The sequence below is a fragment of the Canis lupus genome, chromosome X (assembly GCF_048164855.1).
Source record: "Canis lupus baileyi chromosome X, mCanLup2.hap1, whole genome shotgun sequence".
NCBI classification, from domain to species: domain Eukaryota; kingdom Metazoa; phylum Chordata; class Mammalia; order Carnivora; family Canidae; genus Canis; species Canis lupus.
Genome location: NC_132876.1, coordinates 101832205 through 101976383, shown reverse-complemented (window position 1 = coordinate 101976383; position 144179 = coordinate 101832205). Strand labels below are relative to the sequence as shown.

The following is a 144179-nucleotide window of genomic DNA, read 5'->3' as shown; positions in this document are numbered from 1 at the left end:
GATGAGTAAGTATGGACACAGTGGAAAGACATTTCTCAGAAATTTGGGTTCAACGGGGCCAGAATAATGGAGTCATCTCTGGAGGAAAATGGAAGGATTTCTTTTCTAATGTAATGAAGAGATTTGAGTAAAATAAAGAGATCATGACTACCCAACAGAGCCATCTAGAGGGAGGCAGACACCATCATCAAGTAACTGCATGTACTTTGGATACCTAAGGCTTTAGAAAAAGCTCCAAGTGATGATCTGGAAGACAGAAAAATCCACTTGGATAAAGAAAAATGCAAGAATGATCCCTAATAAGAGAAACTGCCAAAGAACTCAGGAAATTGCCCCAAGAGAGAGGTTAAAGTTAAAAGGTAGGCAACTTGATGATAAACCTTTTTAGAGTATTAGCAGCCATCATTCTAAAAGGCTGCTTGTTGGAATCACTTGGTCCACAACCCAGGATAATTCAATTAGAATCTCTGCGGGGGACTGCAGACATTGGCATTGTATTAATGATCTCCACATGATTCCAAAATATAGTCAGGTTTGAGAGCCACTATTGTAACTGACACATTCACTTCAAGGAGAATCAAGTTACACTAAAGGTAAAGACATGGTATAGTGATTTCAGAGGATGGAGCGGAAAGGGTAAAAGGAAGGTTGCAGGGGGAAATTTTTCAGAGATAACAAGTATAACAGCATGGGGGTGATGACAGGCTTAAAGTTTGGACGTTGGAGTACCATAATCCTGGGTCCTACTCCAGGCTCAACCACATTTTAGTTTTGTAATCCTGGACAATTTACATAAATTCAAATCTATTTTATTTTATTTTTTCAAATCTATTTTAATTTGCTCATTTATAAAATAAATAGTATTATTACTAGTTACTATTGTCTATATCTTTTGTTTTACTGCTTAGAAAGTGAAAGTTTTACTGCTTAGAAAGATTGTCATCTTTCACTGAAATGTCAACTCCATGAGAATAGAATCCTTATCTGTTTTGTTCAAAATTCAATTCCCCATCCCTAGAACAGTGCTTGGGCATGTATTAGATGTTTATTATATATTTTTTGAATGAGTGAATGAAAATACTTTGTATTTCCTGATTGTTTACTATATACTTGGTACTTTTATCTAAGCACTTTACATCCGTCATTTTATTCTTTTTATATATATATTTTAATTTTTATTTATTTATGATAGTCACAGAGAGAGAGAGAGAGAGAGAGAGAGAGGCAGAGACATAGGCAGAGGGAGAAGCAGGCTCCATGCACCGGGAGCCCGACGTGGGATTCGATCCCGGGTCTCCAGGATTGCGCCCTGGGCCAAAGGCAGGCGCCGCGCCACCCAGGGATCCCCATTTTATTCAATTCTTAAAACAACTCCAGGAGATGGGTACTATGATAATTTCCAATTCTCAGATGAACACAATTAAGCACAGGTCAGTTAATTAATAGATAGTACATGTGGCATGATGCATAGAAAGCACTTAGCTAATCTAGAAACTCTCACTAAATGCTAGGTAACAATGAGAAAAGGATGAGAGGCAATTAATTGCCCTTAAGATTCTGAGAGGAATTCAGGTGTTAGGTTGTGTATGTCTTACACATGGGCACTGAACACTGGGACATCAAAAGTAAGGCGATGCTTAAAGGTATTCAACTTTGTTTATATTCCAGATAAAGCATGAGCGAAAAAGGTATTTCATTCTTCTACAAAACTAGCAGAAGGGGGTGAGGTTGTAAGTTCTATATACCAAGAGAGAGAATATTATCCACTTTGGATTTTGGCTCAACCTCTTGTATCTTTTATTGAAGAACCAATGGGTCTCTGTCAAAAGAAACCCTACATATAAAGAATACCAATGACCTTCCCGGTGTAAGAGTTGTTTTCTGTGGTGAAGACCGACTGGGGCCACCTCAAAATTTATCTTTGGGGACGCATGGGTGGCTCAGTGGTTGAGTGTCTGCCTTTGGCTCAGGTCATGATCCCGGGATCTGGGATTGAGTTCCACATCGGGCTCCCTGCAGGGAGCCTGCTTCTCCCTCTGCCTGTGCCTCTGCCTCTCTCTGTGTGTCTCTCATGAATAAATAAAATATTTTAAAAAATTATCTTTGACTATCATTACATACAAGGAAGCACTGAAGTGATGGTGTTTGAGCCAAGAAATAGAATATTCTTTACAAAAGCTTGTCACAAACAGTTGTTCTTCTGGTAATAGAATACAAAAGAATGCTACATAAACAACTCCATCAGTTTCTATAGAAGGTATGATGTGACCTCTCATCACTTTCTAGTTTTAGTAATACTAACTATAGGAGTGAAAGATATTTGTCTCAAAATCCATCTAGAATATAACCATTCTGTTGAGATTGTCAACAATGTACAGAATTACTCCTTAAAACATTTTCTTGGGATAATTTTTCTTTACAGGAAGAATTTTTTAAGTGGAATATTTGTATTTTTTTAAAGTGTCAAACTTTATTATAAAGCACAGCCTTTTTTATTCTGATTTGTAGCATTTTGCCTTTGTACAGATACTGTGCCCTTACCTTGACAATTTAGTCAGATTATCTCTTCACAGTTCATCCATGTAATCACAGCATAACAGATGACCATTAGAGGATCAGAGTTGAAATGTATGGGAATACACAGGCAATCTCTAGACAGGATTAAAACCAAATTGCCTGCCAACTTGGTACCAATAGGGAGAGCTTTGCTTTATGCACTGTCCAGTAAACTGCATGCCCTATTTAGCAAAGGAAATATGTAAAACTAAATTAAAAATCATACGTCTATATTCATACAATCCTTTGGTTTCTGTAAGATTTCTATTTCTTGAAATAAAGGAAAAATATAACAATATTGAGGAAATGATTAATGCTATCAGAGCCTCATAATATGTATTTAAAAATTAATCCCTCTAAAAGTAAACATATTTTTCTAAAGGGATTTTTTTCTCATTAGCCTGTAAATAACATACCAGAGTTCTACCAAAAGATCCTTATATATGTACATCATTTCTAAAGCTACATGTTAAATATGTAGCACCTTAAAATAAAGTTGGTTGGAATGGTTTCATATAGCAAAGCACAGCTACATATCCAATCACTAAAGAGGAATGGGGTAGATTTAATTACTGTTCCAAATTTTTTACTCCCTCTGACAGAATTCTGCATACATTCCCTTTGCCGTACAATTATGTAGTCCCTGTTACTAGAATAGGTGGATTTAGCATCTCTGCCCCATTGACCTTAAACTTTACCACATAACTAACTTTGGACAATGAGGAGTTAGTAGATATTGTGCAAGTGGAGGGTTTTAGCTGTATTGGTCTGGTTTGCCTTAGCCTCTTGTCTTTCTGGGCACGTGCAGCAAAACTAACTGCCCCTCTCCAAATGAAAGACATGTAGACAAGACCTAGATACAACCCACAGCCTGAAACCAAGCTACCCTGACTGACCTGCAAACTTGTCAGCAAGAAAAATGTCTGTTGTTTTAAGCCACTGAGATTTAGTGGTTATTTGTTTATAGCATCATTGTATCAGAGACCTAAAGGATACATGTAAAAATGAGGAAACTGAGGCAGAAAGGGAAAAAAAACAAGGCTTTCTCAAGGTTATACAGCAAGTAACAAGACTAAGTTAAAACTAACAAGACTAAGTTAAAACTAACCTCATTTAATCCAAGTAATTTATCCTCTTAAATAATATTTTTCTGCCAGGGAGAATAACTTCATTTCTTATATATGTACCATATCATATATGTATATATGGCAGCCACAAATTATGACCAATTTAAAGTATTGCAAAAAAAGAATAGTTAAATTTTGAATATCTATTTGAATGAACAGAGGCAGACTTGAGTGTACCACAATTCAGAAACTTGACTTTATTGTGTTTTCAAGTTCCTTTTGCTGTTTTCTTTAGATCTTTGTCTTCTCCTACAGACCATGTCTTGCAAGTCTATCTGTCTTGCAAGCTTAGATTCATTTTCTTTGCATAATCTAAGGAATCATAAATCATTCCAAAGCCACTTGTCTTGCCACCCCTAGTATGGGGTCTGAAACCAGATACAAAGATGACATGTTGTGTGGTCTTATATTTTCAGCTAGTTTTCCCCATATTTCTATCTTAAGTACCATCGCCTTCCCAGGGAGAAAGACATCAATGACCATTTGTTTCCAATGAAGTAGTTGGTTGGTCATGAACTTCCTGGTCCAGATATTTACTGTGTCATTCGTGATGGCGGCCGGGTTTCAAGTAGCCAAGGAGGAAAATTCCGTGGCTTATTTTAAATGAACAGTGAATATAGAGAGAAATTTTAAGATATCATTCCTTTACTTTTAAGAATCAACTATGTCTTGGGGTGCCTGGGTGGCTCAGTGGGTTAAGCGTCTGACTCTTAATTTTGGCTCAGGTCATGATCTCAGGGTTGTGAGATTGAGATCCTTATGAGGCTCCGTGCTCAGCAGGGAGATTGCTTGAGAGTCTTTTTCCTCTACCTCTCCCTCTGCTCCGCCCTTCACTCGTTCTCAATCTCTCTCTTTCTCTAAAGTAAATAAACCTTTTAAAAAAAGAATCAATTATGTCTCTCTGAGGTATAAGCACTCATATAAATAGCTTTATAAGCACTCATTATAAATAGCTTTATAGACCAGTCCTCTAGATTATTATTTCCTTAAAAATACTTTAAAAAGTATCTGTAACTCCAGCACTTGTTTTTGATACATATAAAGTATATTCCCCTTATCAAATGTTATCCATCGTAATTCTGTGTAGATTTCAGGTAGCAGCACTAGAAGTCTCTAATTCATAGAATTGATAATTGCAGAAAGAAATGGGAACCTAAAAGCCACTGAACACAATATTCTTGTATAGATGAGTAAACTCAAAGTCAGGTTAAATAATTTACCCAGTTTCATACATGCAGTGACTGATTGGTAACTGGAGCCTATGATCCCAGTTCCAAGTTTCCCATTCCAGTAGGATACTCTTGCCATGATCTCCTTTTAATGGTAGAGCAGGGATCCCTGGGTGGTGCAATGGTTTAGCGCCTGCCTTTGGCCTACGGCGCGATCCTGGAGACCCGGGATCGAGTCCGACGTCGGGCTCCCTGCATGGAGCCTGCTTCTCCCTCTGCCTGTGTCTCTGCCTCTCTCTCTCTCTCTCTCTCTCTCTCTCTCTGTGACTATCATGAATAAAATCTTTAAAAAAAATGGTAGAGCAATGGAAAAAGAGGAAGCATTTTATACTACCTTTCCTCTACACATCTAACCTACATGAAATAGCTTGATATTTCAGAAATAGACCAAATGCACTGGGAATAACCCCTTGAGTTAACTAGATTTTCTCTTTCAACTGGTTATCCTGGTTCACTGAAGCTGCCAGTCTAATCGGCAAGCTGTTGAAACTGACGGTCTCAAAGCCTAACTTAGTATATAGTAGTCTCTAGACAGTTGTTTCTGATACAACTTTCAGTGATGATGTAAATGGTCAATACCTGCACTATCCAATATATAATTGGTACTTGAAATGTGATTATAGTGACTAAGGAACTGAATTTTTAATTTTTATTTTAACTTAGTAAGTCTAAGTAACCACATGTGCCTGCTATATTGCAGCTCTAGACCCAGAAAATAAAATGCCAAATGTAAATGTAGAAAAAGTATTTTTATGGAAATGATACCTCTTCAATTTAGTGTCCACAAGAAAATTAGCATATTTTAGAGGCAGCCTGAACAATCACACCCCAGGCAAAGATGAAAGACAATAGCAAGAGGCAAAAGAAAGGAGTAGTGAATGGGTAATATGTAAACAAAAATAACCAAGTAAAACTTTTCTATTTCCTTTCAGAAGATACTTTTGAATAGTGCTTCTCCAACTTCAATGGGTATATGAATCATCTAGGGTGAGGGTCTTTTAAAAATATAGATTCTTTTTTTAAAGATCTTATTTATTTATTCATGAGACACACAGAGAGAGGCAGAGACATAGGCAGAGGGAGAAGCAGGCTCCCTGTGGGACCCCAGGACCCCAGGATCACAACCTGAGTCAAAGGCAGATGCTCAACCACTGAGCCACCCAGGTGCCCCTAAAAATACAGATTCTTATTCACTAAGTCCAGGCTGAAGTCTGAGATTCTACATTTCTAAAAACTTTCAGGAAATGGTGATGCTGCTGGTGTGGAACACAATTCAAATGGCAAGAATTTAGACAAAAAGTAAAACCTCTAATGGAAAAAAAAATTGGTGAACAAAGGTTAAAAAGGCATTGCAAAGTTATCATGAACCATATAAAACTGGATTTAGAAGACTATCCCAAGCAAATCCAAGTTGGATTTTCTCCATAAAAAATGACTCTCATTCCCAACATTACATATTCAAATTGCATCTTCCATGAGATATAACAGCAACAGAAAAATCCTTTGTCATGCATCCTTGTACCACTGTGGTCCACAAAAATGTTTTTAAAGGGAGAAGAGTAAAGGAAATTGTTCCTGGAAAGGGGCTCACTGAAGCAAAATTTCCAAAAAGTATTTCAATATATAGAGATAACCAGAAGCATGTCTATGGCTTGAAACAGGGCACTGTTAATGACTTATATAGTCTGAATGACAATAGTGAGGCCACTTGCTTGATATGAAATTACCAAATTTTACCAAATGTACCAATTTTCACAGCTTTGTTTACTCCTGCAGACATATATTGGGGAAAATAATCTAATCTTGTTATTTCTAACAGCAACCTGGATTGACAGAGTAGATAACTATCAAGAAAGGCTAGAGAAGCATGGGTGAAAGTAGAACACAAGGAGCTAGTCTAAATTCAAATTTTTCTGGCAATGTAAATTACAGCCAAGTTCAAATATGCCTTTGTTCATGTTTACAACTGAGTTAACAAACGGGCAGTACAATTTGATTGGATGCAGATACCACCTTCCATGTAACCAGTTATTTCTAGAGGCAAGCACAGAGTTTGGAAATCTGTGTATCTGACAAGGAGTAAAGAATCTATCAGGTTTTAGGAAACAAAGAATCCATGGCCTTAATTCACTTAATATATTAGGCTTAGAGGCCATGTCAACATTCAAAAGTCTACATATTACTAGAAAAATTATTTAATATTCTACAGTTACATAATATCATGTTCTAATTCTTACTCCTTTATCAGGCCTACAGCAGTCTTGGCAAGGCAACAGAAAAACTAAATCCTCTGGTGGTCATATCTTCTGTATTTTACAGTAAGAAAAGAAACGATTAACAAACCAATCATCTGTCATCATAATGTCAAAAGATGCTGATGACTTGCCCAACTTTAAGTGTTTATATATTTACTAAATTTAAACTGCCAAAATGATTGTGTTTCTATTAACCATTAGTCAGAAACACTGCAGTGATAGAGGTCACAATGTGTGCAATGATTTTGACATGTTAAAAAACAGTGTCATTTCCCTTTTCACTCAGCCACTCAGCACACACTTAAATGTATAATATGGAAAGCTTGGAGTTGTTTGTGGTTTCTCCAGTTTAATATCCCAAGTCAGTTCTCAAAATGAGGTCATCTGTAGAACTGCTAAAATTGTTTAGAAAATAAACCTGTAAGTATGCAGGGAAAGACTTCCTATTTCTGCTATGGGTTAGAAGAAAATAAATTATTCTACAGTTGTAAACACTATGAATTACAGAAGCTAAGATATTTGAGGAAAAGTTGTAACTTTGCTATTTTTTTCCTTATAAATATGTAATTGGTATTCTGAAATTTGATAGGATCAAGTTCAAGATGTTAAGTTTACTTTGCTCTTTTTTCATACTAATATGCTCCTGGATTTTTACATTGCAAGAAGTAAATACAATTAAAAGGAGAAAGAAAATCTCATCTGCTGCAATAAAGTATGTATCTTTGGCAGAACCAAACCGTGTTATCTTCATACCAAATCCCTTTCCCTGGCTTCCCTCTTTTCCCTTCAATCCCAAGAAGGGAAACATCAAGCAATATACAGATATCAGAAATTAATTCACCTTTTGATTATGTATCCAATAGAAAGTTTTTGATAAATCCTATAGCAGATACAGCAAAAAGTTTAAGAATTCCTCCCTTTCTATATATGTGTGTATGTGTTCACATATACAGAGACAGATAATGGATAGATGTAAAAAAGTAGACATTATTTACCTACTGATATACTGTTTTGCCTTGTGTGCTCTTACAGATCTTCAAAACTAGTGTTTAGTCATGTTTTTGTCAAGCAATGAGAATACTTGACTGCTCTGGGAATTTTGTTTTTTGGTTTGCTTTATAAAGTCAGAAGGTAAAGAGGCAGGGCCAGAGAGTCTGTTTGAAGTATAGGGAAAGCAAAAATGTAAAGAGGAAAAATATTTGTATTTTCCACAAAATTTTTTTTAAATATATATTTTTTAATTTTTATTTATTTATGATAGTCACAGAGAGAGAAGGAGAAGCAGAGACACAGGCAGAGGGAGAAGCAGGCTCCATGCACCGGGAGCCGGATGTGGGAATCGATCCTGGGTCTCCAGGATCGCGCCCTAGGCCAAAGGCAGGCGCCAAACCGCTGCGCCACCCAGGGATCCCATTTTCCACAAAATTTAAAAGCTGAAAAGTATTCATTTTAATATACATAAAATTCATCAACTCACTGAAAGATGAAGTCAAAAATCTCTGAACAAATTAAACGGTTCCATTCTTTTAATATAAATTATCTCTACATTCTCAAGGATTATTTTAAGATCTCTGATTATTGGGAATAACACAGATTATATAGAATATTTATTCTATTCTTTCTTACTACTTCCAAGCTTTGTGACCTCAGTAAATGACATCTATTGTTATTATTATTATTATTATTATTATTATTATTATTACTTCTTACCTACAAAACAATCATATTTTCTCCCCACATATCTGGAAGGAAGTTAATTTCATACTAGAAAAATACATTACTGGCCACCAACATGCCACAAAATATCTAACAGAAAGATCACTATGTGAAACTGATATATGTGTATGTGTGTATGTGTGTGTGTAAAGGATGGGAGTGGGGATTCATTTTTACTGGAGACCTTTTTGACTTAAAGTATTTATTTTCCAAAATCTACTGATTTATCTGGAGCATAAGAGGAATTAAAGAAGAATTCAATAATGTTTTCACATTTCAAATTTAAATGATTCTTATGAACATTCCATCACTCCCACCTTTTCACCTTAGTGTTACAGTTCTGAGTTAGCATGGCTAGTGTAGGAATGCTACAGCTAAACTGACCCTCATTGTTTGTCCAGAATATATATAATTATGTCTTGAGAAATTGGAAAAACTGCAAACTTCAGACATTCTCCATAATAGAGAAGAGAGAGATAAGAGTAACATGAATGAAATCAATGTTTTTGTTCCTACTGTAATAGACCAATTGGAATTATAATTAGAGAGTACCAAGGAATTTCACCAGAATTAAAGACCTATCACAATTTTCACTCAATTTTCCTCTTTTTCAGGGGTTAACATTTAGATATTAAAAGAAAATAATCCTTCAGGCAACTAGTAAATATTCGAAGCAATTTTAAATGTCATTTTCTTCTCGACAAATTTGGTTGGTACCACAGTGATCATTTATAGCACATAGATAAGTGACATCAAGAGCTTTTTGTTCTTAACTCTGGCTAACACTTCCCTTCTTAGGCAATTCCAAAAGTATCCACAAAAATATGTCAAATTTATGTTTCATTTTGGTAAATATTTTCTACTGCATTAAAACTAATTCCTAGCTGTTATACAATTTTGAAATATAGACAAAAACATGTATTTTTGCTTCCTTTTTCTCATTTTTAGTTGATCATCATTTAGTTTTAATTTGGTATTGTGTGAACAGATTAAAAATAGAAACTCATTCCTTTTCCTTTTCCCGAATACATACTCTTTGCAGTGTATCTTCAATGTTTCTTCCATTAGATAATATAGTCCATTATACCAACTCTAGAATCTGGGCTGATCTCTTGACTTACTTTGACAGAATTAATTGGAAGTCATACCATGCTATTTCTGAGTTTAGGCCTTAAAGAAGCCTTTTAGGCCTATCTTGAGACCTTGCTCCAGGCATAAGAACAATCAGAGCTAGCCTTCTGGAGAATGTGGAATAGAGATGGGTCATCTTAGCCAAGGCCACTGTAAGTCAGCCAGCCCCCAGCTAATTTGCCAACTAATCATAAACCCATGAGGAAGCCTGGCTGAACTCAGAAGAATTTCCCAGGTTAGTCCAGTCTAAATTGATGGCCTGCAGAGTTGTGAACCAAGTAAGTGGTTCTTGCTTTAAGCCACTAAGTTCTGGAGTGGTTCATCATGCAGCTATAAACACTGGAGTGCAGATGTCCCGGCGTTTCATTGCATCTGTATCTTTGGGGTAAATCCCCAGCAGTGCAATTGCTGGGTCGGAGGGCAGATCTATTTTTAACTCTGGGGAACCTCCACACAGTTTTGCAGAGTGCTGCACCAGTTCACATTCCCACCAACAGTGAAGGAGGGTTCCCCTTTCTCCACATCGTCTCCAACATTTGTGGTTTCCTCTCTTGTTCATTTTCCCCATTCTCACTGGTGTGAGGTGGTATCTCATTGTGGTTTTGATTTGTATTTCCCTGATGGCAAGTGATGCGGAGCATTTTCTCATGTGTTTGTTGGCCATGTCTATGTCTTCCTCTGTGAAATTTCTGTTCATGTCTTTTGCCCATTTCATGATTGGATTGTTTGTTTCTTTGCTGTTGAGTTTAATAAGTTCTTTATAGATCTTGGGTTAGTGTTTTTATATTCTTTGGGTAAATACCCAGTATTGTGATTAGTGGATTGTAAGGTAGTTCTATCTTTAATGCCTTGAGAAACCTCCATACTGTTTTCCAAAGTGGCTGCCCCCCCTATATTTATAGCAGCAATATTTACAGCAGCCAAGATGTGGAAACAGCCCACATCCATTGACTGATGAATGGATAAAAAAGAGGTGATATATATACATGTATATAGACACACACACACACAATGGAATATTATTCAGATATTAAAAAGAATGAAATCTTGCAACGACATGGAAAGAACTAGAGTATAATTCTAGGGATCCCTGGGTGGCGCAGCGGTTTGGCGCCTGCCTTTGGCTCAGGGCGCGGTCCTGGATATCCGGGATCGAATCCCACGTCAGGCTCCCGGTGCATGGAGCCTGCTTCTCCCTCTGCCTGTGTCTCTGCCTCTCTCTCTCTCTCTCTCACTGTGTGCCTATCATAAATAAATAAAAAGTTAAAAAAATTTAGAGTATAATTCTAAATGAAGTAAGTCAGAGAAAGACAAATATGATTTCACTCATATGTGGAACTTAAGAAACAAGCAAAAGGAAAAAAAAGAGAGAGAGAGAATCAAAGCAAGAAACAGATTCTTAATTATAGAGCACTGATGGTTACCAGAGGGGAGGAGGGTTTGGGGGTATGGATGAAGTGATGGGGATTAAGGAGGGCACTTGTAGTGATGAGCACCAGGTGTTGTATAGAAGTGTTCAATTACTATATTGTACACCTGAAACTAATATAGCACTGTATGTTAACTAACTGGAATTAAAATAAAACTTCAAAAAAAAAAAGAAAAGAAATCAAGCAAATACTTTTCATTGCACTGGGCTCCTCAAATCTTTTCTTAACCTTTCGAAAGTACTGTAGAATCAGCATGTATAATGCAAGTAAATCTATATCCAACATTGATCTCAGATTTCCTATAGAGTTTCTATTACAAAGAAAATACCACGAGTTCATGACCTTTGCTTATAAAAAGGCACAGTCAATTTGAACTCTTTATTTTATTTTGCTCTACTAGCTTTGCATGAAATTACTGTCACTTTGTACTTTTAATCTAAAATACAACTCTAGGGATCCCTGGGTGGCGCAGCAGTTTAGCACCTGCCTTTGGCCCAGGGTGCAATCCTGGAGACCCGGGATCGAATCCCACGTCGGGCTCCCGGTGCATGGAGCCTGCTTCTCCCTCTGCCGGTGCATGGAGCCTGCTTCTCCCTCTGCCTATGTCTCTGCCTCTCTCTCTCTCTCTCTCCCTCTCTCTCTCTCTCTGTGACTATCATAAATTTAAAAAAATAAAATAAAATATAACTCTAAGGGTCTTAGCTTAGGCCCTACTCTCTTAGTCTTTTTCACACAAATCACTGTGTCTTCTCCCCATTTTCCTCAATTTCAACATGAACCTCCCATTCGATTTCCATTGCCTTTAGCCAAACTATTTTCTCCCCTCAACTAACCAATTTAACCATTCTTTTTTTTCCTGGCTGCACTGTTATTTGCTGAGGAGTTACCTTATAGTCCCCTTATCTTTTCAGGTCACAAAGTTATGGACATAATGACAGCAAAGAGCCCAGATATCTAGGAAGAAGAGCTAGAGAGGGAAATTGGGGTGGGGGGGCACGGCTCTTCATGGAAACATGAAGTGAGAAGGGGTATGTAGAGAGCAGTGTGATGCCACTACCTTTAAAGACAGTCAAGGTAAATGATGATGCAATTGTGGATGACTTTCTATTCTTGAAGCAATATTTTTCAATAGATCCATGAATCTGAGCTAGTGCTTCAATTGATTTCACCAAAATAAATCCAGATTTGCTCATTTCTTTTGTTGTTTTCCTCCATCCTCAGGTCTTTCTCTTCTCTTGAAAAAGTTACTTGATGAATATGAAAAGCAAAGCTTCCCAAGTACTGCTCTCTATTTCTACATTCTGGCTTCCTGAAGCATTCTCAGCATAACCCAGAAGGCAAAAGTTTGACCCTTACTCAAATGTAGCATATTATTTGATATCCCCATTCCCCAAACCATTAAACAGACTGCTTCTCTGGCTGGGATATAATATTTCTTACATTTTCATGGTGAACTCTTACCTTTTGACACCAATATTGGTCATCACTTCTTTGGCAGGGCCTTTCTTGACATTGACAGGCTGACTAGATCAATTTCCTTTTCGTACTTTGTTTGTGTCATGTGTTCACCTAAATTGTAGTGTCTAATTTACTGAATAGTATAGAGTTTGGTATTAGTCTCCCAACTAGACTTTGAAGTTCCTAAGATCCAAGACTGGGTCTTATTTTCTTTTAACACCCACAGCTAGGAAACATCTGTTATACAGTAAAAATACCATAAATGGGGTTCATTGTTGAATTACCATTTTATTTGCTTCTCTCTTAGAACTCTTTTTATGCCTCTATGACTTTGTACATTATAAAATTCACATAGAAGTTTCCACTTAAACATTTTACTCTCCTTAAAAATAAAAGGACATATTCAACTTTTCCTGAACCTCATTTGATTCCTTCTTTTTCAAATTAAAGAAAACCTTGCCACTTAATTTTTTTATAAAGCAAATGATTACTTTCCTGATTTTAAATGTTCCATAATTATGTCCATTTATAGAAGCTATTTATATAATAATTGTGATAATCTCTTCCCTGTAAGTTACTATAAGATAGCAACTGTATCTGGTTAAGTGCTTTATATTCTGTCTACTTTAGTAATTTGAATGAGAGAAAAAAGGAATGGCATATCCTAGCAGGTGCTTAGTAATATAATTATCATGATCAACATAATCTTAATTCTCTTTTTTGAAATATTGTTTCATTATAGTGTTACTATGACTAATGATGTAGGTGAATTCATTGTGGTCTAGTAGCAAAACACCAAAATGGCAGTCAAGACATTTATGTTCCAATTTAGTACTTGCACTTTGTTGTGTATCCTAAAGTATGCCATTTAACTTCTCAGGCCTTTGATTTCCTTACAAATAAAATAAAATTGCTGGTACAAATAATCTGGAAGGTTCATTATAGCTCCAGTCCTAGGACATAATGTGTATTCCTTTGCCTTTTCTGACACCACTAGATCCATATGCTACATATATAAATTATGTTGGGTAAGTGACTTTATGGAATTGGACTTATATTTCTATGATTTTAGAAAGAGTATGAAAGTAAAGATGGTCGCCTTTACTTAAACGAGAAAGAAAAATACCTAGGTGTATATAGGCCAAAGAAATGGAAGCCTGGATGATGACAGCTTTTAATTTGGACTGGATTTATTTAGGTTGGGGCCATGGAGATGTTAATGACATCTTTATTTTAGTAATTCTTATTGTTAAATCTATGTAAAAGCCAAGGGTAGGATCTAGATTATTTAAATAGTAATAATAATAATGATAGTAATGAAGAAGAAGAAGAAGAAGAAGAAGAAGAAGGAGGAGGAGGAGGAGGAGGAGGAGGAGGAGGAGAAGGAACACAAAGAGGAGAAGGAGAAGTTAACAACTGCCTGAAAAGAAAAGAAAAAAGTAAAGACCAGGTGCCACTTCTCAAACACCCATTAATGTGAAAATAAGCTGAATAACAAAGAACAGGTTTTTCTTAAGGAACAAGTACCACACAAGAAGTCTATTAAATTACATGAGCTTACAAAGATCTATGATCATGAATACCTGTAATAGTCCTTCAATTAAGGACAGAGCAAATACTATAATGTCATAAGGGTAATGAGAAATCTAAAGGTGACAAAAGAGATCTCAATGCTTAATTTGTTTTATTCTAATATTAAAAAAGGGAAAGCATTTAAAATATTAATTTTTTTCCAAAGCCTTCCAGTTTGCTACTTCAAACTTAATGTAGAAAGATCCTAGAAATTGCATTTCAGATCTCAGTAAAATTATAAAAAGATTAAAAGGACCTTTGGATAAATTTTTACTTAACATAGAAAATAATTTGAAGACTATCCTTAAGTTGAAGAATCATGTATTACATAATTTGTCACATTTGAAATAAAAATAGAGACACCATGCAGAAAAAAATGTTACTGAATTTGTGGAAGATATTCTGCAAAAGTTGACTAGTGGACCAATACATATTTCAATAATGTTTGAGAAAATGACAAACATAAATTAAATTTTGTCAGTTCATAAACGGATAAGAACTTCCTTCAGTACATCTCTTCTTAATCACAATCACAAATGTTACTTCAAAATAAATTTGGATGTACAAGTTCTTTCACTCCACATGTTCTCTACTTAATAAACTATCAAGTAAATTCTTATGTGAAAGATACAACTGAGAGAGTTCTTACTGGCTCATTCCGTCATGGTCTCAGCCTATCTTAGGCAAATGTGTAGTTGTTTTCTAGAAGAAATGTCAAAGAAATGTTTTCTAAGCAAATGTTTTTCAGATGTCTTAAAGTCAATATTTCCTATTACATGGTGTCATAAATCTAATTAGTTATAACCCCTGTCAAATTTGTTTAAAAAAACTTTTTGAAAAAAAATGGATTTTAAAACTATAACAATAAGGAAAAGCAAGTAAGTTTTCTCCTATTTAGTACCATTAATTCAGTTGAATTACAGTCTCCTATCTGGTCTCTCTGTATTAACTCTGCTGGCCCTTTTGCTCTCAGCCAAATTATCTGCCAATAGAATCAATCAAGAGTATATTTAATATGGCTAGATTATACATCCTAATGTTTGATGAGACCTGAAAAGTGTGCATATCTTTACTATTTGGTCTGAAACACAGCCTAGAGTGGGAAGCTAGATTTTAGCCACCAGAGAAGCTAGATTTTGGAGGCCTTGGTTTTATTTCTTCCTAGTGTGCAATTGGACAACTCAACTGGCTTCCCTGGATCTTATTCTCCTTATCTACTAAATTGGACCAATAGAAATTATCACCTTCTGGCTGACCTCAGGTTATTGTTGTGAAATTCAAGTAAACTAAAGCATTTTTATATATTGTATAAAATTTTTGTGGGCTAAGTGTGCCTCATGTTTTAAGTATAAGAGAAAATATAAATTAAAAAAAATTAAATTAATTCTTCCTGGTGCAAACAGATTCCTCCCCCTTTTCTTAAAGTATTTACTTCAGAAATTTTGTAATTATAAGATCTTTGTTGGACTTTTGAAATGTATGTCCATCTTTTCAAAAGATAAATAAGTTTTTTGTCAGTTTACAACCCAGTTCCTCAAACCCCAGAGCCTGTCTTTGAAATGTAATCATCAAGGAAAATAGCACTATTTCCTAGTTTCTAAGAGAGGATAGGAGCCTAAAAGGTGGTTGGCATCTGGCTCCAAGTTGCAAACTTAACTCCTGTCATAAAGATATGAGAAACTTATTTTTCTTTTGGATAAACGCAATTACCAAACACAAATGGTCACTGCAATTACTAAGTGAATTTAGGATAAACTATGTGTGAGAAAGGATGCTGTCATGTTCTCTTATTTAAGGAGTAGTTTTTGTTTATCTTGGGTACAAGCATACAATGGGTTGCATCTGCTTGGCTATATAAAAGGTGAGATTTCTTTCTGTCTTTCTACTGTTTTTTAGATGGCCTGTTACGTGATTTACATTCTGCTTAATTCTTATTCAATAAGAAAATGGTTCTCTTTCTCTTCTTCTGCCTTGGGGAGAGGTTTTCTGGATCGGCAGAAGATTTTTGTTTCTAATTATATTTCCCAACATAGGTAAATGAAAAGTCACATTAAAAAAAAAAAAAGATTGAGGGGAAGTCTGGTTTCTACTTGAGAACTAAAAGGAACATTATTCCGTCCTTATAACAAGAACCAAAGCTGGACAAATTCAAGTTTACAACTTTTCTCAAATCCGAAAGAGACATTCAGTTACATGGTAATGAACTAGGGTCAATATCTAAAAATAATTCATCTGGAATTGTTAACAAATTAGTAGGAAACCAATGGGGATGGGAAAGAGAATGTGGATCCCTTGAGGATCATAGTCGGAGGAATTCAAACCTACTTTTAGGACCTAACTTTCTCCATGTACCTCACTGCCCTCCCCAAAATACTGGTAAGGTACCTGAGAAAGCAAAACACACTGTTATAGGAATGAAAAGACAAGCCATAGACAGGGCAAAAACTTGTAAATCACATATATGGTAAAGAACTCATTTCCAATATATATGAATAACTATTTAATACTCATCAAAGAGAAAATAAACAACCCAATAAAAACATGGGCAAAAGGTTTGGATACACATTTAATTTTTAAAAAGTATGGCAAATAAGCAGATTAAATGAAGCTCACTATCCCTGGTCATTAAGGAAATTCAAATTAAAAACACTATAAAATACTTCCACATGTTCATTAGAATGAGTAAAAGAAAATCATTTGCTGGCGAGGATACAGAGCAACTGGAACACTTATACATTGCAAAATGTGCTGTCACTTTAGAAAGCAGAAACAGATTCGGAGTTTCTTACAAAGTTAGACACACCTATACCATGTGACCCAGAAATCCCCCTTCTCACCAAAAGAGACAAAACATGTTCACACAAAAACATGTATGTGGATGTGTATAGCCGCTAGTTTTACTCATAATCACAAAACACTGGAGACAACCCAAATGTTCTTCAACCAGTGAACAGATAAACAAACTGTAGTATTTCCATTTGGTAGAATACTATTAAGCAATAAAATGAAACAAAAACAAAACCAAAAACTATCGATACATGCAACAACATGAATAAATCTCAAATGCTTTTCGCTAGCTGAAAAAATGCCATATCAAAAGACTATAAACTAAGTAATTCTATTTATAATGACTTTCTGGAAAAGGCAAAGCTATAGACATAGAGAATAGGTCAGTGGTGCTATGGGTTGAGAGCTAGGGTAGGAGTTGACTACAAAGGAAGGTATGAAGAAATCCTTTGAGTTGATGAAAATTTTCTGTATCATGACTTTGGTTAAGGACACATGACTCTACATTTGTCAAAAGTGATAAAATGGGTGTTACACCACAAGGAGTAAATTTTACTATATGCAACATAAAAAATAAATTTAAGAAGAATAAAATAAAACACTAATTTGTCATCGGTTAGAAATACATCTCAACTGTGGCATATTGGATCATATAAGTTTCAGATTTATGGAGCATAACTTACTTGGTTTTAGTGTACCAGCAATGAATGAAACAAAAAGTCGTATCATTTTCATACTGTGGACAAAATGGAAAAAGAACATAAAGTGTATTTTAAACCGAATCACTAAGTCTGTCCTATTAAAGTGAGGTAGTATCATGCTTGAAACATCAGGCTTGCCTCCAGTGTCCTTAAGCTAAGGAAAGGTTAGCAGAGATTGAAAAGATTGGGTCAGAAGGTGCTGATATAGTTTAGGGTTGTGGGTATTAATTATAGAGACAGATTAGTCAGAGTTGACTTGTAGAGTTAAGGAAATGAAATTGCAAGATCACTGCATGGTACAGAAATTTGAAATAGAAAGAGATGGATTGATTTTAGTAAGCTGTTTGAGCTAGTGTAATAACTAATTAGGAAAACAAGAGGTTTATTGATCAAATTTGAGAAGGGGATTATTCTATAAGCAATTCAAGCAAAATTTCTTTACAAAATGGTACTTAGACAATAGAATTAACTGTCAGAATCTTATGTAAGAGAAAATGAGCTAGATAAATGTGTATCTATTACAGCAAGGACTTAAATGAGAAAATTATTGATAGACAAGGTACAATTATCAATAATTAGAAATAGGGAAGTAGAAATTAAAATTCAGCTCAAAGCAGGTTACAAGCATCTGATGTGGAGATTGTAGAGTAGTTCCTCAGATATTGGCTAGGTTTCTCCAGCACACACAAAGGTTTGTAAAGCATCTAGTTAATTTGCTCAATGTCAGCAGCCTAGTTCAAAGTAACAAAGTAAAGAAGGCTGAATTATCTCTTGGAATGTAAATTTTAAGCAAGGCTTTGCTTTTGACTATTCAGGGTTGAACTGCATTTTCTTTATGAATAAAAAGCCAACACTCTCAAATGAAAATTCATTAATTTCACTCAAATTATACCCACATATAAAAATCAAATGGCTATTCTGAAAGGCCATTATAATTTTCCCATTTGTCAAATGTTTGTACAAATTTTATTTGTCTGTTTAACCTGTTTCAGCTAAATATAACTCCATTTAGCCTTTTTTTCTGACAACATGTAAAAGTTACTTATTAAAAAAAGCACTCTCACACATTATTGGTGGAATTTTAATTGGTACAACAGGCCAAGAGGCTACCTTTAAAAAAAATAGATTCTAAAAAAAAAAAAAAAAAAAAAAATAGATTCTGTCCTCAAATACCTTCTCAGTACTGGAGTCAGATGCATTTAAAAAATATACAGAATGATACCTTAAGAGTTTATAATCAAAGTAAATATATCTAGACCCTAGACTGTACCTTGTTCTTCAGGGATAATAAAACCTTAAAGTTGACAATGAATATCAGGCATATGAAAAGTCTTTAATAAGGAAAAAAAGAAGACAATTACTAGAATTTTAGGGTTTTTTTGGTAGAAAAGTTCTTCCCTTAATCCCTCCTGCCACCAGTAGCTCAGCTTTCAGTAACTACCTTTTCTGAAAAAAAAAATTCCTTTGTGTTGGACTGTTTATTTGGCAATGTCCTCTCAATGTCTTCAGTGAGTCAGATTCTGTTTTAGACACAGGGGATAGAGTGATGAATAAGACAAAGTCTTTCCCAAAGGAAAATTAAAATGAGATAAAAACAGAGAGGGAGGCACACCATAAAAGACTCTTAATTACGGAGAACTGAGGGTTGCTGGAGGGGAGGAGGGTGTGGGGGGTGCTCTAAATGGGTGGTGGGCATTAAAGAGAGCATTTGTTGGGATGAGCACTGGGTGTTATTAAGTGACGAATTACTAAATTCTACTCCTGAAACCAGTACTACACTACATGTTAACTAACTTGAATTTAAATAAATAAGCAAGTAAATTATATATATAATTATATATATATATATATTTACAAATAATTAAGAAAAAACAAAGTCCTTCCCCTCATGGAGTTTACTTAACTAGTGGAGAAATCCTTATAGACAAATTAATGCATAAATAAAAAGATATTTTAGAGTGCTATGTGTAAAGCTGTGAGTGGAATTTTATGTATAAAATACCTAGCAAAGAGTTCAAAATTTAATCATCCTAAGAATACTTGTTGATTAGTACCTTCTTTCCTTTCACTCCCCCTTCCTTTCCTCCCTCTCTTTCTTCCTATATCCCTCTGTTGCTCTTGGTTTTCTTTTTTAACTTTCACTGTTCTTGCTATATGTAACTTCTACTATGCTATGTATTCTTTTGTTATGTATAACTTCTACTATGCCTATCCCCCTCCAAAAAACTTATATTACTCTGTTGTGATTTGTTTTTTTGAGAAACAAAAACAAAAACAAAACAAAAATTCCCATGCAGTACTACCAACACATTAAAGAGCCTTTTCATTGTGAATTTGAACATGAATGGAACATCCTATATCATACATCTATTATTAACCTCTATTATTAAAACTGACACTATTCTCAGTGATTAGAATCTGTGTGTGGCCTGACCAATTCTGACACACGCAATAATGACCTTCTACCCCAAGTGCCACTGAAATTTCTCTATTCATATCTGTAAGCTGTTTTGTGGAAAAGTGGCAAATGATTTAACTTTCCCTCTTAACATCACAGTTATAGTTTCATCTTTCCTCAAACAGAGAATCCCTTGGATTAAGAGTACATCAAGTAACTTCAGGTTAAAGCTGTTTCTCTTCCATCTGCAGTCATGTCACACCATGTGAGGTGTAATATATGGATATGAAAATCAATTTGAGTGGCCTCTCTACTTGATTATGTCATGGTTTATACATCCTGAACATTGATTCTTCACATGTATGTAAAGAGAGGATCATATATAGACACTCCAATACTGAAGCCAATGAAATTAAAAGGATATATAAAATTACTACTTTTCCTTGAAGTGCTTATATTTTCATGCTCTGAATCAATCCCTGTGTATGTGGATACAAATGACTATACTGTCTGGTTACTGTCTTGTCTTTGAAAATAGTTTGCATCTTCCTTTTAAGCATCTTACCAACAGTATCTACCTTGACTGTTTTATAAAATATTGCAAAAAATATTTCAAGGAATTTATCTTCTTTTTTCTTCTTTCTAAAGAAGTTGTATGTCAAATAGTTTCATGCATTAAATGCAGATTTAGAGTTAAAGGATGACCTGGAAATAAATGTAAGAAACAAAGTTGAGGAGTGATCTGCAAAACAGGAACCTGCACTTACTAAGATATTACAGTTTGCTTCAGAAATAGCCTTTGTTTAACCCACTGCACCAATCCAGATAATCATGCATTATTATAGTCCTCTCTAGAACTGCTCAAGACATGGATCACCATAGCAACTCATCCTAAATAAAAAAATACCATGGTGGTGATTTTAGGGGGGAAAAACTTTAGGTGCTGAACTCATAGTTATTTTTTTTTTAATTTTTATTTATTTATGATAGTCACACACAGAGAGAGAGAGAGAGGCAGAGACATAGGCAGAGGGAGAAGCAGGCTCCATGCACCAGGAGCCCAACATGGGATTCGATCCCGGGTCTCCAGGATCGTGCCCTGGGCCAAAGGCAGGCGCCAAACCACTGCGCCACCCAGGGATCCCTGAACTCATAGCTATTATCCCCCATAGAGGTTATCTAAAAAGCTGAGCCATTTCATAGGTATAAGCATTTAAAAACATCCATATTAGTGTCTCAAGAGTTTAGTTGATTAACAGTGATTCACAGCATTGATCCCCATTTCAGCCAAAGCCCAGTTTGTTCTCTCGATTATGAACATTAAAACCCCAAGCCCTGGGCCACCGGGGTGGCTCAGGCAGTTAAGCATCTGACTCTTGGTTTCAGCTCCTCAGGTCATGATCTCAGGGTTGTGAGATCTAGCCCTGCATCAGGCTCTGCACTCAACAGAGTCTGCTTGAAGGTTTTCTCCCTTTGGACCCCCCCCCTTGTGTGTGTGTCCCTCTAAAATAAATAAATCTAAGAAATTTCTTTAAAAATTTGAAACCTCAACCTTAATGCACCCTCACTCACCTCTGAACAAGTACATATACCTTTCCCTGATGTATATATTTTACAAGCCCCTGTACTTAGGCTCCTTCAAAATTCTACTTAAAATGTGTCTCCCTTTTATGGCCTCTAAGCCAGAACCTACTTAGGATCTATAACTCCTACCATTTTAATGATGCTCTCTCTCCCTTTTCCTCTTCTCTCTCTCTCTCTCTCTTCTTTCTACTTCATCTTATGTATAGCACTTAGTTCTTTCTTGGGACAGTTGCATGCAGTTGGTGATGGGCATGTTTATATGCTCCTGTTGCTTGAGCTTAAAGAGATTCTTCTATATATCCCTTGTCACCTACTGATTGATATAGCTAGCAGATGGTATTTTTTTTAGAAGAAATATCATCAACTGCACAAAATATGCTGACATCTTCAGTAGTAAATAATGCAAGACAGTCACAGTTTAGAAAGCACAGTTCCTGCTTTTATAAAAAAAAGGAAACTCATAGACTTTTAATACAATAAGGTAGCCCTTAATTTAGAGTGTTCTAGAAAATGATCCTGGTACTTACAGTAAGAATTTGCAGAAAACATCATTCTTCCCTTCATTTAAAAAGACATTTGCTTTGTGCATTCTAATGACTGTCCAAGGCACTTAGGAAGTGAAGATGAAACACGAGGGCCATGTTTTTCTGAAATTCACATTCTTTGTGTGGACAGAAAACACTTAAGAAAGAAAATATGTAAATAAGACAACTTTCATACTGATAAATGAGAACATATAGGGATGTGCTAATAATTGACAAACTATCTAAACAGCGAGTGTGTGTTTGGACAAGGTGTGTGATGCTATTAATGTCCTGTCCTATATCTCCTTGGCCTTTGAGTTCATCTGCAACTATGGTAGATCTCCATCTGGAACCTCAAGCACCTACATATTTCTGCTTCTCAGCCCAGGGCTTTCTCTGACACCATAGTAGTATGCTTGCCCAGGCACAGCTCAGAAGTGCAGAGGGCAGAGTTCACCTCAATCCTCAGCCAATAGGGCACGAGAGTTAGCATATAAACAGCATAGCCTTCTCTGATGGGACAATTCTAGGGTGTGTTCTATAATTTCTTAAAGTTTTCCAAAAGGATTTACCCTGAGGTGGTCACAGCAGCAACCTCCTGATTCAGACACGTTTCATAGATTTTCTTCACTTCCCTGCCTTACTTTTCCCATTTTTTCATTTATTTTTCCTGGAATCAGTTCCCAAATAAATTACCTGCACTCAAGCCCTTGTCTCAAGATTTGCTTTTGAAGAAAACAAACTACCACAGTAAGAGAGGAAAACTGAAAAACTGAATTGGGTAATTAAGAAAGATCACACAATGGAATACCTGGGTGGCCCAGTGGCTGAACCTCTGCCTTCGGCTCAGGGTGTGATCCCAGGATCCGGGATCAAGTCCCACATCGGGCTCCCTGCAGGGAGCCTGCTTCTTCTTCTGCCTGTGTCTCTGCCTCTCTGTGTGTCTCTCATGAATAAATAAAATCTTTTTTTAAAAAAAGAAAGATCACACTAAGGCAATATTATTAGAAATGAGATCTAAATAGCAAGAAGTGACTATTCATGGGAACATCGAGAGGAGAGAGTTCCTGGTAGAAATAAGCAATGTTCAGTGAACACCAAGAAGACCACAGTGGCTAGAATAGAGTGGTAGTCAATGGTGTCAAAGGAGCAAGTAAGTGATACATTTTAGAGGACTGTGTAGGTGATATTAAGGAACTCAGGCTTATAATCAGTCTTTGTAAGATTTTAATCAACGAAATGATATAACTTGATTTTTAAATAAACCTTGGTCTATGATTTTGAGAAAAGATTTTAGGGAGGCAAGAATTATAAACTAACAGGAGAAAACCAAGAATACTGATTATGAAACTACTATACTAATCTAGACAAAAGAAAAATGTATAAGATTCTCTTAATGAGGAGAAATGGAGATAGAAAGAAGGTTAACAGTCAAGATACATTTTTGAGAAGAAGTCAACAGACTCACTGATAGATTACATGGAAAGGCAGTAAAGAGAAAAGAAAGAAACCAAATTCCACTAAATATGAGAAACCACATTCAGATAAGGATGTGGCAAAAAATATAAATTTGGAAGAGAGTAGCATCTAAACTTTTAAAGACACAAAATCAGATGTGATCCTACAGAAGAAAGCAGAGAGCCTAGGAAAAAAACTTGACAAAGAGTTCAAGCAACTGCAAAGTAAATTGAGTGGAAAAGTTAGCCGAGTAGACAGAAGACAAGAACTATGGTTTCATGGACATGAAAAATGATACAAATCAAGAAATAGTAGGAAGACGGAAGTGGCCAACTGTGCAGAATGCTGTTAGAAGTACAAATAAGGAGACAGAAATTTGCTTTGTCAACTCTCAGATAATTGATAAAAGCAGCATAAGTGAGTAGGTATGAAAAATGGATTGCTGAATGTTGAAGATAAATAAGAATTTGAGGATGTTTAAATAGGGATAGAGAGAGGCCTTTTTAAAACTTTGCTCTTAATAAGAGCAGAGACATAAAGCAATAGCTGGATGGGGCATGTGGATCAGTGTGACTATGTCAGGGAAAACATTATGTGTCCACAACATTTCCTCTTCCTGAGTGTTGGAAGAGTACATTTCTCAGTCTCCCTTGCATTTTGGTTTCTACCATGAAACTACATCTGGACAGTGAGATGTTGGTAGAAATTATGTATGCCATCTCCTGGCATTGATCTTTAAAAACATCTCATCAGTCTTCCACTTAGTTTTCCCCTTCATTGTCAAGCTCAAAAGTCCTGTGCTCCAGATGGAGCAACAAGAGAGTAGAAGCAACCTAGTTTTCTGTGTTAGTCTTGAGGAGAGCCTGCAAGAAGAGCCAAACTACTCATCTTGGACTCCAATATGTTTTTTTGTTTTGTGTTGTTTTTTAAAAGGTTTTATTTATTTATTCATGAGAGAGAGACAGAGACAGAGACAGAGACACAGGCAGAGGGAGGAGAAGCAAGCTCCATGCAAGGAGCCCGATGCAGGACTTGATCCCAGGAATCTGGAATCAGTCCCTGAGCCAAAGGCTTGCGCTCAACTGCTGAGCCACCCAGGCATCCCTTGGACTCCAATATGAAGAAAAGAACTCTTTATTGTGTTTGGGCACTGAGTTATATAAGTAACCTCAGCAGAGCTAAGCTTATCCTATTATCCCAGCAATGTTTTTAAGATGATTGATAAAATATCATTTTGCTTTTTTTAAAAAAACTGCACTAGTAGGTAGATAGATTGATATTGCAGGAGAGACTATATAACTGCAAGAATATTATGTCTGAGAAGATAAGAAAATCTGAGTTCAAGAGTAGCAATTATTGAGGTTGGCTTTAGAAGCAGAGTTACTACAACAAAAGAAAGGCAGGGTATGGTACGTGAGTACAAAAGAAATCTCAATGATAAACTTGAGCTAAGGAAGTTTCTTCATTACTGCTTCCATTTGGTCAGGAGAAAGCGAGATAAGAAAAGAATATCAATTGACAAAGTGGGAGTAGATGGGAAAATACTGGTTCTTTGAGAAGAGAGGACAACTTATAAAAAATAATTTGAAGAATAGGAAATCAGTTATTAAGAAAGTAAAAGAAGATTGTCTGGCAATATTGTGTATATTTTAAATGTGTAATCATGAAAATAAATATCTAAGTAGAATATTCATGTGTATTTTTATGCTGACTTCAGCTTCCTGGCTGAAGGCACAAAGTATTTGGATGGATATCTTTAACCAGCCATGTATAATGGAGAAAGAGGGGAGCAATAATATTGCAGGTAATTGCAAAGGAGTGACTTTATTGATGGATCAAGGAATGTTACCCAGGTAAAAGGTGAATACAGACATCCACAGGCAATGGACAGTGGATAATCTATAGATGAGAAGCCTCCAAAAAAGACAAATAGTTGCTGAACTAAGAGTACTGGTATAAATGATCTACAAGGATAAAACATGGTAGTCAGAATGTAGAATGCTTCAAACTGAGATTTTAAAATTAGTTTACTTATTTATTGATAATTAAGAAGTCACATGTATTGCACAATAAAGGACAAAAAGACATTTTCCTTATGAGATCTCTTGGGGAAAATCTCATTCTAACAGTCAGAAAAACTGACTTCTGAAGCAACACATTTGCTTTTGTTTTATTGATGGTGGGAAATGTGTTACACACATGCCAGAAACATGAAAGTTATTTCTGCTAAATGTGGTACAGGTGACAATAAATCTTAGAAAGAGACCAAGAAATAACTTGCAGCTTATCTTATAGAGTATGGATCTGTGGAAATTAAAAAGAGAAGCTAAAAGCAAGAAAGAGGGCAAAAGGAAAAAGCAGGGTGTTAGACGGAGAAGGCACCATTCAATGCCTTTACTATATTTGATTAGCAACACTTGGGTTATATAAATGTTAGACCCAGGATATAGGCTGCAATAGGAAACAGAAAAATCATCTACAGGTAGAGCAAGGATAATTCACCTCAAATAGGTACTCCAGGCAAGTACACCACAGATCAAATACAGAGAAGGGACAGATAAAAGTGCTCCCTGATTAGATATGCTACTAATAAACCTCGCAGATACTATCTTCCCCATAACTGCTGCATAAATGAATTGCCAAGCCACTCTAGAGCGTAGTAAATCATAAGAAGCTAGTAACGGCAATAAAGTAGAAAGCAAAAGGATGAAAGTAGTCCCTCCCTATTTACCATACTGGAGAAACAAATACCACACCTGTGATACCCATTGTTCAAATAAGCAGAAATCAAAAGACATGTAGAGCTTGTAAAATAAGTTTTATATAATAAAAATATAGGAAACACAAAGAAACAAATATTTGCAAAATATGCAAATAAAGAGTGATCAATATATGTTGTCATGTCATCTAATTCATGAAAATATGGATTCTTAAAAAAGATTTTATTTATTTATTCATGAGAGACACACACAGAGAGAGAGAGGCAGAGACATAGGCAGAGAAGAAGTAGGCTCCATGCAGGGACCCCAATGTGGGACTCGATCTTGGGACTCCAGGATCACACCCTGGGCTGAAGGCAGGCGCTCAACCACTAAGCCACCTAGGCGTCCCAAAAATATGGATTTTTGAAGCAAGATTAGACCATGAGATAGTGACAAAACAGTTACCCAGAAAGGCGCTGAATAAGGTACAGAAGTAAAGATTAGGTAGCTGTGGTTCATAAGGAAAGTAATGAAAATATAATTCTGATGATAAAAAGTAAATAATGTAAGAATCAGAAAAGGTCAAAATCAGAATTCCAAAATTATGGAAATAATATGGAAGACAAATCTAAGATTTGCTCTAAAAATGAACAGAGAAAGAATGAGAATATACAAAGAAAGAGAAAGTAATAAATGTATAAGAAAGAAAATTAAAATTGAATATACATAAGATTTGTGACCAAGGAAAGAACTAAAAGTATTAGAAAAAATGCTACAAAGATGTGATAGTAAACCCAGTTCTGAATAAAGACACAAAACTACAGGTGTAAAGTCAGGGATCTTGAGTCCCAGACCAAGTTGTCAAAGAGGAGATACCTCTAGATATAGGCTTGAAATGTACAGCTATTATCAATATAATGAAATTAAATACAACAATCCAGGGGAAAGAGAGGAAAAACAATCACCTCATACCTATTTGGATGGTTATCATAAAAAATATAAGAGATAAGCACTAGAGAACAGGGAACCCTTGTGTACTTTCGGGGGAAATGTAAATTGGTGCAACCACTATGGAAAACAGTATGAAAGTTCCTCAAAAAATAAAAATAAAACTACCAAATGATCTGGCAATCCCACTTCTAGAAGAAAAGAAATCTGGATCTCAAGGAGATATTGCACTCCCATATTCATTGCAACATGTTTACATGTTTTTTTAATTTCAAATAGAATATTTTATTAACATGGTAGTTGTCTCTGTAACATGTGCACACACTCGCACACTCAGAATGATCTGCCTGGGGGGAAAAAAGACTAAGTATGCCTAAGGGGAAAATGAAAAATAAAAAAATTCCTGTAAGTTTTCATTATCGTAGGCAATTGTGTCCACATCACTTACAAAGCTATTGCCAAATATGTCCAAGGAAGCAGAATTTGGGAGGGGAAGGAAAAAATTCTGGGGGAAAATTCAACAGTGGCATAGCAGAGCTCTCAATATGAGAAATCTGACATAATGTGGACTTCTGCTGTAGATTTTTGTCTTTGCAAAATATGGGGAGAAGTTTGTCAATGGGCAGAAAATAAGAGAAGGAAGTGTGAAGTATATGGAAACAACCTAAGTGTCAACAGACAAATAAATAAAGAAAATATGGTGTATAGCATGCACTGGAATATTATTCAGCCATAAATAAGAAGGAAATCTTGTCACTTGCAACAACATGGTTGATCTTGGAGATAATACTAAGTAAAATAAGACAGACACAGAAAGACAAATCCTGCATAATATCATTTATCTGTGAAATCTAAAATAGTCAGACTCATTGAACCTGAGAGTAGAAAGGTGGTTGCCAGGAGCAAGACAGAGGAAGAAATAGGGAAATGTTGGTCAGAGGGTACAAAGTTTCAGTTAGTCAAGATAAATAAGTTCTGGATATCTGATGTACAGCATTGTGTGGTGACTGTAGTTAACAATACTGTATTGTATACTTGAAATTTGCTAAGAGGGTAGATGTTAAGTTTTCTCAACACAATCATACACAAAGAAAAAGAAGGAAAATAGTAACCACATGTGGTGACAGATAACTAAATAGCTTGACTGTTGTGATCATTTCACAGTGTATAAATGTATCAAGACATCATGTTTTATACCTTAAGTATATGTAATTTCTATTTGTCAGTTATATCTCTATAAAGCTGAACAAATTTTAAAATAACTTAAAGAAAGAAAAATCTAACTGATTTGTCTGCTGTTTTAAATTCAAGGGCAGAAATCAATGAAACAATAGGTATGGTTTGGGGTGAAAAAGAATCCTAACCTTAGAAGAGGTTTTGTTTACATATGAAGTGTCACATGTGCAGGATTTAGAAAATAGATCAGTCAACCTTGAAGGAATATTTGAAGAATAATCAAAAAACTCTCAAGAACAGGGAGACATGAACTGGAAGAAATTATTAAAACCAATTAGTGAAAATTTAATTTTAAATAATTGTTATAAATGTTATCACAAAGAGAAATCCAAAAAATCTTAAGTCTCAAGTTAGTGAGAAAAACAGAAACCAAAATAATGTTTAAAATTAAGATAAAATACTGAGTTTGAAACTCTGGATTATACCAACATCTAGAGACAAAGTGTCAATTTCTTTTCATATGTGGGCACGGAAAATATCAGAAGGTCTAATTTAACTCTTAACACTGTCAAATAAGAAAATACTAATTAAATATTTGTTGAAGTTTATATGTTACTACCAGTATATTTTTCTTATTTGAGGAATTACTTAAATTACAAAAGGAAATCTTAATTTCTATGGATTTTTACAAATATTCACATATGTAACCACCACCATAAGTTATAGAACATCTCCAGGATCCCAGAAGTCTTTCTTGTGTCTCTGTCCAGCCAGTAGTGTCCACCCTACAGTGATAAATGCTATTTTGATCTATATCGCTGGAGATTAATTTTGTGTTTTTAACTTCATATGAATGGAATCACATTCTGTGTACTCTTTCGTGTCTGATTTCTTCCTCTTAACATTATGTCTTTGCAATTAAGCCATGTTGTTGCACCTATTAGTGTTCTCTTTTTCATTGCTATGAAGTGTTCCATTGCATATAGCACATTTTGTTTACCTATTCAACTTCTGATGGACATTTACATTGCTTCCAGCTATTTTGAATAAAAGTTCTATGATCATTCTCATACAGGCCTTGTACCTGGATAAACACTTATTTCTGCTGGGTATTATATACCCAGGAGCAAAATAAGTTACTTAAGTTGCTGTGTAGCTGAAGTTAATATAATACTTTAACATATGTCCCCAAAACAGCTATGCAAAGTTAATTCATCACAAGCAGTGCAAGTGTTCTAAAATTCCATATCCTTGATAATACTTGATAACGTCAAACATTTCAGTTATCCTATCTCCAACAGAATTTTTAAAGAATTTGCCTTCTATGAGACAAAGATAAACATGTAAAGTAACTTAGTCTAGAAAAATAATAAAAAGGAAAAATAAAAATAACAAAGTAAACTACATAAAAATATTAAGCATAGCATTTATTTCAATTATTATAATACCTTGTTAAAACCTGTGTTGGGGTGCCTGGGTGGTGCAGTTGGTCAAGCGTCTGACTCTTGATTTTGGCTCAGGTATGATCTCAGGGTTGTGATACTGAGCCCCACATCAAGCTCCAAGCTCAGTGGGAAGCCTGCTCAATATTCTCTCTCTCCCTCTCTCTCTGCCTCTCCTCTTTCTCTCTCTCTCTAAAATAAATAAGTAAATCTTATTAAAAAAAAACCTGTATTGAATACATCAGACACCTCAACTCCTGTTTTAGAATGCCTCTAAAAAATATGTATGGATAGCTCATCTATCTTTATACAGTTAACTACCCATTAGGTATGACCTTATTGTCTAAACTTCTAAGAAACATACTTTTAATTGCCACACTAGTAAAGAAACAAACCAGAAACTAGCAAAAGGAGATTCTCTGAAAGTGGACTTTGGAGTAAAGCATAAATACCCAAAAACAGGAGTAGTTAGGGAGACCAAACCCTGCTGCTGCATGCACACAGCCAAAGTAGAACAGCTGCTGCATGAAACCATACAGTACCCACTGGGAATTCTGGAGCTCTTGATTTTAGTTGTTCTTTCTGCTTGGTGTCATCAATTGTGGCAACTGATTAATGTTATAGAAAGTCACTCACTTTCTCCTCAGTTAGCAAATTGTTAAGTTACCATAAACTCAAAGCCTTTAATATTTGTATAGGTATAGCTAAGATAATGTAACAGTGTAATAGAAAAACTGGGTAGCTGCATGCTGGGGTTATGAATAGGAGATTACAATTCCAAATCCAAATTTAAATGAAATCACTATTCCCTTGGTTCCTGTCCCTTATTGAATATTTGAACATTTATATCCAGTAATGTAAATAGTATTTCTGTATGTCATCTGTTTCAAACTTAAATAACGTTAAAATCAGATTTTAAAACATCATAGAAAGTCATCCCAATTTATAGAACTTAGACAAAATCACATACATCTCTATTCTCTGCTAAAAACACAATATTTGTTTTTGCTTCTTCTAATACTAAAAATATTTTAAAGTATTTGTGCTTCCATTTAGATTTTGTTTTTTGGAAAAACAGGTCATGTACCCAACAATATGGCCATATGATTAAGCATATTTTTACAACACTGGAGATGGTTCAGAAAGATTTCATCTGCTTAGTTACTTCCCCTAATGCATTTAATATCAGTGATTTCATGCTTGTTGCTTTTTTCTATAAAAAGAAACTTCCGAAACAGGAAAACACTTACCAATTGCATGAATATGTAAGTCATGTTCAATGCCAAAATCTTCATTACTTTGGATAATGCCATGAACTCTTTCGTTTCCTATTGTGGCATCTTATAAATAACGCAGCTAATTTGTAATGTATTCCTTTTGTATCTACAATGCATTACCTTTATTTAATCTTCAGCAGTAATATCTAATATACACACAGTAAAACTGAATGTGATTTCCTCTTGTCACTGACAGTAACAAATAGTTCTTGATAATTATGATCCATGTGCAGCTCCTTCTTTCATTAGAGGAGAAGCGCATACAATGCCAGATCAACTGCTGGAGCAGTTCTGTGTCATCAATCTCAAACCACTTGCCAATATTGGGAACGCACATATCTCCACAGAGTAATATATCTGTGTCATCTCATTGTCATATATCCTGAATTGTTTAGAAAAGCAAACTAGAAAGGAAAAAACAAATATGAGCATTTTTCTGCTCTGTATAAAATGTGAGATAAATGGATATTTACTGAGTCTGTGTTTTCCTGTGTGTATATTAGTGTGTATATAGGCACGTATTATGGATGGGAGGGGAGGTATATTTTCTAGTGTGTACTTTTAATGTGTTTATTATATGCCCTAATATTCCACCCATAATTTAACCACCAAAAGCTGTATGGGGAAAATAATAGCAGAATTTATTTTTCTTCTTCCCTTAGTCTATGCTAAAAGAGCCACTTTTCCTGAAAATTAGCAAATGGTCACAGTGACATTTTTTAAGATGTAGAGTCAAGCTGATGAAATATAGGCCTCATTGCTATAGCTATGATCCTGAGATCTTGTCATCACTGGACTCCATTTTTCCTAGTTAAATTCTGTAAGAGGGACTATTTGGGATTCAAACCATCTTTTTTTTGATGGACATAACAAATAACTGTATGGAACACACTGTAAAATTATAGGCAACCTCCCTATATTATTTGAATATAAGAAATTAACACCATTAAAAATGGATGAACTAAAGAATTTCTAAGGATTCAAATACATCAAACCATACTTCGTTCTTCCTTTTGTCATAAGATTTATTATGATTTGGATATTTCACATGACAAACAAGAGTATATTTATAAACACTAGTAAAAGCAAGAAAAATCATTTATACTCCATCTTTTTCTAAGCACTGGACAAAGTCACTTAAATTCTCTATGCCTCAGTTTCCTAAGTCGAATTTTATAAAGACTGAGAATCAAGTGGCATAATATCTTTGGAATCATTTTATGAAACTGTAATCAGTGATATATATGGAATGTCATTGTTAGCTACTTAGTTTTAAATCTTATCAGACATTCAAAATAGAGCAAGAATACCAAATGGCCAAAACTATTTTAAAACAAAAGCTGATGGAATTATATATCTTATAATATGTGTTAAACAGGATAGACTAGTTAGTTGTTACACACAACCTCCAATATCAGCTGCTTAACACAACATGCAAATTTCTTTGTAGGTCTGTGCAACTCTTCAGGTAAGCAATATTCCATGTACTAACATACCAGTCCAGGCTAATAAAAGCTCTACCATCCTCTTCTCGTACTGTCTGGAACATACAGTTGCCTACGTTAAGAATGGAAGAAAAGCACTAAAGAGTTTTCCTGTAGGAATTATACACTTCAGTCTAGAAGTGGACCAAGACCTAATTAACTTTCACTCACAATCCATCAGCAAGAACTAGTCACAACAGTCCCACATAACTGCAGAAGAGTAAGGGAGCATGGTTCTCTTGTGTTTCTTGAAGGAAGAGAATTGAAGATAGGAGAGCACCAGAAGTCTACTACAAGCTTCATTAATTATGGTAAGGATTTAAATAGCCCGTAAATTCAATAGGCTATTAGACGATTTGATATAACCTTTTGTATCTTTCTATTCTGTACAGGTGATTCAATCAGAAAAAATGAACTACCTGTAAAAATAAATATACTTGTAAAATAAAGGGTACATATTAACTTAGAAGTATATGTCAAGGTTTTATATTTGTTCTCTACCAAGTTATTCTATATCTTAGTCTAGGCATGGGAATCCCAGGTACCTCAGGCAATTTTATTGCCATAAGTAACAACACAAAACCTTTCCATTTCCTTCTTTTTTAAAAATTTGTTTACCACAATTTTTTTTTGTTTACCGCAATTTTTAAAAAGATTTTATTTACTTATTCATGAGAGAGAGAGAGAGAGAGAGAGGCAGAGACACAGGCAGAGGGAGAAGCAGGCTCCCTGTAGGGAGCCCCACGTGGGACGCGATCCCGGAACTCCAGGTTCACATCCTGGGCAGAAGGCAGACGCTAAGCCACTGAGCCACCCAGGGATCCCCCAACCCTTCCATTTCCCAAAATGCCAAAATCAACCCTCATGCATGCCCATACACACATGCACACAGTTTCAGACAACACGCATGTCCATTTTAATGGAATAATGCAAAACGTCTTCTGAAGACACTAGGATGCCATTACAGAGAGAACTGAGAGACTAGCAACAGTGGGAGAGCATGTCCATGCTATAAATTTAAAGCAACTTTCCAACATTTCTTTCCCAATGTGGATAGGCAGAATACCAGAGGGATGTGAAGATGAAGTCATACCTTGGATGAAGAAGATTATTATCACTACTAAATAGTATATATAATAGTGTGGATAGATTGATAGATGATAGATAGATAGAATATATATATATATATATAATGTGTTTGCTTAGCAGGATCTGTGAATGAGAACTAGCAGGGCCAGTTTCAAAATTATATAAATAATACTTCACAACATAGGAAATTCTATATGGCTCATTTTTGATGTCTTGGTATAAAGGCAGAATGTGATTGCTGTAGATCCTTGATGCTAGCAGTCAAGATCTTAAGTTAATGTTAATCTTAAAATCACATAATTTTAGAGAGGAAATCTGAAGGAAGCCTTTCCAAGGGCCCAGGCAAAACTGAGGACCTTATTTGTTTCTGCTTCCCAGCAAATATTATTCATAGTGCCTCTAATACCTCCCTGATGGTGTATTTTAATAGTTGACTTCCCCTAATACCAAACTGCATTTCTAAAGTCTTAAATAATCCCTCAAATGTAGTGGATTCTCAGTAAACATTTGTTGAATAACTTAATGTGCTGAGAAACTAAAGGTATGTGACAGACTACAAGGAAAACAATAATTTAGGCTAGATATTCTGCTCCCAGATTTAATTTGAGCTCCACTCAATACTAAAGATTTCCGGATTGGACAAAGTCGACTTATGAAGGACTACCCATTTCCTTACAGTTATGAGGCATATAAATCATAAAAACAGGGACTCTAGAGTCAGACTGCCTGGGTTTAAATCTTGTCACCACCAATTCATTCTTATGTGACACTAGGTAAGATACTTAACTTTTTTTTTTTTGTCCCAATTACCTCATCCTTTAAATGACAATAATACAATCCACATCAGAGATTTATTGAGAATATCAACAGTTAACATATGTAGAGTACTTAGAAAAGTGCATGGCAAACCGAAGCACTTAGTGTTTGCTTTTATTGTTTTCTGTTCACACTGAGGGGGGCACTTGATGGGATGAGCACTGGGTGTAATGCTATATGTTGGCAAATTGAACTCCAATTAAAAAAAAAGTGATTCCTCTGACATACCTACAGCATTTTTAGTTCTCAGGTTTGGAATTGTCAAGATAAGACACAGTGGGAACAATGCTACTACTGGAAGACAAGGTATTTTCTATTGTTAAGAAGAGATTGGGAAGGGAGATCCCAAATTAATTACAATTACCCACTGCAATTTCAAAGAGTTAACTATTTAGGGAACCGTTTTTCCTTAAGCAGGCTCAGCCTCCTATTTCACATTAGTTCCTTCATAAAGGTGTCTATACTTTGGAAGAGGAAAGAAGTTGAGGACCACAGTCTAGTGATAAAACAACATAGTATCTCTACCAAAATTTTATACATTTGTTAGGTAATAATCTCTTGATAATTGGAGAATCAGTTTAGACCTTTATTTAAAAAACACTTAAAACTCTGGAAAACAAAATAAGTTCAAACATATCTCCTCAATGACTTAGAATTACCAAAGGTAGGTTGTATCATTTTCCTTTACTCTATGAAAGCAAAGTGTACTCACTTACTTAATATTAGACATGTTCAATCTAAAATGTTGGCATATTTTATCTAAAAAGGCCAAAGAATTATTGTCCTTTTAATTATCAGCTAAGAACAACTGAAAATTCCTTAGCAGTATTTGCTGAACTGTATTAAGTTCTAATTAATTTGATCTGATGAATAAAGACCAACTAAAAATGAAATCATCAAGTTGATGTAAATGATAATAAATAAGACTTCTAGGAGGTGTCTGGGTGCTTCAGTCGGTTAAGTGATTTTGGCTCAGGTCATGATCTCAGGGTCATGAGAATGAGCCCTGCTTTGGACTCCACGCTGGGCATGGAGTCTGCTTGAGATTTTTCTCTTTCTTCTTCTCCCTCTGCCCCTCCCCTCTGCTCACTCTCACTTTCTCTAAAAACAAATAAATAAATAAGGCTGCCATTTTTAAAGTACTAAGTAAATCTAGACTTATTTATATAACTATCTAACATGAAGTTTTTTTAAAAAGATTTTATTTATTTATTCATGAGAGACAGAGAGAGAGAGAGAGGCAGAGACACAGGCAGAGGGAGAAGCAGGCTCCATGCAGGGAGCCTGACGTGGGACTCAATCCCGGGACTCCAGGATCATGCCCTGAGTTGAAGGCAGATGCTCAACCACTGAGCAACCCAGGGGTCCCTAACATGAAGTTTAAAGTTAAAGTATACATATTTGTTTTTTCTCTTTGTATATGAATTTTCATGGCAAAAAAGTCATAATTTAGACTGAAACATTTTTATTTATAAAGAAGTGAAGTGGTACAGAAACAGGCTTACTTTTGGCTTCTTTCAACATTTCTGGATTATAAAAAGAGTTATGTAATTTCATGAGGTTTTTCTGAAATTTTTAAGATATACCCAAAGGAAATTACTTTCTCTGTACTATACCTCATATCTAATCTATATCTTTCATGTCAATAAGGATTTTTCATTGTTATTATATATATTTATTAACGTGTTCCAGAGCTTAAACAAAATACTGTTTAGTTCATCTTTTTTGTGTGCACCTAAATTTTTCAAGGTTGAATATAGGAACTGACATATAGCTTAGTCATGAAAATTAATAACAATTTAGCCCTAAAAGTTGTATTTAGTCAAATGAGAAAAGTTTAAGACCAGTAGATCTCTCCTTATGTGAGCTTCTACCTATGCAGAGTTCCCAAACTGGAAATGAACTTAAGGATAAGAAATAGGAAAACACATACAGTATTTATCAAGCATTAATTTATGCATATTGCATGTGCCCACTCATTTAATTGTTCCAAAAATCCTTAGACCTATGCAATTTTATCCTAAACTAAGGTTGTGAGATTTAGTAGAGTTGCCCAGTTAAATGTAGGTAGTTGCCCAGTTAGAATTTAAGATAAACAACAAACCAATGTTTCTATGTACATCTTTAAATTAGGTCCAAGCCTTGAAGGTTAGCTTTTAGATATTAGATGAGAAAATCCTGTGTATAAGTGCATGCACAAACACAGATGCTCTGAGGTGGAGGGGGATGGTGAGGAAGGCCAAACGCCTGAAATCATGGCACAGATGGACCTGCCTGCTCTGTTTCTGTTGAGGCTGGCCTGGGTTTAGGCTATTTACAAAAGTTAATAGTCTTCCCTAACTTTTTTTTAAGATTTTATTTATTTATTCATGAGAGACACACACACACAGAGGCAGAGACACAGGGAGAGGGAGAAGCAGGCTCCGTGCAGAGAGCCTGACGTGGGACTCGATCCCAGGTCATGCCCTGGGCTAAAGGCAGGGCTAAACCGCTGAGCCACCCCGGCTGCCCAGTCTTCCATAACTTTTGAAGAAAATGTTCTTCTCTATCTAATCTGGTAGGCATCAGCCATATGTAGCTATCAACCATTTGAATGTGGTTAGTGTGATTGGAGAACTGAATTTTGAATTTTACTTAATTTTAATTAATAGCCACATGTACCTTAATGTTTACTGTACTAGACAGTGAACATCTAGTTCCAAAGGTCAGCTAAAAAATAAGCTGGAGATGCAGCCTTTTAAAGATAGTTATGTTTACATATTTACAATATTTTCTTGAATACAAAGGATTCTAAGTGATTGTAGATGATCAATTAAGAATCTGTATTTGCAAATCCAAAATCTTACATATATCTTAGACCAATGATTCTTGAAATGTGGTCCCCAGACCACATCAGCATCACCTAGGAACTTGTTAGAAATGTGAATTATCAAGCCCTGCCCTAAACTTAAGTCACCAGACTTGAAGGTTGGGGTCCAGCAATATGCTTTTAATAAGCTCCCCCCACTCAGGTGAATCTAATGCACTTTTGAAAACCTCTGTTGTAGAGCAATAATAGTACTAAATAATTGATAAAATAATTACTTAACACAAATTACTTTCTTTACTAAATAGTTAAGTAAATAATCACATAATACCTTTAAAAATTCTTTCAGATGTCAATGGCAGTGACACACATTTATTTTATGATTTTGCTTAAAATAAAATGAAAAGGCCAAGGTAGCACATCTTCCTAGGGCTGATGGATCACTTATCCTATTGGCATATTTCCTGGGCTTCTAATGGCTGTCCCAGTGAAAGGAGTTTCTGTCAGATATTTTGTCATATAAAACGCTGCAGCAGCTTTGAGACTCCTGCCAACAAGGGTTTCTTAAGGTGCATTGCTGCTTTGGGGATAGAAAAAAGGTCTCAAAGGAATCATTTGGTTTTAGGCCAAATGTGTCTAAGACTGTTCAGTATCAAAGCAACTATGTGAAAAGTGAAAATTTTCTATTAATCAGCCATTTTGATGCCTAGCACATTATTAGATAAAAACAGTATTCCTTGTATTCTTTCTTTTCATTTTTAATCTTTGTTTCCTTCAGTAAACTGAAATGAACCATGATTTAAAGATCAACAGCTTCTAATTTGTAAAGGGCTAGGGCTAGCATTTCATTAAAAAGCAAAGTTCCAAATCCATTTTGCCACTAAGAATAACCCTTTCTCATTTTTCACTGAAAGTTGGTCTTGGCTATTCCAGTTTTTTTTATATTTTAATGAATCACTAAATGCCAGAGTAAGGTTAAGGTCTAAAAAGTATGGGATTAAAATCAAGCTGATATGGGTGTGAAATCCAAGAAGCTTAATGCCTCTGTGCCCTTAAGCAAGTAATTTAATTTCTCTGAGCCTCAGTTTCCTCATCTACAAAAACAGAAACAATAACACTGAACTCAGAGAATAATTATGTGAATTAAAGTAAATAAATGGAAAGTCCCTAGGTTATATTCATCAAAAAAGTTACCAAAGAAGATCCACAAGAAAGGAAAGATTCTTATCACTAAAATGGATATTTCCTATTTAAAAAGCCAACATATTTTAATATTATTATTAGCTGGAATATATTATTTTATTCTCTTGATACTTTTTTCATTAAAAAACAATTAAACTAATATACCCCACTTCTCTATTTAACTGAAGGTTTTTATTACTCTCAAACATTTCTTCTCAGATAATTATATTTCTAATGAAGATACTTAGTTTCAATTTCATTTGATCCTTAGTGCCTGCTTTAGAGCTTGATGGTTTATGAATCTGTATTCCTTTAAGCTTATGAATTAAATACTTGATATTTCCTTCTATTCCATTCTTTTAGTGTGTTTCATTTTTCTTGTATTTTTCAACTTTACCAAATCATAACTGACAAATAGGAACTATGTGTATTTAGGGTGCACAACTTGATGCTTTTGAAATGATCACCACAATCAAGCTAATTAACATAACCATAACCACACATAAATTCCATTTTCTTTCTTTTTTTCCTTTTGTGGTGAGAATGCTCACGATCTACTCTCTTAACAAATTTCAAGGATACAATATAGTATTGTTAACTATAGCTGCTGTTCTGTACATTAGATTCCCAGAACTCACTCATCTTACATAACTGAAACTTTGTACTCTGACCAACATTTCCCAATTTCCCTCCCCACTGTCCCTAGTAACCACAATTCTACTCTGATTCGGAGTCTTAATATGTTAGATTCCATATATAAATGAGATCATGCAACATTTGTCTTTCTGCGTCTGGCTTATTTCACTTCACATAATGTCCTCTATGATTTCAAACTTAAAACTTGCAAAAAAAAAAAAAGCTTTCTTACAGCCTTACTGCATTAATTGTTAATATTTGCATTTCATCCCACTTTCTTTATTGTTATCTCCTTTCATATACCTACATACACACAAACACACACACACACAGAGCAAACACACACAAATGGTTCTTAAAATAAAGGTGATCAGGAAGGACTGTGCCATAGTTTAGCTAGGAGAATTCATCTTCTTCCTTGACACTACACAAAATAATACATCTTACAATAGATGACATCTTAGATTTGGTGAAATGCAGTAAATCTTTCTACGTTGAGGCAATGAGCTTGTGGGGGTTTTGTTATAGCATGGAGCATTAATTACTCTATTAAAAGTGGAGTGTGATTCCCAGATAAAAAGAACAGTATCAGCAAGTACCTAAGACTTAAAATTGTTTGTTTTAGAAGCTGCAAGCAGTTAGGTCTGAGTGGAGTGTAAATTATGGAATGGCAAATGGCAGTAACTACTACCCAGTAGAATGTGAGTGGAACTAGCAAAACCTTTGATATTTAATAATGCATTTCCTCTTGGTGGTAAACTGCATAATCAGGAATATTTATTTGACTGATGTTTGTGGCTTTTTCACTATGGTTTTAATAATGGAAGCATATTTTAAGAAATATTCTGAGGGAGATAAGCCAAACAATTAACATCAATGGGCTGTTATTTTACTTGATCACTTATTAAGACTAGTTATACATATGATATAAAAGTATTGTACTAAAATTAAGCTTATGACATATACATATTTTATGTTAACATAGTTGTTTTTTTTTATTTATTTATTTGTGATAGTCACACACACACAGAGAGAGAGAGAGAGGCAGAGACATAGGCAGAAGGTGAAGCAGGCTCCATGTACCGGGAGCCCGACGTGGGATTTGATCCCGGGTCTCCAGAATCACGCCCTGGGCCAAAGGCAGGCGCTAAACCTCTGCGCCATCCAGGGATCCCAACATAGTTGTTTTCATGTAACATATTTTCACATTGTAAAGAGTCTTTGTTAACTATATTTTTATCCTTAGCTTTGCCTGGAAGAAATGCAATCTTAACAGATTTGTTGATCATCCCTATAAAACAGTGTAGAACCTTAGTTATATGCAAACTTCAATATATAAACATCAGTGATCACATATGCAATTCAAACTTTATCCCTCCAGGCCTTAAAAGAACTTCTCAGTGAAAGAAACGGCATATTTACACTTTTTTTTAACGTGAGGCAAATAACCCTAACATGGGGTTCATAATAATGTGGTAGAAATATTGATTTTCTTTCAGCATTCTCTGAAAAATTTTTTTTTCAATGGAATTAACCTGTACCTAACAGTTTGAGGAGTCATGCTTGTTTTATCACATCTGCATTTCCCAAATGATTTTTTGTATAAATAAAAACATGGTAAAGTGAAACTTAGAGAAGCCACTGAAACAAGAAGCTAAAATATTCCCAGGTTGTTGGATTTGGGATTGATTCTATCAGTATCTCCCAGACTTTCAAACAATGACTTCCTTTTGTTCTATCTAGTTTTGGTCCACAAAATGATATTTTACTTTTTGTACTCTGATTATATACATACATATTTTGGTGATGTTATCAAGTGAACAAAATGAAGCTTATCTGGACTCTAATAATTATGCCAATCTCCAGGATAATCTAATCTAGAGGGCTTCAAGCTATTTCTAGGAATGGAGAATAAGGCATATGGGACTGATGGAGTGTAATGTCAAATTCTGTGCTTCCTCAAATCAAACCAAACACATCCACTTTTATTTTTTTTTATGTATTGGAATATACACGAGATTTCATTTAAAAGATTATCGTGTAAAAAGTTCAAAAGCCTTTTATATACCAAATGTCAAAATAGCACAGTAATTAAACTGGAGGAAAAAAGAGTCAGTCTGCCTTGAAAATCCTCAACTAGAACTTGCTAACTGCAAACATTTCAGTGAACTGCACTAATTCTGGATCTCAATTCCTTGTAAAATGAGGTTAATTATTGCTCACAGCACAGATTTAAGGATTAAATTAAATGATACCTGCAAAACCATGCTACACCAAGTTCATGACTGCCTGTCCATGCCCAGGCTACAACGAGGTAAGGAGCTTATGCCAAAGTGTAAATCAACTATATCACTAAGAACATGGTTTTATTTGGCTAACTTCTCATTTTTCACAGTATAACTTTCTTAAAGAAGTAGCATATTGAGCTTTGTTCTAGCACAAGTCCTTATCTAATTGAAGACTGGCCTTTTGGGAAGCAAAGAATTTTAGTCATTTGTTTTCCAGCATTACTGAGATATCATTAACATATAACATGGTGTAAGTTTAAGATGTACAATGTGATGATTTGATACTTATGTACTTCAAAATGATTACCACAGTAGGGTTGGTTAACACCTCCATCACAGAACCACCATTTAATTTTCTGGTGAACACATTTAAAATCTAGTCTTATGGCAACTTCCAAGAACATAATACAGTATTGCTAACTAAGTCACAATGTTGTACATTAGATACCCCAAATTTATTAATCTTATAGCTGGAAGTTTGTATCCTTTGATTAACATCTCCCTACTTCTTCCATCCCCCAACCCCCAGCAATATCCATTCTACTCTGTTTCTTTGACTTCAGCTTTTTTAGATTCCACACATAAGTGAGATCATATAGTACTTGTCTTTCCCTAACTTATTTTTTTAAAGATGTTATTTATCTATTCATGAGAGACACAGAGAGAGAGAGAGAGAGGCAGAGACATAGGCAGAGGGAGAAGCAGGCTCCATGCAGGGAGCCCGACGTAGGACTCGATCCCAGGCCTCAGGGATCATGCCCTGAGCCAAAGGCAGATGCTCAACCACTGAGCCACCCAGGCATCCAATGTCTTTCTCTAATTTATTTAGCATAATGCCCTAAAGGTCTATCCATATTGTTACAAATAGCAAGATTTCCTTTTTCTCATGGCTAAATACACTACTTCTTTATCATTTCATCTATAGATGAATAGTTAGGTTGTTTCCATATCTTGGCTATTGTGAATAATACTTAAATAGACATTCATTTAAGGAGGTACATATATCTTTTTGAGGTCCTTATTTCATTTCTTTTGGATATAAACCAGAAGTGAGACTACTGGGTCATATGGTAATTCTATTTTCAATTTTTTGAGGAACTAAAATTGAGTGGGTGGCTGAGCAGTGGAGAGTCTTCCTTCAGCTCAGGGTGTGGTCCCGGGGTCCCAGAATTGAGTCCCATATCGGGCTCTCTGCATGGTGCCTGCTTCTCCCTCTGCCTATGTCTCTGCCTCTCTCTCTCAGTGTCTTTCATAAATAAATAAATAAAATTAAAAAAAATTTTTTTTGAGGAACTTAGGTATTGTTTTCAATAGTGGCTACACCAATTTACATTCCCACCAACTAATGCGTAAGTGTTCACTTTCCTTTATATCCTTTCCAACACTTGTTATCTTTTATATTTTTGATAATAGCCATTCTAGCAGATGTGAGGTGATACTTCTTTGTGATTTTGATTCACATTTCCCTGATGATTAAACGATGTTGAGCACCTTTTCACATATCTGTTGGTGGCCATTTGTATGTCTTCTTAGAAAAAAATCTATTCAGGGCAGCCCTGGTGGCTGAGCGGTTTAGTGCTGCCTTTGGCCTGGAGACTTGGAATCGAGTCTCACGTCAGGCTCCCTGCATGGAGCCTGCTTCTCCCTCCGCCTATGTCTCTGCCTCTCTCTCATAAATAAATAAATAAACAAACAAATAAATAAATAAATAACTTAAAAAAACCTCATAAGGGAACTTGGCCTTTAATAAAAAAAAAAATATTCAGGTGCTTTGCCTCCCCTCCCCCCCTCCCGTTTTTAGAATGTTTGTTTTGGTTATTGAGTTGTTAAGCCCCTTACATATTTTAGACATTAACCCTTTACTCGGTAGATGTTTTGGAAATATTTTCCTCTCATTCCAAAAGCCACTTTTACATTTTGTTAATTGTTTCTTTTGCTATTCAGAAGCTTTTAGTTTGATGTAGTTCTACTTATTTATTTTTTCTTGCTTGTGCTTTTGGTTCATATCCAAAGATTCATTGCCAAAATAGTTGTCAATGTGCTTTTCCTCTGTGTTTTCTTCTAGGAGTTTTACAGTTCCAGGTATTATGTTTAAGTCCTTAATCCAATTTGAGTTAGTTTTTGTGAGAGGTGTAAAAGAGAGGTCTAATTTCACTATTATGCAGGTGATTGTCCAGTTTTCCCAGCACTGTTTATTGAAGAAACTATCATTTCCCCATTGGGTATCCTTGCCTCCCTTGTCAAATATTTGTTGACTATAGTTTATTTTGGGGCTCTCAATTCTGTTCCATTGGAATGTGTGTCTTTTTTTTAATGCCAGTACCATACTGTTTTGATTACTATACATTTGTAATATAGTTTGAGATCAGAAATTGTGATGTCAAAAAAAAATTGTGATGTCTCCAGCTTTGTTTTTTGCAGGATTACTTTGGTCATTTACAGTCTTTTGTTGTTCCATACGAATTAAAAAAAAAAAACCTTTCCATTTTGGACAAAAATGCCATTGGAATCAAATTGTAAGGAAATCTTTCTACTGTGAAAAATGCCATTGAAATTTTGATAGGAACTGCAACTGAATCTATAGATGACTTTGTGTAGAATAGCCATTTTAACAATATCAATTCTTCTGATCCATGAACATGAGATATCTTCCCATTTACTTGTGTCTTCTTTAATTGTTTTCATCAAAGTGTTACTTCTACAAATCTCTCACTTTCTTGGTTAAATTTATTCCTAAGTATTTTATTGTTTTGGATGCTATTGTGAAAAGGATTGTTTTATTTCTTTTCTAGATATTTTGTTGTTGGTACTTTGAAATAACAGCTGATTTCTGCTTGTGATTTTATATCCTGCAACTTTACTGAACTCATTGATTAGTTTTAATTCTTTTTGGTGAATTCTTTATGATTTTCTATATGTAAGATCATATCATCTACAAACAGATAATTTTACTTCTTCCTTTGATTTGGATGCCTTTTATTTATTTTTCCTGTCTAATGCTTCAGCTAGGACTACCAGTAAGAGTGATGAGAGTGGGCACCCTGCTATGATCATAGCAGGAAAGCTTTCAACCTTTCACCACTGGATATTATGTTAGTGTGGGCTTCTCACATATGGCCCATATTATGCTGAAGTTTATTCCCTCTATACCCAATTTGTTGAGAGTTTTATCATGAAAGGATACTGAATTTTGTCAAATGCTTTAATCTACATTTATTGAGGTGATCATATAATTTTATCTTACATTCCATTAATGTGATGTATTTGATTTATGTATGTGGAACCAACCTAGTGTTTAGCAGAAACAATTAATTACCATTCAGCTCAGTTTGAGTTTCTTGGTATGTTAGCTGGTAATGTCCTTGGGCAGGTAAAGCTTGCTATCAGAGTCTACTTTGGGGTGAAGCCATTGCTCAAACTCTGGGGTAAGGAGGCGCCACTGGCTTGGAACAGTTGGACAGGACTACTGGCTTGGTTCCCTGCCCAAGTGAGACAATAGGATGGGCTCCATGGTTGCCTGGATTCTCTGGTCAGGCTTCCTAAATGATAGGCCTGGATACCATACTCAGATTTAGGTGGGGCTGTGAATTAGCTTCCTGCCTCTAGCAGGAAAACAGGCCCCCAAGGCTAGCACAGCTCATTGTTTGGGGACCTGAATCAGGCAAGACTATATACTGAATTCCCTGGCAAAACAGGGCCACTGCTTTTGGGCTGCTGATAGAGAAAACCACCAGCCGTGCTCTCTGTTCAACTGCCACTATAAGCAGGACTGTTGGATGGCATACTCTGCTTCTTGTGTGTTGTGGTTAGGTTCTCTGGTCATACATGGCTAAAGGCTGTGTACAGCAAAGGGTGGGGCTATGAATTAGTTTCCCTGTCTGGACAGTGGGAGAACAAGCTCCAAGGACAGCAAGAGTATTTGTGGTTTTGATTCAAACCAACTCAAACCCTAAGTTCTCTGGCTCAACAAGGCCACTGGCTTTGCTCTATGGATAATCAGCTCTGCCTGCCAGGCTCTCTGCTCAAGTGTTGCTAGGCTACAGAGCTTCCAGGTGTTCTGCATGCACTTTGTTGTGGGGCATGGCCAAGGAACTATACTCAGTAGTAGGTGGACTTATAACTAAACTGCTCTGCCTGGGTGGGTGGTGCGGGTGGGAGTCCTGGGGACCAGCCTCCAAGGCTTTCAAGCTGCTTTTCCTCGGGACCAGAATCAGGCAGATTTGTATTCCACTAAGTTCCCCAGTCAAACTGTACCACTATCTTGGCTCCTGCAGGTGAACAAAGGCACTGGCTGAGACTACTACTTGTGTGTGGCAGGTAGGAACTTGGCTGGCTCAAATCCAAGTACTGATTGTTTCAAGCTCCTCCCCCTTCTCTATCACAATCAGATTCTCAATGGTCAATCCTTGTAGATTCCCTTTTGATCCCCATGAGGTGAGACCAGAGTAGGGACTCCCAACAAGTGACTCACAATGATGGGGAAGCTAGATGTCCACCCTAGGCCCTCTTTTTTCACTGTAGGAATTGTCAGGGGCGATCTCGCAGTATGGTGCTGCATCAGCCTGGGGGAGGGGCAATGTGTTTACTGAATAGCTGCTTTTCTTACCCTTCTAATTCAGTCTGCCTTGGTTTCTGTGGTACAGAGGTTTGCTCTGACCTCACAAAAGGATTTTATCAGTGTTGCCTTGTCCATGAATAGTTCTTAGTCGTTGTTCTAAGGGGTGGGGGGAGCATAATTGGGAACAACCTATGTCACTCCAAGAATTCTTGTTTAAAATTAAACTTGTTTAAAATTAAACTTATTAACTTAAAATTAAACTTATCCCTTTGTAGTTCGTAAGTGTGATGACTGGATGTTCAGGCCACGGTGTGACATGTATCTCCCTCAAACCTTGTTACGACCTCAGCACATTACCCGTTTGACAGAAAAATAAATAAATGATTCATCTTATTATGGCAGCCAAGTCTCAAAGAAATAAATTCTAATTTAACTCTAAAATATCTTGAAGACACACTGACAAAATATTTTGAAGAAAAGATCATATCACGATCAGAGGCTAAAACTGTCTGAAAACCTGGTCCCATAACCTGGGGGAAATTTCTAGTAATTCATTGTGATGAAGTTGGGATCTCTGATCCCATGACCTAGAGGCTGATGCTGTTCTCTTCTACCACTAAACTGCTAAGAATAACACTTTTGGAAGCATTCTAAAATAGCCAACCCCGACATGCTTCATATTATTGAAATCCTTCATCACAGGCCAAAATAAAAGCTATTCCTGTTATCTGTCTGCTTCAAAATTTGTATGCCGATGATACATTGTGCATTTTTTCAGTTGGGTCTCCTTTTCACTTTCTCTGTACCTTCAAGGCTCTTTTCTGAGCCCTTGGTTATTGAGGTATGTCCCTAGATCATCACTCCCTTCACTGAATATTCCAAGTACTTCACCCACACAAATGAACTACTTCAAAATCCCAGCTATTCTCCACCATCTTCTCATGGTGTACTGCTTATGCTCCTCTATCTGGTTCATCTAAGAAAACAAAGTTTATTTGTTTGAAGACTGCCTAATGTGTACATATAACATTCTATCTTGTGATATTTCTGATTTATTCTATTTTGGATACTAGCATTGGATAGTTAGGTAACTTCTCATTTTAAACAGTTCACCTGTGCTTCTAAATCAAAATAAGTGAATTATGTAGTAAGAAATTATATTTCATATGATACATAAGAATACTTATTAGATGTTCATGAAAATTCTAGATCTACTTATCCATCTATCCAGATTAAATATAAATGTTAATAATTAAATGAAATCCATGCAATTAACCTACTTATAAAATTATATAAAAAATTAAAAGGTCTAGAACTTAATATAACAATTGTCGCCTACAGCATATGCTGAAGTAAAATCTTCATGGCATTAAAAATGTCAAAATATCTTGAATAAACTATAAATTATAGCAAAGTTCACTCATACCAAAGTTCTAAATAAAATATCTCATGGGATTTAGATTAAAAAAAGATTGGGGTTAAAGTCTTATTTCACTTTATAGTGGAGATGTAAATTAAAAAGCTTATGCACTCCATTTTGACATCAGTTTCTTCACAGTAACTGAAAATGACACAAAATTTACCAAGTTATTACAAAAATTAAGTGATACGAAATATGCAAGACATCTTGTAGGTTCTCTGACCAAAATATAGTGGAGCAAATTCCAGTAGAAAAACAGCACAGTTGAATTGTAACAAAAAGGAAGAGTAGAACTTTTGAGATCTCTTCGAAATATGAAAGACAATATGTTTCATAATAACATATACTGTTAAATACTTACAGATGATTTGGTGATTATGGTAGACACTAAAGTGCCACCCAGATCTCCTCAGAAAGGATGGGTTGATTATTACCCCAGGTAATAATATACTGCTGCTGGTTGACAGCTCCCAACTGTCTGTCAGGCCTACTTTAGTAATTACCTCAGTTTAAGAGAATAGCCCTGGGCAAGGTTATTCCTCAATTCCAGAAGGCCTCCATCTAATGACTGATCTAGGAAGGTATATAAAGACCCATTCCTCTCATCCAAAATCAAGACTCTCCTGAAGATTCATCCTATCCACAGAACTCTCCATGGATTGGCTAAGGTTTCCATTGATAGGCTTATTGGCTAAGGCTGCATTTCTGCTCAACTTCCTCTGAATAATCACAATTTTGTGAATTCCCTTCCATACTGTTTATCCTACGAATACTCCCTAATGAACTTAATCTTCAAATCAGAGTTAGCTTCCTGGGGAACCCAATCTGCTAGAGCAACACACACAATTTATAGCTATTATCTCATCAAATCATGAAAAGCACCATTACCACCATCTCCAGAAGTAAACTGACATGTGAACAAGTTATTTGCCTGCTGTCATGAAATTACTACCCAGGATTTAAACCTTACATTTCACAACAAATGTAATGAATTTTGCCAGTATCAAATTCATTCTGTATTTCCACGTGAAAAACTGCCATAGAAAAATTATTGGATTGAGTCCTCTGTTTGGCATAAACTAAATCAAAAAACAAAAAAAAATAATCTTTCTGTAAGAAGAAATTATTATTGGATGTGTTACTCAGTTTATGAACTCGATCAATATCTGTATTCTGTATTCTCTGATAGGAGTAGTCCTGGAAGGTTTATTAGCAAAAGATAATCAAGTCAAAATGTTAGTTAATATTGTAACATGTGCTTAATCAAAGAGAGAGATGTATAGTGGTTGAACCTAAAGAGGAATAGGTCCTGGCCACACAAACATGGTGAATTTAGCTCTTTAAATATTTGAGGTCAATGCCCACCATCAAAGCTTTCCTCAGTGACCTTATGGCAGGAGTATGCATTTGGGAAATAGAATTCTCAGTCCAGAAAGTTTTACTATTTCTAGTCATTATATTAAAAAATGAGTAGGTTAACAGGCACTTACCCCTTTTTCCCTTTAAAAATTTCTGTTCTGAGAGAGCTTATAATCTCATTGGGAGTAAAATCTGTGTTTTGTGTTTAACATTCCTTACTGCAGTTAACTCCCTGATGTGCACAAAGTAGCTCCAATGTGCTGAGTGCTTAGTGTGACTTACAGAAAAATAACCTCTCAGATACAACCCTATAAGTAGGTATTATTTTTTTTAAGATGAGAAATCTGAGGCTCGAAAAGGTTAGATAACTTATATGGCCTATACTGTAAGAAACATTTGATGATGCTTGCTAACTTGAATTTAATACACTTTATCTTTATTTACCAAAAAAATGATGATACAGGGACACTTGGGTGGCTCAGTGGTTGAACATCTGCCTTCAGCTCAGGTTGTGATTCCGGGGTCCCACATTGGGCTTCCCATGGGGAGCCTGCTTCTCCCTCTGCCTATGTCTCTGCCTCTCTTTCTGTGTCTCTCATGAATAAATAAAATCTTTTAAAAATATGATGATATATGCATTATATAATGCATATATATAATGCATATATTATTTATGAAATACATATATTATCACACCTACTTACATAAACATAAACACAGGTATACTCTGTAGCACATGGGCAAACACAGGCTAATCTTTGTATCCACTCCTGATATGTCTCTATGCCACATTCATAAAGAACCATTTTTCTTTTCCTGAATTTTCCATCTATTCTTACACTTCCATGTTTTTGCAAATACAACCTGCTAAGGCCTAAGATGAGAAAAGACTTTTGTAGAAAAGGAATTTTCAGAGGATATGAAGGAAGATAATAAGGCTGACATAAAAGAAAAGCAGGAGAATAAGATTTAGGACCACATTTAAAACATTAGATTTTATTCCAAGGGTAACTAGAAATAATTGAAGAGTTTAAGCAAAAAATGAAATAATCTGATTTCAATTTTAAAATATCACTTTACTGGATAGAGAATGGATTGATGACATTTGGATCAAAATTAAAAGTGGGGGTATGAAAGACTTTTATGGTACATACAAAGGTTCTCTAATGGTATCAATCAATAGTAGGCAGTAAGAAAGAATCACTACTGGACTACTCACAACTGTCAAGTTATAATAATACCATGAAGGGATGAGGCCTGAATAAGAGAAAACTATGTTTTAAAAAATAATGGTTTAGGTCAATTTTTAAGTAAACCATGCAAATACCAGAGATATGTAGAAAAAAATCTTATGCAAGTTCTGCTTTTTCCATTGAGGTATACCACTCAACATACTAAAACTTTTTTCATAACTTAACAAGTAACTAAATTTTCAAATCTTCTTTTACAAGATGACGGCAGGATTCATCTGAATAAAGAGAGAAGGAGTAAACTAATGTTTAATTTACAGTTTTGATTGAATTGATTCCCTTTGTAACTGATGTATGTTTATAGAGATTAAAGAGAGTTTGGACACGCCCTCACAATGTGTCCAATTTTCTGTTAAGCTATACAAGTAGTGAAAGAGCATGTCTGAAAGGATCGAAATAAAGATGAATATACTTTAATTTTATCTCATACACTTTTTAAAAGCTCCAATGATTCTTTTCCTGAGCACAATACAAAATAGTAACAGGGAACTAAAGAAGAAAATATTAAGACTAAGGACCAGAGATTTGAATAGACAATCCTAGACAAAAAAAAAAAATGCAGTTTGTATAAATCACCAAGAGAAGATTCAAGAAAACCAGAGCAAAACAGACAAGTAAAACATCCTTCACTGATCATTTGTTTTGCTTAAAAGATTATTTGTAACAGGATATGGATTAAAAACAATCGATACAACTAAAAAATAAAACTTTAAGGAAGAGACTTGATATACTTCAAGAGAAAACATGGTGCGCCTGGATGGCTCAGTTGGCTAAGTGTCTGACTCTTGATTTTGGCTCAGGTCATTATCTCAGGATCATGAGATCCAGACCCGAGTTGGGCTCCATGCTGGGCATGGAGCCTGCTTAAGATTCTCTTCCTCACCCTCTGCCCCTTCCCACTGCTTCTCCCTCTCAACAAAAAAAAATGAGAAAACATAATTTTTGATTCTTTAGTTGGGCCCAGAAAATGCATAAAGACCTTAGTAGAGTTATGTCTACACTGTATTCCCTTCAACAAGGGAATTTTTCTTCACGCCTCAGGTGAAGGGAAAGCAACTTGAGAAATTGTGAAGTAGGCAAAACTGGTTTTCAGTATGCCCTAATGTATCAATTACCTATTGCTATAGCATACTGTATAACAAACACAAAATCTTGGTTATATACAACACCATGCATCTATTTTTTAATACATCGATGGGTAAGTTAGAGATAACCTGATTTAAGCTAGACTTGCCTGGAACAGCTCTGCTCCATGTATCTCTCTTCCTACTTGTTGAAATGACAGGCTAGCTCAAAAATATCCTCATGACAATGGCAAAAGCACAAGACTGCAAGCAAAAACAAACAAAACCCACAAAGCCCTCTAAGACCAAGACTCAGACCAAGTAAGATGTTACTTTCACTACATTCTGCTGGCCAAGGCAAGTCACATCAACAAACCCAAAAATCAAAGGATAGGAAAAGATACTCCACCTCTCTACTAGGGAGAGGCAAAGGTAAGTAAATATTTCTGAACAATAATATAATCTACCATGCCCCCTTTCATTTCTTCTTTGCTTCTCTTCTGTCAGCCCTTTTCTTTCCCCGACCTCTGGAGGAAAAGCCAATTAATAAGAAATTAAATCACAGTATAAGAGACTTGACATACTATTCACTGGAGAAATATTTTTGTTTTGAAAAAACAAACATAGGACAAGTGTAATCACTAATGGTGTCATTTCAAACATCTTGGAGCTCTACTTCTGGAGAAGGACTTTATATATGAGATCATATTGGACCACAGAGAGATGAGCCCTGAATACCAGGAAAGTTTTTTTTTTTAATTTACCTCCCTATTTCAATTCTGAATTATATTATTTAAATAAGCCTTCTTTACTCCGTTTCTGCTTCAGAAACACTCCATCTCTTCTGCAACCATAGGAGCAAATCAAATGATGTACTCACCATAGCTGGCAAGCCACCAACTTATTAGGCTTTACTGGCCTAGTGAATTGTTAGTATTTTAATAAGAGAAAACCATAACATCATAATTACAAAACAATCCAAAACCTAGTCTACTGAAACTGCAATATTATCATTTTCATTTTTGTTCTTTATTAGCTATGAGGATTCAAATTTCCAAAGACCTTTGGGCTCACACACATGCCATACTCACAACGAGCTGCAAACTGCCATGGATACTGTTTAACATGTCTTACTGAGATATGAGACAATGTCTTATTTTATTTTTCACTTGGGCAATTTATTTTCTATGTTATACCTACAAAATTTCCTGAAGTACTACCAAATACACAAATATACACAAAATTAAATTATTTCCTTAAGAACCATACAGGATTCTGAATTCCCTGTTCAATCCACCCCTCCCCTCAGCCTGCTCACATTTTCCATTAGGCTTACTTTCACATCACCACTTGACAGAAACACACAACCTCTTTTTCTTTTCTTTTCTTTTCTTTTCTTTTCTTTTCTTTTCTTTTCTTTTCTTTTCTTTTCTTTCTTTCTTTCTTTCTTTCTTTCTTTCTTTCTTTCTTTCCTTCCTTCCTTCCTTCCTTCCTTCTTTCTTTCTTTCTTTCTCTCTCACTGACCATCAGCTCTCATTACATTTTGAAAAAAAATTCTCAGATACAATCCCCATTTTACAGATGAAAACTACTAGGGCTCTCAACGAGTGAATAAATTATCCAGAATTTATATACCTACTAGTTTGTACAGTTGATATTTTAAATGCATATAAGTTTAAGTCAAAAACCCATCCTTTCTCCACACAGCAGATTTCAATAAATTCTTTAAAAGAGGGAAATAGATGGTGGTGGCAATTATTATATGGAGAGTGGAAAGCCCTCACACTAATAGGAACAATCATAATCACATTTTATCAAGCACTATTCTTTGTCAGGCACAATTCTAAACTCTTCAAATAAATTCCTATTTTGTTCTCCTAACAATTCTATAACTTATGGTTTATTCTTATCTCCTTTGGCTGATAAGAAAACAAGCATAGAGCTCTCAAGCTACTCCCTCAAGAGCATACTGCTAGCTTTGAACTCAGAGCTTGAACTCTTAACAACTCATGTGCCATCCCAGAACCATGTATGATGATGGATCAGAAATAAGGTGGAGGACCAAAATGTCATCTTTTACCTGCAATCTACACAGCTGGGCCACACTACCCTTTGGGAATACATTATATATGAATGTTCGGTGACAGAAATTAGAGCAGGAGGTTATCAGATATGAAAAGTCAGTCCAAGGCATCAACAGTTAAAAACATCACTAGGCAGGGATGGATCCTAAGCATGGAAATCCCATAGCAAGTGATAATATCAGGATGCAGGAGGACAAAAGAGAAGGTCCTGCCATCTGGCCTTCACCCGTTCCTCTCAGGACTCATAAAACCTTGACATCCTGGACTCAGTTATAGCAGCTGGGAATTATCTGGGAAACAAAATATGCATGCTTGGTTGATTAATATTGCTTCCTACTAAGCAATGAAGAGAAAAATCTCATAAAATATACAAGAATAAAAGGGAAAGCTGAATATTGTAATCAATATAGTAGGAGAGAAAACCAAGGACAGAGTGTCATAAAATTAAATTCCAGCCCTGAGATGGGCTAAGAAAAACTTTTTCCCTTGTCATTTATCCTTCCAGAGCCTCAGTTTCTAGATCTTTAAAATGGAGAAGGAGGAGGTGGAAGGTAGTCAAATGTCATTCAATTTTCTTTCCACCATTCCATTTTCTAAGTTTTTGGAAATTTTCAGAATTTCTGTTAAAAAAAGACATTATCCTCTCATACTTACTTAAAAATAGACATGAAAATGAACCACTCTATCCTTGTAGGTATGCAGCTCCATGTTTCATCATATTTGTCAAGTCACGCAATGACTTAATTAGCTACTTTCAGCAGTTTTATGCAAGGACTTTTGACTCTACCCATGTATATACACTGAGACTTATTGTAGTGATAGAGGTACTTAGAATTTCTTCAAGTAAATTCTGTTGCTTCAAAAGGTCCAAATTCAGATTTTTAAGACATGTAATTGTGTGATAATAAAAATAAGCCTCTTTTGTGTTTTTGTTATTTGCATTATTTATTTTAAGCATGGATAGTCAACTATATTTTCAACCTACATTTTTTTTTCTCCCCCGTTACCTAGGATTTCCCTGTCTTCTAAGATGAGCAAACACTATAATCAGTTTCCCTCAGGCTTGAAATTATCAGTGCTATAACTTGAGTTCAGATGGCACCTTCCTTCCAAATCCTTGCTTCAGTTATTTGTCGTGAAAAATTACTTTTGGGGGCTGAAATCTCATGCTTGCTCTTAGCCCAGAAGTGAATTATTTTAAGGAATTTAACTAAAACACATCCAGATAAAGGTTTATGGGCCTGCCAATGTCATTTTAAATAAACAGAACAATTTCCCCCCAATTTCTTTTGCAATGCATAGATGAGCAAAAAGAAAATTTCAAATTATTAGTCACTTATTATTTTCATTAAAATAACAAGTTTCCCTTTTTCCCTTAATTTTCTATAAATATCTTCTTCCATCATATGTGTAACTTTCTGAAACTAGCACAACACTATATTTGCGTTGACTGACTGAGGAGCAGATAATACTGGTCTCTCTTACCATGCAACATGAGATAAAACTCAGAGGAGTGGTTCCATAGAATCTGTGCTTCAGGAAATTTAATAGGTTGTTTTTTTTGTTTTTTGTGTTTTTTGCCATTAAAAAAATAAGGGATGGGTACTGTCGAACTTCAATTTGGATTTTCTGTATTATACATACTGATAATACATGAGCATAATATTCTTCATAGCAATCAGTCATGAACATGAACTTGCAGAATGCTTTAAAAACACTTCTCAATCCTTGGAGAACCATAACAGACACTGAATTTAGAAACAGAAATTCCTCTTATTGTTATAACTTCCAAGGCTCCTACATGAAGTCATTTTACACCCATTAAAAAATTCATTGTCACGTTTTAATTTTCCTTGTATAGTTACACGAAAAATAAAATTAATTCTAAGAAAATATGTATTCATTCTGGAAGATAGAGGGAAAAATGAACTACAAAAGTCATATCAAATAAATTTTTATTATATACTATTGTTACTGTGAACTAAGTGTATGCTCTCCCATTTATAGCCATAAAACCCAGGTTATCTAATGAACCTGTTTTATTTAAATAAAACTCAAAATCAGAATTTCAGAATGCCAGAATTGGAAGGAATATCCAACCCAAATTCTTGATCTTATTCCTGAGGAAACCAAGTAGACTGATTAAATGAATTGTCCCAGAGTCTACTGGTATTTTATATTTACATTCAAATGACAAACCTGCTTGCTCAAGTGGAGCTATGATGAAAGTTTTCCATAAAAGAATATGCACATTTCATAATGTATTAATCCTACTAAACCTTTCGCAGGAAACACAAAGCAATGCATTGCTCATGGTTGGGGGAATCAATTTGTTCTTAACTTAAATAATTTTACTATTTGTGATTTTCCTTCTCCTTTAGAACCCAATACAAAGTTCATTCATCTAATATTTATTAAGCATTTACTCTATATCAGGTTATATTCTAGACAACAGAGATGAACAAGATTCATGGTGTCCATTATATTCAGATATGTAAACGGATGTTTGAATTACTGATTTCCATTTTTTTGGAAAATCATTCATATTCCTTTCCCATTTCGCCTTCTGAAAATTTTAAATTTCCTTTGTTAGGCTCAAGCTGCTCACTACAAAATGTAGGAGATCATTGTCTTAACGGGTATACACCAATGCTATGTTTAAGGAAAAAATAAAAATTAATTTAACCACTGTAGACAAAGTAAACCTTTCAAGCCTCTGTTTTAATATCCCCAGTAATTTGGACTGATTTTATTAACCAAAATCTTTTCCTTAAACAAACTGGATAATTATCCATTAGTAATCCTAAGGGATAATAATTATCATTTCTATTTTTTAAAGATTTTATTTATTCATTCATGAGAGACACAGAGAGAGGCAGAGACATAGGCAGAGGGAGATATTTCTATAGAGATTTACAACTCACAATTATCTGTAAATACAATAAATACAATAAAAATCACTTGCAAGTACAGTTTAAATATGGATGACAATGGGTGATTTTGGGGTTCTGGACTTTAATCCCTCCCCTTATCCTTTGAGAATCAGATCATATACTAATTTGCATTATCCTTGGGCTTTTACTGTATTTATCTCACTCAAACAAATGTGAAAAATAGGCATGCTATTTGACGCTACTTTTTAGTGACGGAAACCAAGACTCAGATAATTTGCCTAATTTGGGAAGTGACAGTACTCTGATTCCATATATTTCTAGAGGTAAATAATATTTTCATTCAAGTTAGTCTCTACCAATATTTCCCTAAGTTTAAAAATTACTAATTTAATGTAAATTTCTCTAGCTTTTTAAAGGGCCTTTTAGCTTTGTTTGAGTCTTTAACCATTTTATCGCCTTTGCTGAATGCTGTAAACCCTATAGTATTTTCCTCAATTCTGTATTATGATTTATAAGGCAATAAATGAACACATACATATATAATATATGGTTATCTACTTTTCTAATCCTTCTTTTTCCTTGATGCTTACTCTTTTTATGCCTAAACAATCAATTAAAAAAGAAATCTATATCCATATAAAAACTTTGTCTCGTTCTCATACATGTATTTTCTTACAAATGAAACTTCTATTTCTTAAATCATTCTGAACATTAAGTCTTTCTGAAGACAGAATTGACCATAAATTGTCATTGCATTGATTAATGGATAGCCTTCATTCAAGGCAGAAAAGTCTACTCTGTTCATTAGAAAGCATCTATGCCCTTTCTTATGACTCAGCCATTAAAAACTTCATTGCACATGATATAAAAAAGAATTAAAGCATGTAAGGTTATTTCTTCCCTGTGAAATAAAGAAAGTACATCTATCATTTAACATATATTCAGTGATTACCACTGCATTCTGTATTTAGATATCTGGAAATTTAAGTCTATGTCGATATCTGTTATCTCTATTCATACTAATTCACAAATAAATATATATATATATTTCATGTACTTTATTATTTATTTCTAAATATTAAATTTTGTGTTATGTGCTACACAAGTTTTTGCTATTTGAGAAAACAAAGAAGAGATGCATGATGAGAATTTGAGGAGTCAGGGAAACTCAGGAAACACTTTCTGGGCTGTCAGATACAGCACCAACAGGATGATAGATGCTATTATACACAGTTGCAAATGAATCAAAAGAGCCTAGAATTGGATTGGGTAGGAATGGGGTGAAGTTTACAGAAGTGGTGCTTTCTAAGTTGGCTGTTAAGGATGTGTAAAAATCAATCAGAAAGAGAAACGGAGAAAGGATATTCAAGACAGAAATTAAAATATTAATTTAGGTAAGGAGGTCTAGAAGAACAAGAAATAATCTAGGATTGAAAGCTATTGAGTAGTATTTGATGAGCTGAAGATAGAGAGTGGGTGATGATGAGGCTGGAGAGAGGAGAGCAGATGTCATGGAGGTCCTTGTTTATCTGAGAAGGCTGATTTCCAGCTTTAATGTTAATTTGGGAAGGAACAAACTGTCATAAAGGAAGAGCATGGAGGAGCAAGACTTGTTGAAAAGAATAATACACAGATACAAAAGTTAGAGAAACTCCTAACTTAAAACTGGATCTGGCTAGAAAATGCCAACATACCTTCTCTTGTATTCTTAGCAAATATTATCTGCTGAGCCAAAGACAAAGGAAAATAACAAAACAAAAATCTTCAACATACCTCGAATTAAATTAACTGAAACTAACTGGTAGAACCTATAAAGAATCTCATTAGTTAAAAAGGATAATGAAGCTTGACTAAGAAATCATTTGTAGCCTGAACCTAAATCTGTCAATATGAGGTGATTATTTAAAAATAATGAGGTAGCTCTACATGTGTTATCATGGAAGGCTAATGTATAGTATATTATTAAGAAAAAAACAAACAAAATTTTAAAATAGTTAATTAATATGTATAGAATAATCATATCTTTGTAAACACATTGATGAGGGGGAATAACCATGCATTTTTGTATATTCGAATATATCTACAGAAGCACAAAGGATATTAAAGAAACTTGTAACATTGGTAATCTGGGGTAGAGAAGATATCAAATTTCTTTATAAATCTTTGTATTGCTTGATTTGTTATAGCAAGCATGCATTATTCTTTATGTTTAAAATATATAAATTACAAAAATCTAAGAAAATGTAATTGTAGATAATACATAAAATAGTGAGATTACTTATTATAACAAAAAAGTTGGTAAAAGCACTACTCATTGAAAAAAGGTTAATGGGTTTAAATACATTCCTTAGAGAAAAAATAATTTAAATTAAATAAATGTTTGATTTTTGAAAGAAAAAAACTGGAGAAAAGCATAAAGAAGTCCAGAGCATTTAAAGTAAAAATTAACAAATTAGAATATGAAAAATCAATTACAATACAACATATAGAATACTTGTTTTCTTAAAATATTTCATGCATAATGTATTGGCAAATTAAATAATATAGATAACTTTGATAAAATTTGAAACAAAAAAGAAAACACTACAGAGCTGTTTAAAATATAGAGACAGAATACATATATTCTATAATCTGAAAAATAAATACTTATGGAAATACAAGTTATCCAAATGGACATAAGTAGACAAAAACTCAACCAACAAGTTAGCATAAAATAAATAAACAAATACATCAAAGTTTTCAAATAGGTTCTTCTATGCAAAGCTGATGTGTTGTTTTCTGTTATGATAATTACTATGCTAAATAAAACATTTAGTCTGTTTGTTTCAAGTTTTTATTTAAATTCTATTTAGCTAACATACAGTGTAATATTTGTTTTGAGAGTAGAATTTAGTGATCCATCACTTACAAATAACACCCAGTGCTCATCACAAGTGCCCTCCTTAATACCCATCACTCATTTAGCAAAACCTTACCACCTCCCCTCCAGGAACCCTCAGTTTGTTCTCTATAGTTAAGAGTCTTAAACCATTTATTTTTATGGAAAATGATGGAAAGCTAAGCAATTTATTTTTATTTTTTTATAAATTTATTTTTTATTGGTGTTCAATTTGCCAACATATAGAATAACACCCAGTGCTCATCCCATCAAGTGCCCCCCTCAGTGTCCGTCACCCAGTCACCCCCATCCCCCGCCCATCTCCCCTTACACCACCCCTAGTTCGTTTCCCAGAGTTTGGAGTCTCTCATGTTCTGTCTCCCTCTCGGATATTTCCCACTCATTTTTTTCTCCTTTCCCCTTTATTCCCTTTCACTATTTTTTATATTCCCCAAATGAATGAGACCATATAATGTTTGTCCTTCTCTGACTGACTTATTTCACTCAGCATAATACCCTCCAGTTCCATCCACGTCGAAGCAAATGGTGGGTATTTGTCATTTCTAATGCCTGAGTAATATTCCATTGTATACATAGACCACATCTTCTTTATCCATTCATCTTTTGATGGACACCAAGGCTCCTTCCACAGTTTGGCTATTGTGGACATTGCTGCTATAAACATCGGGGTGCAGGTGTCCCGGCGTTTCACTGCATCTGTATCTTTGGGGTAAATCCCCAGCAGTGCAATTGCTGGGTCAGAAGGCAGATCTATTTTTAACTCTTTGAGGAAACTCCACATAGTTTTCCAGAGTGGCTGTACCAGTTCACATTCACACCAACAATGAAGGAGGGTTCTCCTTTCTCCACATCCTCTCCAACATTTGTGGTTTCCTGCCTTGTTAATTTTCCCCATTCTCACTTGTGTGAGGTGGTATCTCATTGTGGTTTTGATTTGTATTTCCCTGATGGCAAGTGATGCGGAGCCTTTTCTCATGTGCTTGTTGGCCATGTCTATGTCTTCCCCTGTGAAATTTCTGTTCATGTCTTTTGCCCATTTCATGCTTGGATTATTTGTTTCTTTGCTGTTGAATTTAATAAGTTCACAATGCCAGATTTCAGGTTGTACTACAAAGCTGTGGTCATCAAGATAGTGTGGCACTGGCACAAAAACAGACACATAGATCAATGGAACAGAAGAGAGAATCCAGAAGTGGACCCTCAACCTTATGGTCAACTAATATTCGACAAAGCAGGAAAGACTATCCATTGGAAAAAAGACAGTCTCTCCAATAAATGGTGCTGGGAAAACTGGACATCCACATGCAGAAGAATGAAACTAGACCACTCTCTTATACCATACACAAAGATAAACTTAAAATGGATGAAAGATCTAAATGTGAGACAAGATTCCATCAAAATCCTAGAGGAGAACACAGGCAACCCCCTTTTTGATCTTGGCCACAGTAACTTCTTGCAAGATACATCCACGAAGGCAAGAGAAACAAAAGCAAAAATGAACTATTGGGACTTCATCAAGATAAGAAGCTTTTGCACAGCAAAAGATACAGTCAACAAAACTAAAAGACAACCTACAGAATGGGAGAAGATATTTGCAAATGACGTATCAGATAAAGGGCTAGTTTCCAAGATCAATTTATTTTTTCAAAGATTTATTTATTTATTTGAGAGAGAGAGAGTGCACATGAGCAGAGGGAAGGGCAAAGGGAGAGGGTGAGAAATCTCAAACAGACTCCCTGCTGAGCACAGAGGACAACATGGGGCTTGATGCCAGGACCCTGAGATCATGACCTGAGCAGAAACCAAGAGTCAGATGCTAAATGACTGAGCCACTCAGGTGCCCCTCAAGCAATGTATTTTTGGATGTAGCACAGCTAGTCTATCAATAATTGACAAAGGTAATAGACATTCATAAATTCATATGCACACACATACACACATCTACATAAAACCATGGTTCCACAACAGTCCAATTTCAAGTAAATTCAAATAAGAATACCTGATTTCATGAAAACAAACCCAATGGTTCATTATTTGCTATCTCAGGAATGAAAGAATAGCTTAGTGTTAAGAATTCTATGAAAATAAAATAAGGACACCTCTGTGTCATGATAAATATTCTTGAACTACTGGCTAATAACACTTTAAAATTTGAAAGGGGGAAATGAGCAAAAGTATCCAAATGTGATCCTGGGAGCTCACTTCAGTTTGTTAGGCAATGAGTTGCCTGGGGCCCGAGGTCCTTACGCTCTTCTCTCAGGAGGAGGAGGTGCATTTTCACTCAACTTCTCCAAGATGAGTTCCTACTACTGAAAGGAGGGGCAACACACCTGTTGTGAACCTCAGTGTCTCCAGAGGTAGGGAACCTACCTTTTCCAGACAACCCTGATGCTCTTGGTACTGCAACATTCTGTTCCCACACTGATGAGTTTGTGAATCATTCATATGATTCACTCATATGAATCCCCTAACAAGGAAAAGCAAGAAGCAGGCAATGTTCTTTCACTTGACTCTGGCATACCTCTTTGTGGAAAGATGAGAGTATCAGGGTGTTTATGCCCTCTCTTGCTACCCCTGCCTTGTAATTTTCTCCAATAAAACCTGTTTCTGAACCTATTCCTTGTGATATTTTGCCCTGACCAATCATACAACACACGGCAAATATGTGGAATACTGGCCATTAAAATCTGAAACAAGAAAGGAAAAAAAAAGGTAGCATGCTTGCTAATGCAAAGAAAATAATAAGAGAAAAAATGCATAGATTACTTTGGGTCATTTGAGAAGCAGATGCCAAAATAGGATTTGACGTTCAGGAGATTTACTGGGGAAAACACCTATGAAGGAAAAATCTGGAAGGAACTACAGGGAACTAAAAGAGTGGTCACAGTATGAGGAAGGTCTAAATCCCATGAAAGAGAAAGAAAAGAAGATAAATTTGGGCAAGAAATACCTTAGATTGTGATTCTAAGAAAGTTTTGACAAAGCTGATGGGGAGTCCCTAAGCCTAAATCAGCTGTCAGAGGAACCCTGTGTTTCCCAACTGTTTTGGTATCCTCCATATTCAGTGATTGGCTGGGAACAGCTCATGAGAAGCGTGGCCTTGGTGCCATCATGGTGAAATCCATCAATTCCATGATGGATTTCAGAGGGCAATAACTGGGGATTATTATTACCCCTGTCAATTATTACCCCTGCAGTCAGAGATCTAAGAAGCTTATTCTAATGGCTGCCATAGTGTAGTTTTTATTTTTTTAAGATTTTATTTATTCATTGGGGCGGGGGGGGAGAGGCAAAGACACACGCAGAGGGAGAAGTGAGCTCCATGCAGGGAGCCTGACGTGGGACTCGATCCTGGGACTCCAGGATCATGCCCTGGGTCAAAGACAGGCGCTAAACTGCTGAGCCACCCAGGGATCCCCATGTAGCTTTTAATAAGAGAAAACCATGATAACGTGTAGATATGGTTGGAAACCCCAAAAAGATTAACAGCAAAACATTTATTATTTAAAAGATGGTTTAAAACTCATCTGCAGGGCTGGTGATGTTTTGGAATTAGGATGAAATTGCTTTGCAAGTAAGAATACTCTATGTGCTATAATGTGTGAGACAGCAAGAAATATATTTATTCATGTTAGCATATACTCAAGAATAGTGATAATAAACCAAGCACCACATGTAAGCTTCCAAAAATCTCATGGAAATCTGTCCAGCTAAGCTAATAAATATAAAACAGGAAGAATGTGTTTTATTTTTTAAAAAAATTTTTAAACATTTTATTTATTTATTCATGAGAGATACAGAGAGAGGGGCACAGATAGGAGAAGCAGGCTCCATGCAAGGAGCCTGATGTGGGACTCGATCCCAGGACTCCGGGATCATGCCCTGAGTCGAAGGCAGATGCTCAACCACTGAGCCACCCAGGCATCCCAAGAATGTGTTTTAAATAGATTATATCATAGCAGTTTTAAAATAACAGAATATTAAAAATAATATCAAACAGAAAAATATAAATGACTTGTCTTTGCATATATGTAATGAAATGTTATAGTTACTTAGTAAATCATTTCAAAGAATTTGTGCTAAAATGGTAAAATTTTTATAGTAAGTTAAATTTAGGAGTATATAAATCTGTTTCTGAAGTGTGATCCAGTTACACATATGCATACACATACACACACATAGAAAAGCAAATGCAAGGAAATAAACATAAACACTCATGTATAATTTCTGAGAGTTGAATTAGGAATAATTTGTTGTTTATCTTTTATGTGATTTGCTCTTTCCAGATTTTCCCATTATGCATGGAGTGTAAAATCAGAAAAGAATTTTGTGAAATAATTCAAAATTTATAAAGTATTATAGTGGGAATATGGTCATCATTGATGTTGTTTTTCAAATATTTCTGGATTCCCCCTTCCAAGCACATGGTAGGGATGCACTTCTTGGTAACCTCATGGTTAGGCCAAAATAGTGGGCTGAGAGCAATAGCACGATGAGTCATTTCCAGGCTGGGACATTTAATTGCTGATGTAACATACTCTGCCGGGATGACCAGAAACATTGAAACTGATGGCTGCTTCATTAGCCTGAATTCCTGAGACACTATATGAGCAAAGCTTCTCTTCCAACCTGTGATTGCCATGTAGCATGGGTGAGAGCTGAGCCTCTATTTCTTTAAGCACTGAGGTACACAAGTTGTAGTTAATATAACCTAGTACATTATGATGAACATAAAATTGATTCCTAGGAAAGAGGTTATGCTATAATGAAAGCCTCAAATATGAGGTGTTAGCTTTAGGACTAGGTGGCAGACAGAAAGAAAACTGTTACAATGAGGTACCTACAATTAGGCTAGAGAGAGAAACCGAAAAAGAGATCTCAAAAATAACTATGGATCATATTTCTGTGATAATCTTGCCAAAAATAAATAACCTAATCATGACATCAGACAAGTTAGGAAACATTCTACAGACTACCCGGCCAATACTCTTTAAAGGTGTCAAGGTCATGAAAGAAAAAGGAAGAATGAAAAACTGTCATAGATTAAAGGAGATTAAGGAGATATGACCTTAATATAAAATGAGATCCTGGATTGGATTCTGGAATAGAAGAAAGATGTTAGTGGGAAAACTGAAGAAATCTGAATTAGGTCTGTAATCTAGTTAATTTAGTTAATTTCCTGGTTTTGATAATTGTACTACTGTTATGTAAGATGTTAATATTAGGGAGAGCTGGATGAAAGATATATATATTGTTTTACAACTTTTCTATAAATTTAAATTATTTCAAAATAAAAAGTCAAAGAAAAAGATGTAGTGGGAGGAAGGCTTGGTAGCTTTGTCAAAAGTGTTATACAAAGGTGAGTAAAGAAATTTTTTTAAGATTTTATTTATTTATTCATGAGAGAGAGAGATAGGCAGAGACACAGGCAGAGGGAGAAGCAGGCCTCATGCAGGGAACCCGACGCGGGACTTGATCCCACGTCTCCAGGATCATGCCCTGGGCTGAAGGTGGCGCTAAACCACTGGGCCACCCGGGTGCCCAAGTAAAGAATTCTTTTTTTTTTTTTTTTTAAGATTTTATTTATTCATGAGAGACACAGAGAGAGAGAGAGAGAGTGGCAGAGACACAGGCAGAGGGAGAAGCAGGTTCCATGGAGGGAGCCTGACGCGGGACTCGATCCCAAGTCCCCAAGATCACGCCCCGGGCGGAAGGCGGCGCTAAACTGCTAAGCCACCAGCACTGCCCCCAAGTAAAGAATTCTTGATGCAATTCTTTGTGTGCGTATGTGTTTACACAGGTAAGAGCTGGAATAGAATAGAAAGAAACTACAAACTTGTAATAAAATTTTTTATGATTCTTTGAGACACAAAGCAATACTAAAGATTCCAAACTTTGAAATAGACAAAGCAGGATTCGAAAGCTGTACAGCCCTCAAGAAGGGCTTAGCCTCAAATCCTATTTCAAATATGGACAAAGATAGTTATAAAAAGTAAAATCCTACCATAGGACACAGAAAAGGGTTTTAAATATCAATGGCCAGAGAATACCTACTAGGAAAAAAACTGAAGTCTAATCAAGGAATATTCCCTGCATTCAGTTTGCCCAGTAACATTTCAGTATTGCTAACCATTTTACACATCCGTATTGTTTCTTTTCCCAAATATACTGAGTTATATTGAACTTGCTCCTTCATTGTATACAGTGGGGGTAATAGGGGCGATGATACCTTGTTTTGTTTTCGTTTGTAGATTCTGCCACAACAGAAACTACGGAAGACAACCACACATCAGTCTCTGTGGCAGAGGCAATTGTGTGATCATGGACATTGAAATTGATGCTTTGACTAAAAGACGCCTTTGGTTTAGTTCATCAAGGAGGACACACAGGTGTATTCTGTATGAAAGAAAAGGTTGGGCAGCCCGGGTGGCTCAGCGGTTGAGTGCCGCCTTCAGCCCAGGGCCTGATCCTGGAGACCCGGGATCAAAACCCGAGACCCACGTCGGGCTCCCTGTATGGAGCCTGCTTCTCCCTCTGCCTGTGTCTCGGCCTCAATCTCTCTCTCTCTCTCATGAATAAACAAATTTTAAAAATCTAAAAAAAAAAAAAAAAGAAAAGAAAAGGTTGAGCCAAATATTCACCAATCAGTAGGTAGAGATTGTCAAATACTGCTGGTTCTTCGATTATTAGTGCTGTTTAACAAATACTTCTGGGTATTTTCCCATTTGTATACATGGTAGGACTGAACTTTCTCGTCTCTGTATGGTTGAATAGAAGTTGTGTCATTAGATTTAGCTGTTCACTTGTGAGCAGAAGTACTATTTGTCACTACAGCTGGCTCTATTGCAGATGTGCTACCATCCATAGATCCCTTTCATCTCTTTGCTTATGACCAACAATATTCCACATGGTGGCTGCTTTGTCCACTTGACTCCATGCACAACAGACACAAACAAAAAACAATGCCCCTATCCTTCCCCAATGACCCATTATAGATATGTAGAATAAACAAGAAATCAACTTTATCGTCATCATTCACTTTGGAGAATCAGGGATATTTTGTTACTGCCGAACAGCCTAGTCTATCTGAGACAAAGTAAGCCTCAAAGTGCCATAATATGTTTGTTATTTAAATCTCTAACACTTCAGAATATTAACTTACACTTTATACTGAGAGGAACACAAAGTATTCAGGAGTTGAAATATTCTAAGTTTCTGGATATCCATTACAAGACGGTGATGTTTGTCCATAACAGCAAAGTATCCAGCACAAGAAAGATATTCAACACATATTTTAAATGAATTTATGTATTAAAGCATATACATATGAATTAATATATAGAAGAATGAAACAAAAACAAAAATAAAATGTATTGAATGTGGAATATTCTGGATATAGTAGTGAATAGCCCAAGAGAGAGATCCATGTTGAGGTTAATACCAATGTAAAAATCTAACAGTGAACAATTGCACATAAAGAAAATATAAGCAACAGTGGCTAAGATTCAGGCTCCAGATCTTTCTCTGAAAATTTTATAAGAAACAGTAAATTTATGCCATCCTCATAATGAGTCCAGTTAAGGGAAGACACATGTTCAAATGCAGGTTTAAACTGTTAAATTAAGGAGTGCCTGGGTGGCTCAGCCGATTAAGCATCCTACTCTTGATTTTGGCTCAGGTCATAATCTCAGGGTCTTGAGACTGAGCCCTTGTAGGGCTCTGCACTCAGCAGGGAGTCTGCTTAAAGATTCTTTCTATCTCTCCCTCTCCCTCTGCTCCTCCCTTCCCCATTCTCTCTCTCAAACAAACAAATTATCATTAAAAATGTTAAATTAAGATGTGAAAACAAAGTCAAAATGAGTGTGTGTGTGTGTGTGTGTGTGTGTGTGTTTTCAAACTAGGCTTGCCTTTCTGTCATATATCACGGTTAAATTTCAAATCTACACAAAATTGGCTCTAAAAAGGTATATTTACCCCAACATTGTATAAGGGAAAATAAGTAAGAGTGACTGCTAAATATCATACATCATTTCAACTACATTATTTCCTCTTATAATACATACATCACCTTTCACTTTTGTGAGTTAGTTTACAAAACTAGTAGAATTGAGGAAAGTAGGTCATTGCTCATGTCCAGATGGGCAAAGAAGTTTAGCTTGTGGAAAAGTAGGCCAATTACATCACAATTAAGACATCTGCCCACTTATTTAGTGCTGCATTAAAAAGATAACCTTCAAGTTTTCCTTTAGCTCTACTCCCACTACTAAGTTTTACTATTACAGAGTCTGTTAACCCAGAGAGTTAAAATTTTAACATGTATTTCTTGATAATTGTCATTTTTTTTCTATTTTACATGTTCAATAAGTAAGAATCCCATGTAAAAATTAAATCATCACGCTATTGCCTCTTTGCTGAGAACTATTTCAATGGAAGATACAAGCTGTAACTGACTCAATTTAACTCAGTCAGCTACTGTATTTTAAGAACAATTTGCTTCCTTCAGCTTGTCTTTTCCATTTTTTTCCCTTTTCATGTTTGTAAGTAAAGAGTTATTTGGTCATCAGGAAACATTCTTTAGAATCAAATATTTAAAACAATGGAGTTGCTAATTTGAAATGGTATCCATGGTAGGCTTCTGAAAAGAACAGAGAATTTGTCATGAGGTAAATTTCTGTGGTTTGCTACAGTGCATTAACAACAAAAAAATGAGAAAGAAATAAGTTTTGAAATTTGTGAGGTGTGTATATTAAGTATTACCACACAAGTCCTCTTTTTATAACCAATATTTCTTCTGAAAAATGCTATGAAACTAGTACTTTAAAAATACTTAGAAAGAAAAATAGCAAAGAAAAATAACAGAGCATGTATGTTATTCTACTCCCTAAAAAATCCAGGAACACACAAACAAGTAAGACATGAGGAAACCAGTAGCATATTCTGTAGCAAAGCAACATTAAAAAAAATAAAGTTAAATTTGAAATGTTAATATATTTTTCTCACCATTATGTATCATATTGCTTTGACATTTTATTTGCTTCTTTTTAATAAGCATAGCATCTAGCTTTGTATGATCTATATAGTAGATATGGAATAAACAATTACTGATTTAAGTTAATTTTTACTTTAAATTTTGGTAAACACATATAAACTTATCTTTCATCAATGTTTGTTCTTATTCATTAAGTAATATTTTGAAATGATCTTTTAGTAAAATATGTTTCCCTAGGGGAAAAATATCTTAAGGAAGTGCTTAGACTTTAGCAGAGATTAATACAAGTACTCTCTCATTCTATAAAAAAAGAATCCTCAAAAACTAAATAATGTATCTTCCCTCACCACTTAGCTCTACATACAAATGCTGATATATCCAGTGTTCTTAGTATTTTATATGTCTAATTCAGCTCATGACATAAATTTCTCTCAAAATGAAACATCTTTATTAAAGTATATTCCAGGAATTGTTCTCCATGGGAATTTTGAGCTTTTAATTTTAACTTGGTTTGTGTGGCTGTGGCCTGGACTAAGAGCCCAAGCCATGAGCATCCTTTCAAAACAAAGTGAGGAGTAATAATCCCACAAACCTCCCCAACCTTCACAGTGGAATATAGTTGCACATTTCAATCAATCAATAAGAATTCACTCCATCTTTTACATGTGAGATGTTGCTAGGTGCTAAGAAAATGAAATCATGAAAAGGTATATTTTTTGCTCTTGAGAAACTTCTAAAATCTACTTAAAAAGCTGGGAAACTGGAATATTCCTCCCTTATAAGTTAAATAATGTTTATAGAAACCACTATGATGTTACTGACTGACCATGGAGTCTCATGGTGCTTTGTTCCTCATTTTTGGTACACACTTCATCTAGTTATCTTACTATTTTACTTATATCATGCCAAATCCTTCTTATTAGAGTGCAAACTTCTTGCAGGCACACACTGTAAGACACTTGTTTGCAAGATTTATGTGGCTGGTCCCATATAGGACTTTTTAAACTATGGTGAGCCTTCAAGAAATAAAGTGAACCTTCCGTGAAATTCTCTGTGGCAACATGGAATTTTCTTCCTAGTTCACCTTCTCTGTTGAACACCTTGTCTTTAATCTCTAGAGGTATATGCTATCCTTAGGGGAAAAAATCATGAAGAGGCTGACGTAAAATAAAATAATGTTTTGCAGTTATGTTATGAATAGTTGTCAGTATTAGCAAAAGAAAGATGGGTTTGTCTGCTTTGAAAAACTTAAAGGATCTAAAACCTCCTGAGAAATATAGAGTTAGAATCTATTTTTCCCTTTTAGGAAAGAGCCAGGACTGTAATCCAGTACTAGAGAGCCTCGTAACACTTAAGAAGAACCTTGATCCTGATGGGTTAGGAAAGACAAGACTGGGGGAACCAGAGATAGAAAAGGGAGAGGGAAGCCCAGCTGGATGTACTGAAACATGAAAGGAAAAAGGGGACATTTACCTTGTCCTTTGGATGACATATTCACCACTCTTTATGTTTTGTATCAGATTTTCTAATAGATTTCTTCCTTCTGTTATACCTTTGTAGATTTTGTAGACATAAACAAAGGATTACAAGGAGTATCTTATCATTTTAGACCTGGAAAAAGCTTAACATTGAATTTTAAGAGGACTTCTCTAATTAATATATGAATTAAAGAAACTGAGACCAGGAAAAATTAAGTTTCTTGCAGATTATAAAGAATTTACATTGACAACAGACTAAGAACAAAGGGTCAACAACCATATTTACCTTATTAAGTGTTGGTGATTTTTTTCCCATGGGGGTGTCCTATTATCATAGCGTTATTCTCTTTTATAAAACACACATGGAAAGAATATATGTTTCTTCATATATTCATTGTCTCTGAAATTAAAGTTAATATTTAGCAGTACAGGAAAAGCACAAATAAAGAAGGCAAGATATAATTTCCTTCTTTTTCTACAAATGTTCTCTCCCTCATGTCTATTATTCATAAGTTATTAATAGTAAAGTTATTAATGGTCAGATCTGCCTGTCTCATAATTGATGTTCTCAATAACTTTTCCTTGTTTTCATTGATGGAGATCTACTTTATGTTTTTGCAGATAATTGATACTTTTAACCAAGGGCCTAATATTTCATCTTCCATAATGTAATTTTATCATAGCAATGTGTTGAAATTGCATATATGTATTAGCTGAAGTGTTGGCTTATAAACACATGATCATATATTATCTGTAGCCATAAACATAAATCTCTTCACAGTAGGGGTCATTCCCTTTTTCTTTTGAAGAATTGAGTACTGCACCTCTGCAGAACAACCTGATATAAAAGAATGAGTAAATTAAATGCATGTCATCATCCCAAGGAAAGGCATATATTAATATTTACTGTTTCCCCTAATCACTATACTAAGGACTAGTTTAAAAGGATCCCCCTTACCTTTTGGTTTTTTGTTTTTTGTTTTTTTTTTTTTTGTTTTTTTTTTACTGAGGTGGCTTGTTTCAATGATCACGCCAATAGAGGATGGAAATATGTTCCTTGCATTTATATTAGAGTTACAATTCATCATCTTTTCTACTCATTGTTAGCTTTTCCTCTTAAATTTGTCATTTTTAAATTTAGCAATCACTCAAATCCAAAAGAACATAAAAAATATTCCCATAAACTTCTATACCTAATCAGACTAAAATTCCTGCTATAAAATATTTTACACATTACTTCAGGCAAAATCTAGATCTATTCCAACTGTGGTAATTGCTAGAAATGTTATTAAACAGTAAAGAGCTAGAATTAAATCTAAGCTCAACGCAAATATTATTCAACCCTGCATTTAAACAAAAATCTTCTGTGTTCATCATGTTTCTTAAACATGCATATGGCATTTCATTTTTAGCTGATAGCAAGACAAAGAAAATAGTGAAAGAAGTAGGGAGAGTGAACCATGGCAATCTAATGGCCTACAACTGATTTTTAAAATGAATAATAAAATTCTTTGCAGGCAAATAATTGTCCTCAGATTCATTAAAAGCTCAATGTTTTGTGATGTTGTCCTAAGTAGAAAATATTCCTATGTTCATCAAATTTTCAGTGAATGAGAAATTATGTATATTCATTAGGATCTCAACCTTCAGGAAAAAAAATCCTCTAAAGTGTATTCACAATAGTTCAGTGAATGAGAAATGTATATTCATTAGGATCTCAACCTTCAGGAAAAAAAAATCCTCTAAAGTGTATTCACAATAGCTATTTACCATGAAAAGTTTCAATTTGCCATGGATTTACCTCTTCAAGAAACAAACTGTCAAACAGCATACTAAGGTACACCCATATTTTATAACCATTCCTTTGTTTCAAAAGTATTTTAAAAATGTATAATTTCACAAAAGTAACCTTTATTTTAATGTCTTTTAAGTTATTTTCATACAAAAAAAACCAATGACAAAACCTTAAATAAACCAAGTTGAAATACAAACCTACACTACTGTTCCTCACAGAAAGCTGTTATTATTTCTTGTGAGCCACCTAGAAATATCCTATGCATACACTCTTATCTTTCAAAACACTTTTATTTAATGAGCATTATACACACTTTTTATATGTGTGTGTGTGTATGTAGTTTTACATTTTCTTAGAATAGGTTTTATGTGTTTCACTTATCACCATGTAAGAACAGGAATACAATTTAACAACTAATATTACAGTTGTAGCTATTACAATTTTTAAGCCAGACTATGACTACCAAACCTTTAGGCCCATTCCAGGATTTTACCACTAATTAATAATACAGAAATGACAAACATTTTACATATTTTTACATGGCAAGTTTCAATCATGGTTATAAATGTATGCATAGGTTACATAAATGAAATGACCACATTAAAAATATGTGTATTTTTAAAAATCTGATATTGACAAATTGCACTCAAAATGTTTCCTTCTTTCACTTTTTCCATCAAAATATGTACTGTGAATTATAAACCTTCAGACTTGTGCCAATATAAATGAAAAACTGCCTCCAATTTTTATTCTTCATTCTTTTATTTAGGATTTGATTTTTCAAAAAGACCTGTTCAAATGCTTTCTATTCTCTCTGTAAATTGCATTGGTCTATTTTTGTTGTTGTTTCAAGTTTTTTATTAGTATGAAAAAATCCATTGAATGCCAATAAAATAAGCCCTTCACCATATTTCTAACTAATGCTTTTTGTATTTTTTGTTTGTTTTTGCTTTTTGTTTTATTTGTATTATGATATTGTGAATGTTCTATTTTGCCCTAAAGAAAATTTAACCCCTCTACTAGCTGATCTCTTTGTTCCAGATCCCTATCTATAAAATGGGGGTAGCACTAATATCATAAATTCTTCAGAAGCATTAAGGAGCTCATCCATTTAAATGTCTAGAAAAATGCCTAGCACAAAATAAGTACCTGGCAGCTGTTAGTTATCATCATCATCATCATCATCATCATCATCATTATCATCATAGTGTTTTGGTTGTTTAATCAGGCTTGGCAACTGTTTTAGAGCTTCTAGTTTTCACCATTAAAATGTTCCTGCTCAATATACAGTTATAAAATAGATATTTTAAAAATATGTTTTGTTTTTGATCTGTTTATTCTCAAATCTTTTTTGGATTATTTACTTGACATGAAATACTACATTTAATACATGCTAAATTTTCATATTTTGGAAATCTTTCTGGACTCACTATTTTGTTATTTTGATCTGTCTATCCTTTCATTTATTGATACAAATATAGTTTAATATCTACAATTTATGGAGCATTATTGTTTTCTTTTTTACATGAAGTTAAATATATGCAGATAATTATGTTATTTTTTAGGGTCGTATAAATTTCTAGATTAACTTGGGAAGAAATGGTAAATTTACACGAGTAAGTCTTTAAGGCTAAAAGTAATCTTAGGCTTCTAATAGTCTTACTTCAATTGAGTTTTAAAATTTTTTCATATAAATCTTTCACATAACTATAATTTGCTCTTTTTTCTTATTATAAGTGGTATTGCTTTATTTCATTACATATTCTAACTGGACACTATGCAAATATAAGAGAATTTTTAATTGTTATCCATTAAGTCACAGGTCAACAAACTAAGGCCCTTATGCTATATCCAGTCCTCTCTCTGTTTTTGTAACTAAGGTTTTATTAGAAAACATCCTTGCCCATTTGTTTACATATTGTCGATGTGCTTTCATGCTAAAAGACAAAGTTAAATGTTGAATGGTTTATATGGCCCAGAAAGCCAAAAATATTTACTTTATGGTCCTTTAGAAAAAGAAATTTACTGAACTATATTTTGACTAACTAGAATTTAAATAGCAAATTTGAAAATAAAATTTGTTGATCTCTGACTTCATTAGTTTAATAACCATTTTATAATTGAGATTATTCTAATAGCCATTAAGCCAATTTTCTTTTGTCTTCAGGCATATGAACACATTACTAAATAATAAAACATTTCCTACTCTTTGTTAGTTTATGTATCTCTTATTTCTTTTGCTTGCTTTATTCCATTGGCTAATACCACAATAACAATGCAAAATAATGGTGATGATAATAGAGGAATTTTTCATGTTCCTAAATTAAATTTCATGTAGTATTTAATAAGTAATAATAAGTTGGCTTTTTATATGCACAGTAAAGTATCCCTATGCTCCTATTCTATAAAAATATATTATCCTTATCAAAATTAGGATTGGTTTTGAATTTTCTGAAATCCATTTGTACACCTACAGTGAGAATTATATGTTTCATCTCATCACTAATTAATATCAGAAACATGTTCATAAATATCTTAATTACTTTGCAGTGCAATATTAGTACTAGCCAATGTAATTAAGCAAGAGTAATGAATAATAGGTATATAAATTTTGCAAGTTTGGTAAAAAGAATTTGGAACTGTCACTGTTCTCTATGTTCTCTACAGTGTAAAATCATTGGGTTCATACTCCTTGAAAGTTTGCTAGCAATTTTCTGTGAAATTGCTAAGGATTAGTACTTTTTCAGAGTAATTCTTCAAAAGTATTCTCAATTTACTCAATGGAACTGTAATGTTTAGATTGTCTATTTCTGAGATAAAGGTTATTATAATTAATATCCTAAAATATACAATTAATAAATACTTTCTGTATCTTTACAAAGACTTGAGGAAGACAGCCTTTTATTTTTTCCTCAACTGCCATTTCCCCCATCTTCATTTTTAAATGCATGTATTTGCATTTTCTTATTTTATAAATTAAACTATTATTTTTTGCTCCATTCTCCTCAAATAACCAATTTTCTATTTGTTTTTTACATCTCTTTCTTTTAAGGTTTACTAAACATTAAGTTATGCTGCTCTTTTTCTGTTCCCTCCATTTCCTTTCCTTATATTTATTTTATTGCTCTCTAACTTTTAAACTGAATGCTTAATTCATTTATTTTCATTCTTGCTTGTAGTATCACTTTCTGTTGAAAGAGAATATCCTTATAAACATGGTAAAAACAATAAGGACATTTATTATCTCCTATAACAAGAAGCCTGCAGGCAGGGTGATTCCACAGCTGGTGTAGCAGTTCAACGATATCTTTAAGGGCCACCCTGTATTTTCTATCTTTCAATTCAACCATTCTTACCATATCAGAGTTGTCACCACTCAGGCTTTATAGGTAGCTAGAACAGTTCCCAGCTTCACATGCAAATTCAACTGTATCCAACAAAGCATTTGATATTTTAAGCCTAAAGCGTGGAAAGTAATTTCTGCCAGCAAGTAATTAGGGGGTAAGTAACTGTTGGTTAGAAAATAACAATATCTGCCACATTTCTTAAGATTTAGAATATTTTAAATTATTAGAACATGGAACATTGTTTTAGCCATATCCTACCAATACTGATATATATAGTGTTTGCTTATGGTTATGTTAGATATTTATAACTTCTAATTTTTATTTCCTTATTCACACAATTAGAAGTGTTTAAAAGTTATGCACCTGTGTTTATTTCCTAAGTCATGTGGGTTTTTCCTTATTATTAATTTGTGGTTTCATTATATTATGAAAGGAGATTATGATATACTTATTTTTAAATATTTAGAAAATTATTAGCAATTCTTATTGACAGTTGATTTTATAGAATTGCCATGTGGGCATTTCAAATGAAGATATATTTTCTGATTTTATGGCAGAGATTTTGATATATGTCTACTAGAGCCATTCAAATTGGTGTTTACTTGAATGGACATGAATTGACAGATGTCAATTAAAGATGCTCACTGGTGTTTCATTTTTTCATTTCTTTCTATTTTTGCTGATTCAAACTTGACTTTCTTTTAATGACTTTTTTCCTTTTATTTTCTGCATTCTGCTAGTTTGTCTTTCTCTTTTATTCTAATTTCCCTTCTTTGAAATCTTATAACACATTTCCTAAGCTCTGTTTCAGAGAAGGCATATTTACTTTAATATCCCGGATTAAATGTAGAAATTTTTTAAATGTGTTTTTATTGTATGCAACTTTTTTTTTAATGTTTTGACTCTCTTATTTATTTGCATTACATTTTGTATTTGTCATACCTTAGATATGTTATGATTCATCTTTGAATAGGTAAACTTCCTTTTGGGACAAGTTTCAAGCAGATTCCAGTTATATGGAACATAAATTATTTATTTTAAGAACGGATTTAAAACAAATTAGAACATATTAAGGAGTGGGATGACAGACATTCTATAATGAGCAACATAGAACAAATTCACCTGTTGAAGTAGCTACATCTTTTATTATCAAGACTGTAGCTATCAAAAAGATGTCACTGAAACTAATGACTGCAAGAACACACCACTGTAGCTTCAATCCAGTGATCATTAAGTGGCTCCAGTTCTTGGCTCCAGAGCCATGTCATTCTTTATAGATCCCCACTTGCCCAAAATATATATCCCACATTCTGCTTCTTGACACTCTGGATGCTAGCATCTTCTGGATGCTAGCAATTAACATTCAGTGTTGTAGGGGTGGGAACGGGGGAACATGGCCTTCTTGACAGCAGAAAAAAATAGGAACAACACTTCATTCCAAAATTCACATAAATGCATCTAACTTACAGATTCTACCTAAGTTTCAGGTCTCTAGGTAAAGAGAGCTAGAAAATATTTTTTTTAGCTTTCCAGACTTTGAAATACAAAGACAAACAAATAAACAAAAATGTGGTTGAAATGAATACTAAGTGCCAACTGAAGATATCTTCTACACTCAAGCTTTCATTAAATAGTGTGAGGGAGAAAGACCCAGGGGATGTGTTGAGGAAGTAAGTATCTTGGATTTAGATCAATAGAATTAAAACTCTTTCTCCTTGTCATTCAACACTGAGAATACTTTCCATTTACCAATTGGTAGAAGGCCTGACTCTCAGTGATTCATTCCAGTACCTTAGGGATCCTTTATATGGTGATTTAGCTTCCACTAATCTTCAGCTAAACAAGATCAGCAACTATAGATCTTTATTCTCACCTGCAAGTCATCCATGCTCAGCCATAATTAAAATCTGATTCCCCTGAGGATGGTATGTCTAATTCTTTGAACTCTACTTTCCTCCTAAACTTCTTGTTATCACATGAGTTTTGCCATACTTCTCCAGCCTGTCCATGGTAAATGGCCTTATGGTTCAACAGATGGATGGCCAATTTAGTGGGCTAATATTAGCTTATGAATAGTTTTGTGAGACTGATGCCTGATAACTTAAAAGGCATGTAATTTCTTTGGGGCTACTATCTTGATCTGGTCCAAAGTTTACTCTAATTCATTGGGGACTTGATTTGGAATTTTTTGTGTTTTTTTTTTCACTAAGTTTTTGAATTTTTACTTATTTATTTTTCCATGTTGTTTCTCCTCAACTGTTTACAGGAAAGAAGGTGATCTCATTTTATGCATCTATCCCTAATCTCATTTAATAATCAAACAAGCTCGGGGTGCCCGAGTGGCTCAGTCGGTTAAGCATCTGCCTGTGGTTCAGGTCATGATCCCAGGGTCCTGGTTTCCCAGCCCCACAAAGGGCTCCTTGCTCAGCAGAAAGCCTGCTTCTGACTCTCCCTCTGTCACTCCCCCTGTTTTGTGCTCTCTCATTCCTACTCTCTCTCTTAAATAAATAAATAAAATTTTCAAAAAACCAAAATAACCAAACAAGCTCATTATAGATAAATTGGAATATGAAGAAAGTAAAGAAGAAATAAAAGGTATCAAAATTTTTTTCAATTATACCATCAAGAAATATGAGAGCCTAGAAAGCTAAAACCATAGAACATGACTCAAAAAAATCTTAAAAACCAAGTAGTTCCCAACTTCCTTACTTCATAAATTAGGAAACTTATAGAAACACATTTGTTTGTTCTAGATTTTGTCAATTTTCAGGAGTAGACAGGAAAAAACTAAAATCATAAACACAGTACTTTTAAGTTCAAAGAAAAACTATTTCTAATATATGTACTGAATAGGACACTGGACACAGAATTAGTTGAGTCTGTTCATTCAGAAGCACAATGGTTCCAACAACTTTGTGATGTATTGTCTCTCAGTAAGGCTTGTTCAATCCTAACAGATTCTGATGGTTAAACCCTCATAAGTATCAGTCACTCATTCAAAATATGGTCCTTTGTAAAGGGAACTTGCACAAAAAAACAGCTGCTCTGATCTTCAGTCTTTTTAATTTCTTTAAACAAATCTAAGCACGTTCTCCAGGATGATATCAATTTTTTTGAATATAGCTGGACGAAAAATAGAAAAGTAAGTAACAGCAAAAAAGAGTGGGAATGCATAGAAACAGATATTGTGGGCATAGGACTTCTAAAAAAGGTAAATTTTCAACCATGTGTTTTCTTAATAACCTGGAATAATCACAAAGGAATGATTGAAGGGGCCACACTTGATCCTAAAAGCATAACATATCCATGTTTATTTTTAATTATATGAGCAAGAGTATCCCACGAAGAAATGAGAATGAAACATATAAAGGCAAGGTTGATAAGATGGCCACTTAATAGGAAAGCTCTAGATAGAGATTTTAGCTTAGTTCAGAAGATGTACAGAAACTGATTTCCCTCAATACTGCAAGTACGTGTTAAAATCTCCCATGCCAGTCAATTACAGTGTTCATTTTCCAGCCATTTTCAGTCTATGGGCAGTAAAGGTGGAATTAAAGAGCAATCACCTTATAAAAAGAGCTTAATGTAGTTTACAACTCTTATTTATATCATCTTCTTAAATGCTGAAATGCTTCATTCAATATAGTATAGCATAGACTATTTTTATAAGTCTCGCTTTTAAAACTGCAATCACTGTGCAATTAAAATACCACTGCAATTAAAATGTGTGTAATGGAACATTCAGAAATGTACACATGACTTTCCTTTATAATCATCAAGGGAGACATTTTATATTCAAGTCTCCCAACTTATAAGATTCATTCAGCTAACAAGAGAACTTCTTTATTCACACAATAGCTTCACACACACACACACACACACACACACACACACACACCTCTATCCACTCTGGAGTGTCATATGTTTATAAACACCCAAAATAAAATTTTAAAAGTTTATACTTTCAAAGTTTGAATTGCTATATGCAGATAAAATTTATTTTGTGTTGTTTATAGATTATTCTTTTACATTTCAAGTTTTTTCTACTGAGAAGAGAAAGTGAGCAACATCATGGCACCAGACATTATACTAATTGCTTTATGTAAGTTATCTTCATTGATTCCCAAAACAGGGTGGCAAGACAGTATCTTTTTTTCAGTTTCACAGAGACTGATGCTCAAAGTGGCCATGTCACTTACAGCTAGTAAGTTTTAGGGCTGTAATGCAAACCTAACTTGCAAAATCCTTGCCTACATATGAATTCTCTTCACTTAACATTATTCCTACTATAGTTAATGTATTTAGACATTTTTTGGTTATAGGTACACTCAGTGTGAAAAATTCCCCACATTTTAAATGTGCTTTACTTAAATACAGGTATATTCTTACAGATAATATGGCTTCAAACCCTTATTTTAAAGGAAAGGTTTTGGGGATCTAAGTAGTTGAGGTGATTGCCTCAAGTTCTCAGCAAGTAAAAAAATAAAACAAAAAAGCAGGCTCAAGTTTAGAGATTTCAAACACCTAACAACCAGCTTGCTCTTTGTTGTTTACAACTCTCCAAAAACCTTTGGTTTAATAACTATATAAGTATTGTAGACTCTAAATGTTAATCATAAATATTGCAAAGTATGCAACAAATCTAGATTAAACAACTATACATATGCCACATTAAATACTGAGGGCACAAATATTACTATACATTACTATGTAGATCTTCCAAAAGATCTACATTTTTCCTTTTATATGTTAATAGTACCTACCTCATAGGGTTGTTGTGAGGATTAAATGAAACAATTCATGAGGAATAGTTAGAATAATTTATGGCACATAATGAATTGCTAAGTATTATTACTGGTAATATCACCATTCTAATACTCATACTATATCCATCCATTCCATGAAGCACTGCCTATTTCCCTGGAAAAATACAGCTCTATTTCCTAAAGCAGCTTACAAAACAAAAATAACTGTGATTAAGAAATTAAGGAAATGGCATAGTATCTTTGATTTAAAAAAAAAAAAAGATCAACTGAGTTTTTTTTTTTTTAAAGGATCTTCTCTTTGATTGCTTTTGATTCCTGTGGTGCCCTCCATATTTCCCACCCACTTGTATTTCATGCCCTGCATAATACCTTTCCCTTAAATGTGGATAGGACCTGTGACTTGATTCTAGCCATAGACAAGGCCAAGTTAAAGGGGCTCTGCAGATACAATTAAGATACCAAATCATTCCAAACTGAATTAATCAAAAGGGAGATTATCTAGGTTGGGCCTGATTTAATCAAATGAAAGCCATTAGAAAAGGGACTGGGCCCCTCCCTGAGCAGCTTGATGAAATGGCTATATTGGAAAAGCCTACGTGGCAAGGAACTATGGGTAGTCTCTGGACCTGAGGATAGCTTCTAGACGACAGTCAGCGGAAATCCAGGGCTCTCAGTGATACAAATACAAAGAAATTAGTTCTGCCAATGACTTGAATGAGGTTGACAGCAGATTCTTTCCTACTCAGGCCTCCAGATTAGAACACAATCCAGCCAACACCATGATTAAAATTTGTGAGATCGTGAACAGACCACACAGCTAAACCAAGCCTGGACTCTTGATCCACCCACAGAAACTATGAGAAAACATATATGCATTGTTTCAAACTGCTAAATTGGTGGTAATTTGTTACACAACATAGAAAACAAATATGGTCTTATGTTTTATTTCATTTGTCCCTCTCTACAGTATACTGGTATTGCAAACTAGAAGGAAAGAATAAGACACTTTATTTATTTTTATTTTTTTAATAAGATACTTCAATATGGACAGAAAGGAAAGCATAGTTTTTTGGTTTACATGTTAATGAATCAAACTATGGAGAAAACAATCCTTCAGTTTAGGCAGCAATTACTTTGTAATGAACTTAAAAATCACCAAGCAAGTTATCTCTGACTAAAGATTTCTCCATTCTTAGCCAATTTCTTTCCCTGAAATACCCACTCTTACCTTTTCCTATGGTTGAACACAATGAACTATTTCACATACTATCATTCTAATGATAACACATAAGTGTCCAAATTCTTTCATATTACTGGTCTAATTTGAATTTCAAAACAATTATGTAAGGTAACAACACAAGAACTGTGACATTCTCAAATGTAGGGGCATAGTTGTGAATCCAGTGGTTATCCATGGGCCTGAACACATCAAAGGCACTCAGGAAGTGCTAAAATGAATGAAGATTACTTTTTCAAATAAAGAAATAATAGTTCAGAAAAAATAAATAACTTGCCTGGCAAAGCCTGTACACTAAAGTCTGAGAATTAAAACTCAGACCATCTGCAACAGAGGCCAAAAGTTATTTTCTATAATAGCATTTTGCCCCGAAAGGGAAACACATTTAGCTATTAACAGCCATTAACCTTTTGGCTCAAATTTGCATCTCTCTTTAGCAAAGAACCCCGAAGGAAGGGGTGCAAGGAGAGAAGAAAGGAAACATCATGGGTATGGAACATTGTCCAGCCTGTGGAACACCTTGAATATCTGAGACACAACAGGATCACAGTAGATGCCTCTAGGTAGAGCTGCCTTTTGACAAAGGGAAAATGAGGTGGAAAATGAAATGTTAAGATTTTAAAGGAAAACTGCCTATTTATTTCCTTTTTTAGCATGGCCTTTGAAAATGTAAATCAAACACGAGGAGGTTAAGAACCATCCTGCTAAAAGATGAAAGGGTCAACCAGGAAATTAGAGAAGAATTCAAAAGATTCATGGAAACTAATGAGAATGAAAATACAACCATTCAAAATCTTTGGGATACAGCAAAAACAGTCCTGAGGGGGAAATACATCACAATACAAGCATCCATCCAAAAACTGGAAATAACTCAAATACAAAAGCTAACCTTGCATCTAAAGGAGCTGTAGAAAAAACAGCAAATAGGTCCTACACCCAGCAGAAGAGAGTTAATAAAGATTTGAGCAGAACTCAATGAAATAAAGACCAGAAGAACTGTGGAACAGATCAACAAAACCAGGAGTTGGTTCTTTGAAAACATTAATGAGAAAGATAAACCATTAGCCAGCCTTATTAAAAAGAAGAGAGAAAAGACTCAAATTAATAAAATCATGAATGAAAAAGGAGAGATCACTACCAACACCAAGGAAATACAAATGATTTTAAAAACATATTATGAGCAGCTATATGCCAATAAATTAGGCAATCTAGAAGAAATGGATGCATTTCTGGAAAACCACAAACTACCAAAACTGAAAATGTAAATCAACAATTGTCTTTTTAGAAAATGAATTTCCAAAAGCTTTTTTAAAAATAATTTTGCTACTAACACTTTCTCGTATTCTAATGTAACCTCAAACAATAGCTCATCATATAAGTCCCTGTCTCAATGAGAATACTGGATTGATTTGGAAACCACACCATCAGATGTTGAAGAAAATACCAACTGAAGCTGAATACCAGTAGCATCTTCAACCTGTCACGAATATCAAATCATCAGTATTCTGTTACCCTATGTCTTCTCATTCTTGTTCATTTTAAATATATGATTTTCTAGTTTTTTTTTTCCATACACAAAAGCAGCGGTCATTGAAAAGCTACTAAGATTCCCTAAGCAGTAGTTTTATGGTATTGATGCTTACCAGCCAAAGACCACCAGGAAAGATACCTAGGTTTATTACTTGCTGCAGCAAAGAAGCCTGCACATCATGGTGACATGTCAACAAAAGGCTGTTGGGGAGGGCTTATTTTAGGATTTGGGTTTGTGGTGCCTTTGGCAAATTTTCAAAGAAGTGGAGGTTTGGTTTGGATTAGGTGCCATCAGAAAGCAGAGGCAGTTTAGTGACAGGATATCTTAATAACTTTTATCCAAGAGGTGTGAGAAATAAAATAGGGTTGGAATTGGTAAAGAAAGAGTGGCCATCTTATAAGCTAGAAGAGAGGAAAGTGTGGACAATTTTGTGATTTTCAGCATTCTTGTTTTTGGCTGAGCTCAGACATGATTATGAAATGGCCATGTTTTTGTTTCATTCCATCAGGGACACAGATGGACCTCATCTGATGTTGGTATTCTGTGCATTCTCGTTTGTGTTCAGTGAGAGATCCCTACCAGAATACAGCTGTCAGGAATGCTTTGTTCTTTCTCAGTGTACATTCAGGTTGTCAGTAGAGAACCACTTCTCTCTATTCACAGACTATTTGGTTCTGATGAGACTGACTCTGTCCTTCTAAGGATGGGCACATGATGTAGGTCTGGTGAACGAAACTTCTGTATCTCTCAATATACAGTGAATGTTTCAGAAATGACATTTGACTCAAGGAGGGCTAATGACAGCCAGTACCCATAGAAATTTTGCTGAAGCTACCTGGAAAGAGGTGTATTTCTTTAATGAGACCATTTAGGCCCAGAGGTTGTAATGGGTTAAGATGTTTTTACTATCTCTACATCAGGAGTTGTAAGCCCCTACTCTAAAGCATCTGGATTTCCTGCTAAACACAAAACCATGGTTTCTTAAACTATCCATTTTCCTTGTTAAATTTGAACTGGAGTATGTACTTTCCCAGAATTGCTTATTCATAAAACATCTACTTCGGAAAACTGACAATTATCTACTTGCTTTGCCTCATACATTATATTTTTTGTTTTTCTGTTCCTTTTTCTTTAACCACCTGAGTGCCTGTGGCACATAAAACCTCCACTAACTGCCAGAAGGCTAAACAATCTCTTTTCAGACTGTAATACTGTGCTTTATAAGAAATATATACATTTGGTCACTCAGATGACCAAAATCTATTTTTCATATTAATTGGTCTTTGTTGCCCATTTCTGGCACAGAGCTTCTAAAACCTTTGGAATTTCCTGTCATAAAAGCAATAAAGTATCTTTTGCTATGTTAATGAGGGGACTTTTGGAAAACCCTTAGGAAATATAAAGATAAGGGGTCTGGTCACCAGGAAAACCAACCAAGTGGAGGAGAAAGGCCTATCTAATGAAGCCTGAATAAAAATCAAAAAGGATGGAGTTCAGAGAGCTTCTGGGTTGGTGAGCACTTAGAGATGTATGGAGAATGGTGTACCTGGACAGGGCATGGAAGCTCTGAGTCCTTTCCCCATGCCTTGCCCAATGCCTTTCTTCCATATGACTGTTCCTAAGTTATACTCTTCTATAAAAAAAAATGTGTAACCTGATAAGTAAAATGTTTTCCAAATTTTGTGAGCTGCACTAGCAAATTAATCAAACCTAAGGAAGGAGTAGTGGGAACCTCTGATTTATATCTAGTTGGTCAGAAGCACAAGTGATAACCTAGGCTTGTGATTGGTATCTGAAGTGGGGGGTCAGTCTTCTAGAACTGAACCCTTAATCTGTGGGATCTGACACTATATCCAGGTAGATAGTGTCAAAATTGAGTTGGTTTGTAGGACACCCAGCTGGTGTCTAGAGAATTGCCTGTTGGTGGTGCAGGAAAACGCCCCCTCCACACGTTGGAAATTGGGTCCAGGAACCCAAAAGACAGACCAACCCTCCTACTAGCAGCTGATGGGGAGCAGAATTTGTCACCCCAAAATATACCTCTTGGGCGTAAGGATTATTTTAGGCTGATTATTTTTAAAAAACAGCAGACATGAAGGAAGTTCTGAAAACCAAGTAGAAGTTACCCTTTTGTAAGAGACATTTACATTTTCTAAAGGAAACATATTTGAATAGATTTCTCCCTCTCAGTACCAAACGAATGACTCAATCTCTAGAACCTCTTATCAATGGAGAAGGAACGGACTTAACTCTGCATAACAACCTTTCCCTTGATTACTCTGCTTTGCCTTGTAACCTCTCAGACTGGCTCCCCACCCCCAATACAGTTTACCTTTAGCTGGAGATGTTAATTCAATGTGGTGGCTTGGGGAGTTATGCACTTTTCCTGGGTATCTCCTGTGCATATAGGAGGTATACATGCTATTAAAATAATTATTGATTTTCTCTTATTAATCTTTTTATTACAAAGGGCTCTCAGCCAAAAACCTTAGAAGAGTAGAGAAAAAGTTATTTTTCCTCCTCCCCACATGGCCAATAAAGGCTTTCTTGTTCCATTGTGCAGGCCTTTATTTCAGGATCCTTTTGAGAAGGTTATGGTGGCCATTTTTGTCTCTATGTTGGAAGAGCTTTCTTAAGAAATAAATAACACAAAAAAAGCAGAGCCAAAATATCGAGAAAGACTGTATCATGTTGTCATTTAGTCTTGTAAATATTTCCTCTATTTGAAGTAAAAAAACACTCATGAAATTCTTAGTTACCAATAAATTACCTTTTGGTTTCAAGTATTCTCTGGTTGGGCTTCTGTTTTCTCCAACAGAAATACAGTTCTCCTACTCCCTCACATTAACGTTTTAGTACATGAAGTATATCAAATAAAAAGAAATCCATACTAAGATAGGAGACATTTTAATTAGAAAAAAAAAAGACAAGTGCAGTTGTGAAAACACTCCACTCTCAGAAATCTGTGTCTCAAAATCAAATGGAAAAACATTTTCTCCCATTACATAAAGAAGAGGAGCAAAGACAGGCTTAATCTTTTAAGGGGTGCTGGACAGGCAAGGGCAAACAACCGGTGCCGGCTGACAAGAGAAGTTTTCCTGTGGTCAGCTGATTACCCAGGAGAAACCAAGAAGGGGGACAATTTCCACTTTTCGGTATTTGCCAAGGCTTTGGGGTAAGCCGAGTTTAGGGACCTAATCGGAAGGAGAGAAGCCTAACTAGAGTTTGGTCAAGACAAAGTAGAGGGTAAGTGAGAAATGGGCAATGCTGAACACTTGGTCAAGTATAATCAGGCAGTTTGTGGTTCTGAAGATCCACAAGCATCTTGATGAGAAGGATAATGACCATTCCTTTATATCTAATGCTTTGTTACTTTAGGCTGCCAATTAAGAGATTCAAGGTTTAATCTCCATTTCCTTAAATTTAGCATATGTATCTGTTCCTACAGACTACCCTGTTTTTAGACATTATCTTTTTCTTTAACATAGTATAAAATGGCTCAAATCCCAATTCCATGAGAAGTGGGAAACAGTCATCAGCAAAAATCTGTGAGGTTTTCCAGAGACAGAGAAGAACTTATTTTCCTTGATTCAGTCCACACTGCAGCCTACTTCACCACTATCTCACTCCCCACTGATAATCTGAGTTCCAGAGCTTCAGTCCTTCCATGAGAGGGTAGAGAAATGCCTTACAAATGCCCATGAAATTCTCTTTAATACCCCTGCTTCTGTGGCCTCCACTTGTTTTTACATTTAAGTTGGTGACCAAACTGGTATTTTTATGTCTCTTTTACATGCCCTGCATAGGTGATCTCCTAATTTGGGAATAGGAGGTTATTAGTACTTAATATCTTATGGCCTCAGACATAAATAAGACTAAATAGTTCCATTTAACATACTGTTTTTACATTCTTCATATTATGAATGGGTTATTCATAATAAAGTCAGAATAGCTAAGTAAACACACACTGGGAAAATTATAATCAAATTATCAGATATAATATTTTTAAAATTACATAGCTAATGAATATGTAGAATGCTAAGATAAGAACAGGAGAGTACAGTGGGAAAAGTTACAAAGAAAAAAGATAAGTTAGCACTTAATCTTTAATATTTCATTCACTGATTTTTAAAATGCATTTTTATATTATTAATTCTAAAACAAACAACATTCATACTGATAGGGTTCAGAATGACTCTCCCCAGAATGTGCCATCTTGGTAAATAGACTATTTTGAGCTGAAGACAATCAAGGCCCAAAAGACTCAGAAAGAGCTTTTACTTCCCCCTTAACTCCCTAAAAGAATATAGATAGAAGGCCTGGTCCGGGAAGAGTTCACCAGAGTTAATGACAAAGAATATGGGCTCGGTGTGGTAAGATGGCAGGAAGCCCTCACAGAACCTGTTTGTTCAAAGTCGTCTCTGTATCCCATTGTCTCTGATAAACATGTTTATCAAACATTTGCTCTTCTATCTTCCTGTAAAATATTTTCTTCCTTAGGGCAGTCCCAGACCCCTAACCTCTTCTTAGCTCAGGATGGCATATAAGCCTCAATTGCCTGACTGCCTGTGGTTCTCATATTCTTATGGGGCCCCAACTCATATGCAATTAAACTTTATTTTCTTCTGTTAATCTCTCATGTGAATTTATTTATTAGACCAGGCAGAGGAGGGGATCCCTGGGTGGCGCAGCGGTTTGGCACCTGCCTTTGGCCCAGGGCGCGATCCTGGAGACCTGGGATCGAGTCCCACATTGGGCTCCCGGTGCATGGAGCCTGCTTCTCCCTCTGCCTGTGTCTCTGCCTCTTTCTCTCTCTCTCTCTCTGTGACTATCATAAATAAATTAAAAAAAAATAAAAAAAAAAAGACCAGGCAGAGGAATCTGGAAGGGTAGACAAAAATTTTTCCTTCTCTAAAATAGCAAGGATGATTTTATTGAATTACACATCAGGGAGAGTTACTCAGGCTGATACCAGTGTGTTTCCTTTCAGATCTATACCCACTGCAAGAATGCTTTTCAGATGTGTTATTGTTCTCAACCATCAACTTAAAGGTATCTTTATGGGCAAACTATTGAAAGATTTATCAATATTTTATTTATTTTACTCATATATGGTGGCCAGCATTTCAGAAATTTAACAGGGCAAGGAAACATTTAGTTTCTTCATAAGAAATCTAGCTTAAAGTGTAAATTCAACAAAATTTAAAACATTTACTTTTAAAAAGATTGGTTTATTTATTTTAGAGAGAGAGTGTGTGAGCTAGGGGAGGGGCAGAGGGATAGGAAGAGAGAAAATTTCAAGCAGACTCTGCACTGAGCATTAAGCCCAATGCAGGTTTTATCTTATAACTCCGAGATCATGCCCTGAGCAGAAATCAAGAGTCAGACACTCAACAGACTGAGCCACCAGGTGCCCCTGAAAGCCTTATTTAAAATAAAAATTAAAAATTAGCAAAAAAATACATTTAACAAATATTCAATATTCCCTATAGAAATATAAATTGTTGAATCAGAGCCACTAAAATATTTTTATTTCAATAAAATATCCCTTAAACATTTTCTTTTTGAATAAGGAATATGTTGCTATTGCCCAAATGATAGAGAATCTGTGCTTATACCGCCATTCCATGATTTAGGCCAGAAATGGAGGTGGGTCTTTGTTGATATATGGATTGTTTATTTTACAGTTTTCCTCTGGGAAGAAGAGAAATTAGAATTTAGGTAGTAGGCTCTATACCATACCTGTGCATATTTTGTATTATGCATTTCATAATTATCTCATATATATTTTAACATGTTTAATTAATTAAAACTATAGAGTTAATGGTACAAATAAAAATTAAGTCATAGAAGTAATAATTTTCCTATATTTTTGAGGCTATCTTCATTTGATATAGCTACACAGTGAATTAGGAAAGGCTACAATATATTTTTGCTCCTCACCTCTGGAAAGACAGGCTTAAACATCTATGTAAGTTAAAAACCCATTTGGGCTGCCTTCATTGCATCATTAAGAACTCATTCTGGAGTTTTCATGTCAATTAGGCAAAATTATTCTTCAATGGACTCAGAGATTAAGCACTGTACTAGGTTGTATAAGGAGATATGCCTGCCTTCAAAATTCTAATGATCATTTGAGGTAGAGAACATACATGGTGAAGAGGTATAATCCAAATATATTAGCAAGCTTATAAGAACAAACCATAGATGAACTAATATTACTAATATTACTGATGACCATAACTCTGAAGTCGAGCAAACATTATACTTTTGATCTCTTTTTGGCTGAAGGTAGCATATCATAAAAACAAACAAACAAATCAAACAAAAATATACAAACTTAAAAACCCTACCAGCTTTAAACAAACAAACCTGAGATAAAAATCTTGGTCAGTAGTTCTACAAGTGCGATAATTTTTTAATCCCTCTGAGCCTGTTTTTTCCTCTGAAAAAATGTGAAAAGTTATTTGTCTCCTAAAACAGAATTATGCAAAGATCTGTGCCTGACAAACTGTAAGCATTCTATAAATGTAATGCTCATTACAATGCATATAATAATTGCTAAGAAATACCTAACTGGGGAAAATGGTAGTACATATGACCATATAAAACAGCTTTTTCGGGACGTCTGGGTGGCTCAGCGGTTGAGCGTCTGCCTCTGGCCCAGGGCAGGATCCCAGGATCCGGGATCAAGTCCCACATCAGGCTCCTTGCAGGGAGCCTGCTTCTCCCTCAGCCTGTATCTCTGCCTCTCTGCCTCTCTCAATCTCTCTCTCTCTAATAAATAAATAAAAAATATTAAAAAATAAATATCCATATACTGACTAATAGATAAGTAGGGGAAAAATAAAACTGGGAACTATTAAACTTTTAAAGGAAAAAAGAATGAGAAAAATGCAGGAGAAAGAAGAAAAAGGAAGATGGAGAAGAAGAAGAGGAGGACGCTCTAGAGAGAAGCAAAAAGAAGGCAGAAGGGAAGGAGAAATCAGGCAAAAGAGAGAGGAGTGTAGCACACCTTAGAAGTATTCTTTTAAAAAAATGAAGGAAAAGGAAAGAAATCTTTCATAGTTTCAAGGCAATTCAAATGAAACTTGCCTCTATTAAAACGAAGTTATGAGTTATAAGCTGATATAAAAACAGAATGAGATTAACAGAGAAATTCAGAATTAAGGAACTCAATTTGAGAATAAAACACAGAATTTTAAAATGCACACAGAGTAGCAAAGTGCACAAACAATGCTGCCAGAAAGTAAGTGGTCTAGAAGCAAGTATTGGTAAATGTTCCAGGGAGAATAAAGAGAGAATAGTGGGTAACCTAAAAAAATACAATATTTGGAATGGAAAATAAATTTTTAAGAATATGATACAAGGAAAGTTTTCTATAATAAAAGAAGACCAGGTATTCAACCTGAAAGTGCTCACTGTGTACCAAGACAATTCATAATGAATGTTAATGCTAACACATATCCTTGTGAAATGACTAAACCACAAAGGTACATTCCTAAAGGCCTTCAGTCAGAAAATCAAGCCATTAAGTTAGGGGAAAATATTAACATTAACTACTATTTATTTTCAAGAACATTAGACATAAGAAGTATAAATTATAATACCTACTGGGTTTTAAAAAATAATTATTTCTCCCCAACTTTTAAACATTTAGAAACTAGATGTTCCATTATAGGAAAATGAAAAACCCAACAAGAAAAGGACACAAAAAAACACTAATTATCATGAGCAGTTTTGTTTGATTTAAACTTCTAGTTCTGTGTATGTGTGTGTATGTGCACGTGTGTACATTTATACAAGTAAGCACTCATTTTGTGGTTGAGATCTGATAGTACACATCATTCTCTTTCACATGTAAAGATATTTAACAATTTATATTGGTCATAGATCAAAGTATATGACTACTTTGATAACCAAGAATACAATACACCAACTCAATCAGGATAGAAATGTAACCTTACTTTTCCCAAGGTCAAATATTGCTTAAATGACAAAAATGACAAGCCTTTGATAAAAAAAAAATGGGGGCAGAATTACAAGTAAAGTACTACATTCCCTGGGGCATCTGGCTGGCTCAGTAGGCAGGGCATGTGACTCTTAATCTCAGGGCCCTGAGTTCAAGCCCCATGTTGGATGTAGAGCTTATTTTTTAAAAAATATTACATTCCCTTAATGTTCAATTTAAAGTGAGACACAAAGCAGGCATGCAATAAGAATAATGCTTTTAAGAGAATCCATTATCAGGTCTGTAGCATTAAAATAATAGGGTATGGTGTTTCTATTCAATTGTTTTACAATGTACTCAGAGAATGGCCAAAAGTAAGCACACATACACCAATCTTCTCCTCCCTTTTTGACCCAGTATAATAACTATAGTGGGTACTACTCAAAGAGGTTTAGCCATTCCCTTACCTCAACACAAAATTTCATATGAATTTTAACCAAAAAATTTACAAAAGGTGTTATGGTAGGGTTGCCTGGGTGGCTCAGTTGGTTGCGCACTCCACTCCTGATTTTGGCTGGAGTTGTGGTTTCAGGGTCATGGGATCGAGCCCACCTTGGGCTTTGCACTCAGCATGGGTCTGCTTATCCCTCTCCCTCTGCTCAGGCAGGCACAAGTATGCTCTCTCCGTCTCTCTTTCAAATAAATAAATAAAATATTTTTAAAAATGTGTTACATTAGTAGCTCTACTTTTAATATACTTGGTGCATCTCAGAACATGTAAAAAGACAAGATTTTTTTTTAAAAAAGGACATAACATAAACTAGTAGGGAGGAATGTCATCCTTCCATATTTCTCCCTTCCAACCTCCTTCAATTCAACTCCTGATACTATACTGCACACAAAAGTAGTCTACCAATTATATTTCCAAAGAAAACACTTCCCATTAATATTTTCAAAGCTATCCAAAACTCTTATTTTTCTACCACTACTTAAATACACTGGACATTCCTACATATTCAGAAAATTTAGCTATCTGAAGAATTTGTTTATTCACTTTATACATAGTACCATTAAACAAAACTACATACATGTAAGGATGATTACCATCCAAGGTAACTTCTAATTTGGCTATCCTAGCCATCAACGTGTCCTTCTCACTTCCTTCTCTACAACAATCCAGTAGACAAATATAAATATACTATTCAGAAGTGAACAATTCAAATTAATTTCCAAAAATATTGTACAGAAGACAAGCTTTCCTATGTGTTTCAACACAAAGTGTACAAATGGGCTAATTTTATTCATACAGTTCTTAAACATCTAGAAACTAGATGTTGCAATATTGGGATTTATTTGTCCTTTATGTACTATAAACAGAGCAAAACAAAATATGGCTCAAAGAAGAGGTTTAACCATGTCATTCCCAAATGATAAGATTCATACAAATTTTAATAAAATACTAACAAAACATGTTCTTTTAGTACCCCTACTTTTAACTCATTTTGTGCATCTCAGCAAATTTGGAACATGAAAGATTAGATATTTCAAAAAAGGACACAGCTTTATCAACTATGTATGCAAAAGTGGAATATAATGCATATATAGATCAGTGGTTATGACATGAAAATATCCTCTAAATTTGAACTCTTTCTTTCTTCTCAGAGTTTTTTGTTCTACCTCTAACCCACTGAACAAATGTGGTCCTGTGTTATCCTTGGTGTCCTTCCTAACGGTGGTCTAAAGATTCCATTTCCAAAAGGCCTACCAGAAGACATTTATTTGTTCTTTAAGAATTTTTTTTAATATACAAAAAGTTACTTAATAAAACCTGTGATTTCAAACTATACTTTTTAATCAAATATCAACAACCCCTTCAGATCTAGGCTTCGAAGTCTAGATGTAGCACAATAAGAATCTGAAGTTGATTTCCAAAAGGCTGAGGGAAAAACTGAAAGAAAGAAAGAAAGAAGTCTTTTTTTTTGAGAGAAGTCTTTTTTATGCCATATGTGTTAAGAGTTTTATAAATGACCAGTGCATCTCTCCGAATGTGGGGCCTGCCCCACTGGTCAAGATCGTAAGTTGTTCTCTTTTCTCTCACCCACTCACTCTCCAGGGCTGGCAGCAGGCCTACCGCCCACCTGCTGACCTCTCCCCTGGCCTTGTCTGGGGCTCCACCCACCTGCCGGGGCAGAAAGGCCTTGCTCTGTCCTGGTCAGCATAAGCGGCATCTACTTCAACGGGGACCCAGCCGTTCAGCCCGGTCACAGAATGTGCACGTCTCCTGTCAGGACAAGCTCACCTCCAAGAAGGCCCCTTCCCATGCCTTGGGCATTCTGGCATCCTCCAGCTTCTGGGCCCTCTGCAGGAGTCAAACAGCAAACAGTAGTCTGGAAGCCGGAGAGCTCCACCAGTGCAATTAGGGCACCGACACGGGTCGTCGCAGCCTTTGGTCCGGCAGGCTCTGAGTGCAGGAGCAGATGCGCGGGAGCAGATGCGCAGGAGCAGACGCGCGCGAGTCCCCAGTCGCTAGAGCCTACTGAGGCTGCCCGCTGCAAGGGCTTCCGGAACCCTAGTGGGGAGGCACGCGTGTGATCGGAAGAGCCCCTAGGGGCACCAGCTCAAAGGCCGGAAGTGGCTGGAAAATCAACAGCGCGCGATCCAACAGTGACTGGAAGGTCCTTTGTTACCACAGCACTGGAGCAGGTAGATGGCCAGAAGGGCCTGGGTTCCACCGCAGTCGGGCTGGATTGTGGCGTGAAGAGCCCCACAGGTCCTCACCACAGCAGCCATACTGTGTTTGAAAGGGCAACGGGGTAAGGAGCTCAAGGGCGGTGACTGGAAGGTACCTCAGGGCATCAGTGTGTGCCTGGGATGGTTGCAGGTGAGAGTCCTAGATTCTGTCCACACCACGAAGGCGGGTTGGTGACTGAAAGGAACCTCCTGACACCAGCATGTGGGAAGAATGATGGCCGAAAGGAAAAGCCTCCAATTCTCTAGAACACTGACAGGCCATTGGCTGGTAACCAGAAGAGCCCTAGTGCTCCAGGAGATGGCATGCAAGGTGACTAGAAAGACCCTTGTTTTCCCAGCAGGCAGGCACACTAGTCACTGTTAAGCCTTGTCTAGGAAAAAGTGCATGTCTGGAAATTAGTAAGGAAAGGCCCTTAATAAAAAGTGACTATTGCAATAGAGAGACAGGGACAATTACACTAAGCAGATGTCTAAAACCTAATCCACAAACAATTTAGGGAAGAGGTGGGTAAGCAAAGCTTTTATATGCAGAAACCATGGGATAGGTGGCTGTGGAAGGAGAAAAGAGAATGCAGAAAGCTATTAGCAGGAAGGCTTACAACTTAACAACTGTATTAAATATTGCAATAAAGGAAAGGTCGAGGCAGAAAATGTTTATCTGTGCCCAATCACCTGAGTCACAAGCTGGGCTTGAGGTGAGAAAACAAGTTACAGTGCAGGAGGTTCAGGTAAAGTTTAGGGCTTAGCTGCCCTAGTCAAGCTTGTCTACAGCTACGTCAAGCACAACGTTTCATCAATCTTGTTAGTCCCTTCTCTTGTTCAAGACAGGTTCCATGATACAGTCTTTGAACAATGTAGGGGTAAGGAGAATCTGAATTAGTGATGGCTAAGTGAAATAGTTCTCAGGATCAGTTTTTTTCTTATTTTTGTCTCTATGGGACCAGTTAACCCATCTGTTAGACCCACTGGCAGAAGTCACTTGTTTCAGGGTCCTACAGATCAGGCATCTGAAAAGAGTGAGGCCTAAAATACAAAATGATAAATATTATTATCATTTCATGTAAAGAGCCGGGAATTGAACACTAAAGGTATCCAGTCCAGTGACTTCCAAGAGGTCAGTGGTTAAAAATCTTACAATTACACAACATTGCTCATTGGGTTTTTGATGCTTTTGGTGACATTACCCATAAGCCTCTGTTAGCTCTCTTATAAGGGAATGCCGGTCTGAACAATTTATCCGATTTTACCAGTGGTCCAGACACTTGTCCTGGAAGAAATCAGCCCGTGTATAGTCTGCTGCAGTAATGAATCCTTCAAGATATAATCAGATTGGTCTGGCTTTAGTTCAACAGTGCTTCTTCAGATCCTGGAGAAAAAGCCACCTATGAGGCCACCTGTAATCCCTAGAAGAATCTGGTAGTCAGATTTTAGTTCTTGGTGATACCAAGGTAGGAGGGAGGTAGAAAAATTGGAAATGTTAGTTTGGAGGGATATAACCAGGTATTAAAAGCAACGGGAAGAATGAAAAACCTGGTACAGTTTCACAGTTTGGGCAAGGTAATTGGATCCATTCTAATTTACAAGTAGAGAACAAAAATGTTTTTTTCCACCATGGGAGAGAAATCCAGTTTAATCTCTACCATAAAAGACAGAATTTGCATACTACCAGTTACTTCCAATTTATAAAAAGGTATGAAATAGCTCAAAGATGATGAACAAGACCAGAATTTGATAACCCAGAAGGATGTACTATAGTTTTTGTTTGTTTATTTGTTTGTTTAGTTTCAAGTGTATAACATACTGATCTGACAGTTCTATGATATGCAATACTCACCATGATAAGTGTAATTACCATCTGTCACCATACAACATCATTACAATGTTATTGACGATGTTCCCTGTGCTGTATTTTTCATTTCTGTGACTTAATTTATTATATTAACTAAAATTTTGTACCTCTTAATCCCATCACCTATTTCACGCACCTCCCACCCCCCCTCTCCTCTGGCAACCACCAATTTGTTCTCTGTATTTATGAGTCTTTCTTGTTTGTTTGTTCATCTGTTTTGTTTTTAGATTCTACATATAATTGAGATCATATGGTATTTATCTTTCTCTGTCTGACTTATTTCATTTAGCATTATACCCTCTAGGTCCATCCATGTTGTCACAAATGGCAAGATCTCATTCTTTTTTATGGCTGAGTAATATTCCTCATGTGTGTGTGTGTGTGTGTGTGTGTGTGTGTGTGTGTGCTTGTATACACACCACATCTTCCTTATCCATTCATCTATCTATGGACATCTAGGCTGTTTCCATGTCTTGGCTATTCTACATAAAGCTGCCATAACAATAAGGGTGCATGTAACTGTTAGACTTAGTGTTTTTGTATTCTTTGGGTGAATATCCAGTAGTGGAATTACTGGATCATATGGTAGTTCTATTTTCAATTTTTTGAAGAAACTCCATGCTCTTTTCCACAGTGACTGTAGCAGTCACCAACAGTGCACTAGGGTTTCCTTTTCTCCACATCCTTACCAACAGTTGTTATTTCTTATCTTTTTGATACTAGCTATTCTGACAGGTGTGAGGTGGTAGCTCATTGTGCTTTTGATTTGCATTTCCCTGATAATTGGTGATGCAGAGCATCTTTTCATGTGTCTATTAGTCATCTGTATGTCTTCTTTGGAAAAATGTCTATTCAGTTCCTCTGCCCACTTTTTAATAAAAAAAATGTTTTGGTGTTGAGTTGTAGGAGTTCCTTATATATTTTAGATATTAAGCTTTTTATCAGATATATAATTTGCAAATACCTTCTCCCATTCAGCTGGTTGCTTTTTTTCTCTTGTTGATGGTTTCCTTTGCTGTACAACAGCTTTTTGTTTGGTAGTCCCAATTGCTTATTTTTGCTTTTCTTTCCTTTGCCTGAGGAGATATATCCAGGAAAATGTTGCTAAGGGTGATGTCCAGGAGATTATTATCTATGTTTTCTTTTAGAAGTTTTATGGGTTCATATCTCACATTTTCAGGTCTTTAATCCATTTTGAGTTTATTTGTAGGAAAGTGATCCAGTTTCATCCTTTTGTATGTAGCTGTCCAGTTTTGCCAACACCAATTTTTGAAGAGACCATCCTTTCCTTGTTTTATATTCTTGTCTTCTTCATTATAGATTAATTGACCATATAAGTCTGGGCTTATTTATGTGCTCTCTATCCGGTTCCATTTATCTATGTGTGCTATAGGTTTTTATTGCAACATAATATTTTTAACCTCATTTATTTTTTCTTTCAGTTTTATTGAGATATAATTGACATACAGAAAATAATGTTTTTTTTCTTGTGATAAGAACTTTTAGGATCTACTCTCTTGCAACTTTAGAATGTACCATAATGTACTGTTAACTATAGTCATCATGTTGTACATTATATCCTTAGTACTTACTTATCTTATAACTGGAAGTTTGTACCTTTTGACCCCTTCATTCAATTTATCCCACTCCCATCCCCTCTTCTGGTAGCTATAAATCTGATCTATTTTTCTATGAGTTTGGTGTTTTAGTTTCCACATAGAAGTAAGATCATAAAGTATTTGTCTTTTTCTGACTTATTTCACTTAGCATAATGCCCCGAAGGTCCATCCATGTTGTTGCAAATGGCAGGATTTTCTTATTTTTATAGCTGAATGGTATTCCATAGGGTATATACGTCACATTTTCTTTGAACATTTATCTATTAATGGATATTTAGGTTATTTCCATGTCTTGGCTCTGTAGATAATGCTCCAGTAAACATGGGGGTACAGATATTTCTTTGACATAATGTTTTGTTTCCTTCAAATGTATACCCAGAAGTAGAATTGCTGGATTATATGTTAGTTCTATTTTTAATATTTTTAGAAAACTCTCTGCTGTTTTAACATAGTAGCTGACCATGCATTTTTCTCCACATCCTTGTCAGCATCTGTTCTCTCTTATCTTTTTGATAATAGCCATTCTGAAAGGTGTGAGGTAATATCTCATTGTGCCTTTGATTTGCATTTCCCTAATGATTAGTGATGTTGAGCACCTTTTCAGAAACATATATTTTTTTTACAGTAACTCTTCCCTCTTTTGAGCAACAATAATTTCAAAGAAATATTATTCGGGATGATACAATAAGGCTGGTCTCATTAGAGTTTGCCTGATTATTTATATAGATGTAGTAAGAATGATTCTCTACATAAGCCTTTTTAAGTTTACTGGAAGTTGTCATAAGGAATTTCAGATTGGAATTTTAAAAGCCTCTTGAGGCTAGGACGCTAAGTTAAGAATTTGCCATCACATTTTACCTACGATATCTATATATTTGAGTGAATCCTTCTTTTCTTGAGGTCACCAAAGTATCCTAAGATTCCTTGGCCTATCAGGAAGTGATTTTCCTTATTTATCTGTAAGTCTAGAAGTCTTGTGATCCAGGTACCAGGCCAGTTTTCCCAAGAAGGCTATTTAAGGATTTGCTCCATAAAGTTAACCCTAGCTCCTTAAAAGTGTCTAGTTGTAGCTCATTAAATAAACTTCATTCTCAAATATGAAATTCTAGACAAAGCCTCAGTTGCATAACCAATGCTTCCAAATACATTTTATTAACAAGAAAGATGGACTCATTCAATCTGTGCAAATAACTAATATTACCACGAAAATAAGAATACTCAGTAAGAGTTTCTGAATCAATAGAGGGATCAAACAGGGATAGAAAGATAAATGTTTCATTCTTTTTACAAAAGTGTAGTCTACTAAATTGTCATGAGTTAGAGATAGCTTATATGCAGAAGTAGAACATTAAAGTACAAGCAGTATTCCTAACAAACCCTATAATCATCCTTCATCAGTTCATTCAGTCCTGTGTAATTAATTATTGTTCCATTTGATCTGGGTTAGCAGTCTCATGAACTCATCTGTTTTTCCACTAGAGTTCCAGAAACTGAGTTCTGACTTTAGCCACTGATATGGTTTTAAAGTTGTTATAGTGATGTCATCAAAAGACTGTACCCAAGGATACCCAGTCTTTTTCCATGCATCTCTGAGACAGTCCTTCTTTGTTGAAGACAAACATTCTGGCATGTAGCTGATGGCAGGCACTTTCAGGGAAGCCTCAGAATAAACAGAAACTATGTTGTATATGACAAAAGATAAAATAGATATGGTTAACTTATTACTGATAATTTTCAAAATGGATGATCTGATATGAGCTCATTATGAAAATAATGTGATTAACCAGGAAGTTTGCTTGTTTTATGGCCTGCAAAATGAAAAATTCAATCCAAAATGTTTTGGACAGAAAATTATAAACATAATGATTAGCCCTATTTTGAAAGAAAAGTGGATATCTAACTTATAAAAATGGATGAATATAATGTTGACAGAGAAAAAAATCTTCGAATGTAACATGTAATACTCCTGAGATATAATATACCATGAATACATCAGTTAATTACTTAGATTATACTCAAGAATATATCAAGAATATCAAGTAAAGCATATCAAATCTCTAGCAGGTCCTGAACATCTTTGTATTAACAAAATTCCATTGTTAGTGATGTGAATTCTCAGTTGAAAACCATTGGTCTAGAACATGCTGGATTCACTTTTGAGAAGTAAAATTTGACCAAGTTCACATTTAAAATAATAACTGAAATTATCATTAGTAACATTATACTACTGTTGTCTAATATCTAGAAAAGCAGCACCAGGACTCTGATAAGTAGAAGTATCATTGGTATCAAAGGCATGATAAGTATCTAGAAATTTCATTTAATTTATTAATTTATTATTAAATACTTATATTAATAATATTTTTACCTGTACATATTTATCTAGGAAAGGCTAAGTGTCTCTTCTGACTTACAGTGCTTTCCATGTAGCTCAAAACATCAAATAAATTTAACTATTGGTAGCAACTTTCTTTTTACAAGGTGAAGGAACAAATCTTTTGTGATTTTTCATGGACCTAGGAAATGCAGACAGTTTTAGGTACAAAAGATAACATTTAGGATTCAGTTTTAGAAAAATAGAATGTCAAAAGTCGTCAGGGCATTTAAAAACTTAATTAAATAGGATCATGGGTAAGTGAAAAATAATACTTGGCTACCCAAGTGACAATGGAAATTTTAAGAGAAAAATATAGGAACTAACATGATTATAAAAACTCTTAGGTCTTTTAAAAGTGAGAATATTTTGTTTTCTTACATAATCAGAAGCATTATAGAGTCAACATAAGGCATAGGAAATTATTCTAATAAGACATAGCCTAATTGCTTAAAAAGCAGATTACTCAGAAGATAAGGAAAAACCTTTTATAACCTCTTATTAAGAGCAGACCAATTCTCTAAGAAAATTGTTCAATTTAACAGAAGGAAAAACCAAATTCTAATTTTGCATGAGTATAACATTTGATACTAAAGTTCTTTTAGAAATCATATAAATGAATTTATCAACCTTAGCTAACTTGGACCACAACAAAATTCCCTGTACAACAAAATTCCCTGTACAACAAAATTGCCCACCAATGAATCTTTTATAACTTTTCAAGTTTGTCCTACACTTTTTTCTTTCTCATTCTGGAATACCAAGTTCTTTTGCTTTAGACTAAAACTATTCTCTTTTTATTAATAAAAACATACTCTGCATACCTTGTATACAATATATTAATTATAAAGTTTAACAATTAGTAACTTCTGTTATATAGAGGAAGCTTGGAAGTGGATAATTATGAAATATGATACACTAGCATTTAATAGCAGACTAGCAAAACTTACAAACATCTCACAACTTTTTATAGTTATATGAAGGATATTATAATATATCCTTGTAGTACAGTTTCTGAACTTGGCAAAACTAAACATTCATTAATAAATCCAAATATATATACCCTTAAAATTATGCCTAGCATTCAATATTTTAGTATTTTATCTCATTTACAATGATCTGGGTATTTAACGAATATCTATTAACATAATTTAGTATAAATGTAAGGCTTTCAGTTACCTAAATATCTTTAAATGCATCTTTTTTTTTTTTTAAGTAGGCTCCATGCCCAGTGTGGAGCCCAATGTGGGGCTTGAACTCACAACCCTGAGATCAAGACCTTAGCTAAAATCAAGAGTCAGATACTTAACCAACTGAGCTAACCAGGTGCCCCCGAAGCATCTTTTTAAAGACAGCTTTATTGAGGAGCACCTGGCTGGCTCAGTCAGTAGAGCATGAGACTTTTGATCTTAGGGTCATAAGTTTAAGCCTCATGTTGTGCATAGAGATTATTTTTTAAAAATAGTTTTATTGAGATGTAATTCTCATACCATACAATTCAGTGAGTTTTGATAGAATACATTATTTTAAAAAATTGTGTTAAAATATATATAACATAAAACTTCCCTTGTAACCATTTTTAAGTATACATTTCAGTGGCATTAAGTACATTCCCAGTGTTGTACAACCATCACCACTATCCATTTCCAGAACTTGTTCATAATCTCAAACAAAAATTCTGTATCCCCAAAAAAATTCTGTATCCCTTAACCTGTGTCATACTTTCTATGTCTATGATTTTGTCTATTACAGATATCTCTTATAAGAGGACTCATATAATATGTGTACTTTTTATGTCTGGTTTATTCCACCTAGCGTAATGTTTTCTCGATTTGTCCATGTTTTTGTCCATGTTGTAGCATACATTGAAACTTCATTCCCTTTCATGGCTGAATATTTCATTGTATCTCTGTACCATATTTTGTTTATTTGTCTATTGATGGACAGTGGGATTTTTCCACCTTTTGTCTATTTTGAATAATAATGCAAAGAATATTAGCATATAAGTATTTCTTTGAGTATCTGCTTTTCTTTGGGTGTACACCTTGGAGTGAATTGACTAGGTCATTTATTAATTCTATGTGTAGTTGTTTGAAATACCACCAAACTGTTTTCCACAGTGGCTGCATTATTTTCATTCCTACCAGCAATGTATGAGGGCTCCAATTTCTCCACATACTCTCCAATACTTATTTTCTGGTTTTGTTTTTAAATTATAGTTCTCTTAGTAAGTGTAAAGTGGTGTGCTTTTAGCCATTTGTATTTTTTTTTTTTTCATTTGTATATTTTCTTTGGAGAAATGTCTATTCCATTCTTCACTCGTTTTTAATTGGTTAATTGCCTTTTATTGTGAAATTATAGATGTTCCTTGTATGTTATAAATATTAAACCCTTATCAGATACATAATTTCTAAATATTTTCTTCTATTCTGCAAGTTGTCTTTTCATGCTATTGATAATATACTTTGATGCACCAAAATTCTTAATTTTGGTAAAGTTTACTTTCTTTTTCTGTTATTGTTCATGCTTTTGGTGTCATATATAAGAATCTATTGCCAAATACAAGGTCATGAAGATTTAGCAGTGATTTCTTCTAAGAGTTTTATGGTTTCATAGCGTTTACATTTAAGTTGTTGCTCCATTTTGGGTTGATTTTTATAGATGGTATAAAGTAGGAGTCCGGCATCTTTTGAATGTGGAAAGCCAGTTGTCTTAGTTACCATGTGTTAAAGAGATTGTTCTTTCCCCATTAAACGGACTTGCCACCCTTGTCAAAAAGCAATTAGTCATAAATGTATGGGTTTATTTTTGAACTCTTAATTCTATTCCAGTGATCAATAGGTCTTTCCCTATGCTGATACCATACTGTTTTGATTAGTGTAGCTTTGTAGTAATTTTTGATATTGGGAAGTATGTGTCTTACAACTTTATCTTTTTAAAGATTGTTTTGTTTGTCCTGGGCCTCTTGAAGTTCCATATGAGTTTAAGGTTTGACTTTTCCACTTCTGCAAAATAATGTTGGAATGTTGATTGGGGTTGCATTGAATGTATAAATTGCTTTGGGTAGTATTGACCTTTTGACAATATTAAGTTTTCCTACCCATGAACAGGATTATCTTTCCATTTATTTAGATCTGTAATTTTTTCAGCAGTGTTTTATATTTTCAGTGTATAAATTTTTGCCTCCTTGGTTAAATTTATTCCCAGGTGTTTTATTCTTTTAGATGCTATTACAAATGGAATTGCTTTCTCAATTCCTTTTCTGATTTTTCATTCCTGATATATTGAAATACAAGTGATTTTTTTGTGTGTTGATATTGTACCCTGTAACTTTGCTTATTTTTTAAAAAATAACTGAAACAGTTTTCTTGTGGATTATTTGGGATTTTCTATAGCATCGTGTGATCTGTAAATTGAGATAGTTCTACTTCTTCATTTACAACGTGAATGTCTTTTATTTATTTTTATTGTCTAATTTCTCTAGCTAGAAATTCTAGTACAGTACTCAATAGCAATGGTGAAAGTAGAGATCCTTGTCTTGTTCTTGATCATAGGGGAAAAGCTTTCAGGTTTTCACTGTTGAGTCTGATGTTAACTGTGGGTTTTTCACTCATGACCCTTATTGTGTTGAAGAAATCCTATTCTTAGAGCTCTCTGAGAGTTGTTGCTATTAAAGGGTGTCATATTTTGTCAAATGCCTTTTCAGTGTCAAATGAGATGATCATGTGTTCCCCTCCCCCTTGGTTCTGTTAGTGTGATCTATTATGTTGACACTTGCATTCCTGGGTAAAATCCTACTTGACCATGGCATATAAGCCATTTAATGTACTGTTTAATCTGGCTTGTTAGTGTTTTGTTGAGGATTTCTGCATATGTAGTCATAAGGGATATTGGTCTATAATTTTCCTTTCCTGTGATGGTTATATCTGACTTTGGTATCGAGGTAATGCTGGTCCCAAAGAACGAGTTAGGAAGTGTCCCCTCTTCTATTTTGGAGGGAAGAGTTTAAGTAGGATTGGTATTAATTGTTTAAATATTTTGTTGAATTCACCATTGAAGCCACCTGCTCCTGGACTTCACTTTCTTGGTAAGTTTTTCATGACTAATTCAACCTCTTAATGCATTAGAATTATGTCAAGATTTCTTTTTTTTTTTTTTTTTTTTTTTTTTTTAGTTAGTTTGGTCAATTTAGGCTGGAGTGGAGGCAGGGCAGCTAGGAGTGGGTGCCAGAATCCACTGCTCTGGGGCTATCTTGGCAGGATGGCTAGATCCAACACAGTCAAGGCCACCTTGTCCAGATGGGATGCCACATCATGATTACCTTAGAGGCATGGCCAGGGCTGGTATGTGCTCTGAGTGTACTGGGGTGACCCTAGAAGGCTATCTAGTGCTTCCAGACCCTGTTCCCACCTGTGCTATCAAGGTAGAGGGGAGAACATACAAAATGGCACTCATTGGAGCCTTCATCTTCCTGGAAGGAGTTCTATCAGTTCCCTACCAAGGACATGCTATGGTTAGTAAATGGATTTCTTTCATTTATAGTCTATTTTCCCTGTAACATTCTTTCCCGCCCCCCCACTGTGGCCCAGGGCAGGCAAGTGTGCAGGCCACTCAGTGATATCCATTCCTATCGAAGGTCACTGTGTCAGCAATGGGGTTCCCATCATTACCTATCTCCTCTCCTACCCTTCTCTATGTAGTCCCTCTATGGTTTATTGTGCAGAAGCTCTTCAGTCAGCCCTCAGTTCCTTTTGGAGAGGAATTGTTCTATATATAGGTATGGATTCAGTGTCTCCATGGGAGGAGGTGAGTTCAGGGTCTTCCAACACCACATCTTAGATTGCCCTCCTCTATCCTCTTTGGTAAGGTGTCTTTTTATATCCTTTACCCATTTAAAAATGTTTTTTGTTAATTTTGAATTCTAAGTGTTCTTTCTGTATTTTGGATAATAATCCTAATCAGATATGTCTTTTATAAAGATTTTTTCCCAGTCTATGGCTTATCTTTTCATTCTCTTAATAGTTTCTTTTTCGTAGCAGTTTTTATTTTTAATTAATTCCAATTTATTTTTTTCTTTCATGGCTCACTCATACTTTTGATACTGTATCTAAAAAGTCATTACCCATCAGAATTACCTACTTTGTTTTCTATGTTATCTTCTAGTAATTTATATTTTTGTGTTTTACCTTTAGCTCCTTGATCCATTTCAAGTTAAATATTGTGAAGGATGTAGGTCCGTATCTAGATTTAAATGCCTTTCTTTGCATTTAGATGTCTACTTGTTTCTGTATCATTTGTTAAAAAGACTATTCATTCTCCATTGAATTGCCTTTGGTCCTTTATCAATGATAAGTTGATTTTGAATGGGTCTATTTCTGGGCTCTTTTCTGTTCCATTAGTCTATTTGTCTTTTCTTTCACAATTACCATACTATCTTGATAACTGTAGCTTTGTACTAAGTCCTAAAGTTGAGTAGTGTCACTCTTCTGATTTTGTTCTTCTTCAGTACTGTGTTGGCTATTCTGGATCTTTTATCTCTCCATATAAACTTAAGAATCAGTTCTGTCAATACAGTTGTCCATTGAACAACATGGGTTTGAACTGCATGGGTTCAGTTATACATGAATTTTTTATAGTACGGTTATGTAAATGTATTTTCTCTTTCTTACGATTTGTTTAATAACATTTTCTTTTCTAGCTTATTTTATTGTAAGAATATAATATGTAATACATATAACATATAAAATGTGTGTTAATTGACTATTTTATCATTAAGGCTTCTGGTCAACAGTAGGCTATTAGTAATTAAATTTGGGGAGAGTTAAAAACTATACATGGATTATTGACTGCATGGGGGTTACACCCCCAACTGCTGCATTGTTCACAGGTCACTTGTGAATAATATTGATAATGATAATTTGCTATGATATTGATAGTTAAAGTTGGGAAGAACTGACATCTTAATATTCTTATATCATATATCTTAATATCTAATATCTTCCTACTCATTTAAATATAGTATCTCTCTATTAATCTAGTTCTTTTTTATTTCTTCCATCAGAATTTTCTAGTATTGTCACATAGATCTTGGATATATTTTATTCAATTTATACCTAAGTATTTTTTTTTTTTTGGTGCTGGTATAAATGGTATTGCATTTTAAATTTCAGATTCCAGTTGTCCATTGCTTTTACATAAGAAATCAATTGACTTTTGTATATTAACACTATTCTGCAACTTTGCTATGATTGCTTATTATTAGTCTCAGGTTTTATTGTTGTTGCTAATTTAGATGATATTTATCTTCTTGTGTAATCTTAGCAAATTGTGTCTTTCAAGGAATTGGTCCATTTCATCTAGGTTATCAAATTTGTGGGCATAGAGCTATTCATAATAGTCTTTTATTTTCATTTTAATGGTTATGGGATTAGTAGTAATTGGCCCTTTCATTTCTGATATTAGTAATTTCTTCTTATTTTTTCTTAGTTTAGAGGCCTGTCAATTTTATTAATTTTTTCAAAGAACCACCTTTTGGTTATGTTAATTTTATTGTTTCAATTTCATTGATTCTCTAATTTTTATTATTTCTTCTGATTATTTTGGATTTAATTTTCTTTACCTAACTTTCTAAGGAAGAAACAGATGATTGATTTTGATTTTCTTTTCTAATTTTATAGCATAAATTAAGCACCACTTTTGCTGCATCATACAATTCTGATAAGTTGTATTCTCATTTTCATTTCAAATTCTTTTAAGTTCAAAATAGTTCATTTCTATTGAGACTGATTAACCTATGTGTTATTTAGAAATGTCCTATTTGGGGATCCCTGGGTGGCTCGGTGGTTTGGTGCCTGCCTTTGGCCCAGGGCATGGACCTGGAGTCCCAGGATCTAGTCGCACATCAGGCTTCCTGCATGGAGCCTGCTTCTCCTTCTGCTTGTGTCTCTGCCTCTCTCTCTCTCTCTGTGTCTCTCATGAATAAATAAATAAAATCTTAAAAAAAAGAAATGTGCTATTTAATTTCAAAGGGTTTGGGGATTTTCCGGCTGCCTTTCTCTTATTGATACCTACTTTATTATGATTTGAGAGCATAATATATATTAGCTTATAATTCTAAGTTATATTAATATGTGTATGATACATAATATATGAATTTTATAATTATATATTATAATTATTTATATTAATATAAACTTATTACTTTGTGCTTTGTAGCCCAGAATGTGGCATTGTTTTTGTGAATATTTGGTATCAGCCTGATGAAAATGTATTCTGCTGAGTTATGTGAGTTATTTTTTAAGGTCAATTAGATCTATTTGAATGCTGCTATTTAGTTGAATTCTGTCCTTAGATTTTCTGCCTGTTGAGTCTATTAATTACAGATTGAGGAGTGTTGAAGTCTCCATTTATTTGTAAGAGTGGATTCATTTGTCTCCCTGAAATTCTGTCAGCTTATGCCTTATGTAGTTCGGTGCTGTGTTATAGTTGTACACACATTAGGGATTGTTATGACTCCTTGGAAGATTGACTCTTTCATCATTATTTAATGACCCTCTTTATCTCTAATAAATTTCCTTACTTTTATGTCTATTTTGTCAGAAATGAATATAGTTACTCCACCTTTCTTTTTATTATTCTTAGTGTGTAATATCTATCTTGATTCCTTCATTTTAAACCTGTGTCTTTATATTAAAAGTGAGTTTTTTGTAGAAGATATATAGTTGACTTTACTTAACTATTCTGCCAATTTCTTTGTTTTAATTGGTATATCTAGACTATTGATATCTAAAGTGAGCATTCCTTCTCTAACAGTCTTTCTTTGTTATGTATATCTAAGTTTCTTACCTATATAATTTTTTTTCTCTCTGAAGAATTTCTTACAACATTTCTAGACAGGCAAGTATACTTACTACAAATTACCTGTTTCTGTTACTCTGAGAAAATATGTATTTCTCTTTCACTTCAAAAGGATAATTTTTCTGAATACAGAATTCTAGATTGGTGTGTTTTTTTTGAACACTGTAAATATTTCATTTCACTCTCTTCTTGCTTTCATGCTTTTAAAGAGAAGACTGGTGTCAATTCTTATTCTTGCTCCTCTATATGTAAGGTGTCTTCCCCCTTCTGACTTCTTTCAATATTTTCTTTGTCTTTCTGAAGTTTGTTTATGCTATGCCTAGTAGCAGACTTTATGGTATTTATCCTGTTTGGTCTCCTTTTAGCTCCTTGTATCAGTGGTTTGGTGTCTATTATTAGTACTGAAATCTTTGCCATACTATATCTGGTTTTGATACTTTCTATATCTCATTAAGTTGTGTTTCTTGTCTTTTGGTATGACTTGTAATTATTTTGTTGAAAACCAGACATGATGTGATGGATAAAAGGAGCTGATACTGGCTCCAGTGGTTGTTTCTGCTCCTGGGCTTCTGTAAAGTGTCTGTTTCTGCCTGTTTGTCACTAAAATTTGAGGGGAATCAGTTTTCCGTTACCCCCTCTCCAATGGGTTTTGAGTTGTTTTGTGGCCTACCATATGGTCTATTCTGGTAAATGTTTTATGTGCACTGGGAAAAAAATGCATATTCTGCTATTATTTAGTTGTCGGTTCTATATATGCATGTTAGCTCTAGTTGGCTCATAGTGTTTTTCAAGCTCACTATATCCTTACTGCTCTTGTCTAGAGATTCTATTCATTATTAAAAGTGGGGTATTGAAGTCTTCAACTATTCTTGTTAACTGTTTTATTTCTCCATTAAATTTTTAGCCAGAAAGGCCCTCCTAACACTAATATAATGGAAATAACAGGGGCAAAAAAAGTCCCAGTGTGCTGGAATTATGGTTTTCAAAAGTGTATAATCTATGGAATGTGATTTGCCTGTGGGCATTCTGGTCATCAGAAGGGCTCACAGGAGGGCGCCTGCATGGCTCAGTTGGTTAAGCATCTGCCTTCGGCTCAGCTCATGATTCCAGGGTCGAGATCAAGTCCTGCATCAGGCTCCCTGTTCACGGGGAGTCTGCTTCCCCCTCTCCCTCTACCCCTCCTCCCTTCTCATGATCTCTCTCTCTCAAATAAATAAATCAAATATTTGAAAATGGAAGTGGTTCACAGGGAAGATGGTACCCAGAAGTTCTACCTGCAGCACCAGCAAACTGGCAGGTAAGTGTCAGGAAGAGTCCTAGAACTTGAGAGGGCACAACTGAACTGAGGCGGAAAGGCCTTGTCTTGCTGATGGCCTAGTAGGAGGATCCTGCAAGTCCATCACTTTAAGACAATCTGGGAGCTTGAAGGATCCCCAGAACCCTAGGGAGTAGAGGGGCAGAGTTTCCTTTGGGCACTTACATGAAGGATAGACAAAGGATGAGAGGGAAATAAACACCTGTGGAACTAGCATGGTAGCAAGCACACATTAAGAAAAGTCCCAAGGCCTGAGAGATTGAAATGGATACAGACCTAAAGGGCTCATCAGGTTGATGGCCTATAACTAAGAGCCCATGTTTCCATTACATAAGGGTGGTTTGAATGATTCCCAGAATCTAGGGAAGGAGGAAATTTGCTAGCAATAAGGTTTCCTGAGGCACCCATGAGAATAGACTGTTGCTAAGAGGGCTCATTACTTCCTAGCTTGCAAGCTGACTGAAGTCCTGAAAGGCTCACAGTTCTTGTTGGGAGTGATTAGTCCTGTGAGGGGAAAAAACTCTCTTTTCACTGCTGATGGCAGACTGGTTGCTCAAGAACCCTCAGTTCTCCAGAAGAAATACAGGCTGGGGGTCAGTAGGTTTTCCAGAACTCTAGCTGTCAGGAAGTCTGGAGGCCCGAAGGTTTCTGTATACACTGTCCAGATGGAGGTGTGGTGGCAGAAGGAGCCCTCCTGCACCAGAGTTCTGGATGATTGCTTGTAGGATACTATGTTCCATATCACTAGTATCCTTAAAGGATCCCCTAGAACCAGTGTATAAATAGTCTGATCTTAGGAAGGACCCCTAAGACATCAGCTCCAGGACAGAATGTATCTGGAAGTGCTTCCAATGTCCCAGTATTAGGATATCTTATGCCTGGAAACTACACCCCATCCCCTACCCTAGAAGTCAGGATGGAAATAATCCATAGTGGACTCTTGCTTGTACAGCCTGCGTGGCAGGTGGTGGTCAGAAGGTATATGATTCACCATCTCATAGGCTAGGGCTCATAAGGACATGGGGAAGCCCACAGTCCAGTCCAGATGGTGATAGGAAGGTCCCTACTTACGCTCCCTTGTAGGAGGCCCTTGACCAAAAAGATTTTAGGTTCCATTGCAAGCAGAGTAGCTGAGGACCAAAAAGGCCATGTGTTACTCAGTTCCAGGCCTGTGCAGTGACTCTAAGACTTCTGGGGCCTTCACCAGGCAGCTGGGGTAGTATGTAAATAATATTTCATTCTTAGCACGGGTGATAACTCAAGGCCAGAAGAAACCCTGGAAGCTTAGCAAAGCACCACACTGATGTTTAGAATATTTCCCTGGAACACTAAGTGGGAACGTGGAGGAAGGGAGGAATGTGGAAAGAGGAGGTTGGATGGTGTCTGAGAAGCTCAGAATATGGATCCAAAAGGGTCAAGTTATCCCAGCAGGAGCACTGAACTGTGACCAATGGTGATTCAGTTTCAATTAGGAGACAGTTATATTGATGGTCAGAAACCCCAGTTCCCCAACATGTCCATGTACTGCAGGAAAGACTCCCGAAATTTATAGTGACGTAAGGGCCCTCATGATACTAACACAATGAGAGTATAAGTATGGTTTCCTCAACATGAATTCTTATTTTGGCCTATAGTATTCCATTATGCAGGCAGTCTGAGTACAAAAGGGACCCCAGGACTGCAATGCCAGGGAAGATGGTACTTGGAAGTATGGGCATCACTATAGTGGTAAGCACACATGTGGAAAAGTCCTGGGCACTGAGAAAGTGAGAATGACCCACACCAAAAGAGCTAGTCTTTGTGAAAGCCAAATAGGAGGGGCCCGTGACTGCACTGCATAAAGACAATATGGGGGCTTGAATAATCTCTGGAACCTGACTGAGTTGTGAGGTTGTTGGGAAGAAGATTCTTTGGTTCCCCCATGATAGAATAATATGATGGCAATGAAGGCTCCAGAATCCTGAGCTTGAGGACTGACTGATGGCCTAAAGTGCTCAGGATTCTGCTGCAGGATAGCAGCATTGTGACTGAAAATTCTTTTCTACTCAGCCAGTCAGGCAGGTCACGAAAGAACCCTGAGTTCCCCAGAGCATGTATATTGTGTGAGCCTGTAGAAAACCAAGAACTCTAAATGGAAGCACCCTTGATTGCCAGAAGGTTTCCTAGGTCAACACTCAGATATAGTTTTGTTGGCAAAAAGAAGCCCTAGAGTTCTAGATAGGTGGTGGCTAATAGATATCTTTCACACAGCAAGGATACAGGGTAGTGCACAAAAGGGCACAGGAAGTCCGGTCTTAGAAAGGACCCACAGGGCAGCCCTAGTGGCCCAGCGGTTCAGCCTAGGGCCTGATCCTGGAGACCCAGGATCGAGTCCCATGTCAGGCTCCCTGCATGGAGCCTGCTTCTCCCTCTGCCTCTCTCTCTTTCTCTCTCTGTCTCCGTGTGTATGTGTGTGTGTTTCTCATGAATAAATAAATTAAAAAAAAAAAGAAAGGACCCACAGGTCAACAACACAAGGGCAAAATGTGTCCAGAAGTCCTTTGTGAGTTCCATCTCCAAAACCAGTGTGATTTCAGAAGAACCCTTTGGTTTCTACTCATCGAAATGGACCAAGTGTACAGAAAGCCCTGAGTTCCACAGTCTATTGAGAGGGTGATGGTTATAAAGGTATGCAGTGCCCCCAAATCACTAGGTGGGACTAGGGGCCATACAAGATTAGGAACCTTAGGTGCTCAGCCTGTTAGTGTTGATAATGATTCTAGAGCTACTAATTTATGAGCAACCTTGTGACTGAAACAGTTCTAAGTTCCATTGGACATGAGCTAGCTAAAGACTGGAAGGGCTATAGACTCACCACTGCTAGGAGTATCTAATGCCATCATTTAACTTCACTCGGGCAGGATGGTTGCCAAAGAACCTTTGATTTCCAGCCATGTGAACAGCACAGGGCTGCCAGAAGGAGCAGTGGAATCCTAGAACAAGGGAACTGTTGGTGGTCTGAGGTTCACCAGAGCAGTGGCACCTGGGAAAGGAGGTTGGTCAAAAGGGCTCAAATTCCTTAGTGAAAGGAACCTGTGGTACCTCAGAGAAAGGCCTGTACTTTGACACAATGTACTTCAGTTTCAACATCAGGTGGTCAGACTGATTGTGGAGAAATCCCTGAATTCCCATATGGACTATGGGCAGGAAGGACATGGAAACTTTTAGGGCTGGAACGGCCCTCATGACACCCTAACACGTCATGCTAAAGTGGACTCCAAGCACCATGAAGCTGTTGCTATGGTTTCCAGCAGTGCAGTATATTCCACAGCAAGGATTAATTCTGGTCACGGGACCGCAGGACACTGGCAGTTTGGTTGCCCAAAGGGCCATCAGGATAGCAGTGTCAGGGAACATGATGTCCAGATGTGCTCCACCACAGGCAACAATGAAGGGTCAGGAATGTACATGCTAGAGTCCGGGGCTGCGAGAGGGAGCGATAGCTTAATGGATCCGGGGTAAAAGGGCTTCTTGCTGTTGATACGGTGGTAGGAGCCCGTGGTTCCACCAATAAGAACCCTCCTGGGCAGGGACTAAAGAATCCCGGAACTTTATTGAGGGGTTATGTTATCTGCAGGAACGTTACCATAGGGCACCAGCTGGATGGGCGGATGGTGGCCGAGGAGGATCTCACTTCATCAGTTTGCCAGCTGACTAAAATGTGGTTGAGGCCCACCCTTCCTCTGCAAGCGGCCTGTGCCATAACCAAGGGTGCTTTTCTTAACATCACAGGCAGGTAGGCTATCTGGTCACTAAAGAACTTTAGACTCAATAGCATGCATATAGGCTGAGGGGCGGCAGGAATTCCAGAACCCTAGCTGGCTGGAAGTCTGGTGGCGGAAGGTCCCTCAGCACACTGCAGAGATGAAGGTAGGGTAGTGAAAAGGAGCCCCTTGCACCAGTGTTCTAGATGGATGGTCTCTTATAAGGCCACGTATTCCACAGCAAGCTAGTGCCCATAAGGGTTCCCCTGAAATCCAGTACATGGACTCGGTTCATGGTCTCATCAAGGACCCACAAGTCACCCGTGCCAGGGCGGAAGGCTTCCGGAAGTGCCCCTGGACCAGCGCCTTGGACCAAACGTGTCTGGAAGAACTCCAGGTGCCCAAAGTTGTTTTTGGGTTCCAAAGCCTCAAGGGAGGAACATAGTCTGAAGAATACATCCTTGATTACGGGCCAGAAAGAGTTCTGGAGTTCTAGAGAGGTGGCTGAATTGGTGGTAGGAAGCTTCCTCAGGGGATCCCTGAGTGGTGCAGCGGTTTGGCGCCTGCCTTTGGCCCAGGGCGCGATCCTGGAGACCCGGGATCGAATCCCACGTCGGGCTCCCGGTGCATGGAGCCTGCTTCTCCCTCTGCCTGGGTCTCTGCCTCTCTCACTTCTCTGTGTCTCTCATGAATAAATAAATAAATTAATAAATAAATAAATTAATTAATTAATTTAAAAAAATAAAGGAATCTTCCTCAGGATACTCAGGCAGGTAAGGCGGGAGGGGGGGTATGGTAGCTGAAAGGGCTCAGATTAATGAACCGATAGGAATCACGAGCAGTCGGGTAAATGGCCAGAAAATTACCGGGTCCCCCACTTCAACCACAGGCAAAAAGAACGCTCTGGGCTGTTTAGGGAGGAAGGGCTTTTGTGATGCTAATGATATGTTAGTTTGTCGGACGAAAGGGGAGGGGCCCCAGCTCCAGGGAACTGGAAATTTAGTTCTGAAAAGAACCATATATATTCCACAGCAAGGGATTTGGGAGCGATGTCTCATTTCCAAAGAGCTGCCAGGGCAGGTGTCCAGAAGTCCCCATCTCACCCTCTGCTTCTACCCTGTGACACCAGCAAAGTGGTGAAGAAGTTCTAGAATAGCTAAGCTGCCTAAGCAGAGATGTCTGCAGACCAAAGGGCTTGTTGACAGCTTAGTAAGAGTTGCCCGAGTTTCCACCACATAAGAACTGAAGGAACTGAAGGGAACTGAAGGACCCGCGGAACCCTGAAAAGCGGACAGGTTCCTGGCAGGAAGATTCTGAGGCACTTGAGCTAGAGAGAGACAGTAGCCGGGAAGGCTCATGATTCCTGAGCTTATGAGCTGGCCGAGGGTCGAAAGACTCCTGCTGCTTCTACTGGATGCCAATGCTGTAACCGAAAATGCTCTCCTTTTCACAGAGTGATCCCCTAAGAGCATTCAGTTCCTCAGCATTCGTACAAGCTGAGGTTGAAGGAATTCGGGAACCCTAGCTGGCAGGAAGTCTTGTGGCTGGAAGATTTCTGTGGCACTAGCATGTTGTAATTAAGGTGACAAAAGACGCATGAGTCTCCGCTGTCCGAGAACAAGGATTGTATTCTACAGCAAGGGTATCCATAAAGGATACCCTGGAGGATACCCTGGAATACAGTTTGTGTACAGTTTCATCTAAGGCCCTTAGGGCACCATCCCCAGGGCAGAAAGTGTCCGGAAGTGCTCCTAGTACCACCAAGGTGGCGGGTAGGTTTCCAGAACACTCCTGGGCTCAAAGGATGGGCTGTATTGAGGCTTGATGGCCTAGGAGGAACTGTGGATTTTACATCAATTGGGTTTCTAAAAGGATCCCAAGGCACTAGCATGTGGGAGGAATGATTGCTGATAGGGCTAGAGGTTCCTTTGCCATTGGGTAGCCTAGATCTTCAAAGGCTCTTGGGCTACCAGTTCTTGGACAGACTAGTAGCCATGAGGGTCTTTGAGCTCACATCTGGAGGTCTGTAAAGTGGTGGAAAGGACACCCCCTGCCTCCGAGTGTATGGTCACACTAATGCTGCAAGGGTGGTGCTTCCCACCAGAATTTTTGGCCTATAGTCTTCTGGGTTCACTGTCAAAAATTTAGAAATAGCAGAAGTGAAACCAGTGAATCACTGAAATGGTAATTAGTAAAGTTTACACACACCAAAAGACCTATCACCAACTAGGACTACTCAAACCAAAACATGGAGGTTCAGCAGTATATTGTTATAAAGAAGCTTGTATAGTAAGAAAGCAGTGACCATTCTTCATAGTGATTGGTTATAGTATTAGAATTTTCTTAAACAATGGGGAATTGGTCATTGGTTACCTCATATCAACCTAAGGAAACAGTTTAAGTTTTGCTTAAGATTTTCTAAGGCCTGGGATCCCTGGGTGGCGCAGCGGTTTGGCGCCTGCCTTTGGCCCAGGGCGTGATCCTGGAGACCCGGGATCGAATCCCACGTCGGGCTCCCAGCATGGAGCCTGCTTCTCTCTCTGCCTGTGTCTCTGCCTCTCTCTCTCTCTCTCTGTGACTATCATAAATAAATAAAAATTAAAAAAAAAAAAAAAAGATTTTCTAAGGCCTAAGCAAGAAATGACCCAGGTTAGTTAGTTTTGCAAAATAAGCTAAATTAAGCTTTGTTTGTATGACTAAACTGGCTTTGCCTGCTCAGGAAATTTTCAAGGCTGGTCTCCATTTGTTTTTGATTTTAACAATCCCCACCTCAGCCTCTCCTCTTGATTATTAAGTAGGTTAAGTGTCACCTAAGAGTATAGCATTATTTCAGTTACCACCGTGATGAAATCAAATCAAAGAAATATATTTGCTGTTTTCACTAGTCGAGTCATCAGGCCAGAGGGTCATGTAGTCACTGTTTTCATCCTATATGTGATTATTGTTGATTGCATTCTATTATTTGATCCTAATGGCTACCATTTGGTGTGTGAGTGCTTTTGACAGGCATTTAAAACCTTTGAGAGTATATAACACATTAGAGAGGTTAATATGATTACTATTAGGAGAAAAATAGCCAAGGACTTGAAAATTCCCCAGATCAGAGCTTCCCAGGAGCCAAGATGTAACCAATAAAATAACTAAAGTGGGTTATAATTTTTTTAAGTTTTTATTTGAATTTCAGTTACAGTGCAATATTAGTTACAGGTGCACAGTATAATGATGCAGCACTTCCATACATCACCCAGTGCTTATCACAAGTGCATACCTTAATCCCCATCACCTATTTAACCTATGCCCCCATCCACCTCCCCTCTGGTAACCGGCAATTTATTCTCTAGAGTTAAGCATGTTTCTTGGTTTGCACCCTCTCTTCTTTTTCTCTTTTCTTGTTTCTTAAATTCCCCATATGAGTGAAATCATGTGGCATTTCTCTTTCTCACACTGACTTATTTCACTTAGCATTATACTCTCTAGCTCTATCCATGTTGCAAATGTAAAGATTTCATTCCTTTCTATGGCTGAGTAATATACCATTGTATGTATATGTGTGTCTGTGTGTGTGTGTGTGTGTGTGTGTGTGTAACGTATTCTTTATTCATCAGTTAATGTACACTTGTGCTGTTTCTATAATTTGGTTGTTGTAAATAATGAAACTATAAACATAGGGGTGCATGGGTCCCTTTGAATTAGTAATTTTGTGTCCTCTGGGTAAATACCCAGTAGTGGGATTACTGGATTATAAAGTAGTTCTGTTTTTAACTTTTTGAGGAAACTCCATACTGTTTTCCACAGTGGCTGCACCAGTTTGCATTCCTACCAACAGTACAAGAGGGTTCCTCTTTCTCCACATCCTTGCCAACACCGGTTGTTTCTTGTGTTGTGGATTTTAGCCATTCTGACAGGTGTGAGGTGATAGCTCACTGTAGTTTTAATTTGCCTTTTCCTAACGATTAGTGATGTTGAGCATCGTTTCATACATTTGTCTTCTTTGGAAAAATGTTCATGTGTTCTATTCATTGGTTAATTGGATTATTTGGTTTTGGGGTGTTGAGTTTTATAAGTTCCTTGTAGATTTTGGATACTATTTATCAGGTATGTTATTTGCAAATATCTCCCATTCTGTAGATTGCCTTTTAGTTTTGTTGATTGTTTCCTATGCTGTGCAGAAGCTTTTTATTTTGCTGTAGTCCCAATGTCTTATTTTTGCTTTTGTTCCCCTTGCCTCAGAAGACACATCTAGAAAAAAGTTGTTATGGCCCGTGTCAGAGAAATTACTGCATGTGCTTTCTTCAAGGACTTTTGTGGTTTCAGATCTCACATTTTGGTCTTTAATTCATTTTGAGTTTATTTTTGTGTATGGTAAGAGATAATTATCTGGTTTCCTTCTTTTGCATGTAACTGTCCAATTTCCCCCAATACTGTTTGTTGAAGAGACTTTTTTTTTCCCCATTGAATGCTCTTTCCTTTTTTGTGGAGGATTAATTGACCATATAGTTGTGGGTTCATTTCTGGGTTTTTTATTCCATTGATCTTTTTTTGTGCCAGTACCATATTGTCTTGATCACTACAAGTTTATAACTTAAAGTCCAGAATTATGATGCTACCAGTTATGCTTTTCTTTTTTTAATTTTTTTTAAAGATTTTATTTATTTATTCATGAGAGAGACAGAGAGAAGCAGAGGCACAGGCAGAGGCAGAAGCAGGCTCCATGCAGGGAACCCAATGTGGGACTCAACCCCGGGTCTCCGGGATCACACCCCGGGCCAAAGGCAGGCGCTAAACCGCTGAGCCACCCAGGAATCCCATATGCTTTTCTTTTAAAAGGTTGCTTTGGCTATTATTGGTCTTTGTGGTTCCATACAAATTTTAGGATTGTTCTAGCTCCGTGAAAAATGCTGTTGGTATTTTGACAGGTATGAATTAAATGTGTTGGTTTCTTTGGGTGGTATAGACTTTTTAACAAGGTTTTTCTTCCAATCCATGAGTGTGGAATGTCTTTCCATTTCTTTGTGTTGTCTTCAATTTCTTTTATCAGTGTTTTATACTTTTCAGAGTACAGATCTTTCACCACTTTGGCTTGGTTTCTTCCTAGGTATCTTACAGCTTTTCGTGCACTTGTAAATGGGACTGATTCCTTAATTACTCTTTTTGTTGCCTCACTATTGTAAAATAGTGTAAAGTGTAAAAATGGTTCTGATTTCTGTATGTTGATTTTGTATCCTGCATCTTTACTGAATTCATGCATCAGCTCTGGTAGTTTTTTGGTGGAGTCTTTGGGGTTTTGCATATATAGTAATAGGTTATCTGCAAGTAGTAAAAGTTTGACTTCTTCCTTGCTGATTTGGATGCTTTTATTTCTTTTTGTTGTCTGATTGCGGAGTCTGGGACTTCCATTACTATGTTAAATAACAGTGGTGAGAGTGGACATCCAGAGCTCAGTTTTTCCCTGTTTAGAAGGATGTTAGCTGTGGGTTTTTCATATTTGGCCTTTATTATGTTGAAATATGTTCTTTCTAAGCCTACTTTGTTGAGGGTTTTTAATCATGAATGGATGTTGTACATTTTCATATGCTTTTTCTGCATCTGTTGAAAGTATCCTTTGGTTCTAATCCTTTCTTATATTAATGTATATCACATTGATTGATTTGTGAGTATTGAACCAACCTGGCAACCCAGGAATAAATCCCACTTGATTGTGATGAATGATTTTTTTTAATGTGTTAGATTTGGTGTGCTATTATTTTGTTGGGGACTTCTGCATCTATGTTCTCTTCTTTGGTGACATCTTGAGCTTGTTTTGATATCAGAATAATGTTAGCCTCATAGAATAAATTTGGAAGTTTTCCTTCCTTTTCTATTTCTTTTAATAGTTTGAGAAGAATAGGTATTAACTCTTCTTTAAATGTTTGGTATAAGTCACCTGTGAAGCCCTCTGGTCCTGGACTTCTGTTTGTTGGGAGTTTTTTGATTGCTGATTCAATATCTTTGCTAGTTATCAGTCTGTTCAGGTTTTCTAGTTTTTTCTGTTTCAGTTTTGGAAATGTATATGCTTGTAGGAATTCGTCCATTTCTTCTAGGTTGTCCAACCTCTTGACATACAGTTTTGCATAATATTCGCTTATAATTGTTTCTGTTTCTGTGGTGTTTGCTGCTATTTCCCTTTTTCATTTGTGATTTTATTTATTTGGGTCTTTTCTCTCTTTTTGATAAGTCTGACCAGAGGTTTATCATTTTTATTGCTATTTTCCAAAGAACCAGTTCCTGGTTTCATTGATCTGTTCCATTGTTTGTTTATAGTTTTTATCATTTATTTCTGCTCTCATCTTAATTATTTCCTTCCTTCCTTCTTCTGGTTTTAGGCTTTATTATTCTTTTTCTAGTTCCTTTTGGTGTAAAGTTAGGTTTTTTTATTTGAGATTTTTCATGCTCCTTGAGGTAGGCCTGTATTGCTATATACTTAAGTTATAATTTTTTAAAGTTATGTGTAGGACAACATGATATATTAGCAAACACATATCCCAATGATTACTTTGGACAGGATGAACATGAAGTTGTTTTATTTCAAGATATGATGTTACAGGTGAGCTTCTATCTAAATTAGGCCTCTATATTACGTGAATAATCAGGTAATTTAATGAGAGGCTTTTCCATGGAAGCAAAAACAAAGGTTAATAGTTCAAAAAATTATAAGTTCACTTTTTGAGTTTGGAGAGCAGCCAGTTGAGAAAATTTCCAAAGCTGCATTTGAATCATATTTAGACAATAAATCGAGGATGGTATTTGAGTCTGATAGATTTTACTAGTTTGCAGTTTGAATGTCTTTGATTATGTCATCAGGTATTCTGTTGAACTTTATTGAATGACCTATATAGCAACAGGCACAAAGATTGTCCACACATGAGCTGTTGTGGTGATTTTTCTGAAGGTTACATTAAGTTGTCCAGCTTTAGTTTGCACTACTTTGTGAAAACACAGTTTTAATTTCATAGTGATTCCAAGTCAAAACAGTGAGAACTGGAAATGTTAGTTTGGAGAGTTCTGGCAAAATATTGGAGGAAACCAGAAGAATTCAGAATCTAGTCCATTTATAGGGAGAAAACAAAACCTCAGTGTCATTAACAGTACTAGAATCTGATATCCACAAAGGTATATTACTGAAACATAATTTTTCTGCCTGTGATCATCTCCATTTTTATCAAAAATTACCACAGGACTAATTTATTTGCAAATTGTCTAATTCCAATAAACTTGGAGGCATTATTTACATAAGTGAAGTAAGAATAGTGATTTACCATAAAGGCTCTTTTAAATCTGCTTTGCTGGAACTTTTATTTTTAATTGCCATAAACCATTATATTAGTTTTAGCTGTATAACACAATGCTTCTATATTTGCATACATTGCAGAATGATCACCACAGTGAGTCTGGGTAACATTCATCACCATACATAGTTACAGAACTTAGCGCACATGTGTGTGTGAGAGAGAGATGAGAATTTTTAAGATTTACTCCTAGTAACTTTCAGATAAACAATTCTGGTTTGTTTGTTTGTTTGTTTGTTTGTTTGTTTTACCATAGTCACCATGCTGTACATTACATCCCCATGACATTTATTTTAGAACTGGAAGTTTGTCTCTTTTGATTCCCTCCACCCATTTCACCCCACTCCCATCTCCCAACTCTGGCAACCACCATTCAGTTCTGTGTATCTCTGAGCTGAGCTTGATTTTTTTATTCACATTCCATATATAACTGAGATTGCATGGTATTTCTCCTTTTCTCACTTATTTCACTAAGTGTAATGCCCACCCATGTTATCCATGTTATCCAAGCTCCACCCATGTTATCACAAATGGCAGTATTTTATTATTTTTAAGAGCAGAATAATGTTCCATTGTGTGTATTTGTGTCTGTGCATCACATTTTCTTGATCCATTTATCCATCAATGGACATTTAGGTTGTTTCCATATCTTGGCTATTCTAAATAGTGCTACAATGAACGTGGGGGCTCATATATCTCTTCAAATTAAGTTTTTGTTTTCTTTGGATAAATACCTAGAAGTGGAATTGCTGGATAATGTGATAATCCTCTTCTTAATTTCTTGAGGAACCTCCATACTGTTTTTCATAGTGGTCACACCCATTTGCATTCCAACCAACAGTGTGAAAGAGTTCCCTTTTCTCTGTGTCCTTGCCAGCAACTATTATTTCTTCCCTTTTTGATACTAGCCATTCTAACACATGCGATGTGATATCTCATTGTGGTTTTGATTTGCATTTCCCTGATGATTAGTGATGTTGAGCACCTTTTCATGGGTCCATTGCCCACTGTATGTCATCTTTGGAAAAATGTTATTCGAGTCTTCTGCCCATTTTTAAATTGGATTGTTACTTTGTTACTGACTTGCATGAGTTTTTTAAATGTTTTGGATATTAACTTATCAGATACATGATTTGCTAATAATTTCTCCTATTCAGTAGGTTGCCCATAATTGCTTTATTGCCAAAGGGGGAAGGGAATATGTGCGTATTAGGGGACCCCCTTCCAAAGAGAAGAAAACTCAGAGAAGATCCATTGAGAATAATTTGTCAAATGATTGTTCATAAACCCAAAAGAAGGACAAAGCAATGTAAAGTGTAAAAAATGAATACCTGTGTACCCAAAGGTGTCACTGGAGGACATTATTTTGGTTAGTTTACCATTGTCCAGGCTTAGGTCTGTGGACTTTTTGGTTCAGGTAATGGATCTCAAGAGCATAACAATAATAGATTCATCACTCAAAATTATATTTATATTCACCAAGCTTAGAATTGTGTGAAAAATAATTTTAATTATAAAATTAAAATAAAAATATATCTATCTACTTATCTACATCTGTATACCAGAGTTCCTATGCAACAGAACATATGTTGACATGACTAGTGTGTGTGTATATGTATTTATATATATATATATATATATATATATTATATACACACATACACACATAAATAGGCAGGTGTATAGTGAGAAACTATACTAGAACCCAGCCACTGCTAAGGAAGCATGGAATCTGCTAAGAGAAGAGAGTCTTAGGAAGCGTCCTTGAACTATAAAGTAGTATTGGGCCAGGGAAATTTTCCCCCTCCCTCTCCTAATTCTTTTGGCAGATTAAATGATTAAAATGACAGAAGAAAAACTAATTTCATACATGGGGGGAATCTACATACCCATGAGATATTCCAAAGGCAGTCAGGCAAGATGAGGTATATCAGCCATCTAGAGCTAAGGAGAAGGGATAGGGGTCTGGAACTTCAAAGGGAAGGAAAGCAATTCATAGGAAGATGAACAAGTGTAAATATTTGGTAAACAAATGTTTGCTGGGCCATACAGAAATAATCATACATAGGAATTTTAACAAACAGCCTTTGCTAAATTCCTCCCTGTCTACCACACACAGTTCATATTATACTGTAGTTATCTATGTAGTACCTCTCTTCCCAGAGCAAGTCCTCTAAACTCTTTTAGGCATTTAAGGGGGAGGTAAAAAGAACTAACTGGGTCTTTTTCTTAAAAATAATCAACTTAAGGGGCGCCCGGGTGGCTCAGTTTTTTGAATGTCTGACTCTTGGTTTCAACTCAGGTCATGATCTCAGGGTCCTGAGATCCACAGGGAGTCTGCTTGAGATTCTTTTTCTCTACCTCTGCCCCTCCCCCACACTCTCTCATGCTCTCTCTCTTTCTCAAATCTTTAAAAAGATAATCTTAAATTAATCTTCGTGTCAAAGAGACAGTTTAGGGTGGCAAATTCTGCTCCCCTACAGTAGCTTAAGCATTCTTTGATGGGACCATAGTAATACATATGATCAAGATCCAGTCTTCCCTAGGCAGTGCTTTGGTGAGTTCTATGTGCATTTCTTTCTTCAACTCATCTACTTCAATGCTAATCCACCTCAACCCAATCCATTTTTTAATTCATCTAACTTGAGACCTCCAGTCAAGTCCCTTAAAAATATATATGTAATACATTTAATCAAGACAAAGAGCTATAGTGATTTTTAAAGTAGTTTTATGTATCCCTGCTGAGATTAATTATGCACTTAATTTATAGATTAAGTTTCAGGACTACCTATCTCCTTTATTTTCAAGTTTCTCTTTTTTTCTACAATAAGCTGCTTAGCAACCCGTTTAAAACATATCTGGAATATGATGGCATATAAGAGTTCATGACTTGACTCAGGTAGAAGACTTAATAACATAGTTGGAAATAAGGGCTTTCTTCCCTCAATCAGCTCTATTTTAAGAAAGGAGAGTAAGGCCCTCTGTATAAAGTGAGATAAGAATCAAAACTTCATTTTCTAGCATCTGTGACTTAAAAATGAGAATGTAGATGAAAATGTTTTTATTTTTATTAAAACCATTAATGTATCCTCCATTTTGAGCCTGAATTTGTCTTTAATAAGTGTTTAAATAATGATTGTTTCCTCTCCATAGGCATATGAGTGATAGAGGAAGAAACATGTAAGGTGTTATTCAGTTCATATCTTCGAAAAATAATAGCAATAAAGTTCTGATAGTATTACAGAGGTTATGCATTTTTTTGCATGTGACAGCAATCATATTTTAGCTGGTACTCATGGACATGAACTGAAAGAATGAATTGAAATGGATATAATACTTTCATCTATTCAGCAAGCTATCAAATGAGGTGTTATGACTTACACAGAGCAACTTCAACCTATCATTTTTGCCAATCTAAAAATCAGATTAAATGTCAAGCAAGTGCAATGTGAATGTGCCTTCCAGAAATGTTCTAAGTAAGTAGAAATGGCTGTTTCTTTAGCTTTTCTGATTTAAGCAATCCTTTTCTGAGACACCAACTTATTAGAACTAAGATGGGTACTGGGACCTGGAAGTGACAGTAACTGAATTTCAGCTCATAAGTCTACCTCACCATCCAGTTTCTCTTCCTACTCACCCTTTTTTCATTATGCTGCAATCATACTGACTATCTTTTGGCTTCTTCAACACACTTTATATGCCAAGGTTTGTTACCCTTTTGAAACTTTACATTTGTGCTTCCTCCGACTCAATATTTGCATCCAGATCTTTGATGACTCAGTTACCTGAAGGATTAGCATGGCAGGAATATCTGCTTCCAATGTGGCTCCCTTATATGGCTGCCAATTTGGTGCTAATTTAGTAGGGGAACTTATTTCCTTGCAATAAGGGCCTCTCCACAGCACTACTTGAGTATTCTCAAAACATGGAGGCTGGCTTCTCCCATAGTGAGCCACCCAAGAGAGAAAGAGCCACACAGAAGCTTTGCTGTTCATGACCTAGCCTTTGAAGTCACAGCATTACCTCTACTTTACTATTTTAAAGTTGACCCTTTAAGACCATCCCACATTAAAGGGGAGGGGAATTAGATTCCACTTTTTTTTATGGGAAGAAGGAGAAAGAATTTGCATCATATTTTAGAACCACCACCCTAAGCCTTGTGATTCTTCTTAATCTAAAGACTTCTTCGTTAAGAGGTACTATATTGCTTATAAAATTATTACAATAACAATAATGGTAGCAGTGAACAGATAATAATACTTATTTGAATGTTATGTTTCCTTTAAATATGTGGCTTTTCAGCAGGACAGTGGCCATGGAAATTGGAATCTGCCAAGGAGTTATGTAACAACTCACCTGCTGAATCAACTAGCCCTGAAAATAGATGGCATTGGAAGGTCGAGCCCATACTGGTCATCACTGGCAGTCAGTGACATGTGTGAGAGGGATTGGAGGAGGTCAGGAGGAAGCATGTGGTGGTTCCCTCCCAGGGCCAAGGCCTCCCCCAACCCCCACCCCTTGGATACTAAGCTATGTGGAGTAGGTGTGCTGCTGAGGTAAGCCTTAAAGCCTAGGATGAAACTGAAGTGGAGCTGCCACAGGTGCAGATCTCGGTGGTGGTAGCAAATATTTAAAAAAGTAAATAACCATGTGGCTTTTATACCCTGAGTTTTTAAAGTTTTTTTAAATTTTTATTTATTTATGATAGTTACACAGAGATAGAGAGGCAGAAGCAGGCTCCATACACCGGGAGCCCGACGTGGGATTCGATCCCGGGTCTCCAGGATTGCGCCTTGGGCCAAAGGCAGGCGCTAAACCGCTGCACCACCCAGGGATCCCTATACCCTGAGTTTTTAAATTTAGTTTTATTGTATCTACTGCTTCAAGTCTTTTCAAGAGATATTTGTCTCCAATTTTATAAAGAAAGTATGTAGAAAACCATAATTCATCCACAAATTCATTTATAGCAAACAGTAATGGGACACATATTCTGTTAAGTTTTATAATGGTAAATGTAATATATATATGAATTTTATTTCACTTTACAGGTTGATTAGTAATAAAAAGTTAAACTGTATTATGTATAAGATTCATGCAACTACATTTCATTTTATCCAATTAATTGAAGTAGAAATTAAATTCTAGAACCTACTTGAATTTTCAAAGATTTGTATAAAACAGTAAAAAGTAGAAGAGAGATGTTATAATATTAGAAGTGTGTATATTCTTGCTGTATTTAAGTAACTTAATAATGGTGATTCCAAATTAATGCCTTAACTGACTTGGTTGAATGTTATTCCACTTATTCTAAACTCCTAGTCTTTAAAACAACTAATTTGATATGAAATTTTTTAAAGAGCAGAAGGTAAAACTTATTCCTCATTGGCATCCTATGATCAAGTGAAATAAGTGTTTACCAGTGCCCCTATGTTCCCTATAGTTACTGAAGTCTTAAAACATCAAAGTCCATTTTTAAAATAAATGTATCAAATTCTAGATTAAAGGCATCATTATCATCCAGTATACTTCGCATATTTGTACTATGAGTAGATGTATTTCCTGGAGAGCTATTCAATTACAGGCCAGAATGGGGCATTTAAAATTACTAAAGTTATTTCTGTTCTTCAGCTGAAAAAATTCAGTTATGTCACCAGCTGGAATTTAACACAATGCTTGTTGAGTGAAATTAACCTCTTAAAAGTGTTGGGATCCTTGGGTGGCGCAGAGATTTGGAGCAGGCCTTTGGCCCAGGGCACGATCCTGGAGACTCGGTATCAAATCCCACGTCGGGCTCCCGGTGCATGGAGCCTGCTTCTCCCTCTGCCTAGGTCTCTGCCTCTCTCTCTCTGTGACTATCATAAATAAATAAAAAAAAAATTAACCTCTTAAAAGTGTCTTTTGATAGTACCTGTTAATTGTGATAATTTTATTAACCAAATCTTTTAGTGTTGTTTTAATTCTCTTTTTATAATTTTATTTCAAAATTCTGGAAGATGTTTGTGTTCAAGGTTAATTATTTTAACCAAGTAAATTTGCTTCGTACCTTTTGGGCAGCAGTATGTTATATTTGCAAAAAGACATGTTTTAGAGTCATTTAACACCATGTTTGAATTCCACTTAGGCCTTTCATTTGCTTGTGATCTTGACAAGTAGCTGATTTTTTTTTCTTGGTTTCAGTGCTTTCATATGTAAAAAGGGATTAACACCCAATATGCAGTGCTATTCTAATAATTCAATTAGACAGCATATATGCTTATAACATAACAGATGCTCAATAATATTAGTTCTTTACTCTTTTCTAAAAGAGCCTGCCTTCTGGGAGCATTTCTGTTAAATAAAAAATAAAAACAAAACCTTGCAAGCCATTTTCAAAAAGTGAATTAAATGTGGTTATAATCTGGTCTGATTCTGGCATAATGGTAAAACAACAGAAACAAACCTATGTTCTTCTGAATCTACTTTAAGAAACCCTCATCCTAAAAAAAAAGAAACCCTCATCCTTTATCCCCATCAACTGGTGAATGCCATCACTTACATGTTGTCACCTTGAACAGGTTACTTACCTGTTCTTCATCTGTAAATTGGAGATAATCATAGTGCCTACATTATATAGTTATTATGAAGGTCAGTTCAATTAACTCAGACATTTATAAGAGTTCCTATAAAATGATAAACAGTATTTATATTAGGTACCAATATTATTTGGAAAGGTATTAAAATTCTCTTTCTTAATGCTCAGGAATCACCTCCAAATCCCCATAGCCTGCTAGGCTTGAATTTAACTTTGAAATTTTCATATATATTCCCACCACTAACAACATCCAGTATAATTCTGCTAAACTCAAGTGCAGATGGTGTACTTAACTTCAGGAGGTTTCCACAGCCCTTGAAATCCATTCTTAGATCCTTTAACATACTTACAAAAAATTTAATTTGGGATATATGCAAAGGAATTTATAATAATTTTGAGTACAAAAGTATAGCAGAGTTCCAAATACAGAGCATAACATTTGGAATTTATATAAAATGCTTTGTATTTAAACATCTTTAATATGCATTTATTTCTGTATCTTCCAAGCTCAGTCTCTTAAACTTCCATGGATGCTTTATTTCTGGCTTTTGCATCCGAGTTCATAGCATATATTTTACTACAAAGGTATTCTAATGTATGTGTCCTCATTTTGCTGTTTCTAGCTTAGATGGAGAGTTTTCATTGTGTTGAACATGGCGATTATTCCACTAGCTTTTTTTAAAAAGCATTTGTTTTCCTCCCTTCAAAGACATGCAAAACAGAAATCTTTCATAATTCTATTTACACAATGGATTCCTATTGTGTGAGTCAGCATAAGCAAGACATATTCCTCAGTGAATCATTATTTCCTTCTTTAATTAAGGTTATCAACTCCTTGTTTTTTATTGATAGATTCAAATTTCATCTCCCAGGTAATTGATTAAGTACGAATCACCAGAAATTTGTCACAATTCCAAATAGACAAAGAATATAAATAATAGGCCTGCAGTATGAACTCCGATAAGAAAGGAAGGAGAATGGAAATAGCATCAAAGGAATAGATGTTTTCATTTTAAAATATTTTGTTCACTGTATTTCAGAATTGTGTACACTGTTAGGGATGATGAGTAAGCAAGAACATCATAAATGGGAAAGTCCAGTCCTCACACTTTGTTTCATAAGTTTTTTTAAGCAATCTCCAATTTTATTTATAGATTATGGTCTGGGCAGCACTTAAAACAGTAATTTTATATAGCAGTGATAAAATTCCCCTAATACACCCCTTATATGCATTTAACCTTTTCATTGCTATAGAAAAGGAAAGGGAAAGAGGGCTGGATCTTTTCTGGAAAAAGTAAGGAAATGGGTTCTGGTGAGGTAGGAAAACAACTCAATTTTAGTTTTCTATTAGTAAAAGTAATTGGAATCTAAGAAAAAGAGTAGATTGCTCCAGGGGGCATGCAATTCCAAATCAGGAAATGTAGTTGTTGTGATGCTCCAAACATGAAATGCCTGAACAAAATGTTTCTTTAATCATTTGAGTATTTTTCAAAATTAATAAAGTGACTGGCATTATATATCCTTCCTAATGCCCACTCTAACCTTAATAGTGGCAGGAGCCATATCTGATTTATCTGAATATTTTCAGTAAGTGGTATTGTCTGGCATATAACAAACACTTGATGATACTTTTATAAATGAAAGAGCCAATAAATGAAATATACTGAATAGTATGTAAACTTGAATTCACTGATACATTTTATTTGAATATATATGTGGGAACTGTGGGTATGAGTGAATGAATTTATACTTTTATAAATATTATAGTTATATATGAATATATTGCATCTATGTATTTATATAAGTGGAGAGGGAGAGTCAATATATCATTTGTCTTGTTATTATATTGTTATATCCTAGAAGCCAGAGCTTCTATTTTGTACTTTCTTTTTTTTTTTTTTTTTTTTAATTTTTATTTATTCATGATAGGCACACAGTGAGAGAGAGAGAGGCAGAGACACAGGCAGAGGGAGAAGCAGGCTCCATGCACCGGGAGCCTGACGTGGGATTTGATCCCGGATCTCCAGGATCACGCCCTGGGCCAAAGGCAGGCGCCAAACCGCTGCGCCACCCAAGGATCCCTATTTTGTACTTTCTATGAAGAACTCTCCTTCATATAACTTTTGTTAAGATTTTATATAGGTGAGAGAACTGTTTATGTAGATTGAATGAAATATAGTTTCCTATAAGATTTTACCTTTTAAAATTTTCTTTATCTTAGTTTTGATTAGCAACAAAATAAAGATAAGTAAATATCTTTATTTACTAGATAAAAAGATAGTAAATATCTTTATTTATAATAAAGTAGCAATTTTCCCATTGTTGTATATGCATAATGTTCATTTCTCTAAAAAAAATCACTATCATCCTCATTTCTAAGTTTATGTGACATATATTTTTCATTTGGAAGTAAACTATACTAATTTACACATTGAGAGTTTTGGCTCCCGCTTTACCTTGTATCTCCCTATTTGATTATCATTATTTTATAGTTAATGCAAAATTGCTTTTATCCTCCTAGAGGGCTTTTAATATGGTCAGGAGGAAAGTTCAGTACCATATTTTAGAAACATTTATTTTATATAGATAACTTGAAGTGAAGTTAAGTATTCAGGTGTTAAAGCAAAGCATACATACATAGTCTATGCACATACAGGATTTATGTACTATTTCCCCTCAGTTTCACATTAAGTTGTTGCTGTTTTGATTGGAAAGAAAACTTTTGCGTTTCATGAAACATAAATATAAATCCAAGGTATCATTCAGAGATAGAATATTTTGTAGTGCTTGTGATGATTAAAAATAATATATAAACTTTTTAATTGTGGTTTTAAGTTTTGAAACAGAGATGATTGGTGTTAAGGCATAAGATGGTTGTCAGCCTGTGGCAGGAAGGAAGATGGTGAATATTGCTGGCATTCTGCAGGTCAACAAATTTCATGCAACACTACATGTAAGTCTCTGTTACTGTAATCAGGGCTGTTGTCAGTTGTTGTGGCTGACTGCCAACTGGTGAAGTCAATGGTTTTATTTTATCTTCCTAAGGAAAACTCATTCACCAAGCTATAGAACATAACTGCTGGCCTGTGACTTGTTTATTTTTTAAATAAACATGCATTCCAGGGAGGGAATCACCATTCTGTGCTTATTATTTACTTTTGAGTCAGAGAGACATAATCTTTCAGTTGCAGTATATTTGAAAAGAGAATATTGGGGAGGCATAACAGCAGCTGTATCTAGCTTGTATAATATTTATGGCTTTCTTTCTCTACAATGGGACCAAGTTCTATATTTTTGTGAGTTTTGAATTTTGAACATAAAAAGGTAGAGTATCCTTGGTACTGAATTTTAAGGAGAAATTACAACTAAATGGAACAGAATACAAAAAGGACCTTCAAGCATTCCACTTCTTGGTCTTCAACATCATCAGTTAACGGTGGAGTTATGTTTGCTAACAATACATAAAGTATTGAGCAATTAAAACTATTGGACATCTCTGAAAAATATGAAAGCCATAAAATTATTGTATTGGGTTCAATTCAAGTGTGAAGAGATGCCTGACAAATGTGGTGATCATTGGAGTGTACTTTGAAGGATGTTAAATATCCTTTATTCCAACTCTTAACGATCTTAAACTTGAGCATGTAAGCTGAAGATTTGCCAAGTTAAAAGTGAATATATAAGAGAAACATAGCATGTTAATTGATTGCGCCCTAGAAGAAATAGTGATTTGACCAGCATTCCTTTCTCAAATGGCAACTAAGAGCAGAGGTTTAGTCTTTTTGGCTTGGTGTCCGAACTTTGAGAAGTGATAAGCCATCCTCGTCCTCAGAATCTCCATAAATTTCTGTGACACTTTCATGGTACTGTACTGCAGTGGTTGAATCTGGTCCATTACTCAAATGAAAAATCCCAAATGAATTTAATGTTCTTTCTTTTATCCGTGTTTCTTTCATTGATTCTGGCTTATGATTCTGGACAGAAGATTTAAGGTAGCAAATATGCCAAAATACTGCATCTGTTGGCATCCAAGAAAGGACAGGAGGAAAATAGAAATAGCTTGTGACCTTTAGCCGGTAAGTGTTGCAGCCAAGAAGGAAACAGGCTCAAGAAACAGTAACACTCAATGGGTTAAATCTAAATTTCTATGAAATACCAAACTAACACTTGTAGTTCTTCATCAAAATGGCATTCGTTATTTGTTCTTTTGGCATTTATTGAGTGCCAGATATGTGCCAATCATAAGTAGTTCACCATCTTGTAGAGCATGTGCTTTGCGGAAATTTTCTGAGAGGTGGCAGATTTACCTAACTCAGCTATGCCATCTTGCTGGCCTATATTGTTACTAAAGGCATATACTATGAAATAGCTAATCAGAGTAGAGGCATTGGAATATAGTAAAACTTGTCAGCAAAATTTTTATAGAACATGATTTTAGATTCACCAACACTGCTTTAATGTTGTGACCTCCCACTTTCTCAGCAACCTTATCATGTTCTCTGTATAGTATTAAAGCTTTTACTGGATCCTTTCTCTTGGCTAGTAAAATGTTTTTGTTTTGTTTTGCTTTTCTTTCCTTGATGACTTTAGTTCCTCACCTACGATTTGTATTTTAAAAACTTTCCTGTCCCAACAACTTTAATGAAATTATCCTAATTAAAGTCAATGAAAATCTCCATTTGGGTCCATCCAATAGAAACATGTCGGTCCCCATCTTAGATTTCCTCTCAGTAGCATTAGACAGTGAAAGTTTCAGGATCAGAAAAAATAGCAATCTAAATTATGAATGAGTGACTTGGGGACCATCAAATGTGTGTAGTGAAGGAAAGTAACAGAGATGACTCAAGGATTGTAGGTTTGGTGACTGAGAGCATAATGATGCCTTAAATAAAGCTAAAACAAATAGAAAAAAGCAGACATTTTTAAAAAGAATAATAAGTTTGTTTTCAGGTACGTTGAGTGAATTGGAATCATAGCAAGATACAAATACCTACTTGAGAATGGAGTATAAGGAATAAATGAAAGAAAATGAGAGCTGAGGCCAAGGATAAAATGAAAGGAAGGGTAAATGACAACCCTGGGAGGATAATGAGGTAGAAAGGAAGAGGAAGCAGTGAAAAGAATTGGGAGAGTGATAAGAGAATTACAAAAATCAGGAAAAATAGGTGCCTTAAGTCAAAGGAATAGAACTCCAAACAATGACAAAATGTGAAAATACCAGATTATTTGAAGACTGGGGACTTTTGGATGCAGTGATTAGGGCTTGATTGTAAGCTATATGAGAGCAGTTTCTTTAGAATTTAGAGAGTAAGTCAGTGAATACATGTAAGCACAATATATGGATGTTCCCTTTAAGAATATTTGAAAGTGAGGTACATGGGAATTGGATGAAGCTATGGATTTGGGGGAAATAAGGATGAAGGGAAGGTTGTTGTGTTTGGTTATGATTTTTATCTGAGTTATACAAACACTTGGTAACAATCAAATAAGAATCCCTTGAGGTCCTATTAGTCTTTCTTTCATACTATTTGTCTTTTGTTTATTTTTTTAAAGAGTGTATGTATGTATGTATTTATTTTGAGAGAGAGCACGAGCAGAAGTGGCAGAGGGAGAGGGAGAGGCAGGCTCTTCACGGAGCAGGGAGCCTAATGCAGGGCTCTATTCCAGGATCCTGGTATCATGACCTGAGCTAAAGGCAGATGTTTGACTGAGCCACCCAGGTGCTCCTATATTACTTGTCTTTTAAATTTTTATTGAATATTAATCGTATTTCAAAATATTTATAAAATTTAAATATTAAATGAAAATTAAACTTCATGTTTAAAGTTGTATATTTCTGATTGTGCATTTTACATGTCATGAAACATTTTCTAAATTTCTATATAATTTATAGCAAACTTGTCTATAGTTATTAATATTATAACTGAAGTTAAATATAAATACTAAAGATTTTATAAACATTTAATATCTATAAAATATTGTTGGATGTATCTTAAATACAGTGTATAAGTTTTGAAGATTTGCAACAATGTAAATATTCATTCATCCACCCACTATTTAAAAAGGTAAAACACTACCATTTACATTATAATTCCCTTTGGGGACTTCCCCACCACTATCCCCTTGCCTCCAGCTTCAAAGAAACCACTAATATAAATTTAATATTTATCATCCCTTGCCTTTTTGTAGAGGTTTAACATATATGTATCTAAATCACCAAAATGGACTTTAATTTTTGCATGTTTGGGATCTTTATATAAATTGAATATTAACTCTATGAAATTTTTGAAAACTTTTACATTCAAAATGTTGTTTCTGAAATACAATCATGTTTTGTTTTTTTGCTGGAAATCATCCTGCATATTGTTATATAGTATTCCATGAACTGATACCAATATTCTGTTTATAGATGGGCAGACAGTTGCTGATTGTTTTTGTTTTTTTATGAATTTTATTGCTCATTTTTCTGGCACATATTTACAAGAGTGTAGTGGTATATACCCAGAACAAGGATTACTGGATCATAAAGTATGCATATCATTACTTTTTCTAGATAGACCCAAAATGCTTTCTAAATTAATTGTATTAATGTACACTCGTATCATCAGTATGTGTTTCTGTTGCACCAGACCCCCTGAAAAAATAATGGTCTATTCAGGTCCTCTGCCCATTTTTTAATTGGATTGTTTGAATTTTTGGCTATTGAGTTATATGAGTTCTTTGTATATTTTAGATGTTAACCCCTTATCAGATACATGATTAGCAAATATTTTCTCCCATTCTGTAGGTTACCTTTTCATTTTATTGATGGTTTCCTTTGCTGTGCAGAAGCTTTTTAGGTAGATGTAGTCCCATTGTCTATTTTTGCTTCTGAAGTCAGATCCATAAATCATTGCCAACCCTTATCTTAAGAAATGTACTGCCTGGGGATCCCTGGGTGGTGCAGTGGTTTAGCGCCTGCCTTTGGCCCAGGGCGCGATCCTGGAGACCCGGGATCGAGTCCCACGTCAGGCTCCCGGTGCATGGAGCCTGATTCTCCCTCTGCCTGTGTCTCTGCCTCTCTCTCTCTCTGTGTGACTGTCAAAAATAAATAAAAATAAAAAAGAAATGTACTGCCTATGTTTTCTTCTAGGAGCTTTATGAGTTTTGGTCTTATATTCAAGCCCTTAATCCACTTCCAGTTAAATTTTATGTATGATGTAAGATAGTAATCTAGTTTGATTCTTTTGCATGTGGTTGTCCAGTTTTCCCAACACCATTCATTGAAGAAACTGTCCTTTCCCCAATATATATTCTTGCCTCATTTGTCATAAGCTAATTAACCTGCAAATAGAGTTTATTTCTGGTTTCTCTGTTCCATTGATTGATCTGTGTGTCTATTTTTATGCCAATACCATATGGTTTTGATTATTATATCTTTATAATATAGTTGAAATTCAGGGCATGTGATGCCTCCAGCTTTGTTCTTTCTCAAGACTGATTTAGTTATTTTGGGTCTTTTATGGTTCTATATAAATTTTAAGATTTTTCTGTTTCTATGAAGAATGACATTGGAGTTTTGATAGGGACTGCATTGAATCTGTAGATTACTTTGAGTAGTATGGACATTTTATCAATATTAATTCTTCCAGTCCATAAACATGGAATATCTTTCTACATATTTATGTCATCTTCCAGTTTCTTTGGTTAGTGTCTTATAGTTTTCAATATATAGGTCCTTTACCTCCTTGGTTTAATATAGTCATGTTTTGTTCTTTTTGATGCAATTGTAAACGAGATTTTTTTCTCAATTCATTTTCTGCTAATTTGTTATTAGTGTATAGAAATACAACAGTTTTCTTTATATTGATCTTGTATCTTATAACTTGACTGAATGCATTTATTCTAATAGTTTTTTCATGGAGTTTTTAGGATTTTCTACATATAGTATCATGTCCTCTGCAAATACTAATAGTTTTACTTCTTTCATTACAATTTGGATGCTTTCTCTTTGTTTTTCTTGCCTTTTTGCTATGGCTAAGACTTCCAGTACTACTACGTTGAATAAAAGTGCGAGAATAGGCATCCTTGTCTTGTTCCTGATCTTACAGAAACAGTTTTCAGCTTTTCTTCACAGAACTCATTTCTGGGTTCTCTGTTCCATTGATCTATGTGTCTGTAGTTGTGGCAGCACCACACTGTCTTGATGATCACAGCTTTGTAGTACAACTTGAAATTCGGCATTGTGATGCCCCTGCCTCTGGTTTTCTTTTTCATTATTCCCCTGGATATTTGGGGTCTTTTCTGATTCCACACAAATCTTAAGATGATTTGTTCCAACTCTCTGAAGAAAGTCCATGGTATTTTGATAGGGATTGGACTAAATGTGTAAATTGCCCTGGGTAGCATGGACATTTTCACAATATTAATTCTTCCAATCCATGAGCATGGAATATTTTTCAATCCCTTTGTGTCTTCCTCAATTTCTATCAGAAGTGTTCTGTAATTTTTAGGGTATAGATCCTTTACCTCTTTGGTTGGGTTTATTCCTAGGTATCTTATGCTTTGGGGTGCAATTGTCAATGGGATTGACTCCTTAATTTCTCTTTCTTCAGTCTCATTGTTCGTGTATAGAAATGTCACTGATTTCTGTGCATTGATTTTGTATCCTGCCACACTGACGAATTGCTGTATGAGTTCTTGGAATCTTGGGGTGAAGTCTTTTGGGTTTTCTAAGTACAGTATCATGTCATCTGCAAAGAGGGAGAGTTTGACTTCTTCTTTGCCAATTTGAATGCTTTTTATTTCTTTTTGTTGCCTGATTGCTTGAGGCTAGGACTTCTAGTACTATGTTGATAGCAGTGGTGAGAGTGGACATCCCTGTCTTGTTCCTGAATTTAGGGGAAAGCCTCCCAGTATTTCCCTATCGAGAATGATATTTGCTGTGGGCTTTTCATAGATGGCTTTTAAGATGCTGAGGAATGTTCCCTCTATCCCTACACTCTGAAGAGTTTTGATCAGGAATGGATACTGTATTTTGTCAAATGCTTTCTCTGCATCTATTGAGAGGATCACATGGTTCTTGTTTTTTCTCTTGTTGATATGATCATCATGTTGATTGTTTTACAAGTGTTGAACCAACCTTGTATCAGGGGGATAAATCCCACTTGGTCATGGTGAATAATCTTCTTAATGTACTGTTGGATCCTATTGGCTAGTACCTTGTTGAGAACTTTTGCATCTGTGTTCATCAGGGATATTGGTCTATAATTCTCCTTTTTTTGGTGAGGTCTTTGTCTGGTTTTGGAATTAAGGTGATGCTGGCCTCATGAAACGAATTTGGAAGTATTCCATCCCTTTCTATCCCTTGGACTACTTTAGTAGAATAGGTATTATTTCTTCTTTAAACGTTTGATAGAATTCCCCTGGGAAGCCATCTGGCCCTGGACTTTTGCGTCTTGGGAGTTTTTGATGACTGCTTCAATTTCCTCCCTGGTTTTTGGCCTGTTCAGGTTTTCTATTTCTTCCTGTTCTAGTTTTGGTAATTTGTGGTTTTCCAGAAATGCATCCATTTCTTCTAGAGTGTCTAATTTACTGGCATATAGCTGTTCATAATACATTTTTAAAGTCGTTTGTATTTCCTTGGTTTGGTTGTGATCTCCTCTTTCATTCATGATTTTATTAATTTGAGTCTTTTTTCTTTTCCTTTTAATAAGCCCGGCTAATAGTAAATCTATCTTATTGTTTCATTTGAAGATCAACTCCTAGTTTTGTTGATATCTTCTATATTTCTTCTGTTCTCTATTTCATTGAGTTCTGCTCGAATCTTTATTATCTCTCTTCTTCTGCTTGGAGTAGGTTTTATTTGCTGTTCTTTCTCCAATTCCTTTAGGTGCAAGGTTAGCTTGTGTATTTCAGTTTTTTTTCAATTTTTTGAGGGATTGCTCGTATTGCAATGTATTTCCCTCTTAGGACTGCTTTTGCTGTATCCCAAAGATTTTCAACAATGGTATCTTCATTTTCATTAGTTTCCATGAATTTTTTAATTCTTCTCTAATTCCCCAGTTGACCCATTCATCTTTTAGTAGGATGCTCTTTAACCTCCATGTGTTTGAATTTCTTCCAAATTTCTTCTTGTGATTAAGTTCTAGTTTCAAAGCATTGTGGTCTGAAAATATGCAGGGCACAATCCCAATCTTTTGATATCGGTTGAGACCTGATTTGTGACCCAGTATATGGTCTATTCTGGAGAAAGTTCCATATGCACTTGAGAAGAATGTGTATTCCGTCGCGTTCAGATGAAAAGTTCTGTATATATCTGTTCTGTATATATTTGTGAAATCTATTTGGCCCAGTGTATCATTTAAGGCCCTTTTTCTTTGGTGATTTTTTGCTTAGAAAATCTGTCATTTGCTGAAAGTGCTGTGTTGAAGTCCCCTACTCTTAGTGTATTATTATCTAAGTATCTCTTCACTCTGGTTAATAATTGATATACTTGGCAGTTCCCACATTAGGGGCATAAATATTGATGATTGTTAGGTCTTCTTGTTGGTTAGACCCTTTAAGTATGATGTAGTGTCCCTCTTCAGCTCTTACTACAGTCTTTGGTATGAACTTTATCTAATATGAGGATTGCTACATCAGCTTTCTTTTGAGGACCATTTGAATGGTAAATGTTCTCCACCCCTTCATTTTCAGGCTGGAGGTGTCCTTAGGTCTAAAATGAGTCTCTTGTAGACAACAAATAGATGGGTCTTGCTTTTTTATCCAGTCCAAAACCATGCATCTTTTTATGGAATCATTTAGCCCATTCATGTTCAGAGTAACTACTGAAAGATGAATTTAGTGTCATTGTAATACCTATTCAGTCTCTGTTGTTGTGGATTATTTCTTTGGGCTTCCTCTTTCTTTTACAGGGTCCCCCTTAATATTTCTTGCAGAGCTGATTTGGTGGTCACATATTCTTTCAGTTTCTGCCCATCCGGGAAGCTCTTTATCTTTCCTTCTATTCTGAATGAGAGCCTTGCTGGTTATAGTATTCTTGGCTGGATGTTCTTCTCATTTAGGACCGTGAATATATCCTGCCAGCCCTTTCTGGCCTTCCAGGTCTCTGTGCAGAGGTCTGCTGTAAATCTAATATTTCTCCCCATATAAGTTAAGAATCTCTTTTCTCTCGCTGCTTTAAGGATTTTCTATTTATCTTTGGAATTTGGAAGTTTCACTATTAAATGTCAAAGTGTTTAATGTTTTTTTATTGATTTTTTTTTGGGGGGGGAACCTCTCTATCTCCTGGATCTGAATGCCTGCTTCCTTCCTCAAATTAGGGAAGTTCTCAGCTATGATTTGTTCAAATATGCTTTCTGGCCCCCTTCCCTCTCGGTGCTTTCTGAAACCCCAATTATATGTAGATTCTTCCTTCTGAGGCTATCATTTATTTCCCTTAACGTTTCCTCATGGTCTTTTAATTGTTTTTCTCTTTTTTCCTCAGCTCCTTCCTTGCCATCAGCTTGTCTTCTATGTCACGCACTCTTTCTTCCACCTCATTAACTCTCGTTAGGACCTCCAGTTTGGATTGCATCTCATTTAATTTATCTTTAATTTTAGCCTGATTAGATCTAAATTCTGCAGTCATGAAGTCTCTTGAATTCTTTATGCTTTTTTCCAGAGCCACTAGTAGCTTTAAAATTGTGCTACTGAAGTGGCTGACTGACATTGAATTGTAATCCATAATCTGTAACTCTGTGGCAGGGAGTACCGTTTTTGATTCTTTCTTTTGTTGTGAGTTCTTCCTTCTAGTCTTTTTATTCAGTGCAGAGTGGCTGTATAAGCGGGTTGAGTCAAGAATATCAACCACAACCTAAGTAAATTTCACCCTAGATGATTCTGATGAGGTCAGAGACCAGAAAATGAAAACAAAGATTGGAATGAAATAAAACAAAAGGACCACTAAAGTGAAAAACACATTTTAAAACAAAGAAGTAAAAAATAAAAGGCCAAGAATCCCAAAGAAGAAGAAAAAGAGCAAAAGTAAAGAAAAAAAAAAAGAAGGAAAAAAGGAGGGGGACTGGGGAGATGGTGGTAGTAAAGAAGTTGTAGTGGAGGGAGAATGTAGTCTACCTGAGGGGTCCTAGAGGGTGATCCTCTTGGTTCTGAGTGTATTAAGTTATGTATGTTAGAAGATGCTCAGTCCCAAATTTATATAAACCAGAAATACTTGTAGAAGGCTCCAACATTGACTACCAAAACATAAACAAGGTAAAAGAGGGGGGCAGAATGGGAATGAAGAGAGAATGTAATCTCACAGAATGAACCAGCACGGTATACCATGCTGATCATGTTTTAGAAGGTATTCCACCATTGTAGAACAAAATGAGGCAGAGAAAACAAAAAACACAAAACAAAAAAAACATATCTTGTATATCTCCCAAAATTAAATTATGTCGAAGGGAATCTACAAGTGGAAAATATATCTAATACCTGTAATTGTAGAAATACTAAAGTCAAAATGGAAGAAACTTAAAAATGAAGAGATTGTAAAATATTGTAGTTACGGTGGGAAAAGAGAAATATTGGACATTTTTAGTCTGATATAAAAATGAGTTGTACTAGAAAAAGGGGGAAAAAAGGAGGGGTCCCCTCTAGTACTATATACTGTAAATCCTTCGACCTCCCCTGGAGCTTTCCAGAGCTGTTCAGCCAAGAACTTGCTCTTCCCCTGTCCTTCCAGCTGGTCTTCTGGGGGAAAGGCCTGCTGTGCTGATTCTCAAGTGTGTGCACCTGGGGGAGCTGCCCCCCCCCCCCCCACAGGGTGCTGGGCTCAGTGGGAGCTGTTTATCCCATGAGGCCTCTGTTCCCTGGCGGCCCTGCCTCTCCCAGGCATAGGGTGACCCAAGGGGTAACAACCCCACGGGTGTCGGCCAGCTCTCCAGCCCTGGAGTCAGCTCCCAGAGTAACTACCACAGCCCCCAGTCTGCGCTGGCCTGAATGTTCCGGGGGCGGGGGGCACTGATCTGCATAGCTCCGGGCGCCCAGCGGCAGGAGAGTCCTCGCTGTTCTGTGCCCTCCCCGCCTCCGCCTGTCCCCGGGGGCGGAGCACAGGATCCTGGGCTCTGTCCCCTGGCGCCCTGGGCTCCGGGGCCTGCACCTCTGGAATTGCGCTCCTGGGGCCACGGCTCCCGAAGGCAGCCCTGACCCGGCTTTTCCGCGAGGCCCCACCGGGTGCACTCCAGCCCTTTACTGAGCTCTACCCACGGTGTGCGGTGTGCTGCCGCCCAGGCGCATTTCTTCTATTAGTGACTTGGGGAGACTGGAGGCTCCACTGCCCCTCCTGCGATTCTGCTTGATTTCCTTGCTGAGCGCCTTCCCCTCCAGGAAGAATCCGGTGTGGAGTTTTAAAGTTCCTGCTTCTCCGGGGCTGGGCTTTCCTGTCCCAGAGGCTCTCGCAGCCCCCCAACCCCGCCTTAGCCTGGCTCCTCGCGGGGCTCCTCCCTCACTTGATTCTTTTTTATTTTATTTTATTTTTTTCTGCCTTCCTACCTTGCTAGAAGCGAAAACCCTTCTCTCTGTAGTGTTCTGGCTGTTCTCTCTTTAAATCTCAGGTTGAATTCGTAGGTTTTCAGGATGATTTGAAAGTTATCTAGGTAAGTTGGTGGGGACAGGTGACTTGGGGACCCTGCTCCTCCGTCATCTTGCCCCCCTCTTGATTTGTGGCTACTGAACCATTCTTGAATCCCTGGAATAAATGCCACTTGATTGTGGTGTATGCTTTTGCTATTGAGTTTGGTTTGCTAATATTTCTTTGAGGATTTTTGCATCTGTGTTTACCATGGATATTAGCCTGTAATTTGCTTGCTTGCTTTTTTTCTTTTTTTCTCTTTCTTTTTCTTTCTTTCTTTCTTTCTTTCTTTCTTTCTTTCTTTCTTTCTTTCTTTCTTTCTTTCTTTCTTTCTTTCCTCTTTCTTCTTTCTTTCTTGGTGTCTTTGGTTTTGGTATTGCATAAGTCTGGCTTTGAATGAGTTTTTCATTTATTTGGTATTAGTTATTATGTTTCCTTTTTTATTTATTATTCTGTTGACTTGGGTCCTCTTTTTTCCCAAGTTAGATTAGCTAAGCATTTATCAATTGTGTTTATCTTTTTTGAAGAACCAACTCTTAGTTTGGTTAATCTTTCCTATTGTTTTTCTGTTCTCTATTTTACTTATTTCTGATCTCATCTTTATTATTTCCTTCTGCTAACTTTGGGTTCTGTGTTTCTTTCCTCATTTTATAAGGTGTAGAGCTGGGATTGTTTATTTGGGTCTTTCTTGTTTCTTTTTTTTTAAGATTTTATTTATTTATTCATGAGAGACACAGAGAGACAGAGGCACAGGGAGAGGGAGAAGCAGGCTCCCTGCAGAAAGCCCAAGATGGGACTCCATCCCAGGACTCCAGGACCGTAACCTAAGCCAAAGGTAGATGCTCAACCACTGAGCCCCACAGGTGCCCTCTTGTTTCTTAATATAGAAATTGATTTATGAAGTTTCTTCTTAAAACTGCTTTTGCTGCATTTCATAAGTTGTGGAATATTGTGTTTCCATTTTTTTTCCCATTTTCATTTGTTTCAAGACACTCTTTAGTTTCTCCTTTAACTTTTTTGACTTACTGATTGTTTGGGAATGTTAATTTTCCTTGTATTTGTGAATTTTCCAGTTTTCCTTTTGTTACTAATTTCTAGTTTCATGCAGCTGTATTCAGAGAAGGTACTTGGTATCATTTCAGTCTTGAATTTGCTGAGACTTTTTCTGTGGTGTAACTTATGGTATATCTTAGAAAATATTTCTTGGGTGCTTCTTCTGCGTGGTCAAGTCTGCATTTGAAACCTCTCATTGAATTCTTCAGGTCAGTTATTGCATTTTTCATGTCTTGGATTTCTGTTTTGGTTTGGGTGGGGTTTTTATGATTTTCATTTCTTTGTCAAACTTCTCATTTTGTTCATGAACTATTTTCCTATTTTTAGTTTTCTGTCTCTATGCTCTTGTAGTTTGTTGGGAGGATTATTCTGAATTCTTTGACAGTTCATAGATCTCCATTTCTTTGGAGTCAGTTATTGGAGCTTTATTAGTTTCCTTGCTGGTATATTATTTACTTGATTTTTTCATTATTTTTGATTCCGTATGTTGGCTTCTGTGCATTTGAGTAATCAGGTTCCTCTTCCAGACTTTACAGACATACTTTGATTGAGACAGATCTTTGCCAGTCAACTAATTTTGAGTTACTGGGTGTATGATGGTAATATTCTTGGGCAGGTAGAGCATGCTATTATGGTTTATTTTGGAGCAAGGCAACTATTTGAACTTTGAAATCAGGGATAGGCATTGTGCCATGACTAAGAACGCTTGGATAGGACTCCTGGTTTAGTTGCCTACCCAACTGAGGGTACAGGATGGGCTACACAGTTGTCTGGATTCTCTAGTAAGGCTCACTAGATGGTCAGGAATGGGTACTTTTTAGTAAAAGGTAGGGCTGTGAATTAGCTTTCTTCCCTTGGCAAGGCAGCAAGGTGGGACCCAGCACCTGTACATCTCGTTGTCAAGCAAAACTATGTACTGATTTCCTGGTGGACTGGTATATTGGTTTTACTCTGCAGATAAGATATGCCACAGGCCATGCCTTCTGTTCAGGTGCCACTGGAAGCAGGGCTTTTGGTTGGGATATGCTGCTTACTATGTACTCTGGTTAGGTTCCCTATTTTGTTTTGTTTTACAGATTTTATTTATTTATTCATGAGAGACACAGAGAGGCAGAGATATAGGCAGAGGGAGAAGCAGGCTCCCTGTGGGGAGCCCAATGCGGGACTCAGTCCCAGGACCCTGGAATCATGACCTGAGCCAAAGGCAGGCGCTCAACCACTGAACCACCCAGGTTCCCTGGTTTTGCAGGCTGATGGCTGTGTTTATGAATGGGCAGGTCTATGAATTAGTGTCTCTGCCTGAGCACTTCAGGGAACAGCAATTCTGAAGCTGGTTAAGTCTCTTTGTTGTCTTATCTCAAGCCCAATGGTACCCCCAAGTTCCTAGGCTGAACAGGTTATTGACTTTGCTTTGTGGGTGCTGAACTCTTCTTGCCTACCTTTCTGCTTCCTATGTTGCTTTTATAACTTCCGAGTGTTCTTGCCAGCCCTTCTGGTTGGTTTCAGCCCAGGAGCACAGGAGCAGGGCTATGTTTCACATCACTTGGCTGGGCCTGACAGGTAGTGGTCACTCCAGGCATCTCCCAGAATTTTTCCTTGTAGGTTTTGCAGTTGGCTGGGGCCAGAAGCTACCCTCAGCCATGGCTATAAATTAATCCCCCTGCCTGTGTGTACCAGGGGAAACCTCCATGCATGTACTGGCTTTGCTCTGGGCAGTGATCAGCTGTACCAGTCCACATCTCAGCTTGAGCATTACTGGGCTGAACAGCTTCCAGGTGCTCTCACCAGCCACCCTGGTCATATTGGGCTGGGAAACGCTCTCCCTCATAGGTTGGGCTGTGACTCAGCTGCTTGCCGGGTTATAGACAAACCAGGTTCAAGGACTGCCAAACTCCTCAACAGAGGACTTGAATCAGGCAATCTGCACCATGAGTTTCCTGGTCAGAGTGCACTACTGACTTGGTTTTGCTAATGAGCAAAGCTGCTATTTGGGATTACTACTTGCAAACATGAACTGGATCTACCAAGATCCATGTGCTAGTTGTTGCAAGCCCAGCCCTTCTTTTTCATCACAGATTCCCAGTGGTTGAGCTGTGCAGATTGCCCTGCAATCCCTGTTGTGCAAGACCAGAGTAGAGGCCTCTACAAAGCAACTCACAATGATAGGGGTGCTGGTTGTCACTTCTAGGCTCTCCTTTCCCACCGGATGACCTGGAGGCTCAGGGAAGACCTCTCCTCATGGTGCTACCCTACTCTGGGGAGGGGCAATGCAGTTATCGTGGACCCACTCCACAAGTGAGTACCTGTCTAGTGCCATATTGTAGTCTCTGTGGTGCCAGGATGTGCTGTAGCCTCACTTCCATGTGCTAGGATTCTCTCATTTGTGTTTTGTTCATGAATAGCTGTTAGTTGTTCTTGTGAGATGGAGTGAAGAAATGACCTATGTTGCCACCTTGGTAACATCACTTCCCCATTACTTTTTTTAACAGCACATCCTCCAGTAGGATGCTAAGAAAGAATGAATCTTTCATGAAGATTCTTTCAACTCAGTACCTGAGACACTATTTCTTACCATTTTATATGGCTAACACCTGCTCATCCTTTATATCTTAGCTTAAATTCATACTTTGTCTTTCCAGACTAAGTAAGTTTACCCTTGCTATATGCTTTTATAGTACTAAGTGCCTTGTCTGGATATCATTAAGTTGTATGTATATCAATTTAATTGTTTTTTCATTATCTTTCTTCCCCACCAGACCACCATGATGGCAGGGATCATTTCAGCTTTATTATATGCCATATCTAACCCAGGATCTAGTAGGTAGTTAATACGCAGTAGATATTGTTGATTGAATTAATGAGTAATTTATTTGGTATTATGGTAATAATTCCAGAAGCTTTCCAAAGAAAAATTTGCAAATTTTAAATATCTAGTTTGCTAATAGTACTTTACATTTATTTCAAATGTGCTATTATGGTCTCATAAAACTGCAACTATGCCTTTACCAGTAGTCAGATGCTTGCCATTATTAACAAAGTTTATGAATATTTTATGTAATAATACAATTCCCCAAATTGACATTTGGTTTGTAAAGGACATTTATATATAAATGAATTTGTATGACTGAATATGAATTTGTATGATAAGAGTTTAACACACTGTTGATTGGGTTCTCCTGAAACAAATGCTTAGAGATCGGGAGTGGGGAGACATTTATTTGGAATCACTAACTTATAAAAGGAAGAGGGAGAAAGCAGGACTGGACAGAGGAAGAAGCTGATCTGGATGAAGCCTGACGAAGTCTTGGTCCTAGCCAACGTAAGGGGGGACTCTGGACTAAGTAGTGTCCATCAGAGTGTACCACTCTGGGCTGAAAAGGCATGACCTTTACACCTCTGCTTCACTCAGTTATTGGGCATAGGCTGCCCCTGGGAAGAGAATGGCCTCCTATAAGGCTGCTTACAGCAGCTGAGGCTGACCCTGCAGGGGCTGCCAGCTGGATATTACCTGCTGACCACGTTTCTCAAGCTGGGCAGCAAGCCCTTCCTATACTTACTATGTAAATTCAGAATTCTGAGTGCTAGAAACTTCTTATACTTTTGGCCCACAAGCAGCCATAAGAATTACTAGCAGAGCTGAGATTCAAACTCAGTTTGACTTCAGAGTTCTTGCTCTTGACCACTCTCCTATCCTGTCTCCCTCCTTTGTTCAGTACAGAACTGTGTGCACAGTA

General features: G+C 36.0%; 1 long non-coding RNA gene and 1 other non-coding gene across 3 annotated transcripts; both read left to right on the top strand.

Moving 5' to 3' along the window:
* The first annotated feature begins 45814 nt into the window (after positions 1-45814).
* LOC140627743 (uncharacterized) lies at positions 45815-92329 on the top strand. 2 transcript variants are annotated; one of them, XR_012026348.1, is made up of 3 exons: positions 45815-45876; positions 46047-46089; positions 46606-47026. It is a non-coding gene; the product is annotated as an uncharacterized lncRNA (long non-coding RNA). The 2 variants fall into 2 exon arrangements; XR_012026349.1 differs by lacking the exons at positions 45815-45876; positions 46606-47026 and adding exons at positions 87434-87495; positions 92057-92329 and having other exon boundaries at positions 45943-46089.
* On the top strand, positions 46594-46697 carry LOC140628958 (small nucleolar RNA U13). Its single transcript, XR_012026869.1, has one exon. It is a non-coding gene; the product is annotated as a small nucleolar RNA U13 (small nucleolar RNA).
* Positions 92330-144179: the final 51850 nt, after the last annotated feature.